Source organism: Mytilus californianus, unplaced genomic scaffold, assembly GCF_021869535.1.
Source record: "Mytilus californianus isolate M0D057914Y unplaced genomic scaffold, xbMytCali1.0.p SCAF_8, whole genome shotgun sequence".
Taxonomy (NCBI): domain Eukaryota; kingdom Metazoa; phylum Mollusca; class Bivalvia; order Mytilida; family Mytilidae; genus Mytilus; species Mytilus californianus.
In genome coordinates, this window is record NW_026262734.1 from 105,374,454 (window position 1) to 105,501,729 (window position 127,276).

The 127,276-nt window shown below is 31.6% G+C and overlaps 4 protein-coding genes and 1 long non-coding RNA gene across 11 annotated transcripts; 2 read left to right on the forward strand and 3 right to left on the reverse strand.

Moving 5' to 3' along the window:
• Window positions 1-14,301: 14,301 nt before the first annotated feature.
• Window positions 14,302-17,493, reverse strand: LOC127712463 (uncharacterized). The gene is made up of 2 exons (XR_007987093.1): window positions 15,508-17,493; window positions 14,302-15,436 (listed from the first exon to the last, which is right to left on the reverse strand). It is a non-coding gene; the product is annotated as an uncharacterized LOC127712463 (long non-coding RNA).
• Window positions 17,494-18,130: 637 nt separating this feature from the next.
• LOC127712459 (NADPH--cytochrome P450 reductase-like) lies at window positions 18,131-55,026 on the reverse strand. Of its 6 annotated transcripts, none has more exons than XR_007987092.1 (15): window positions 54,883-55,026; window positions 38,412-38,665; window positions 37,496-37,550; window positions 36,790-37,068; window positions 36,222-36,346; window positions 35,346-35,435; window positions 33,048-33,146; window positions 32,361-32,477; window positions 30,778-30,896; window positions 29,817-29,998; window positions 29,102-29,251; window positions 26,637-26,901; window positions 25,293-25,521; window positions 20,219-21,941; window positions 18,131-20,122 (listed from the first exon to the last, which is right to left on the reverse strand). XR_007987092.1 is itself a non-coding variant. In XM_052218901.1 (15 exons), exons 3-15 carry the CDS (start codon window positions 38,600-38,602, stop codon window positions 21,797-21,799), a joined length of 2,046 nt encoding a protein of 681 aa, XP_052074861.1. In that variant the 5' UTR covers window positions 38,603-38,665; window positions 42,041-42,107; window positions 54,883-55,026; the 3' UTR covers window positions 18,131-21,796. The 6 variants fall into 6 exon arrangements, 4 of the variants coding, with proteins under 4 accessions (XP_052074861.1, XP_052074860.1, XP_052074858.1 ...); XR_007987091.1 differs by having other exon boundaries at window positions 20,171-21,941; XM_052218901.1 differs by adding an exon at window positions 42,041-42,107 and having other exon boundaries at window positions 18,131-21,941.
• Window positions 55,027-61,231: 6,205 nt separating this feature from the next.
• Window positions 61,232-81,295, forward strand: LOC127712581 (T-complex protein 1 subunit zeta-like). Its single transcript, XM_052219091.1, has 15 exons — window positions 61,232-61,403; window positions 64,247-64,310; window positions 64,577-64,711; window positions 69,668-69,727; window positions 70,623-70,736; window positions 71,233-71,336; window positions 72,788-72,898; window positions 74,132-74,291; window positions 74,765-74,847; window positions 75,160-75,256; window positions 75,803-75,950; window positions 76,831-76,923; window positions 77,677-77,820; window positions 80,143-80,215; window positions 81,141-81,295. Exons 1-15 carry the CDS (start codon window positions 61,267-61,269, stop codon window positions 81,211-81,213), a joined length of 1,596 nt encoding a protein of 531 aa, XP_052075051.1. The 5' UTR covers window positions 61,232-61,266; the 3' UTR covers window positions 81,214-81,295.
• Window positions 81,296-84,767: 3,472 nt separating this feature from the next.
• LOC127712582 (uncharacterized) lies at window positions 84,768-95,608 on the forward strand. The gene is made up of 5 exons (XM_052219092.1): window positions 84,768-85,082; window positions 88,706-88,792; window positions 91,062-91,178; window positions 93,681-93,752; window positions 94,238-95,608. The coding sequence occupies exons 1-5, from the start codon at window positions 85,037-85,039 to the stop codon at window positions 94,369-94,371; spliced, it is 456 nt and encodes a 151-aa protein (XP_052075052.1). The 5' UTR covers window positions 84,768-85,036; the 3' UTR covers window positions 94,372-95,608.
• Window positions 95,609-99,248: 3,640 nt separating this feature from the next.
• LOC127712145 (mitochondrial sodium/calcium exchanger protein-like) lies at window positions 99,249-124,568 on the reverse strand. 2 transcript variants are annotated; one of them, XR_007986967.1, is made up of 17 exons: window positions 124,267-124,568; window positions 122,980-123,132; window positions 121,489-121,541; window positions 120,716-120,773; window positions 117,814-117,925; window positions 116,692-116,859; window positions 115,911-116,012; window positions 115,111-115,173; window positions 112,820-112,974; window positions 111,433-111,565; window positions 109,778-109,899; window positions 108,702-108,779; window positions 107,560-107,635; window positions 106,421-106,501; window positions 105,860-105,924; window positions 100,003-105,147; window positions 99,249-99,880 (listed from the first exon to the last, which is right to left on the reverse strand). XR_007986967.1 is itself a non-coding variant. In XM_052218412.1 (16 exons), the coding sequence occupies exons 1-16, from the start codon at window positions 124,480-124,482 to the stop codon at window positions 104,950-104,952; spliced, it is 1,833 nt and encodes a 610-aa protein (XP_052074372.1). In that variant the 5' UTR covers window positions 124,483-124,568; the 3' UTR covers window positions 99,249-104,949. The 2 variants fall into 2 exon arrangements, 1 of the variants encoding a protein (XP_052074372.1); XM_052218412.1 differs by having other exon boundaries at window positions 99,249-105,147.
• Between the last annotated feature and the right edge of the window lie 2,708 nt (window positions 124,569-127,276).

Below are 127,276 nucleotides of genomic sequence, written 5' to 3' on the forward strand. Positions count from 1 at the left end.
TTTCAACATTTGCATTATCAAAAGTACAAAAAGGCGAGACATATCTCTGTGTTAACAGTTTATTTATCATTAGGGTTTACAGTGACACAACATGGCTAGTCAGTTATCCTGTTCTACCCTAATGGAATTAAATCAAGTCACACTATTGAAATAAAATTAAAAAAAGTCCTCTGACCCTTGTGTGTTGTCTTAATTTATGGTACAACATGTGAAAAATTAACCGTAATCAAACAAATAAAAATCCAGTAAGGAAAAAAGTTTAAATCCTAAGACAGCATGCTTTTTCCATTTCAACAAGTCTAAACAATCTATGGCAATTGAAATAAAGAAATACATCAATTCAGGACCTGTCTTCTTTTATGAGACATAAAAAATTCAAAAACGGTTCCATTGAATAGAATTGAGAATGGAAAAGGGGAATGTGTCAAAGAGACAACAACCCCACCAAAGAGCAGAAAACAGCCGAAGGCCACCAATGGGTCTTCAATACAGCGAGAAAATCCCGCCTGTGTATGGTCTGCCCATGCGGTTTGAAGTGTAACTACCAGAAAATAAATGAATCCCACACTGTAGGTAAATTATAACTGCCAAAAAAACAAAGTTCATTTATCAATAAAATATTGTATGAATATGATGAATATAACGATGTAAATGTTTGGTTTATTTGGGTTCAAAAATGTTCACCAAGAAAATTATCTGTATGCATGCCTAGTCTTGCCATGTATTGGTATTAAATGTTTATACAGTAAGCTGTACTTAATTGGATAATCTTATCATTTGTATTATTTTCTGCTGCACAAAACCATTTCCTTTTCATCAATAGAATTAAAAACCTAGCAAGTAGCCTTTTTGGGTTATTGCAAAACATGACATCTTCATTGCATACTAGGTATGCTAAAATCTGACTATTTTTTTCTTACGAGAAAAGGCAAATAAAAAAAACAGAGTATCAATGTCCCCCGCGTTACACATACTTTATCTTTCCAAGGTACAAGGGCAATAACTAAAAAAAAACACTTTTTATGTTGTTCTGTAAAATAATTCATGAATATCTTAGAGAAATGAAGGCTTCAGAGCAAATGCAATGCGATTTCCGTTATAATTAATTTTTCCAAGGGGCATAACTCTTTAAAAATATTTGATCAGCACTTATTTTCGAAAGTGTCAAAGACATATTAATTTGCTGATATAAACCTATGATATAAGTTTCATTAAATTTTGGAAAGAATTTGTACAAATGAGAGTGCTAACAATGCAATTTTCCATATAATCAATAATTCAAAGGGCATAACTCTATTAAAACTAATTGATCGGCACCGATTTTCAAACTCGTCAAAAACATTGATGATATAAACCTACAATATAAATTTCATAAAAATCTGGAAAGAACTGTATACATTAGAGCGCTCATAAGGTAATTTTTAATATAATCAATATTTCCAAGGGGCATAACTCTTTTAAAAACAATAATTAGCACTGATTTTCAAACTCGTCAAAGACATTGCTGATGTTAATCTATGATATAAGTTTCATAAAATTCTGGCAAGAATTGTACACATGAGAGAGCTAATATTGCAATTTTCAATTCAATCAATATTTCCAAGGGGCATAACTCTTTAAAAATGATTGATCAGCACTGATTTTCAAACTTGTCAAAGACATTACTGATATAAACCTATGATATGATATAAGTTTCATATAAATTTGGCAAGAATTGTACACACGAGAGCGCTAAAGATGCAATTTTCAATATAATTAATGTTCTAAGGGGCATAACTTTTTTTAAATAATTGATCGGCACTGATTTTCGAACTTTTCCAAGACATTGCTAATATAAACCTATGATATAAGTTTCATAAACATCTGGCAAGAATTGTACACATGAGAGCGCTAATGATGCAATTTTCCATATAATTAATGTTTCCAAGGGGCATACATGTAGCTCTTTTAAAAATAATTGATCGGCACTGATTTTTGAACTCGTCCAAGACATTGCTAATATTAACCTATGATATAAGTTTCATAAAAATCTGGCAAGAACTGTACGTGTGAGAGCGCTAACGAGACCGGACGGACAGACTTTTTTCTATGTCCACCACAACGAGTAGGACAATAAGTTTATTTTTGTAATACGTTTTAGTATGCCTTCTTACATAAATCTTCATTTTTTTTTAATTTACAGAGTTCAATGACAATGAGCACAGTGAGATGCTATTTTCCATATAATTAATATTTCGAAGGACATTACTCTTTTAAAATTAGTTGATCAATACTGAATTTTAGTTTTCAATTCAAACTTGTCTGAGACATTGTTGATATTAAACTTTGATATAACTTTAATAAAAAAAGTTGCAAGAATTGTACATGTAAGAGCGTTTTTTAATTTTCTTTAGGGCAGGGGAGGGGGGGGTCTATTCATAAGGGAATAAACTCTAATATCCTTGTACAGTTTTCGTTAACAAAGATGTATATCAATCATTTCATTTAACAAAATATAATTAAAAGGTGAATACCAACTGGTTAAATTTTTATTTCGTAAACCTATAAATACATTTTTTTGTAAATTTTTATTGAATTAAATGCAATAATATTCATCAGACGTTTGTATATTTTCATTGCACATTTAATTGTTAATTGTTTGATTTTCATCTTCATTTTTTACCAGAATGCTTTCTTGTAAACAGATAATCAGTAGCATCCTTGCTGAGAACATCCAAAATATTGAGAGTTGAACTTCTAAGTGTTTGTAAACTAGGTTCTAGCTGGGACTATTATATATTATGTCCCAAATTCTAGTAACTACTAAATATTCAACTGCACAACATAGTAAATAAATATTTACTGCACATTACTGATAAAATCTACTTTCCTCGAGTAAATTTTACTTGCTGCCTTTATATCCCTTTTCAAAATAATTCTTTCATCATCATTTTATTTCTAAATTTAGTACTCTAGCTATAAAAGTATTAAACCGATTTTTCATTTATACTGATTCTATGAATCTACATTATATTATATTCTGATACATTTGTTAATTTCTATTTCTATTTTTGTCCCCACTATTGTTTTAAACCTTAGCAACAATTCAGCACTGCCACACATGTGTTACTTACAATTTGAAATTTCCAAAGGAAGTTATACAAACTGTACTTTCATTAGAGAGTTTCTAACTGCTATATCTTAATACCACAAAGAAACAATTCACAACAAAGTCCCATAAATATAACTGAAATTCATGACACTGAAAAGATGGTCTTCATTCTTGTAAAGTTAATGGTATGGTTCAAATATTTCTTAAATATCTTCATACCAAAACTATATATTTCATTTATTCCAGAATATTAGAACAAGGGACACAATCCAATAATATTATCCTAAACTTCTATTTATTAAAGTATGAAATAAATTATACAACTATTATTTTCAAAATGTATTGTAAACTAAAACAAAAACTGAAACTCCATTCTCCCTAAACATTTAAAGGTCCAAAATCAAATGAATACCTACAAAGGCAACAAAGTTCAACAGAACACTGCCATTTTTAAACACAATTAAACGGAAAAATACTCTGTTGACATTTCAATATTAATTAATTTGTAGATCTTTTCTTGCTGATCTTTTATTCCTGTTACAGTATCTTTCTATCTATTATACTTTTTAAGATATCAGCCTAAAACAGCAGAAATTGGTAGAACTCATCATAAAAGGGCAATAACTCAACAAAAAGTCGTCTGATGATTTCGGTCATGTTTGACTTATTTGGAGATCTTGTTGAACTGATAATTTTTGCTTATTTAAGTTTCTAAATATCTGTAATTGCAAAAAAAAAAAAAATAATAAAATTTGTCATTTAAGGGAAATAACTCCTATGAGAAGTAATCTGACTGTTTGACTTAAAGAGACAGTAGGTAGATCTCAACATTCTGAATATTTTTGTCCCTGTTAGATTTTCTCTACTCATAGCAGTTTTCAAGATAATAGACACAACTTGCATTTTACCCCTATGTTCTATTTTTAGCTATGGCGGCCATGTTTGTTGGCAGGCGGGATCATCAGACACATTTTTTTAACTAGATACCCTAACTATGATTGTGGCAAAGTTTGGTTGAATTTGTCTATGTAGTTTCAGAGGAGAAGATTTTTGTAAAAGATTACAAATATTTACAAAAAATTGACTATAAAGGGCAATAACTCCTTAAGGGGTCAATTGACAATTTTGGTCATGTTGACTTATTTGTCGATCTTACTTTGCTGAAAATTATTGCTGTTTACAGTTTATTTCTATCTATAATAATAATCAAGATAATAACCAAAAACTGCAAAATTTCCTTAAAATTACTAATTCAGGGGCAGCAACCCAACAACGGGTTGTCTGATTCGTCTGAAAATTTCAGGGCAGATAGATCTAAACCTGATAAACATTTTGACCCCCATGCAAGATTTACTCTAAATGCTTTAGTTTCAGAGATATTAGCCAAAAACTGCATTTTACCCCTATGTTCTATTTTTAGCCATGTCGGCCATGTTGGTTGGCAGGCATGGTCATCGGACACATTTTTTTAACCAGATACCCTAATAATGATTGTGGCCAAGTTTGGTTGAATTTGTCTGTGTAGTTTCAGAGGAGAATATTTTTGTAAAAGATTACAAAAATTTACGAAAAATTGTTAAAAATTGACTATAAAGGGCAATTACTCCTTAAGGGGTCGATGGACAATTTTGGTCATGTTGATTTATTTGTAGATCTTACTTTGCTGAACATTATTGCTGTTTACAGTTTATCTCTATCTATAATAATATTCAAGATAATAACCAAAAACTGCAAAATTTCCTTAAAATTACTAATTCAGGGGCAGCAACCCAACAACGGGTTGTCTGATTCGTCTGAAAATTTTAGGGCAGATATATCTAAACCTGATAAACATTTTTACCCCGTCAGATTTACTCTTAATGCTTTAGTTTCAGAGATATAGGCCAAAACAGCGTTTTACCCCTATGTTCTATTTTAGCCATGGCAGCCATGTTGGTTGGTAGGCGTGATCGTCGGACACATTTTTTTAACTAGATACCCTAACTATGATTGTGGACAAGTTTGGTTGAATTTGTCTATGTAGTTTCAGAGGAGAAGATTTTTGTAAAAGATTGTAAATATTTACAAAATAAATTGACTATAAAGGGCAATAACTCCTTACTAATTCAGGGGCAGCAACCCAACAACGGGTTGTCTGATTCGTCTGAAAATTTCAGGGCAGATAGATCTAAACCTGATAAACATTTTGACCCCCATGCAAGATTTACTCTAAATGCTTTAGTTTCAGAGATATTAGCCAAAAACTGCATTTTACCCCTATGTTCTATTTTTAGCCATGTCGGCCATGTTGGTTGGCAGGCATGGTCATCGGACACATTTTTTTAACCAGATACCCTAATAATGATTGTGGCCAAGTTTGGTTGAATTTGTCTGTGTAGTTTCAGAGGAGAATATTTTTGTAAAAGATTACAAAAATTTACGAAAAATTGTTAAAAATTGGCTATAAAGGGCAATTACTCCTTAAGGGGTCGATGGACAATTTTGGTCATGTTGATTTATTTGTAGATCTTACTTTGCTGAACATTATTGCTGTTTACAGTTTATCTCTATCTATAATAATATTCAAGATAATAACCAAAAACTGCAAAATTTCCTTAAAATTACTAATTCAGGGGCAGCAACCCAACAACGGGTTGTCTGATTCGTCTGAAAATTTCAGGGCAGATATATCTAAACCTGATAAACATTTTTACCCCGTCAGATTTACTCTAAATGCTTTAGTTTCAGAGATATAGGCCAAAACAGCGTTTTACCCCTATGATCTATTTTAGCCATGACAGCCATGTTGGTTGGTAGGCGTGGTCGTCGGACACATTTTTTTAACTAGATACCCTAACTATGATTGTGGACAAGTTTGGTTGAATTTGTCTATGTAGTTTCAGAGGAGAAGATTTTTGTAAAAGATTGTAAATATTTACAAAATAAATTGACTATAAAGGGCAATAACTCCTTACTAATTCAGGGGCAGCAACCCAACAACGGGTTGTCTGATTCGTCTAAAAATTTCAGGGCAAATATATCTAAACCTGATGAACATTTTTACCCCGTCAGATTTACTCTAAATGCTTAAGTTACAGAGATATTAGCCAAAAACTGCATTTTACCCCTATGTTCTATTTTTAGCCATGTCGGCCATGTTGGTTGGCAGGCAAGGTCATCGGACACATTTTTTTAATCAGATACCCTAATGATGATTGTGGCCAAGTTTGGTTGAATTTGTCTTTGTAGTTTCAGAGGAGAAGATTTTTGTAAAAGATTACAAAAATTTACGAGAAATTGTTAAAAATTGACTATAAAGGGCAATAACTCCTTAAGGGGTCAATTGTCAATTTTGGTCATGTTGACTTATTTGTCGATCTTACTTTGCTGAAAATGATTACTGTTTACAGTTTATTTCTATCTATAATAATATTCAAGATAATAACCAAAAACTGCAAAATTTCCTTAAAATTACTAATTCAGGGGCAGCAACCCAACAACAGGTTGTCTGATTCGTCTGAAAATTTCAAGGCAGATAGATCTAAACCTGATGAACATTTTAATCCCATGTCAGATTTACTTTAAATGCTTTAGTTTCAGAGATATAAGCCAAAAACTGCATTTTACCCCTATGTTCTACTTTTAGCCATGTCGGCCATGTTGGTTGGCAGGCGAGGTCATCGGACACATTTTTCATATAGGGCCAGGTGTGCTAAAAACTGCAAAATTTCCTTAAATTTACCAATTCAGGGGCAGCAACCCAACAACGGGTTGTCTGATTCGTCTGTAAATTTCAGGGCGGACAGATCTCAACCTGATAAACATTTTTACCCTATGTCAGATTTGCTCTAAATGCTTTAGTTTCAGAGATAGAAGCCAAAAACTGCATTTTACCCCTATATGTTCTTTTTTTAGCCAGGTCGGCCATGTTGGTCGGCAGGCGGGGTCATCGGACACATTTTTTAAACTAGATATCCCAATGATGATTGTGGCCAAGTTTGGTTAAATTTGGCCCGGTAGTTTCAGAGGAGAAGATTTTTGTAAAAGTTAACGACGACGACGACGGACGACGGACGCCAAATGATGAGAAAAGCTCACTTAGCTTTTTAGGCCAGGTGAGCTAAAAATATATCTATATACATAATACAGAACATAGTAATTTGCAAACCCCATTGCACATTGCAAACAAAATATAAGCGTGCTGTATCACTGTTCGGATATTGCTTGTAATATTTTCTAAAGTTTTGAGTTTTAGGTCGCTGAACAAAGGAACCTTTCGTTTGAAAACAATATAAACATAATAATAATAATAAATTCTTTATTTTCAGAAGGTTACACTGTTAACAAAACAGTTAATCCGTCCCGTGGCCTTCTAATCTACATATAAGAATACACAATTTTTAAAAGATAATAATACATAAACAAAAGGGTAATAAATGTCCAGGTTCTAGATTATTTAAACACTTATAAACCTTCACTATTGTAAAATTTAATTCTATTATAAATGGTAAGCCATCCTTACTTTTTAAACGTAACTGATGAAGAGATATCAAAACCTACATTTAAAATGATTCTTGCTGCCCTCTTTTGTAACTTGTATAATTTGTCTATATTAGTTTTTGAAGCATTTCCCCACATGGTTCAGCAGTAGTCCATAATTAAAATTATATATACATTATGATATAGTTTGAGAATAGCTACTGGAAGATATGCTTTTAGTCGGCCCATAAGATGCAGTTTGCTTACAATTACTGCACAAAGTTTGTCAATTTGATTTTCCCACGAATGAGATTTGTCAATATGGATTCCTAGCAGTTTTTGATTATGAACGACGTTTATTACAAAATGTATATGTTAATCATCAAATTTGATACTTAATTCTGTTTCAAAAACATTTTGTCTATTGAACGAATTAGCATGACCTTAGTCTTATATCTATTCAATATGATATCATTATCATTACACCAATTCATGACATTACAAAAATCTACATTCATAACTGCATTTAAATCTGTAACTGATGGAGATGACTTATATAATGTTGTATCATCAGCATAAAGTTCAGAAAAAACATTTTCAAGCACAAGAGATAAATCATTGATAAATATCATATAATTCTCTAAAATGAGATTCAATATCATTGATCATTACCTTTTGAAATCTTCCTGATAAATAAGATTTAAACCAATAAATAGCATGATCATCACAATGATACATTTTTAATTTGCTCAGTAAAATATGATGATTAACAATATCAAAAGCGTTTCTAAGGTCTAGAAAAAAAGCACAAGTTAAATTCCTTCATCCATTTCGCTTAGCCATGCATCAATTAATTTAAGGAGGACAGTGTTACATGAATGTCCAGATATAAAGCCAGATTGCTGCCTAAAAAGAAGCTTTAATTTTACGAAATATGTAAATAGTTGCTAAAATACAATTTTTTTTTTAAATTGGGAAACAGTTGGTAGTAAAGATAAACGTATAAGATTTTACAATTTCATTTTTTTATGGAATTAGCACAAAATTTGAACCAGTATATACAAAAATAAAACAAAACTAACTTATTGAATATATCTTAAATGAATAATATATGATATTTTTTCCCTGAAGAAATTATTACGAATATAATGAATTTAGAGTCTTTCTGTTTTATAAAATAATTAATATTTTGTAATTGCTGTATCAACAACATCTTCTTCGATTTCTTGTTTACTGTTTTCCCTACAGGAACAATGTACATATATAGCTTACATGAATTAATAATGTAATTTCACTTTTTCTCCCCTATAAAGAGCTCGGCAGTAATAAAAGTTATTTGTGTGTTATTTTGTTAGTGAAGGACCAGCGGATTTTTTTCTTGCGATGAGCTAAATTATATTTGCAAAGGAAACAAATAGTTAAAAGTGTTCAAATTGAATGGAGAAAAATGTTACAGCAGCTTTAATAATCAGCTTGACCTTTAGTATTGTGTCTGCATGGCTGCTGATTGACTTCTGTTTGTACAGGAAGCGGAAACGAAATGCACGTGAAGAACGAATTGTATTGGAACAATTAAAACCTCGCAAAGTAGGTTTTTCAAACCAGGAGACAAATCGACAGGTCAAACGGAGGAGAAATGTTGGATCGGGGAAATCCCATAAATATGGGAATGTACTTCCGAGGAAAAAAAATACTAATCTTTGGGCAAAACCGCGTAAAGCTGTGGCTGTGTAAGTGTTTGTATAATTCTTGCTGTCTTCTTCTTTTTCACTTAGAGAAAACATTTATATGAAAATTATTCCTTAGAGAGGAATCCTCTTAGTAAAGTACAGTGTTTTTATTCTAAAGGGATTTTGCCCAAAACGAATTGGATCTTTTTGAATATTGAAGGATCTATTTAGTCATGTTTTGTGTTAATAAAAAAAAATCGGAGCAATCTGGATATTATCGTGATTTGGGATTCCTTTTACCCACTTAGAAAAGGAACATTCTGCTTAATAGTAAATTCTATTAAACATATTATATTATATCATTGAATTGTACTTAATCGTAAAAGAGATTTGTTAGAAGACTTATCTTGTTTTAGTGATGCCTCTGTGTCTTTTTTAGGAGCATTCAATATTTCCCTGTCTTCATATTCATTGATTAATGTTTAAATAATGCATTTTTTATGTGAATATATGTACGGCATAAAAAATAAAGAGACTACAGGGAACATTTTTTTTTTTTGGGGGGGGGATGAATATCCTGTTCTGGTAAAGAGCTGGAATTAAACAACTTTGCTTATAACATGATGAAAGTGAATATTCTGCAACACTAAATGCAGGAAATTATTGCGAGAAAGGTGAAAATTAATTTTGAAGCCGTGAAAAAAAGCAGTCGTAACAACAGGTGAATATGCATTCAATCCGCAAAAGTCAACCTGCCTACCACACCCTTCCCCTCCTCCTTTCTATATATCAAATGATCGTCTCATAACATTTAGTATTGAAAGACATTTGGTCATGTTGACCTGTAAATGTTCTTGTGTTGTTTTGTATAGTTGTCTCCGACATACACGCCATACAGTATGTGTTATTTGCGAACTATACAATAGAACAAACGCATCTTTAAACTGATTTTAACATGTGTAAGGTGTGACATATCGTATTGTATATACATTTTGTATTTTGAAATGATAAAACAAATCGAATGTTAGTTTATTGTAATAATACATAAACGGACTTTACATGAATCGCCAAAAACTTATACCGGCCGCATAGTACAACAAACCACAATGACTCATCAAAAAAACTAGAGCCTCTAAAGATGCTGTGCCTCTCACCTCCATCTTCCAACAATAGCCATTTTTTTTTTGGGGGGGGGGGGGGGGAATCATGAAAGGGCAATAACTCTATAAAGAATTAACAGGTAATTTCAGTCATGTTGACCTAATTTTGTAGATCTTGTCCTGCTGATCATTTTTGTTTAGGGGCCTCGGTGGTCGAGTGGTCTAAGTAGTTACTACTGTCATCACTAGCCAGTCAACACTGAGGTTGTGAGTTCGAAACCCCGCTCGTGCGGGTGCTCTCGACTCCAATCTTAATTGACTAGGATTGTCAGTTTTCCTATCGAAGGTCGGTGGTTTTCTCCGGTCACTCCGGCTTCCTCCACCAATAAAAACTGGCCGCCACGAAATAGCCCAAAAGCGGTGCTTGAAAGTGGCGTTAAAACACCAAAAATCAAATCAAATCAAATCATTTTTGCTTTTGTATTTATTGCACTTTTCAGAGATTAAAGGCAACAACTAAAAAAATGGTAAAAAACATCTTTACAAGAAATAACTCCAATAACGAGTCGACTAAAGATTTCAGCTATGATGGCTTATTTGTAGATCTTGTCTTGCTGATTATTTTTCGTATATAAAGTTTTTATCTGTCTATAATAGTTTTCAAAATGATAGGCAAAAGTGAAAAAAATGGGGAAAATCGTCTTTAAAAGGCAATGACTTTCGTTCTGACTTATTTGTAGATTTTGACCTGTTGATAATTTTTGCTGTTAAAGTTTTTTTCTATTTATTGTAGTTTTTAAGATTTAAGGCATAAACGTAAAAAGTGGTAAATATCGTCATTACGGAGCAATACCTCCAATGAGAAGTCGTCTAATTGTTTAAGCCATGTTGACTTATTTGTAGCTCTTGTCTAGATAATTACTTTTCCTAATTAAAATTTCTCTGTATCTTTTATAGTTTCAAAATAAGACAAAAATGAAAAAAAATGTTAGAATTTGACATTAAAGAACTATAAATCCTATAAGAAGTCGTCTTACAGCTTTGATGTAAATGAACAACAGGAAGATCTCAACACTATCAACATTTCTGCCCCTGTCAAGGTTTTTTCTATTCATAGCGGTTTTTAAGATATCGTTTTACCCCTATTTCTATTTTTAGACATGTCGGCCATCTAAGTTAACATACAGGGTAGTCGGACACAGTTTTTAAACTAATTACCTCAATAATTATTATGGCGAAGTTTGGTTGGCACAGTAGTTTCAGAGGAGGAGATTTTTGTAAAAATTAACGGACGACGACGACCGACCGACGACGGACGCCAAGTGATGAGAAAAGCTCACTTTTGCCTTTCGAGACATACAAAGACAAACTGCAACGAATATCACACGGTCCAGATACTTCTGATTTAGCATACTGTGGTGTGGTCAAATCCGTTTTAATTTATCACAGACCTCCCCTATGACAAAAACCTGTACAATACAGTCGTGGAACTACTAGAAAAGGGAAATAAAAACAGCATATAACTTGTAAAAGGGTCAAATATGCACGCTTCTACAGGACCGTCTGGCCGAAGTAACTACAGCTTATTGTTGGATTCCAGTACAAAAATTCAAGAAAACCAAAGTAATCAGAAACTACAAAGTCACTTCCAAACGTTTTCGTGAAGTTTCATATAATTACTTATTCATAAATCTGCAATATTTGGGAAATACAATTGAGAATGGAAATGAGAAATGTGTCAAAGAGACAACAACCCGCCGAAAGAGCAGAAAAACCATTTAAAGTAATCAAAATCATCAGACAATTAGTGAGTAAATCAACCTAAAAAAATATGACAGTTTTAAGAAAATTCCATCAAGTTTAAATATTATTTTTCAGCTTTTTAGTTTTACTAGTAACAAAACAATAAAAAAAAGTAAGAAAAACTATCTAATATTATCTCTGTAGGAGAAATATCATATTTACAGAATGGAGAAAAAGTACATCTGTTACCGTGAATGTAAAAGAAACTTATGTGTAGATGTAATGTTACATTTATTCTAGCAAACCATACACTGAATTGTGAAATGAACAAGGCAATAGGATGCGGCACTCAACATAATCGACGTCAATGCAGGAAAGTTTCTGAGGGCAAATTTGAAAACGTATTTTTCGGCGTATATGTTAGTTTCTATTTTGTACCAATACACTTATGTTTAAATATGGACAATATTAGCTGTTATTGTATACATTGTACTAGGTAGTTCTGAATCAGTTACCTGTGATAATATCAAGCGCAGTTGGCGGCATGCACATAATTTATCCTGAGGAGACTCACTTGTTATTGAGTGGTAGAGAAAGATAAGATTTCATCTTTTTTGGGGGAATAATTCCAAAATTACAGGATTGTTACCGAAATTGACAATAAACATTGGCTATACAAAACATACAAAAACATATGGGATGAGCCACTGAAATAGGTCACTAAATAGATGACAAGGGCGAGAAAACTAGATTAAATACCGGTATATGATCAGGCTGTTGTTTATGTCATAGGTATCTGAAACTACTGAATCAGATGTTAGTATTTTTCAAAGGCGAGATTTAATCCAGTCATAAACGCATTAGAAATTTGTCAAATGTAGATAAAATCTCCATGAAATAGCGAAAGGTCTGAGAGTTTTTTTCCTCACAAATATATGAAATGGTTTGCATGTCTAAATATTCAAAATATATGAAAAGGTTGAAGTACTGCATGTGTCAGCTTATTACTTCTAACACAAAAGGGTTAAAGTGTCCCACCTACAATTTGAAATATTTCAGGACCTTCATAATTCAAATTGAAGATATCCATAAACAATTGAAGACCTGAAATATTTCAGGACCTCTATAATTCAATTTCAGGATAAACTGAAATATTTAAGGACTTCCACAAATAATTGTTGAATATAAACCAAATAACTTCATGGAATGAATAAAAGAGACACATGATGTGCGTCAGTAAGGAGGCAACAGGGCAACAGGAATTGAACAAAATACATCTATAGCTAAACATCCAGTCGTCAAACAATAGTCAAGGGTCTATACTATATGACAAGTTCTAAAATTTAATACTAAAAGTATGTGAACAAATTCAACAGAAACTATTCAAGGTTTACACTGCCTCAGTGGTCTCGTATTCACCTTTAGTTGGGTCGTCATGAGTTCAAACTATCAGAGTCAAACCAAAGACTATGAAATTGTTTTTGGTGCTTCTTCATAAGGACGCAGCATTTAAAAGAAGTTAGAGCAAAAATTGGTCAACTGGGAGTCGTAAAATGTGTTCCTGTAGAATATCATATCTTCCTGCAGACTGTTACCTTGTATAATAGCATGTTAAAAATTCAGCATGTCTGGCTAGTACAACGCAAGGTAAATATTCATATTGCATTACTTGTTCTCATCCTGGAGATGCATTTAATTTGCTGCTGGATGTTAAACACCCAACAACCACCACCACCATCATCCAAGATCTCTATCAACACCAATGTCTGTTCCACATCAGCTGATACAATTGTACTAATGTCATACATTTATACATATAAACTTTAAGCCAATGTTTATCTGAAGGCACTGAAATCTGTAGATAAAAGGATGCATGTAGGTGAATCATACATCTTTATCAGCTCAAAAGTCAGTACTTTGGTACTAACATGATGCTTACATCATTTATATCATACCTTTCTTTTGTTTCTGTTGATAAATTAAGGAATGATTAATAAAAGGTTCCAGCTCCTTCAGGCAAAGTTGACCTTGGGTGGATTCAGCTAGTCTTTTTATGTCCCATTTTGGTCATAAAGGTCCACAGATGCTCCAAGTATTTACACATACTTGGCTTTCATTTTTTGGGGAATTGAGAGTAACTGGTAAAGGTAAATCAAGAAAAGCACTTCAGACAAACCAAATTTTAAAGTGAAATTTTCATGTTCTACACCAACAGGATATCTTGAAATCAATGATGATACAAATTCTTTTAATTTTATTTAATAATGCCAGTCTGAAAATTTTGAATGCTTATTTTACATGAAATACATCAAGATATGAAGAATTAATTGTTATGTCACATGATTGCCTATTAACCAATCAGACTGCAAGCATTTAATAAATATAACTTATTGATAGATGAACATTTTGTGTTTTTTACATTATAAAAGATCTGCTTGAGGACAATAGATTACTATAAACATGCTAGAAAATGTAATCCTTCATTTTTAAAAATATCAATTGCATTTCTAAGATGCTACAATGTTATATTCTAATCAGGAGAATATGTCTTTATTCCAGCAAATTTTATTTCCTTTTTACAGAACTCTAATGTATATAATGATTATCATACAACTATTATAAATAAATATAATACTCAAGGCAGATCCAGGATTTAAAGAAAGGGGGGGGGGGGGTATTGTTCTCTTCTTCCCCCTTGAATCCCCAACTGAAACTTATGAAGTGAACCATAAGATTTTCTAAAGACACATAGAATAGATTTTTACAAATAAAATTGACATTATCAAGCCATATACACTGTAAAAATCATTTAAAATCATCTCCAAAAATATAACTGGATGATCTTTGACAATGAACAATTTTTTGTACATATTTTTCATATTTGACTTTGTGAAAAGCAGATTATATAAAAACAGCGACATTTTCATAATTTAAAAAAGGCAGCCATTATGGTGAATTGATTTTTATTAAAATTATAATTCTATGTTGCCATATTGGTTTGAACAACTGCCTAGAAAATGGCTATCTAGCCTTGAAAATTAAAAGGTCAGTGAATTAATAGATAATAGATAACTGTTTACATTTCAGAAATAAATTAAAAGCAATTCTTTTTTCCAGCAACTGAAAAGATTGTTTTGTTTTCTTACAGGCATACTGAATTGCTGTCAACTATTTGCCCAACTACAACCCATTTCTCAAAAAAAATTCACTAGTTTTTTTTTTATTTTACAAAGAAAAATCTCTCATGTTTAACACTAAAGAAAAATCTTTCAATTTTTACAATAAAGAAAAATCACTTATGTTTAACACTAAAGAAAAATCTCTCATGTTTAACACTAAAGAAAAATCTCTCATGTTTAACACTAAAGAAAAACCTCTCATGTTTAACAATAACGAGAAATCAAAAATAACGAGAAATCTCTCATGTTTAACAATAAAGAAAAACCTCTCATGTTTAACAATAAAGAAAAACCTCTCATGTTTAACAATAAGAGAAATCTCTCATGTTTAACAATAAAGAAAAATCTCTCATGATTAACAATAAAGAAAAATCTCAAGCAAACAATTTGATATCCTATAATTACCTTATAGAATTTTATTGAGGGTCTACAAAATAGGTTTATCCTCCTTAGGATAAATATGCATGCTTGAATCTTTAATACTAAAAATTGAATGCAATATATTTATTGGTGTAATTTTAAAAGGTATCAGTTAAGATCCTACTTTCTAGATTTCTAGTTTTACATTCTCTTTCTAAAGAAAAAATTAAAACCATAAAATTCATATCAAAATTGTAAACAAGATATTGACTCATGAAGTACAAATTATAGTTGCGCTTAAACCAAACTTGTTTTTACATTTATTTTTTTTAAAGTACAATTAATAAAATAAGAGATGAAAAATTAAGGACAAAAATGTTGAAGAATCAGAGGGAACTGTAATAATAATTCAATGGGTGATACTGCTCTAATGAGTACTAATCCAAACTGACAGAAATAAAAATGTAGTAAAACTAATACCATGGTATATAATACAACAATGGTTGTTTTATATGAAAGGCTCACTACAAAAGCAACAGGATTCAAATTCAAGTAAAACAATACTTACAGCAATCAACAATGACTACATTAATCAACAACAAGCATTCTGAGAGTATTGCATGGCAATACATAGTCCCCTACCGGTTAAAAATTCATTGTACTGGAACAAAATGCTAACTTGAACTATAAGTTCTCATGGTGTAAACTATAAACAAATATCAAATCAATATCTTATAGCATGACGAAAAAAAGTGTGGAAAACTGATTATTTGCGCGAGTTTTTCTAGTCCGAGGACCATAACTCTGCACAAAATTATCAGACCAGAACAAAATTAGAACTTGATCTGTAACTCATCATGATAAAACTATATACCAAATATCAAATCAAAATCTTCAAGCATGACGAAAAAAAGTGCAGAAAACTGATTACTTGCATGAATCTTCAAAGTCCAAGAACCACAACCCGTCACAACATCATTGGACTGGAACAAAATTCGAACTTGATCTGTAACTGGTCATGGTTAAACTATATACCAAATATCAAATCAATATCTTCAAGCACGAAGAAACTAGAGGCTCTAAAGAGCCTGTGTCGCTCACCTTGGTCTATGTGCATATTAAACAATGGACACAGATGGATTCATGACAAAATTGTGTTTTGGTGATGGTGATGTGTTTGTAGATCTTACTTTACTGAACATTCTTGCTCCTTACTATTATCTCTATCTATAATGAACTTGGCCCAGTAGTTACAGTGGAAAATATTTTGTAAAAATTTACAAAAATTTACAAAATTTATGAAAATTGTAAAAAATTGACTATAAAGGGCAATAACTCCTTAGGGGGTCAATTGACAATTTTGGTCATGTTGACTTATTTGTAGATCTAACTTTGCTGTACATTATTGCTGTTTACAGTTTATCTCTATCTATAATAATATTCAAGATAATAACCAAAAGCTGCAAAATTTTCTTAAAATTACCAATTCAGGGGCAGCAACCCAACAACATGTTGCCTGATTGGTCTGAAAATTTCAGGGCAGATAGATCTTGACCTAATGAACAATTTTATACCATCAGATTTGCTCTAAATGCTTTGGTTTCAGAGATATGAGCCAAAAACTGCATTTTACCCTATGTATTATTTTTTTGCCATGTCGGCCATCTTGGTTTGCGGGCAGGATCATCGGACACATTTTTTAAACTAGATACCCTAATGATGATTGTGGACAATTTTGGTTAAATTTGTCTAAGTAGTTTCAGAGGAGAAGATTTTTGTAAAAGATTACAAAAATTTACGAAAAATGGTTAAAAATTGACTATAAAGGGCAATAACTCCTTAAGGGGTCAACTGACCATTTTGGTCAAGTTAACTTATTTGTAGATCATACTTTGCTGATCATTATTGCTGTTTACAGTTTATCTTTATCTATAATAATATTCAAGATAATAACCAAAACTGGCAAAATTTCCTTAAAATTACCAATTCAGGGGCAGCAACCCAACAACGGGTTGTCCGATTCATCTGAAAATTTCAGGGCAGATAGATCTTGACCTGATAAACAATTTTACTCAATGTCAGATTTGCTCTAAATGCTTTGGTTTCAGAGATATAAGCCAAAATCTACATTTTACCCCTATGTTCTATTTTTAGCCATGGCGGCCATCTTGGTTGGTTGTCGGGGTCATCGGACACATTTTTGAAACTAGATACCCCAATGATGATTGTGGCCAAGTTTGGTCAAATTTGGCCCAGTAGTTTCAGAGGAGAAGATTTTTGTAAAAGTTTACGGACGACGGACGACGGACGCAAAGTGATGAGAAAAGCTCACTTGACCTTTCAGGTCAGGTGAGCTAAAAAAGTGCAGAAAACTGATTTGCTGAACTGACAGATGGACAGACAGACGAACAGAGTGCAAACCTATAGTCCCCTTTGACTACGTCTGTATGGGGACTTACTACCACAGATATCACCAAATTTACAATTACCATTGAAATCAATCAAATCTAACTTGACAACACATGGATCTTCAGTTTTCCATAATTTTATTTAATATTTTTAAACTGACTCATTTTTTTTTCTCATTAAATTGACATGAATGCGTTCCTAAACTGACATTTTCTTTTCTTCAAACAGCTTCTTAAAGATAATTCCGATTAGATCTATGCATGAAACATTTTCCCATCTATCTGCTATGGCAATAACAGAAATACATTATTTTCATATATATATATTACATATTTCACAAATTAAATATAGTGTTTCAAGTTCATCAAATCTATAATTGAAATGTCAATTATAAAATTATAAATACAAATATACAAGATAAAGGATAAAAATATACATTATATAAATATACATCAATAATTTGGCCAATAAAAAAAATGAATGTTTAATTCTTCATCCCTCTAGTCAGGAAGATTTTTATTTTATTTTGTCCTCCTTGGTCAGAACTGAAGAGATGTAACAAAACACTGTACATTGTAAAAATCCAAGATGTTACTAAAAATGGCATCAGCGTTCCCAGGATTTTTAATAGCATCATGGTTAGCATGGCAACAATAAGAATTATGTCAAGCCTATCATAGTCAGACATATCCAAAAACATGGTTTTTTTTGCTACCAAAGTTATTTAAGAAATTTTGAAAATAAAAGAAACTGCCACATAAATTCAAGAAAAATCAGATAAACAATTAAAAAAATAAATGGGGAATGTGTCCATGAGAAACAGATGATGCCCCGCTTGCATATAATGTTATAAAGGGACATAACTCAAGAACTGTAAAAGTGACGCTACCCAAATTTATACTTGATCTGAGTTTTGTGGTAATAAGCATTGTGTATACGTTTCATAACATTTAGTTGAGGCAAACTTAAGATAGAGAACGGAAACGAATAAATCCAGCAATTTTTCTATTTTAAAAGGGGCATAACTTTAGAACGGTAAAAGTGACGCCACCAAAATTCAAACTTGATCTGTGTTTTGTGGTAATTAGCATTGTGTATAAGTTTCATAACATTTGGTAAAGGCAAACTAAAGTAAGAGAACGGAAACGAAAAATTCAGCAATTTTCTATTTGTAGAGGGGCATAACTCTAGAACGGTAAAAATGATGCCACCAAAAGTCAATCTTGATCTGTGTTTTGTGTAATAAGCATTGTGTATAAGTTTCATAACATTTGGTTGAGGCAAACTAAAGTTAGAGAACGGAAATGAAAAATTCAGCAATATTTCCATTTGTAAAGGGGCATAACTCTAGAACGGTAAAAGTGACTCTACAAAAATTCAAACTTGATCTGTGTTTTGTGGTAATAAGCATTGTGTATAAGTTTCATAACATTGGTTGAGGCAAACTAAAGTTAGAGAACGGAAACCAATTTTGGGACATACGGATGGACGTACGGATGTACATACAGACGGATGTACGGACGTACGTACAGACGGACAAGGGTAAAACTTAATGCTCCCTCCACTAGGGCGGGCGCATAAAAAAACAGATAATGAGTAAATAAGTATGGAACAACCAAAATTGATGTAAAATGGGAAAAAAAAAACAATATAAAAGAACTTTGATTCTATTGCTTTTATTCTTTAGGGTCACCCTAAAACCTGCAGCCTGGGATGAGAATGTAAATATTGTATGGCTATAAATAAATGTAGGCTATAATGAACAAAGCGTTTGAACAATACATATTTTACAGGAATCTATTTCATACTGAAACTGGAATCTTCTATCAAAATTATAAATAAATTTCTACATGCAATTGTTCAAGCATTGATTATTAATCAAATCCTGATTTTTTTAATTAACATACTTATGAAATACTCCTCAAACTAAAAGAACATATCACATAGTTTAAACAGTAGGGTTACAGATTGATTATCTTTCCAGACAGGTGCATGGACAGCTCGGCAAAAACCTGTCAAATTACTAAAGATGACCAATTCTATGTCCTGGTACTGTTACAGTCAATTTTTTCCACAGACCTTATCATTATTTGGGAATCTGCGACCCTGGACCTAAGAATTTGTAACACTTAAAGTATTTGGGAATCTGCGACCCTGGACCTAAGAATTTGTAACACTTAAAGTATTTGGGAATCTGCGACCCTGGACCTAAGAATTTGTAACACTTAAAGTATTGGCGTCATACAACGATCACTTTTCCTTTGTGGCATCGGATATTTTCTCTTGTGATGTCCAAATTTTATTGGAACTTCTGTGATGTCTAGTAATAAATATAATATATAAAGATATATATATCAGTGTACTCTTTCCTTTTGAAGTTAATTCACTAGTGTTAAAAATTCTATGACAGATCTTTCCTAGCATTTCGTTTCCAAAGGAATACAAATTAATGAGAGAAAGAAATACACAAGGGCATTTCAAGACCCAGAAGTTTGCTAACAGTACAAGAGTTCACTTTACACAGGTTTCACTGTTCCCTGGAGTAATCAATTATTACTATTGATTCCTCCTATTATTGTATGATTATAATTTATTTACAATGTAGATGAGAGAAAAATGTTTTCTTGAGTTAATCATTTCAACCTGAATTCAGGAATTTTTAGGTCCTTTTGTGTATTTAGTTATCATATTGCTTATAGTAGTTTGCTCAAACTAAAAATGGTTTTAAAATATCAAAAATATCCTATATTTTGTGGGGGAGTTTCCTAGGTCTTTTTTTGTTTACCTCCATTGGTAAAAATATCACTTTTATTTCATGTGTCTTATTTCTATAATCAATCAGAGTTTATATCAATGTATTTGTATGATGTTAGTTTCTATACTTGTCAACTTTTCCTGTATATCATAAATAAAAATATATACAAATGATGTTAGCCTCTTATGTATGTTGGCTATTTTTCCTTAAAATCTTAAAACTGCTTGGACTTTTTCCTAAGCATTGCATTATACATTTTGCAAAGTAATTCCTACATTTATCAATATTTGTTGAACAAATATATGTGAACTTGTACAGCTTGTAAACACTTGTTATTTCTAGTGTATTTTTCATGACATTAAAAATTAATTTCATGCCATACATATTAAAAAAACAAAAAAAACAAAAAACAGAGAGTCCCTTTTCACGACACTGGCTATTATAAATATCTTCATGCCTCATACCACATATTTATTTTTTGAAGAAGATGGCATTTATTTAAATGTTTCTATAGTGAATATCAACAGCAATTGTCCTAAGCCCATGCATACATCATGCCTAAAGCTGACAATATCTCATATATAGAGATTAATAAAAAAATTAACTAAGCCTCTTATGTGTTTATAGTAATTACAATGATGAGGAGATTTATATTTTTTTAATTCAGACAAATATGTATTTTATCATTCCTCACTTCATTTGTATCTAATATACATAAATGGGTGTCAATAAAATAAGTATATTATAATTCTTAAAAAGTAAAATCAACGAATTCCTGAAAAATTCAAGGTTCGTTGAATTAAAAATTTCAAGAATGAATAAAGATGATAATCATTTCATTACTTATTTTTGCCACTAAAAAAAGTTAGCGTCTTACATGGAAAACCTTTTTTAATCAACATAATAAAATTTTTATATCCATGAAATAAATGTACAGTTGCAGTGGCAACAACATAGGAATTCTTCTCATTAAAGACATCAAACAGATTCACAGTTAACAATTCATAGCACCTAAATGACCTTGACTGGTATTAACTCCAGACATCACAAGAGTAACGTCCCTTGTTCTGCATTTTCTTGATGTAGTTTTCAGCTTTTTCATTATCCATGTTTCCTTTCTCCATTAGAATTTTCAGGATAACATTATGTACATCTCTGGCCATATTACGAGCATCACTAAAACCAACAAAACAAATAATATAAATCAATTCAATTAAAAAATGTGGAATACTGTGGATTCATTCATTTTCGTAGGTGCCATTTGTGGATTGATAAAAAAAAATTATGTAGATACTTAATTTTGTGGTTTTGTCCAAGTTTGCATACTATCATATTTGCATGTTATGAAAATTTGTTTTTCGTTAAACATTTAAATTTGTGGTTCATCATACCCACCGTACCAAATCCACAAAAATTGGTAGCCAACGAATATTATGAATCCACATTAGATGACTTATCTTTTTAAAATAATACAAACCTTTTCATACACAAAATAAACCAAATCAAACTGGAGATTGTCAAACTCATGGAATGATTCAAATAATAGATATTTATCATATGAAAAGTTATTTAAATTTTTTATGGTTGTCTGTTTACCATGACCATAGTTATGTGACTCCCGGCTAAAACATGCATTGATCATTTCAATACTAATCCTATGAGGGAGTTATATATTCATGGTAGCTTTACTCTTTGATTTTAATATAAATAAATGAATCCAATGTTGCTTACACCAGAGACATATATACAATTATATATATGTCTCTGCTTACACCAATGGCAGGCCACACATGCAGTTCGTTCTTATGTTGTACTGTTACACCACTGTCCCAGGTTAGGGGGAGGGTTGGGATCCCACTAACATGTTTAACCCCGCCACATTCTATATGTATGTGCCTGTCCCAAGTCAGAAGCCTGTAATTCAGTGGTTGTCGTTTGTTTATGTGTTACATATTTGTTATTCGTTCATTTTTTGTACATAACTTAGGCCGTTAGTTTTCTTGTTGGAATTGTTTTACATTGTCATTTCGGGGCCTGTTATAGCTGACTGTGCGGTATGGGCTTTGCTCATTGTTGAAGGCCGTAGGGTGACCTATAGTTGTTAATTTCTGTGTCATTTTGTCACTTGTGGAGAGTTGTCTCATTGGCAATCATACCACATCTTCTTTTTTATATAATACAAAAATAATTTTAAAAGCATTTTAGGATTTTACAAAATAGACCTAATTGTATTGAATTTAAGTCCTTTTTCTAAATAAATCTATAATTTTCATAATCACATGTTACCTTTTGCTAAAAAAGTGACCAAAAAAAAACAAGTTTTAGATATTTTTGTGGCTATCTTCGGTTAAAAAGTTCTTCATTGGTTGCCTTCTGATGTACTCTAATGTTCTTTTGTATTTTTGGAAATTTAATAGCAGATCTTTGATTTTTAATATTTTTGTGGCTATCCTCAGCTAGAAAGTTCTTCATTGGTTGTCTTATGATGTATTCTAATTTTTTTGTTTGTAGTTTATATGGAATTTGATGGCATATCTTTAATATTTACTCTTAGCTTTTTTAGACACAGGTCAATTTAGAGATAAATGTATGCACATGTTCATTGTTGTAGACTTATCTTATGGCTTTTCTATCTTGTTAGGTTGCTATCTTATTGATGTTTAACCCTTTAATATCATCTTTTATTCATAAGGTCCACAAATACGATACAATGTCCATTTTCTGTCAACTGAATGGTAATTTCTTATACAATGAATAAAAATCCATGCTTATATCATTACAAAAAGTGCAACCATTGCATCATGTTTACACAATATGCAGCAGTGTTTCAGATTGACAAATGTAACAGATACTTCACAGCACAAGAAACATGAGAAATCACAATTCACACACATTACATTACACATGAAAAAAAGTTCAAAGAAGGCATTGTTAATGATTGTATGTTCAATAATTTTATTCATTTGTCATTTGACATTTGTGAATATTTTAAAATAAATACATAGATTTATAGCTAACACACTCAATAAACGTCATACTTTTGGTATCTAGCTGAATTTTGTCTCCAAATGACCTAAGATCTGCTCCGAATAACCTTCTGATGCCAAGCAACAATCACTTTTTAATTGTGACGTCAAATTTTTTAAATTGTGATGTCAAATTTTACAGGAACATGTATGATTTTATGAATGACTGACAAAGGAGTAGGCTGAAAAGTGACGTTTTGTGGCATATTTGATAGATTTTTCATATTTAAGCTTGAACTTAGGAGTCTTTAATGACCAAATCAGTTCAAATATTTTACATAAACTAATTGAATCAACTGAAGAAGACACTTAAGTGTTCAAAAATATAAAAAATCTTTCATCAGATATACTTCAAATTTTAGGCCAAAATAATCCCTTACCGGACCTTCTCCTTTGCATACGAGTGTAAATATGTCTTTTGTTACACCTGCTGCAATATCTAAATTTCATCAAAGGTCAATGCAATGAACTCTGAAATGGCATTTAACATGAAATGACCTGTCGGATGCACATGTTTTTGTTTTTGTAAATTGAATTCCTGCACTAAATATTGCCAATCACATATAATTTCCGAGATACAGAAATAATTTTGAAAATTCAAATAATACACCTGTAGCATGCAATGATGTCAAGGTCATATGATATGTACCTAACAGACATTAACTCATACACTTCAAAAATAAGAATTTAACCATTTTTTCAGTGAATTAACAACTTTAAAAATACTCATCAAAAAAACAATATGTATCCATGGAAGATAGAATCAGGCATGCATCGTCTTTTTTTTTTTATTATTCAAGTAATTCAACATTTATGGAACAAAAACAGTTTAAACATTGAGAGATGACATAAGTATACAAGTGTAAAACACATAAGTTGACTTTGTTACAACATTACAGTTAAGTTACCCAATAAATTGGTCTTCAGGTGCCCTAATGGATTTTCACAAATCAATATAAAATGTTTACTGTTCACAATTTATTCATCAATGTGCACACAAAATTTTAAATTATTACATCCACAAAACAGGACAGTAAATGAAGATGTGTTTCAAAATCATCAAAAATTTCTGCAGTTATGCTATGTCACAGGGACTACCTTAACAGAAGCAAACAAACATTTTCACCTAAATCAGTGTGTGTATCTAACGACAGACCAGACAATCAAAAGTACTAATTGTACTTCATTTGTTATTAATATGCAATTTAAACATTTTAAGTCAAAGTTTGTTCATAATACTATCCAAAATGGGAGATTGAAAAATTATCAAAAATCATAAAGGGCAATCAATATCTATTCAAACATTCAATATCGATGAATTTTGATATTTATCCACTCTTGACAGTCTGAAATACTAGATAATTCTTGGATTATAAAGATTAAGTTCTATGGAATAAATTGATTTATGTTCATCTTTAAATACAGCAGACTGTCTTATATTTCAGATTCTGAAAATAAAGTGTTTAAATAAAAAAAAATTCTAACAGCATAACTCACTTACCCACACACGTAGATGTGTCCACCATTTTCTAATAACTTCCACGTCTCTTCTGAGTTCTGTTCCAATAAATGTTGAACATATACCTTGTGATCCTGGTCCCGTGAGAATGCTAGGTGCATCTGTGTCAATGTACCATCTTTCTCATATTCCTCTAGCTCATCATGATAGATAAAGTCCTCGGCTTTGTGGCGACAACCAAAGTACAAAACAGTGTCTCCTACTGGTTTACCTAAAATTAAAAAAATTACATCTATATTTATCATTTATACTTAATCATTTTGACTTTTCAGTTCTTTACAGGGTTCATCTAGAATAGATATCTTCTCATACTATGTACATATTTGTAATTATGTCTGGTGGAATCCATTATGACAGTAAATTTTAGTGTCAATTGACAATCATAGCACATAATGTTTTTTTTTTTGGGGGGGGAATGAGCTGTTGTTTGTAACTTCATATTTGACTGCAGAATGCTAATTTTAAAGTAAAACTTGGTTCTACCCTTATACAAAATAAAAGGCATACATGCTTCAACAACTTTTAAATCATTTTTACAAATCCTTTTAATCGCATTAGTAGAAACTAAAATGTTTTTGAATGAAAATCAAATAAAAAACTTCCCATTCTACAAGAACCAACAGTAAAAATTTAGTAACAGAATAAACTATGTTTAAGTTGCCACTTTCTTTATATGCCTGTCCAAAAATAGGACCCTGTAATTCAGTGGTTGATCTTTAACAACTTCACCCACCGCACAGCCCAAGTGCAAGGGCAAAACCGTGGTGAAAGATTGTAAACAAACATGCACTGGAAGGTAAATAGTAATAACCGATTCTTAAAGAACAAATTAAATACCCCAAATCATTTAACAACTGTTAAGGAAAAGTTTAACTAACAAATGGGAAGGCATGGAAAATGTAAAAAAAATATCATGGCTCTATCAATTGATTTACTTTTCACATGCTCCACATGCTCTGTGCTGATTGCTTATCAATGTCACAATCTGGTAAACTTCAGCAACAATCTCGAAAGTTAATTAGCATGCAATCAACAATTGCTGGATGAAATATTATTTGTCAATAATACTTTATAGTTTTGTAATAAATGTTAAATAAACGTGCATACAGGACTAAGTTCAATTTATATGCAATAATTTACATTACAAGAAACTCGTTTCATATGACTTTAAAACATTTGTTTTTTATATCAATGAATGTAGAAAAGAATACTAAAGAGTTTTACTGTTGCACTAATGCAATAATATTAAATGTATTTTCAATGATACAATTTTACAATGGTTTTACTAATGGCAAATAGATATCATTAACCAGAATATAACATTACCATCTCTCTTTGCCACAAATCTTTCCTGTATAAAGCCTCTAAATGGAGCTAACCCTGTTCCTGGTCCAATCATGATCACAGGAGTGTTTGATTTGAATGGTAATCTAAACTGTGACTTTCTGACATAGATTGGGACTCTTGGTTTGATACCATTATCTGGTTTCTTCATTTTAAGCCAGTTAGTGGCGACACCTCTCTGTGTTCTTCCCGTCTTAGTCTTATATTCTACGACTACAGCAGTGATATGAATACTTGTGTCATGTACCTGCAATTCATAAAGTATTTTTACATAAAGAAAATACTTGACTGAATATTTGCAAAATGTCAAACTCTTACTATACATATTTAAAATCAAGTTTCGCCAATCCATATATACAGATAAGCACAAGTCCTTCAGCATGTAACAGATTATTATATTATTATTGAGGTCACTCCAGTTTTTGGTGGGAATCATCTTGCTCAGTCTTTAGTTTTTTTATGTTGTGTTTTGTATACTGATGTTTGTCTTTTTAGTATTTTTGCCATGGTGTTGTCCGTTTCTTTTCAACTTATGAGTTTGAATGTTCCTTTGGTATCTTTCGCCTCTCTTTTACGGTTGAATTTGTGTACTTCATATTTTCCTTTATGCAGTTCAGAGAGGAAATGCTTTCAATTATTGGATACAGTCCAATTTAAACTTAAGAAAATCCAGTTAATAAAAAACAGATACTTGATTAAAATCTAGTACAAATTTACTTTTAATATCAAAATTTAACAAATTTTCCATTCAAAATGTGCATCCCATCAAAAATTAGAACTTTCAAAAATAGTTTTAAGTTACAAGAAATATAAAAAATCTCATCTAACCCCATACTCACCTAGCCCCAAAGTCAAAATAACTAAAAATTATGTAGTTGTTCCAGAGAAAGGAAATAAATATATATCCTGATATCCCAGATGAGGTGTTTAATCATACCTGCCAACTTTTGAAAATCTCCATGGGGGTTTTAGTGCGTGACAACAATTTCAAAGGTTACAATTTTTTGAGGCGTTTTTGCGTGTGCTGTTTTGTGCTCTAGAAAAAGTGCAATATCTTTTTTTATATGGTATACTGATGATGTCAGCTTATAAGCTTTTTTCTTCTTTTTATTTGCATGATTCTAGTACTTATATCAGTAGAAGAAATGAACATGTAGCTAGAATACATGTACCAGGATATATTTTCTTGTGAATGTGTAAGAATATTAAATGATTGTTGACTTTTCCCAATTTAAAATTATGCACAAAGAAGGACATTTATTTGGTCCTTGTGAAAAATAAAGCATGGTACATATTGTGCTTTCAATTATTTGGTAATTTAATCAGGTTGGAAACAACCCCTCAAATGAGGGGTAAGCCCTCAATGTAATGACTATCCCTTTTATGAGGGGTATATTTCAAGTGACAAAAAATATTTTTTTGTAAAAACCACTTCTAAGTACAAAAGAGCACATATTTATATTATTTGATGAAACTTTCCCTAAGGAACTATACATCTATCTGGAATTATATGGTCAAAACATGTCCAAGAATTTTGTAAAATACATGGACTTATATCTTCTTTATTTTTAAAAATAAGTGGATCCCTCTTTTAGAAAAGTTGTTCATTAATATAATTAATTCTCCCCCTTTTAAGTTAAAAAAAGCTAAGTTTTTCTTTTTTCTTTTATACAACAACAAAAGTGACCCCCTATCTGGGGGACTGACTCTCATTTAAGGGATATCCCTCATTTGGGGGGTTGTTCCACACCTGTTAATTACAAGAATGATAACACTGTAGTGTAACTTACAGTAAGGGTAATGTCAATAAGCTACTATTTATTATGTTTATGGTAGTACTGCATCATTGAATTTTGTCAATCAGCCATGCTTTTACTCTTAAGCTGTGCAAGAACCTTCTTGAAGATGAAGATTCACCTGCCATATTCACGATTTTACAATTCTGACAAACACAGAGGAATCCAAACAAGTTCAAAATTTAGCATGTCCAAATAATCATGAGAGAGAACCATTTTGATTGGCTTATTAACTTGATCATGAGAAACACAGATTTTGATTGGCTGATCACGATTGTCTTCCCTTGGGAACAGTTCAAAATCGAGAACATAATTTTTTCGTGTAGATTTTCACAAAATCGTGTTTTAGAGCTTTTTTCACGATCACGATCGTGCAATCGTGACAAGGGGTCAAAATCGTGTAGTACACGCCTAAATCGTGAAAGTTGGCAGGTATGGTTTAATCCTTAAAATGTCTGCAATCTTTTTCACAAAAAATCTTACGAGTAAAATCACTCATAAGTCATGAACATTTCAGTATAACTTACGATCAATTTTAGTTGTAAGATTTTTTGTGAAAAGAGCCCCTGAAGTGTAAAATTGTAAATCATGAGTTAGGAAAACATAATAGACCAAAATGTACTCATTAATGATGCCTCTTATAATTCCTACCTTAGGTGAGGATGAGATGGAATAATATCTAGCTTGTAACTTTGGCAAAAGTTCACACAAGTGGTCAATTTCAGGTTTCAGTGACGGCAGATCTTCTAATACAGCTAAAATATTACGATGGTCCTTTATTATCCAATCATTATATAGTTGCTGGAAAAAAAAAGAATTGGAATATAGCACTTCTGATGAGAAATTAATTTTTCAGATGCACATATGGTGCATTAAGTTAATGTCAGTATCTTGTAATTTTTTATGTATATCATTTATTAAACAAGCATTCTGAGAGTATTGCATGGCAATACATAGTCCCCTACCGGTTAAAAATTTATTGTACTGGAACAAAATGCTAACTTGATCTATAACTTGTCATGGTGTAAACTAAATAACAAATATCAAGTCAATATCTTTAAGCATGACGAAAACAAGAATGTGTCAATTGTACACAGATGCCCCACTCGCATTATCAATTTCTATGTTCAGTGGACCGTGAAATTGGGATCAAAACTCTAATTTGGCATTAAAATTAAAAAGATCATATCATAGGGAACATGTGTACTAAGTTTCAAGTTGATTGGACTTCAATTTCATCAAAATCTACCTTGACCAAAAACTTTAACCTGAATCTGGACAGATGGACGAATGAACGAACGAACAGATGCACAGACCGAAAAACATAATGCCCCTAGGTGGGGCATAAAATATATGCTACTCATACCTTTCCTTCTGCTGTTGAGGCTGTCATTTTAGCAAGGAATTCTTTATCTTTCTCCTCTCTTGCATATTCTACCATTTCTTTTAGCAACAAAACACGTGGAGGATTTGTAACGTCCAAATAATGAGACAGCGCCGTACGATAGGAACAAGGGCAAGGGAATGGATGTTTCTTATTGGCCTCCTCTGAAAAATAAAAATTTTCATTGGAAAGAGATATTAATTATAAGATAGAGCTGTATGGACTGAACTAATTCTGCAGTATGGCTTCCTCCGAAAAGTAGTGTTCATTGAATATCTACAACAATCATTAGACAGTGCTATATTGACAGACCAAATTTAGGGTAACAGATGTTTCTTACTGGTTCCTCTTAAAGAAAAATGTGTTAATTAAAAAGTGATAAAACAAAAAGATGTGAAGTTATGTATTCCTTTGTGAAATAATTGTCATAGGGTTTACGGTACTTTTATTCAAATCTTCATGGTACATATTCCATTTGAATAAACAGATAATGAAAGTGAGGTATTGGTAAGACCTGTAGTTTCAGGTTACCAGAATCAAGGTCATTTAATGTCCCATTGCAGGACATAATTTCTGTCGCTTTCAAACATACCCTTTTCACCAGTGGCAGAATCAATCTTCTGCCCTCCATCCACGTAGACTTACCTTGCAGATCCTTGGCTTCCTATTGTATCAATTGTAAATTTGTTCTCGTCCTGAATATGAATGAAAATAATTGACACTGGACGTTAAGCAAGCAACAATCAATAAATCAAGAGAGGTACCGAAGGACTATCCAGGATTCAGTGTCTTCTGGTTAACATGTCTTAGCACTACAATGTTTCTACTTCAAAGAGCTCTGGCCATTCCAAAAGACAGGACCAACCATCCATAATACATACTGATTTTTAGATAGCACCCTGATTAACTTTATTGGCACCACAGAATTATGTACAAGACATACCATCAACATTTGTAAGTGTGAATATTGTGTCCAGATCAACTTCTAATCTTTTGCCGATTTCTTCTACGATTTCTGAGTCGTTTACAGGGTAGACAGCAACATGATCTCCTGCCTCATATCTAAATGTAAGAAATATAAACACAATGCAAAGTTTTTATGTCTACCTTATGAACTTATCAGAGCAATTTCAAATTCATGCTAAAAATGTTTCAGATTTTAAAAAAATTTGAACAATTTAAATATGCATGATACTCCGTATTCTTTCAACAATTATTAGCTACACTTCATAATTGGACTACTTTTTAAAAAGCGGATCCATAAAAAAACAAACATGGGACACAGGAAGACACTTTGAAATCTCAGCTATGGATGGGTGTTAGAGACTATTATGTTCAGTGAATATGTAAGAGAAGTTCTAAAATTGCCTCTATAGGTAGTTACCCCATTTCCAAAGTTCCTTCCCTGGATACCATGTATGTTTTAATGGAACAGCGCTAAAAGCGTTTCAGATTTTAAAAAAATTTCAGAAATCTAAAACTGCATGCTCTCCAAATCTATAAATAATTATAATGCTTTACTTCCCAATAGAACTTTTGTAAATGCAGAAATTATTGAGTGCATTTCTTATTGCAATTTTTGAAGAATGGAAAAATATTCGATATTAATTATTGCAATTTCAGGAAAATCTGCTTACAGATATATATATATTAAATCTAAAATGTGAGTTCTTATTATTGTGATACTCACTCAGTCTTATTATTCGCTATAAATAAATTCCTCGCAATAGTTTCTAAATTTACAGTACTAACAACAGGTATATTCATAATAAATAAATTTTATATTCAGAAGCATCATAATTTTAAAGATTGTGTATCAAACCAAGTATACAGTTGCATCAGTATTAAAAAAATAAAAAAAAAATATATATAATTGCATTTTTTTTCTGCTAAAAAAGGTGGAGTATACTGTATGTTTTGAATAAGAATAGTAATTGATTTTAGAATCTATAATATCAAAATGTACCTGATTTTAGATCAGTAATATCAAATTCTATATGTCAACAGAAATCATACCTGATTCTAGATCCAGTAATATCAAATTCTATATGTCAACAGAAATAGTACCTGATTTTAGATCCAGTAATATCAAATTCTATATGTCAACAGAAATAGTACCTGATTTTAGATCCAGTAATATCAAATTCTATATGTCAACAGAAATCATACCTGATTCTGAATCCAGTATTATCAAATTCTATATGTCAACAGAAATAGTACCTAATTTTTGATCCAGTAGTATCAAATTATATATGTCAACAGAAATAGTACCTGATTTTAGATCCAGTAATATAAAATTCTATATGTCAACAAAAATAGTACTTAATTTTGGATCCAGTAATATCAAATTCTATATGTCAACAGAAATAGTACCTAATTTTGGATCCAGTAATATCAAATTCTATATGTCAACAGAAATAGTACCTGATTTAAGATCCAGTAATATCAAATTCTATATGTCAACAGAAATCATACCTGATTTTGGATCCAGTAATATCAAATTCTATAGGTAAACAGAAATAGTACCTGATTTTAGATCCAGTAATATCAAATTCTATATGTAAACAGGATCTATCTCCTCCTTTGTGTAGTTCTCTGTTTACTCTCACTGGAGCTAAGTATGGATTCTTCGCATCATATGGTCTGAAATTAAGAAGTGAAATTTTGTTTTTTAATATTATATAATTTATAGATTTGTTAGAGTTTTTGGCAGCTATAATATTAGTAGAAATTCAGTTTCAAGTGGAGAAAACCTTAATATGGAACAATTCAACAAATATATATATAGAAATTGCAACAACTGACATTATTTGTAGAAAGACTTCGCCAGTTTTGTAACTGGATTATCTCCATTACCCATGTCTATTTTCCTTCAAAGATATATTTTGAGGGGTTACCACAAAAATTGAATAGAGAGTAACCGTTCAGTGTTCACAAAGGCCACTCCAAATTAAATACTTGTTCTTCAGACTTTTATCTACAATAAATCGAGGCGAGCAAGCTTTTTTTTTTTTTTTTTTTTTTTTCAGGAATGAATACTTTAGCAAGTGATACCTGACATTTGGTGAGAGGAAGCATATTTAATGTTATACTACAAAGGTTCAGTCTTCAAGAGCCAGAAATAATTTTCAGCACCAAAAAAAAAAATATTTTCTGCGAATATTGGAGAGAGGCTTAGGTGACAATACGTTACACAAGAAATTCTAAACTTACAATTTCTGATTAATAAATGATCCCAGCCTAGCTATTTCTCCTGTGTATATCTTTTCTTTAGGTATATCTTCATTGATTGTCACACTGTACTGTCTCACACTAAAATATAAATAGATAAATGGGGAATGTGTCCATGGGACACAGATGATGCCCCCGCTTGCATATCATATAAAGTTATAAAGGGACAAAACTGAAGAACATTAATCAAAGTGCTTGTAAGCACCGAAGGGTAAAGATTGTTTTAATTTTTTCAGTGAACATTGCATTGTATAAAGCATTGGTTGTAGTTGATTCAACTACAATTATGGACAAAGGAAGATAACTCCAATTTTTAAAATTTCTTTTAATAATTACATCATTGATATTTTTAGAACAGATATTAGATTCCTATTTTTCCTTTTGTAAAGGAGCATAACTCTAGAACGGTTGAAGTGACACCACCAAAATTCAAACTTCATCTGTATTTTGTGACAATAAGCATTGTGTATTAGTTTAATAACATTTGGTTGAGACAAACTAAAGTAAGAGAACTGAAACAAAAAATTCAGCAATTTTTTCATTTACAAAGGAGCATAACTCATGAATGGTAAAAGTGATGCCACCAAAATTCAAATTTACCATTTGGTTGAGGCAAAATAAAGTAAGAAAACGGAAACCAATTTTGGGACGGACGTACAGACAGACAGACAAGGGTAAAACTTAATGCCCCCTCCGCTAAAGTGGGGGCATAAAAATGTGAATATGCCTACTAAAAATCCATATAGGTGTCAGACCACCAATTTACCCACTCTTATTTAGAACGTATGTAAATGGAGCCCTTCCCTGACAAAAAAAAGTGCTTTTGAAGTCATTGTTGACTTAAACATGTTAAACTAACCAACAAATTTGCAGATGTGAAAATTTGGGTGAAAGAGAAATATGTTTAGACCATTTTGAGCTAAAATTTACTTGTCCATGAGTTTGCATTACAAATTGAGGATTAATGCGTTTCAAAGTATACTAATTTAAGATTTCCAGAAAACCAGGTGATATTTTTAGTGGTACTTGGCTTCCAAACAGTTGTTCTTCGTCACAAGACTTTAAACATGGTTTGAAAATTGGCATGTAGAAAGGTGATACATGTATGATTCAGGATATACCTGATTTCTATGATGTTTAACATAAGGTAAAATAAAAAGAAAGCTGTGAAAATTGCAAAATTGGTTGAATAGATAGGAATTTAGTATTGGTGGTCTGACACCTAAAGGAAAATAAATTTGTTATACAATAATAATGATAATTGCAAACTTAGTTTACTGACCGACTTATATTTTCAATTCATTGATACAAAGTCATACCTATTTCATTAAAATATGTACTTTAAAAAAGGATGATGGATAGCTGTTTAATGCCAGCAGCAAAATAAAAGCATATTCAGGATGAGAACATGTTGATGTTACTTGTATTATGAATATGAACCCTGCTTTGTACTACAGACTAAATGAGCTGGATTTTTAACATGCTAGCTCACAAGGTAAAAATCTGCTGGAAGACATGTCACTCCATTTGAACACGTAACTGAGTCCAAGCCGAACCGGTCTTTGCTATTACTCCATCTGCTGCATGCGTAGCGAAGAAGACAAACAATTTTTTTATTCTTCCATTGGTTTCTTCTTACTTTCTTACAAAGTCTAATTAGGACATTTCAATTGAAAACAATATCTCTGTCAATCTATGTTACATACATATTAATTCACTATCACAACACAGACATATTAACAATTTGGGGTATTTAGCTGAATTTGCTCAAATGACCCTAGATCAAGCTCCAAATGACCTTCTGACGTTATGCAACACTTTTTAATTTTTACGTCAAATGTTTATATTTGGTATGCAATATTTTGCAGGAACTTGTGTGACTTTTAAGTAATGGCAGACAAATTTGCATACAAGTGTAAATAATGTATGTTTATTGCTATCTACAAACACAGGCTAAATATGTAAATAACCCAACAAAAATAAGAGAATATAGCTATAATATTTTGTCATTATACCGTATATTAGTTTATTTTTGTGTTGGTAGCTGGGGCAGTTAAATCTTTGCTGTGTTGATATTTTATGTTTTGAGTCCTTGTACAGTGCATTTAAATAAACAGGTAAATGTCTGTGTAGGCTAAATTGTGCTTTTAAATGTCTTCTGCAAAAATTAGACTACAGGAAAATTTCCTGATATATGGTAATATATAACATATTTGACCTAGAATGTAAAATTTGGGTCTAAATACTAATAACTCTGCCATGTTTGTATCCTATACAAACCTTCCCTGGTCCCCTGTAGCCTCTACACCAAAATGTTCACATACTGCAGGCCAAAACTTCTCTCTCCAATTTACAAAATCTTCCTCTATGCTGCGAAACACGGGAAAAAAGGTAAAATAAATACAGAGTGAGAAAATTAAGCACTACAAATAATGTATTTAAAGTCAGGATATTCTATGAGTCCTAGGCTGAATCCCTTTTTCAGATCTGAAGAACTCAAAGATGCATTCTATCTACTAGGTCAAGTCATCATTTCATTGTTTCAAAATAGTTGACTAAATTTGCATCTTTTCCAAAATACTATGACCAGAAGACTTGCATGATGAAATAGGTCTTGACATTCTCACTGTTTTTCACCCATCATTGCTAGAAATGATGAAGACATTTGAATGGTTGAATTTAAAAAAAAAAAAGCCACAATGAATTTACAATATATTCAAAAATATTTGTCAAGAATTGGTATTTAAAGAAAATTATTTAAACATTATATAAGAGAATAGAAACGTTGCTGGTTGAAAAGTTTCAATGCTTTCCCTGGGAAAGTATCTGAATACTTAAACACATTAAGTAAAGGCTGAAAGCCATGTCTATAAATATGGGGAGCTTCTGTGGCCGAGTGGTCTAAGGAGTTTGTTTACAGTGATCACTAGCCTGTCAACACAGAGGGTACAACTCCAATCGTAAATGACTAGAATTGCTAGTTTTCCTTGTGAAGGTCAGTAGTTCTCTCCTGGCACTCCCACTTTCTCCGTGAATAAAAACTGGTTGCAATAATAAGACCAAAAGTACCGAAAGTGGCATTAAACATCAACAATCAATCAATCTTTAAGAAATTAAGACATGTATGTGACAGATCTTCACCACATTGCTACTTACTTAGCGTCATCATCACCCATTCCAAGCTCAAACACACGTGTACCGCCAAGCTCTTCTAACCTTTTGTCTACATATTTACCCATGGCATTATAATGTTCATATGTTTTATTTCCTAAAGCAAACACCTACAATTGAAAAAAAATATATAAATAGGACAACTTCACATTATTATAATGAACATTAGTTTCATTTTGTCTCTACATATATATTTTTTTTTCTTGTCCTGGTGAGGCTGATTAATATGAATTCAATATAATTTTATTACTTATCATGGTGTCTTGGTTTTTAGCTGTTCATCAAGACAGGAATGACAGAAATTTAAGTTTACAACCAAATGCTACATGTTGATTGCTGCTATAGTAGCTGATAATTATAATCATACCAGAATATTTTGCTTCCTAAAAACAATTTTTTAAATTGGGATAACTAACAATAATCAAATGAAATGCATATACGCTTTCACATTTTACAAATTTATAATAGTTAAATTTGAACTATGTGAGATCTTATAGACACTATTATCAGCATAGCAGGTATGTATTCAACTGAGAAAGAAATATAAACATACAGCAAATTTAACTCCAGAGAGATCTGTATCACCACTCTGTAACCACTCGTAAAAGTCCTGAGCATTATCTGTTGGATCTCCTTCACCGTAAGTCGCCATACAGAATAACGCCAATGCATTGTCTATCTCTGACAGGCGTGATAGTTCATATAATTCACATTCTTCAGGATCGGCTACCATACCCTTCATACCATACATTATAGAATCCTTAGCTAGTCGCCCAGCGAATTCCTCAGCAGTTCCTGTCTGTGACCCATAAAATACTATGACATTTCTTTTCTGAAACATATTAATGAATTATGTTACACTTGATACAATATTAAGCGGACAATAATTATAACAGTAATACTAACCACTATTCTCATCCCTACATTAATACTTTTGGCTTGTCTTATCAATGAGCTTTTTTGGGTTTATCTTATCAATGAGCTTTTTTAGGTTTATCTTATCAATGAGCTTTAAAGTGCACTTTAAATATTGTGCATGCAATCGTTATCACCAAAACTGCTGTTTTGTTTCTCCTTTTTAATAGCACATATTACATTTTTGATTTTAAACAAACCCTTTTTTAAATCAAAATCTACATGTGATGAAACAAATCTAATCTTAAAACTACCATTAACATCATGCTTTGAAGCAACTTTGTTCTATGTATTAAAACAAGTACCAGAAAGCCTCATATTGAAGAAGGTATAATAAAACTTACAGAATTTTTCATTTTGTTGATAAAACTTGGGTCATCAATTTTTCCTGCCATAGGTCTGTTAATAAAATAAAATATACATAATAAAATACTCTGTAACCCAAGAAAAAAAGGAAAAAAAACATGCATGTAAAGTTCATCTGTTGTCCTTGATTGTGATTAATATTTTTGCTTTCCTTTGCAGACTTCCATGACTTCCTTCAGATATAGAGTCTATAATTTTTAGTGACTGAGTTTTTTTTTCAATATGTATATATACATTAATTATTTAGAAAATGTGTGTGCACAGTTTAAACGATTTATAGTTACTTTTCCTTCATATGTAATGTAATGTAATTCATGTGTTATTGTTACAAAGGTAACATGCATATGACTATAATAACTAAGTTACTTAATACTGTGGATTCATTTATCATGTTTATTTTTGCAGGTACCAGTCTTTTGTGGATCGAGGAAAAAATGTATTTTTCTTAGATGCCTTAATTTGTGATTTTACAAAAGGTTGCATACAAGCCTATCGGAAAACTTAAATTCATTGGTTCACCATTACCAAAGAAATCCAGGGAAATTGATTGATTGATTGATTGGTGTTTAACTCCTCTTTCTGCACTATTTCCCGTTTTCGCAGTGGTCAGTATTTATTCATGGAGGAAGCTGGAAGCCCTGGGAGAACCACAGACTATCGGCTTCGATAGGAAAACTGACAATCCTAGTCAATTAAGATTGGAGTTGAACTAACAACCTCAGTGTTGACTGGCTAGTGATATAGTAGTTCAACTACTTAGACCACTCAGCCACTGAGGCCCCCATGGAAATTGAACCTCACCTCCAAAAAAAATATATCCACAGAAATGATAATGGCAGTTCAATCGTAACATTAGTATCTGTCCGTGAAAACCTTTAATAATACATTACTTACTGAACAACAAGTTTCTTAAACACTGGCTGTTCCTGTTTCTTGTTTTTGAAAAATAACCAATACACAGCAAACCCTGCTAGCATTGATAAAATAAGAAGATCCAACGTGGAGAACCATGCCTCTTCCTCTGGCGCTGGGACTTCTGTCACTGGGACATTTGTCACTGGGACATTAGTCACCTCGTCACTCATGGCCGTTACGTTTTATTACAATACAAGGTATAAGTTGTTACTGATGTTATTGTTGGATGAAATCTGAAAGTGCAAAATGAAAATAAATATTTTATAAAACTGCGGTAAAAATTGACATGAATGAAATAACATCACAGGTGGTTGATTGAAATAGTTTTATCTTATGAGTAACAAGAAATGCCAAGTAAATACCAATAAGACAGTAATCCAACAATACAACAACACCAGAGAAAATATAAATAGAAATCAATATCCAGTCTTTATCAAAAATTACTCTACCCTATGCCAAGCCTAAAATTCCAAGTTTTGTGAATGTATTTTAAAGAGACTAGGTACATATGACAGAAAGATATAAACAAAGAAAATCTCTGTGAATAATAAGGTTCATAACTTAAAAAAGACATATTTATATGTGGCTGCACTAAATTAGTTTTTTTTTTAGTTCAAACACCCCCCTTTTCTCTTTTTATCGAAATTGATTGAAAAACTGAAAATACAGAGACAAGCACTCAGGGTCTATGATTACCATCTCCTCGGAGACGGTATTGAGAGTTGAACGATGGACAGTCTGCGGGCTGAAGGCTTTCTTACTACCTGATTGGAAGATATTACTGACGCTGTAATAATTAAAGATCGTTGATTGGTTGGGACTATTAAAATCTAGTAAATGTCTTTTAATCCCATAGAGTGTCGGATCTGAACTCTTTATTTTAGTAAATAGATTTGCCTGGTTACCAATCATGCATATCGGTACACAGTAACACTTATCTATAAATAGACAAATCTCCCGAAGATTTGTAAACATACACATGATTGTTTCAATCCAGTCGCTCACTGTTACGTACATTTTATACGTGAAAACATAAGAAAACTTTTAGGAAAATGCTTTTTTCTTAGGTTATATTTATGTATACTCAGTAAGATAATCTAAAGGCAACACAAACATTTTAAAACGGAGATATCAAATAATTTCTTTTCGATTAATATAATTTACACGAGAATTTTTATCTCAGGGGGCGGGGGCGGGGGGTGGCGGCACTTTGACCTTTCTATGGCAGGGGTGAGCAGCTGAGACATCCAATACCCCACCGTTTTTATATATAAATATATATTGAATGATAAAAGAACATACACGAAGGTACCCTAGCTATCATATATTTTTTACAATAAGTATATATACCTGCACATAGCTATCATTGTTACGCTATTTCATGGGGAGATACTAGTAAATAGATATGACAAATATCTTAAACATTTACGAAAGTGATTTTAGAGACATATATACACAATCTCTGGTGATTTTAATTGCATCTGTAAAAAAAATATCGACATCTGATTAGTTTCAGATTCAATCATCAACCTTGTCTTATATTTCACCTAAATTTCTCGACGTCATGCAATATCATGAAGCTTCAAATAGTGACCTATCCCAGCGACTCATCCCTTCCACTCATTACATGATAAGTGCCCCTTTACACACCCCAAGATCATTGGGCTGAGTAGGATGTTGTCTAGATCTACCTAGCTAGCTCTTCCTAGCAAGATAGCAGACGTTGAAGAACAGAAGACTAAAAATATATCTAAAAGGGAATATAAGAAGAACAAAAAACTACTCTCAGACGATAAAAGCAATTATACATATGCTAACATATTTTAAGCAATGTTTAATTTCTATGAATGATTTTAAAGGAGATGTGAAGTATACATAATTAATTTAGACAGCAACCCAATTAAGCAACAAACAAAACGTGACAATTTACCTATAAAGTTCATTCTACGGTCTTCTTCAATGGACATGTCATTACAACATTTTAAAGTTTTTTATCCTCCCAAATCTAACTATAATATATAGAATAGTTGTGAATATGTGAGCCAAAATTTGTTCCTGTGAAAAAAGTTCCAGTGGAACAAATATCACAGGAAATATATTCTGGGAGAACTTTTTTCACAGATAATTTCTATATGATTTGTTCCATCTCTATAAAATAAGTTCCACAATTTACCTGGTGAAATAAGTTCTGGGTTTGTGAAATTTGTTCTTTACCTAATGAAATAAGTTCCGAGTCTGTGAGATTTATTCCTTACCTGGTGAAATAAGTTCCTTGTCTGTGAAATATGTTCCACTGGTTATACAAGTTATCTTTTATACTGAGCATTGTTATCAGTGAGTTTAAAGTTATCATTCAAATACATAATAAAATACATGTATTATATTGATAATGTAATAAATAAAAGGTGTAAACATCCAATATGGATTCTCTGGAGTACAGCAAAATGTTTAATTACATTATCCATAAAAAAAATACCCAAATGACAATAATTTAATGAGGCAGAAAAGCGAAGAATAAGAAAAATCCATCAGACATTTTTTATAGATGTATTATTTATTTATGAATATTGCAATTCAACATGTTACTTCATATCAGAATTTGTAGAAAAATGAAATAGTGCGTTTTCAATATTTATCACAGTTGTTAATCATAGTTGTGCATCTGTTTTTTAAACATAATTATTATCTACATACAATATATATGCTGACTTAATTTGAATTTCTAAAAGATTTACCTTATTTGAATGTTTTCGTGTCGTTTAAAGACTTCAATGTTGAGTACTAAATTTGTCAGGTACAACTATAGAATGTTTTGCTTGATATAAAGTTAATGCATCATGTTAATCTATAACACCCAGAACTTATTTAACATTTAGTAAAAAATTAGTTCCGGAACAAATTTTACAGTGCTGGAACATATTTCCTTATAATATATATTCCGGGTATAAATTTTCTGTGATATATATTCCAATGGAACATATTTCCTATGAAATAAATAAAATAATCTTTGTAGCAAAAAATAATTCAGGGTCAGGAACAAACTTCTAATGTTTGTTTTGAGGTTTATTGACTATTTATACTAGACATGCTATATATGAGAGAAAGAGAAATAAAAGAAAATTATAAATTTAAAAGACGAAAATACTGTTGGCATTTTAAAAGATTATTCTTAATTGTATGTTTTCTACAAGAATTGTAAAACAAGTATAAACATACATATACTATGATCATAAAACAAAAAGACATTTATATGTCAACATACGAACGGTCTCCCACAAAAGATTATGTCAATCCAGTATGTCAAGCTTTTAAGGGTAAGTATGATAAGGGCCTTATTCATCATCCAATATTAAATGGTATAGTAAATAAATATGAAGATATGTACAAGTAAAACAATAACAAAAGATACAGTATCAAGCTGTATGCTTAATAAAGTTTTTCTTGATTCTCTTATGTTGATGGCCTCATAGTGAACTTAAAACAGCTTTGCAGAACTTATCACCTTCTTTATAACCAACGACGTCCATTATAACTTGAAAAAGAATGGTGGCGAAACTACTATGTTTTGAATTTCAGGCGCTTACAATAGGTCTTATATAACAAATTACCTGTCTCACTACTCTGAGTATTTTTCATCAAAAAATATAATTAAGAAGTCCAATAAAACCAAATAATCTGAAAAAAGAAATATTTAATTGTATTCAAATATAGAAAAAGAGGCGTGGGGCATTCCACATTGCAGTCAAACTACAATGAAAAGACAAAAAACTCATCGACAACAAAAATAACCATACATATATGTGAAGCTTTACATTTTAAGGATCATTTTTGAAAAGATGTGAGATACCGTTGGAAATATATTAATTGTGTTCTTATATGTTTAAATTTTACTATGTTTCACTCTCTACACTTTTCGATGCCTATTATGAACGAAAAACTTTCAGGCCGAAGCGGCCATACTTTTCTAACACAAATAAATAAGCAAACAACCAAAAAAAAGTCAACGAACAACTCCGATATCTGTTTGAAAAAAAATAATTGATAAAAAGACATTATCCCTCCATTTCCAGTGTTAATACTTTCCCCAAAAGAAATTGGTAAATCTATAAAATTGTTTAAGCCTTTTATAATTTTTGTAATCCACTACAATTTACATACAATTCTGAACGAATTAAACTACAAAGAGAAAACATTTTCCACTTTCATCAGCTATGGGACGGCTAGCTTTTTAGAAAAGCTATTACTTGTATTGTTACAGCACATGACCAAATCACAGGTCCAAGGAAAACTAGATTAACTATTAGCACTGCCATAATAACTACGTCTAATGAAGCCATTCTATACTAAGTGTATCCTCATAAAAATTAGATAGCCTTTAACTGTTAAAGTTCATTCAAATGGTATGGAATACTCAAATTACTTTTAAAACTAGCTTAAGATGTAACTTAAATATCACTGACACAGTTAGTAAAGACCTTTCCATTATCTGGGATATTTCATTTACTGTTGCACAATATGTGTGTTTATATGGACTAATTTGAACTTGTTTACAAAACTATATATAAAACTTGCATATCATTTAGTGAGACACGTTTGATAAAATCCTTGTACATGTTGTACATGTATTAGAATATGAAAATTATTATATGCATTTAATTCGTCCCTACATTCCCCTTTCTATTCTTCTGTAAGGACATATCATTATAACACCTGAGCCCCGTCGGTTAGAAATCGACCTTATGCAAATGAATATTAATTCATGTGTTAACTTATTACAGGTTGAAAAAATCTATATGCAAAGGCTGTAACTGTTTGAAAATTGAGTTGATATAAGAACCTTTCAAAACAGACCAAAATTCATCTTTATTTCATATATGAGTGTTCCAAAATCAATCAAAGTCTTATATATGTACATGCATGTATAGTGCAGTTGCATAAGGTCGATTTCTATCCGTCTCAGCTCACCTTAAATGATCAAATAAAACATGCATAATAGTTTTATCTGAGACGTACATATAAATTATGTTATTCTAAAATTTAATAAATCTCAATTCTTTTTCCATAAACTTGCAAAATAAAAGTTTATGTCTGTGAATACTTAATACCTAGCATTTCTACAAATCTACCTTCAATTACAATCATGCAGGGATATAAAAAAAACTCCCTCACCTCCATGGATATCCATGAACCTTTAGTTTTCCTCTGTTTATTTTTTTTTCTCTCCCTCCATAATCAATTCCAATACTTATCTAAATTTCCCTTTGGAAAAATTCCAAGATTTGTTCAAGTTTTTGAATATCTATACAATTAAAATATTTGCTATTTTAGCACTACTTATATAAATATCAAAAAGTTAATTGTGAAAATTTAAGTTTTGTTGAATCCTGTGAAATATAGTCTTCCGGTTTTCTCTAACATTAATTTCGTCAATATGCAAATCAGAAATTTGTAATTAATTAGACATTCATTCATCCAAATAAACATTACTCTGTGTTGCAACTGTGTTATTTGTACAGTAAATAAAATCAGAAATGAAATTGATTTTCTAAGTTAAGACTGTTGTGGACATGAAATTGCATCAAAGATTAACAGCAGTCATTTGTAGCTGACGTAATTCCTGCATTTCACATTTCTAATGTTTGCAGGTAGTTGAAATGATATTTTGATCTGTCATACATCATTTACAAAATAAGGAGATGTGGTGTGATTGCTAATGAGACAAATATCCACCAGAGGCAAAATGACAAGGATGTCAACAACTTAAGGTCATTCACAGCCTTCAACAATGAACAAAACCTGTACATTTGAATTGTGATCTATGAATTTAAGATGTGTGGTATGTTAATAAACAAAAAAACAACACAAACAATAAAACATTAATCTCTTTGTCAGTCAGAAAAATTCATAAATTATTATATTTCAGTACTTTCTGGCACAGACACTTGGGAGCATTAGACGCACTCCCTTTTTCTTAATCTTTTTGTGTCATTTTAGCACCTATATTTCCTGATATCTCCTTATTTTATTATTATTATTATTATGTTGGTTTGGTTAAAATAGAAATACAATGTACATGTTGTTAAAACAAAACAAAGAAAGGTGTAATATATGTGACAGATTTTGTTAAAAAAAAATTTTTAAATAGTGCTAGCCTGGGAAATACTTTGCCACTCAAACATCCAATTTTTAGCTAAAATGTCATATCAATTTAATAAAATGTCATTCACTGTTTTGGACACCCAAACTAACTCACAAACTTTTTTGTGAAAGGTATTGTCATAAAATTGGTACCATAAGAGCCATATGCAAATGTATACAGTGGTGAAGCTGCAGCGTAGCATTGTAATAAAACTGAGAATGGAAATGGGGAATGTGTCAAAGAGACAACAACCTGACAAAAGAGCAGAAAACAGCACAAGGCCACCAATGGGTCTTCAATAGAGCGAGAAAATCCTGCTTACAAATAATTTCAGCATTTTTTTATATTTTTTTTTCCGTTAATCCTTGAGCTTAGGGTATTTGGTTAAATCTACTTTTAAAAGCTAGAAAAAGTACCACAACCAGATTCAACAACATTTTACATGTGTTTTTATTGTGTTGTTGGGTTGCTGTAATATTGACATATACCCCATGACTCCTTTCAATCATCATTTAGAAGTATTGATAAGGATTTTCAGAGGACACAATAGTATTGTTCAAAGACAGCAAACCAACCTCATGTTGTTCACACAAACATTGTTGTCAAGAACCAACTTTTTTCTGTTTATAAAAATGCATTTGGAAAAAAAGGATATGATTTGTATATCAATAAGACTGTAACACCCATGAAATTTTACTTAATGGTTAAAATATAACAGTATTCTTTTAAAATTTGTGTACATTTTTAGATCTTTTGGACAAATTGGATACTTCTACTTTGTGTACTTTAAGGATACATGTATATTATTACAAAACCCCATTGTATAAAGGTCAGTTATCTAGGACAGAGACATACCTTGAAATCTGACACCAGGTTAATATTCAGCTCATCATAAAATATCCAATTATTTCCACTACATGTTTTATAGACAGCTGAGTCAGTAAAGTTGACCATTAGATCAAAGTGTCAATCTTAATCTTGGTCAACTTATTGTACTGAAAATGTTTAGATATTTTTGTACTACCTTGAAACAAAAAACTGCTACAGGCATGACAGCACAATACCAATAAGTGTGGTCATATGATTATCAGAGATACATACATGTAGTACCCGGGTAATTAAAATATATCTGTAGAAACCTTTTATACATTTACTTATGTTTTTTTTTTTAACTTTTATTACCATTTAATGAAAATTTCAAATCAACCATAAAAATACTGATTTCAGTCAGTGAGAACTTAACCTTATCATTTTCAATGAAACGATCTGAAACTGTTTTTTATTTTGTAACTTGAATAAGAGGACCTCAATTCAGTCATACCAATCGCAAAGGATCGCTCAAAACTGAGCCAAACATTTTTTATTTTCATGGATATTTTTTGCTCAATGGCCAGAATAAGGTCAAATGTTTAATAACCATATTTTAGAATAATCAGTTCAATATATCTCTTTCAAGACAGCTGACAAAGGAGGAGAAAAGTGATAAATTCATGAAATCTTATCGCAGCTACTAAGTCAAAAATAGACTAACTGGAACATCAACAGAATAGTTATAATTACATGCGAAAAGAAGAAAGATTTACAATATTTCCTGTTTATTCTCTAAATTGTTTATAGTTAATTATGACAGCCATGTTGGTAGGTAGGTAACGTTTCAAAATTTCCATAACAAAACAACTGAGAATTATATTTATACATGTAACATTTAGTGAAGTTTAGATTTTAACATTCAGAATTTGTTCTTCACACAACTTTTAAACTTCATCAGAAGTTGAAATTGAGACACAAATTGTGCATATCTTAAAGAGAAATAAGTGAATATTGTGTATATTTATAGATTATCGTTGGTTATCTCAACAAGATTGATTTTCTAGCTTGAGCCGGTACGGCGAAAGTGAGAAAAGCAATCGAGTTGAGATGACCAATGATAATCTGTTTATCGCTATTTTACCTATGAAGACGTTGTTAATTTCCTTGACAACAGCACGTGTTCCCTTAGTTTCTAGCGATAATTTTCATATCACTCGACTCCGTTTTCATATCACTCGACTCCGCTGAGAAAGGAAATTATCAGTCAGCAAGATCAAAGGAAAAATTCGTAAAATAGCGATAAATATATATATATATGCAAAATGCATATATATATATATAAAATGCATGTAGGTAAACAAGTTATGTAAGATTTATAAAATTATGCAAAATTCAGTCTGAAGTTTAAAAGTTGTGTGAAAAACAAATTCTGTGCATACTGTAATTCATACTTAAAAATCAACACTTCTGAAACACTTCTTTTCTATTCTAATTACACAGAGTTCATTGACACTTATGTGAACTCACAAGTAAAAGGTAGAATGAGAAAACTATAAACATGTAACATTTAGTGAAGTTTAGATTTAAACATATCATATAAGTAGAAATCATTATTTACATCAATCTCTGAATCTTTATTTAAAACCTTTGATTCATTAATGTTTATGGGATACCCAGTTTTATGGATTTCATGGGTAGTTGAAAACTATGATTTTAAATACTTGACGATATACAAATATTCAGTTACTTTCATAAGTGCAAATGCCAAAATCACTAAACTAAGTAACCCAACCGCACAATACAACCAGAATTGATATCTTCATTGTTCATCAAATACTTGTTGTCAAAAAAAAATGTAGTGAGAACAAACATTTTAATTTTTCAAAGCCAGTTTTTCTCCCCAGAAATTTCCCTTTTACTTGTCATGAGCAACACAACAGCTGCCACCAGTGATGCAGATATGGCTGAACCTTATAAATCCAAAGCACCTATATATGTTTACCCCAAGGATATCGGAGGAGTTCATATTCCTCAATTTTCTGTTATTGTGTGAATTATTTTAATGCTGGTCATACTTGGGTCTTTTTGTCCCTAGAGACATACATGTACATGTCTATATATATATATATATATCATTCTATGAAATTGTCCCTAATTGCAGAAAAAACAAAATCATGTGACAATTAACTGGCCTTACACAGCTGATAATCAAATAACTTAAATGGAAAGGAAACAAATTAGTGATTTAAATCCTATTTTTTAGTAGATTAAGTATAAATAAAACATAAAAAGGAAAATAAATATAAAACTTACTGTTACATCAAAACCTTTAAATCTGATTTTAAATTTTCAGTGAAAGATGATCTACGTGTCTCTGTACTTAAATATTACTATATAGTACCTTCAGAGTTAAAGGGAAATTACACACAGTCATAAGCAAACAGTACATTTAAACTGTTTACAATAAAGTCTTATGCAATTTTTAAAAGTATTACAGCCTATATTGAAGTTGATCAATAAAATGTTTTAATTCAAGAGTGTTTCGTTAAAATAAAAAATATACATGTAATAAACAAATTTACGTTTTGCAGTTTTGTCCTATTTAAGTGTTTATGAGTAATATTGTATAAAAATCAGGGTAACTTGCTTTGTTTGTCACGTTTGTGATTGTAGAAAAATCATGGTAAGTCTGTTCTGCAATATCCAAATAAATCAGGCAATTGGTTTTCTCTTTTCTACTGTTTCACATTTTCTCATACAGCAAACTTTTATAGCTTACAGTATGATATACAGGTTTACTCATTGTTGAAGGCTGTACAGTGACCTATAGCAGGTGCGGATCCAGGATTTTGAAAAAGGCGAGGGGGCACCTAAAAAGCCAACGTTTGGAGTGATACTTGTAAAACGTCTTTCCTTTTATCATATACATGATATATGTATCTCCACAAGAAGGCCCAGGCCCCTGCTCCGACCCCCTTAATCCATCTCTGTATAGTTGTTAAAATCAACATCATTTGGTCTATCATGGCGAATAGTTGTCTCATTTTCAATTAAACCACATCTCCTCTTTTTTATATTACAGTAACTGTTTCTTCCACTTGTAAAACTGACTGCCATAAAATTGTGCAAGATTGAAGAATGTTTTTTTTTCGAATAAAAATCAAACATAACTACTAAGAATAGAGAATAATGGGCGAAAAATAGAGAAAAAAAAACATAAAAATTCAAAGACCAGAACCTAATAATTAAGTGGTAATTAAAAGATGAGCACATCTTATTTTTTTTTTTTTATAAAAGTCACTTATATACCTTCCATTCCTTTCCCCAAAATTATAATAATTTACCTTAAAAATATGGTACTGTAAATATTTAATAAATGTATTTTCTGACCCAAAAAGTCTAATGTTCTACAATGTAAATATACTCACTTACCAAAACACCAAGTAATAATTTACTCCCAAAATTCATGTGAAAGCATCCCCAATATTTACAAGCAACAAATAAACATATACGAAGGTCAATAATAATTCAAACTAACTAACCCTGAGAAAATTAATACAGCTGCTACTACCATGACAACATACTGGTACAATATATATCAAATTTTCATAAAATGAGGGAAGCCATAAGAATCTCTTATTTCATATCAATTCTGACATTGGAGAGTTCATGATTTCAAGTACTAAACACATTACATGTATTAACCTTACAATGTTTTGTTATAATTTGACAGGTGTTTGACTAATACAGGTCAAGTTACAAATGAGGGTAAGAAAATTCATTCTGATACATTGTACATGATATAAAATAAGGGGATGAGGGGTGTACCGTAACCATACATTGACACACCAAAAAAAAATCAAATATTTAACAGGTCTTTTTAGATGCACACATATAAGTTTATAAGTTCAATCTAGTGTCCTAGCTAAATACCTCCCTTCTGTATTTTCGGTACTCCCTAGACCTTTTCCCATTAAAGTCCTGCCCTATGTATTTTTGTTTTCTTAAGAAAAATACAAATGAGTGATTTTAACTTCTAGAGAAAGCTTTTACAACCCTGAAATAATTTAAATTCAGGAAAAATACGTTAACTTAATCCATTATTATCATGATTATGCTTATATCATTTTTTTTATTATAAACATGATCATGATGATCAAGCTGTCAATTTTCAGACATTGAACCGTGTTAAAGCATCTTTCATCTTAAAACTGTGCCCCTCTGCCCTTATATATCTTAGCTAAAACAATGGTCCACTGTACATGTAAATATTAATTGAACAATTGTTTAGGTAATTCTAAGTCTTATAAAATTATAAACTGTTGACACAGAGAGACAAATGAGAGATGTCTTGCCTTTTTTAATTTTGATAGTTCAAATGTATAATGCAAATATTGAAATTAAAATGGCATTATTTAAACATGTACCGGTACTCCGGTAAACTATGCAATACATTCAAAGTCAATGAACCATAACTGCATGTGCAGGGCCAACTTACATCCATGGGAATGATAAACGCCAACGACTTATCGTAAGTGGTTCCCTTTAAACTGACACAAATCATCTCCATCGAAATGAGAAACGCCAATGCCTATAAAACTGAATACCAAATACCAATGACTTATCATAAGTGGTTCCCTTTAAACTTACACAAATAATCTCCATGGAAATGAGAAACGCCAATGCCTATAAAACTGAATACCAAATACCAATGACTTTTCATAAGTGGTTCCCTTAAACTGACATAAAATTAAACACAAACTTTTAACTTGAAAATTATGCAAAAGTCACAAAGTTAATACACCATGATGAGAAGGGGAGGGGGCATATTATCTCCATGGAAATAACATTAGTGGAAGATCTAATACTGATCTATAAATCGTAAACTATGCAAAACATTCAAAGTCACTAGATCATGACTGAGGGAGCAGAGCTAAATAAGGTTCCCCATAAACTGACCTAATCACAAACTAATGCATTACAAATGTATTGACCCAGCCACAGCGGAAGTTACTGGAAACAAAATTTCTGTTTTCTACATCCACGAAGCAAGACAAAAAGTAAATACATTTCAAACATTTTAAGAGTTAGTGAAATAATTTTTTATTGCTCACTACATGGTGTAGGTTTTTCTTATTTGGGAAGAATTTGAATAGCTTTTGATTTACTCAATATTAAAAAAGGGATATTTGGTATGATTGCCAACAAGGCAAAGAAGGTGTTATTTAAATAACCATTAACCCAACAACACAAAATGTGCAGCGTTTTAACACAATGAAAACCGTTCACAGCAATCAGTTTTGTTTTATTGAAATTGAGCATAAATTAATTGGTGATCAGTCTGTCATCAACACCATCTGAGTTAAGTTTTGGTATTGAAATAAATTAAAAAACTGTAATTCTACAAGGGACATCTAGGTCATTGCTCTTAATTATTTAAACTAACCAGTTGTGGTTTTTCAAATATAAAGTTTTAATATAAAATAAATGGATACATTAGAATTACAAATTACAGAGAACAAAGAGACATGGTGAGAGATTATTTACAGTTAAGAGTCTAATTTTGTACTAGTTTAAAAGGGGGGGGGGCAGATTATGCAGTCTGCACCAAAATCTTTTCCTACTAATAGTGTGAAGACCACTTTTTCAACATTTTTCATATGCGTCTAAACAAAGTTTTGCAAATACTTATTAGTCAGAATAAAATTTTACTAGTCTGGGGCATCAGACTTATTTTATGATTAAATTAATAAAAACTAATTTCCAGTTGTTTCTTTGCTTCTGATTGTAGGAAGAATTAATTTTCTTTCCTTTTATAACAAAAAAAACCATGGCAGATGTTTAAAGACTGTTCATACTTGTAGTATGGGCAAACTTGCAGTATGGCTGTCAGATACAACTATAGACCAAATAGCAATGTGGCTGAAAAAATCTTGCATCAAGTAAACATAGAACAATTACCTTTGGGAGTTCATCATGTAGCACCTGTCTCATATTATTTAATTTTGCAATTGTAATTGACATAATTTAACTGTGTTCAAACAAGTGAACAAGACAGTGATAAGGTGTCATGAAACAGAAGTTCCTTCATGGTATAAGTTCTGAATGGATAAAATATTTTGTAATATTTTTTTTCCACTGGAACAATATTACAGATTTTGTTCCTTATGGAATAAAGGGTAAAGAATATTTGTTCCAATAGGAACAGATACATTTTGTATTATGGCATTGCTTCCAAGGGAACTTCTGTTAAGCGGAACAAATATATGTTGACATACCAGGGTTTAAGCTAGGATTTTGAGGGCTTTAGTCACTTTTGCATGATAAGAAAACTGACCTTTCTTGGGAAGCAGCTTAACATGATACTACATGCAGTAGTACTAAAGTAGTAATGTATAGGGTTTAATGCATGAACAAAAACATGTCTATTTTCTTTTTCAGTATTTCATTAGTATACATGATACAAATTAAAATATAACAAACTAAGATTAAAACAAAACATCTGTATTTCTTCAAAAGATACATATTGTATGTTTTTGTTTTGATTTGTATGTCTCAATGTGATTAATATAATGAATTTATTGGTCAATGTTTCTGTCCTTTAAATTTGCTTATGGTCTGCATATGCTACAGAATAGAGACAAGAGGCTCTCAAGAGCCTGAATCGCTCACATGTAATTTTTTGCCTAAATCTTTCATCAATGATTATTTTTGCTTTTCAGTATATATTAATGAATGGCTTAAAACTTCCATTGAAATGTTCTTTGTATCTGTCATATTTTCTTCAAAATCAAAGAAATGCATTTTACCCCTATGTTTCATTTTAGCCATAGTGGCTATGTTTTTTGAAGTACAAGAAAATAAAATACAAAATTTATACTAGATACTCTGAAACTCATTCAGCCCAAGTTTGGCTGAAATTGATTCAGCAGTTTCAAAGGAGAAGATTTTTTAAAGTAAGCAAACTAAATGAACAAATTGTGAAAAATTGATTTTAAAGGGCAATAACTCCTTAAAGGGACAATTGACAATTTTGGTCATACAAACTTATTTGTAGATCTTACTTTGCTGTTTACAGTTTATCTTTATCATTAATAATATTCAAGATAATAACCAAAATCTACAAAATTTCCTTAAAATTACCGATTAAGTGGCAGCAATCCAACAATGGGTTGTTAGATTCATCTGAAAATTTCATGGCTGACAGAGCTTGGCTTGAAAAACATATTTACCTCCATCAGATTAGCTCTAAATGCTTTGGTTTTTGAGATATAAGCCAAAAATTGCATTTTACCCCTAACTTCTATTTTTAGCCATGGCGGCCATGTTTTTTTACGAAACAGAAAATAAAACACAAACTTTATTCTAGATACCCTTAGAATCATTCAGCTTAAGTTTGGTTGGAATTGGTTCAGTAGTTTCAGAGAAGATTTTTTTTAAAGTTAGAAAACATGATAAACAAATTGTGTAAAATTGTCCTTAAAGGGCAATAACTCCTTAAGGGGTCAATTAACAATTTTGATCATATGAACTTATTTGTAGATCTTACCTTGCTGAACATTTTTGCTGTTCACAGTTGATCTTTATCATTAATAATATTCAAGATAATAACCAAAAACTGCAAAATTTCCTTAAAATTACCAATTTAGTGGCAGCAACCCAACAATGGGTTATCAGATTCAATTGAAAATTTCAGGGCTAATAGAACTTCACCTAATGAACACTATAACCCCATGTCAGATTTGCTCTAAATGCTTTGGTTTTTGAGATAGAAGCCAAAAACTGCATTTTACCCCTATGTTCTATTTTTAGCCATGGCGGCCATGTTATTTGACGAAACAGTAAATAAAACAAAAACTTCATTCTAGATACCCTAAGCATCATTCAGCTTAAGTTTGGTTGGAATTGGATAAGCAGTTTCAGAGGAGAAGATGTTTGAAATAGTTTACACCAGACGGACGACGACGGACGCCAAATGATGGCAAAAGCTCACCGTTCCTTTGGAACACTGAGCTAAAAATGTTTAAAATAAAGAATAGTGAAAATTAACAAAAAAAGAAGAAAAGAGAATAATGGTGCTTAGATATACAGAATAGAGAATATTTGTATAAAAAATAAAGAATTCAAAAAATGATGACTCAAACCCCTTCCCCCAACCCCCTAATTTGCACCATTACTCAAAAGACTTGCTAAACCTATAAGTCCTATAGACAGAAGTATGTAGACAGATCATGAGTTAGTATTTCAATACTAGGAAAAATTATAATTGAGTTATCTTTCTTGTATTTGGGTGTCTGAATTTAACATTTTAACGTAATTTAAGAACAATGATGTGTTTCAATAAGTTCATTACGTTTTTTGCCTTTCTGTCAATTACGTTTTCATCATGAAACTACGGTAAACATGTGGTACATGCATACATGTATGAACAATTTAGTACGAAATGACGAAATGCAGACTGACCAATTCTATTTGTATGAATTAATTTTGATGATCATCAATGACCCATCGGATAATAGCTTGGGGTCGTAAACTTATCAACAGGTAAAATTTTGCATACTTTATTTTTTTTACTTTAACAAAATTAAGTGACGAAATTGATCAGAAATACTTTTGTTATTTAGAAAATCGTTTCTTAAATGGCGAAAATGATGGACCTTAGCAAAATCACTGCACAGGAAGTGCACAGGATGTTCATTTGGCAATAATTGTATGTTTATAAATCATAACACCCTTTAACATCACTAAGTTTTATATATAATATAGAAATAAGAAGATGTGGAATAATTGCCAGACAACTCTCCACCAGAGACCAAATGACATAGAAGTTAACAGCTATAGGTCAGTGTAGGTCTTCAACAATGAGCAAAACCTGTATTGCATAGTCAGCTATAAAAGGCCACGAAATAAAAAATGTAAAATTATTCAAACGAGAAAACTAACAGCCTGATTTATGTATAAAATAATGAAAGAAAAACAAATATAATCTACAGCAACAAACCACAACCACTGAATGAAAGGCTCCTGACTTGGGACAGGCACATACAGAATGTGGTGGGGTTAAACAAGTTTGCCCAGTCTTCTATCTCTAACAGCACATTTTATTTTTGTTAGTAATAAGTAAACATGTGTCACGATCTTTTCATCAATAGTCATAGAGTTATACAGATTAGTCAAATATAAATATATCTTTTAATAGGGATGACACAGTTTACATCATCTATTTGAATGATGGAAATTATGGAAAGGTCATAATCTAGGTCGACAATTTGTCACGTAATCACGTTGTGCTGAGTTTTCTACAGTATAAAGAATGACATATGATGCATAATGATTTTTCCAGTATCTATGCAATGAATTCAATATAATTCATTACTGTAAATTGTAATATAATTACGGTAGTGTTACATGTACCTATATCACCTGAACTTCACTGTGTGTCTCATCCAATTTTCTTCAATTTAAACTGTTCATGCTTTGTTTGTGCTAATTATACATTACCTGGCTTGTTCTAAGTCGTATGATGTAGATAATTAGCAAACTTGTTTCATTTGTGATAGTAGAGATTCACAGATTTTACATAACCCTGGCCTTGTGGCTTAAATCGTTCCAATGACCAACGGGCTAACAAAAATTATCACCGGATGTGAGATTTCGGATATTTATAATAAAACTTATCCGAAAGTAGCACGTAATTTTTCCGAGTTGCACTATTTAAGGCTCTGGCGGGATATTTAAGTGTTATTCAGCCTCCTCATGGGGTTTTTGATTATGTGATTGCTTGGCCGTTTTTATAGTGATTATTTTATAACCAGAGCAAATATTTCATGATCATTTAAAATTGAGAATGGAAATGGGGAATATGTCAAAGAGACAACAACCCGACCAAAGAGCAGAAAACAACTGAAGGCCACCAATGGGTCTTCAACACAGCCAGAAAATCCCGCACCCGGAGGCGGGCTTCAGCTGGCCCCTAAATAAAAAGGTGTACTAGTTCAGTGAAAATGGACGTCAAACTAAACTCCAAAACATATAAATGAACTAAAATTAAAAAAACATACAAGACTAACAAAGGCCAGAGGCTCTTGACTTGGGACAGGCGCAAAAATGCGGCGGGGTTAAACATGTTTTGTGAGCTCTCAATCCTCCCCTATACATCTAGCCAATGTAGAATAAACAAACACACAGCAATACGCACAGTAAAACTCAGTTTAAAAGAAGTCCGTGTCCGATGTCAGAATAGGTACAAAAGAAACTAAGCAAAATGAAAATGACACATAAATTAACAAAGGACTACTAGCAGTTACTGACATTCCAGCTCCAGACTTCAATTAAACTGACTGAAAGATTATGTCTTCATCATATGAAAATCAAGCACAATCCCTCCCGTTAGGGGTTTAGTATCATACCATCATAAAATATATGAGAAGAACATAACCCGTATCATGCCAACAACTGGTTTTAGAACAATTTGATTATCTAAGACTGTATTTTTATATTATTTAATTATCTTGTTTAAAAAATGATTAATGATTATGTGATTTTATTGGCAAAAAAAATGTGATTATGTGATTACGCGGACACCCCCCTGAGGGGCCTCGTTATTTAAGCCTCTGATCTTTTATATCATCGTTGTTTTTATCTCTTTTTTTTTACTAATTTTCAATGGAAGCAAGCAATTTTTTCTTGCATTCCATGTTATATTTTTTAATAACATTGAAACAACCAACTTACTGGAACCCTCCCCTCTCTTCATATATATCTATATCCTAAATTGAGGTAAATTATATGGCCTTCCAAATACCGTTTCGATCCCTAACATCACTGAAGAGACATAAATTGTCGAAATCCGGATATGGTGTACACATTTTTGCACCTCATGTTTGCGGTATACCATCTTTTCCGCAAGTTTATTGTTTTCTGTTTGGTATTAAATTAATATGTAAGATCCATTTTTTACATCCGGTGATCAATTTATTTGGCAATCGCCAATGGCAGTAAGCAGGGTTTAAGAACATCAGTTGTTCGACCTGTTAGTCAAATGCGTTTTGTTAAAATATACTTTTTCACTTTTTGGTCTTTTTGAAAATGTTGTTTGTGCTGTATTTAGACCCCTCTTACAAGAAATTTGTTTTACATGCACACGTATAAAAATTGCGGTTTTTATCCAACGCAATCATAGGTTTGAACGTTGTTTTCAATTTAGACTTGTTTAGATATATATATATAAGAAAATTAATATAAGATAATGACGGTTTCAATTCATCACTTTTACTAGCGCTTTCACTGATTGTCGGCTCTCGGGCTGATATCATGACCTAGGACTGATAAGGGGTCTGATATGAAAAATGCCATGTTATAATCTATATATATATACACATACACACACACAAGTACAAAATATGCATGGCCAATGTCTAATCAAAAAAGCAAACAAACTGAAAGTGTATCAAAAGAGAAAAAGATTTTAAAAAAATACACCTGTGTCAAACCAGGGAAATATGCACTCTGAAAATATACTGATGGACTTTACAAACGCAACACAAGATTATTCTTTTTTATTCCCGTTTTGAAATAAGCAATTTTTGTAAAATAAATTTACATACATAAATTTCAATCATTTTTTTATTGTCTAAATAAAGTTTGCAGTTCGAAAGTTGAATTGCTGCCGTCATTTTTAATGTTCAAATCATGAGGTATGCACTGAAACCCTGGTTTCCCCCTTATTAATGGATGTGTCATCGTCGAAGGCAATGAATGACTGTAACCAACACCAAAATGATTGTCAGAAAGGTCAACCAGTTCTGTTGGGCATGTTTTGAGTTCTGTTTTGTACCTTATGAATTTGCCTCTGTCCCATGCATTACATTGTCTTTTGGCAATAAAGCCGTTTAAACTTTAGGACTTTGTTTTTCTGTAATCGATTATTTGGCATTTCAGTATATGGGAAACATTTTTGACATAAATCTGTCTGTCATGCCATTCGGGGACTAGGTTATCAGTTGACGTTGCGGCCGTAAAGATGCCTCGCAATTGATGTTGCATAATCAAATTTTATTGACGTGGCGTTGTCACTACATGTTGATATGGTCATGGATGGTCATACACAAATCCCGTCTGTCTGTTTCGTTGTTGTAAGGACAGTAAGACGAGTTTCTGACGTGAAATTGTCTGATAACAGCACGTTCACGTATTCCTGCCTGCAATATTCTTATGACGTGATTCAAATTTTCAATGCTTAGTCTCGACAATATGGAAATGTTACATTTTTTTAATGATTCAAGTGGGGGTATTGATTGAAAGAATTGTTTCACGAAAAAAAACTTTAAAAAAATCAATCATGGGTTTCAAATTTCGCTTTAAGAAATTCGTGCGACGTTAATAATCCGGAATATTCAATAACCTCAGGTAAGTCAGGTGTTGAATTTTCTAAACTTAAAGAGGTATGGTAAACAGGAATAGTAGTTCTAAGATGATCAATCATGATTTGGTCAAAAAAAAATCACCAAAATGTGTGTTGCATTTCTAAAGTCCATCAGTATACAAAATAAGGAACTGCCGGTTTTGTATGATTGCCAATGAGACAACTATTCAACTGAATCCAAAGTGAAGCAAATTTAAGCAACTATAGTAGTCCGTACGTCATTAAAAAAAATGAGCAAAACCCATACCATATAGTCAGCTAAAAAGAGCCCCACATGACAAAATGTGAAACAGTTCAAACGAGAAGAAGACAACTCCTCGTTTTATTACAAAAAAAAACTAAACTGAACAAAAATTACAGACAGCACAACCAACGACAACCACCGGTGACTTACATACAGGCTGCTAACTTTGGACAGGCACATTTAGATTGGTTAAACATGCTTGTGAGCGCATTTAAAGTGGTTAAACATGTTTGTGAGCGCTCAACCATTGATCCCCTATTCTTTTCTTTTTTAAGTGCCGACCTAGGAGTACTCCCAGTTAATGGAAACTAGCTCAAAGCCAATTACAATTTATAAATAAATCATAAATAAATGTTGCTCGACGCGGTCTTCAAAGATTTATCGTCGTTTTTCGTCTTTTAGCTTCAATTATCATTGATTTTTTGAACGTTTAGATTCAATTGTTTTTCTTTCAGATTCAGTTCTCTCTTTTTTGGCAAAATTCAGACAAGTGACAATCAAAAAATCAAAGAAAACCTTCTATGGTCTATTATAGCCTAGTGGTTAGTCAGTTGCCTTTGTCATTTTCATGTTTTATTTGCAATATTTTTTGGAGGGGTGATAGGAGGATTTTTTGCAGATTGAATATTCATTAATATCTGTTGCTTCGAATGCTTTTTTTTTTTTACTTTTGTACATAATTAGTTCTTGCATTTTGTGTTGCAGAATATTTACTTTCATCCTGTCTTGGACAAAATTATTTATTTTCAGTTATTTTCAGGCCAAATGAAATGTTTGCCGCCTAATGAGATCTCTTTGGTAGTATCTCAGTGATGAAGTCACTCACGTTTAACGTGCTTGGTCATATAGCTGAGACAGACTACTATAACAAATATGATATAATGTTAAAGTAGTCTATTAATGTTAAAGTTATAGGTCACGGAAAAGAGCAAAACAAAAAATTGAATTCACAAAAATTTATGAAAGTAAAAAAAATGCATATTCTCGGGATTCGTAAAGTCCAATGAATAAACTGATTATAGCCATACACTCCCAATGAAGATGAGCTGTGATAAGCCACTCTGAGCCAAAAACAACACACACCCGGCGTGACTCAATGATTGAACAAAAACAGCCGATTATTTATATTAGCAAAACGTCTCTGTTATCAACCATTTGTGAAATATAACCTTTGTCGATAAGTCTTGTAAGCCATACAGAAAGATTTAAGATACATTTCCTAAACTCACTAGATTTATAGATAATATTACTGCAAAAAAAAGCTGGATACGTAATTTAACATCTTTATAACAAACTGCGGCAGTTTCACAATAACCATAGTTTGTGTAAGGATATTTATAAAATTTCGTTCTAGTTTTGAACTTTCATAGAATGGTGAAATTTTCCTTTTCTTGTCAAAAAACAAAATCAAAATATATATTCACAAATTTGTACTGAGTAAGTCAGTCAGTCGGTCGGTCGGTCGGTCGGTCGGTCGGGCGGGCGGAAGGGGGGCAGGCAGGCAGGTAGACAGGCAGGCAGGCAGGCAGGCAGGCAGGCAGGCAGGCAGGCAGGCAGGCAGGCAGGCAGGCAGGCAGGCAGGCAGGCAGGCAGGCAGGCAGGCAGGCAGGCAGGCAGGCAGGCAGGCAGGCAGGCAGGCAGCCTTTCAAGGTGTCCTTGATTCAAAGAGTACATTGAAGATGAAGAATTCATTTAATATCCGCAAGTTTGTGCTTGGTTGATAATTTTAAGTTCAAAGATTTATAAAAGAAATTTTAGATCTAGAGGTACAGTGCAAAACCACATATGTAGCTTAATTGTCTAGCTGAGACAAACAGAACTCATCTGCACTTGAAAATTCAACTTCCAGCTATAAAATTTCCATATCATATTGTAAACTTTCCCGATTCATTGGTCTATGAAAATGTGGAGAAACCCAGTAAATGGGTCGACATTGTAAAAAACTGGATTAATAAATCAAGATTTAACCATCTAAATTTGCCCCTAATAATTAACAAATTATCCAACAAAGGGTAATTGATCAGGCTCAACACCACTTTTAACTAATGACTCAATCCAAAAATGTAAAAAGCTAATTTTTTATATTTAAAAAAAAAATCTGACAGATCAGTCCTCAGTAAATGTAAGCTCAGTGTCCATTCCCTGGCAATTGGAAGGGGATGTTATTGTAACCGATTAAAAGAAAACAACGCTTTTGCCTGTTTTGCTACCGCGAGGGGAAAAGTATTGAAGATGAATACCATTTCTAATCAGACTGTCCATGCTATGCCTTATTAAGAGGCACATAGCTATATTTAAAAAATAAACACATATTTAACCTGCATGAAATTGCATTCAGTAATATCACTGAAGCCTATGTCCACATGTCACAGTAAAGAAACCTTATCCGAAATTATTTTAAAAGTCCAAAACACCAGCGCAGTATCATTGAATCACGGCAATCTACAAATACAAAGATATATTAATAAGTATAACAACTGAATTTATTATACTTCATGTCAAAATGCCATATTTTGATTGGCTAATACGAGGGTGTTATTTTACTCTATTACCCTTCATGGAGACGCTTGATCAAGTGTGCGCTTTATTAAATACGACTCTATCCAATGGCAAATACTCTATTACCCTTCACGGAGACGTTTGATCAAGTGTGCGCTTTATTAAATACGGATGGTTGTTATGTACAAGACGTCATAATTTATTACTTTGAATTTGAAATTTAATCGACAGTAATAACAGAACATTCAGTATAATAAATTAAATAACACATATCTGAGAGGGTGATAGAGCAGATTGTTACCCCTCGAAAAGACATTGTCAACCTTGGCTTCGCCTCAGTTGACAATGTTTTCTCGGGGTAACAATCTGCTCTATCACCCTCTCAGCTATGTGTTATTTATATAATAACTGTAAAACCCGTTTTTGGTGTTTTCCGGCAATAATTTATAGAATATGTGCCTAAAGAGTTATTTGTATGTCTAAAAACGAATAATTTCATATAACGTAAAAAAAAGTGTAAAAATTGATATTCTAATATAAGAAATATTATTATTATACAATCACACAGTTGTGTCATTTTTTTAATTTTTTTTTAGCTTGCTTAACGACATTTCACCTATTTCCCTCTTTGGTACCTCGATTGAAATTACTGAAGGCTCCTTCAAGTCTCGTTGAAAAACTGAAATCTCGTATCTTAGCGATTAACACAAAAAGAAACATGTCTGCAATCAAGTCGCTAAATCCGAAAGCTGAAGTTGCAAGAGCTGCACAAGCCTTAGCTGTAAACATAAGTGCAGCGAAAGGTCTTCAAGATGTTCTTAAATCTAATCTTGGTCCAAAGGGCACACTGAAGATGTAAGAATTTTACTAAATTCATAATTTTTTTAAGAATCATGATCGGACATGTGGTTACCACATGGTTTCAGTATGAAGAATTTTCTAGAATCTATAAACAGAATGTCCCTATAGATATACATTTGTATGTCATTTTGTTTAAGAGAGTTTTTGTTATTTCTGGAATGCAAAATCTGTGAAAAAAATGGCAGTGATGATTATGTACATATCCCTGATTCAGCTATAAAAATTGACATTATAATGACAAGTGGACTTTTTTTGGGGGGAGGAGGAAGGGTATTGTTTCTACTAGTTTTTGTAATGAAAGCTTCAAAATCCTGTCTAGTCCTATAATATAAGACTTTTAGGTTCATATCGTTTGCATTCAACTGTTCAGGCCTCTACAATAACTTTTTTTTCAACTTGTCCAGTAGGACAAGTACAACCCAAAACTTACTTGTCCGAATGAAATTGGAACTTGTCCAAAACAAATCTTAATAATAACCTTTTTTGCCTAATAAGTTGATCCAAGGAACAAAATGAATTAAAACAACAGAACAGAATTTGATTTATATCTTTTGAAATACTTTTCAAAAATATGAGTCGAGAACAACTGAATCTAGTCATGTCACAGGGCTTAGGTTCTAGTTTTCATCAATGCCAAAGTCTCATCAGACTCTGCACATGAGGCACCGTCTGATAGGCCTGTCAATGTACACTCATTGGATTTGTATCCTGGTTGTTTAAGTTGAAAAAAGATATATGTTATGATGGTATGATACTAAACCCCTAACGGGAAGGATTGTGCCTGATATTCATATGATGAAGACATAATCTTTCAATCAGTTTAATTGAAGTCTGGAGCTGGCATGTCAGTTAACTGCTAGTAGTCTGTTGTTATTTATGTATTAATGTCATTTTGTTTATTTTCTTTGGTTACATCTTCTGACATCAGACTCGGACTTCTCTTGAACTGAATTTTAATGTGCGTATTGTTATGCGTTTACTTTTCTACATTGGCTAGAGGTATAGGGGGAGGGTTGAGATCTCATAAACATGTTTAACCCCGCCGCATTTTTGCGCCTGTCCCAAGTCAGGAGCCTCTAGCCTTTGTTAGTCTTGTATTATTTTTAATTTTAGTTTCTTGTGTACAATTTGGAGTTTAGTATGGCGTTCATTATCACTGAACTAGTATATATATTTGTTTAGGGGCCAGCTGAAGGACGCCTCCGGGTGCGGGAATTTCTCGCTGCATTGAAGACCTGTTGGTGGCCTTCTGCTGTTGTCTGTTCTGTGGTCGGGTTGTTGTCTCTTTGACACATTCCCCATTTCCATTCTCAATTTTATTCAAATGCAATCAATAAAAAAAAGAAGATGATGTATGATTGAAAATGAGACAACTCTCTGCAAGAGACCAAATGACACAGAAATTAACAACTATAGGTCACCGTATTGCAAGTATTGTTTCTTTCTACATATGATCAAATATGATTTTGTGAATTTTATGGTAAATAATTTCTTCTTTTTTATTTAAAAAATATTTTTGTTAAAAAAATTACCGGTATGGTATTTATTATAAAGCAACAGAATAAGGTAGGAAAACGAGGTACTGATTTGTCTTGGTCCCGAAATGTCTCCTGCGTTTCCAAACTGTCTATTAATCATGTCTATTAAATATGTCTCCTAGGGTGCCAAACTGTCTATTAAACTTAGGAGCCGAATCGTTTCCGAGCTGGTGAAGAACTGTCTTGTAAAGTTACCTTTTCTACAAAGCGCATCGCTGATTCGGATCAGTAAAACTGGTTTCCGAAAATAGTATGCCTTTTACCTATTAAAAAGTACCTGACAAAGATCCAGTTTAAAATTATCGGTTTGCAAGTAAACATGTCAAATTAATACTTGTTTTTATCTTCTTTTCTTGTTTTTTGTTTATAATTACTTTGTTCATCAAAGTTGGATTAAATTTATTTTCTGCAGAATAATTTTACTTGTCCCGTCGGACAAGCTTAATCTAGCTTTTACTTGTCCGACCTTTTTTTCCTCTGGTACCGGACAATCGGACAAGCGTTATTGTCGAGGCCTGCTGTTCAACTTTTTTATCGGATATTTTTTTTTACTATCAATGACAATGCTGAACCATGAAGTCTTATTGGAAGTTGCCATTTTCTTTAAGCAAGTTCCCAACGAATTTTTGTGGGAGCTCTGAATGGCCATAACACAAAGTTTTCAACAGTTTTAGTTTACTATTATTATTAGATAATGAAATTGAAGGTCAAATTAAACTCATCATAGATACAAAGGATTAAAATTATGTCAGCCAGACACATGTTTTGTCTACAAAAGACTCATCAGTGACCCCAGAATCAAAAGTTTAAAAGTCAAATGAAATACAAAGTTGAAGAGCATTGAGGACCCAAGATTCCTTAGGCTTTGCTAAATACAGCTAAGGTAATCTATTCATGGGCTAGAAAATCCTAATATAGAAAAAAATCAAAGTATTGTAAACAGTTAATTTATAATTATGACCATATCAGTGATAATTCATGTCAACACTGAAGTGCTGACTTCATAATCTTACTTTTAGAAGGTTTGTCAAATGATGTCTTTGTGTAAAACAAAAATTACAGTCGTATCCTTAATATGATTTTTCTATTCCCTGTCTGTTTAAAGGCTTTAATCAAACTAAAACTGATTATTTTTTTTTATTGTAAAGTAGGTCTGGTTGATAGGACTGGCATAAATGTCTTACATGCAGGACCCAAATGTCTGCAGAAACCGAAGTTTATTTGCACAGTGATTTATATTGCAATTTATTTCTTGTGCATAGAAATTTCACTAATTTTGCTGTATTTATAATTTGACAGGTTGGTGTCTGGTTCTGGAGATATTAAACTGACCAAGGATGGAAACGTACTACTACATGAAATGGTAGGATTAAGATTTAATGTCACTGATCATAACTCTTAAAGTCAGCTTCACATCACTCATTAACAATTTCTAGTTGAAAATTTAATCAAGTTCTGACATGTCTGAGTTAAGCTCGATACTTTCTTTTTTGGTTATAAAACCATGCAAACATTTTTTATTTTAATACCTAGATGAAACATATTAGCAAAAATAAGACCGATTTCTGTATTGACAATTTGTCTGTTAATGTCATTGAATAATAAAATGTTCCATTACATCTTTGACAGCAAATCCAGCATCCAACAGCTTCACTAATTGCCAGAGTAGCCACTGCCCAGGATGATATCACAGGAGATGGTACAACATCAAACGTTCTTATCATTGGAGAACTCCTCAAACAGGCTGATCTTTACATCTCAGAAGTGAGTAGTTTGAAATAAGTGGTTTTTTATACGACCGCAAAAAAAATTTTGTGGTCGTATATTGGTATGACGTTGGCGTCGTCGTCGTCGTCGTCGTCCGGCGTCGTCGTCCGAATACACATTAGTTTTCGCACTCTAACTTTAGTTTAAGTGAATGGATCTCAATGAAATTTTACCATAAGGTTCAATACCACAAAAGGAAGGTGGGGATTGATTTTGGGGGTTATGGTACTAACAGTTAAGGAATTAGGGGCCAAAAAGGAGCCAAAAATAAGCATTTTTGTAACTTCCAGACATAACTTGTGTGTAAGTATATGGATCTCTCTGACATTGTACCACAAGGTTCCATATCACAAAGGGAATGCTGGGATTGATTTTGGGGGTAATTGCCTCCAAATTTTAGGAATTAGGGGCCAAAAAGGGGCAAAAAACAAGCATTTTTCTAGTTTCATGACAATAACTTGTGTGTAAGTGTATGGATCTCTCTGACATTGTATCACAAGGTTCCATATCACAAAGGGAATACTGGGATTGATTTTTGGGGGTAATTTCCTCCAAATTTTGGGAATTAGGGGCCAAAAAGGGGCAAAAAACAAGCATTTTTCTAGTTTCAGGACAATAACTTGTTTGTAAGTGTATGGATCTTTATGAAATTGTACTGCAAGGTTCCATATCACAAAGGGAAAGCTGGGTTGGAGTTTGGGGGTAATTGCCCTAAACGTTTAGGAATTAGGGGCCAAAAAGGGACAAAAAAACAAGCATTTTTCTAGTTTCCAGACAATAACTTGTGTTCAAGTGAATGGATCTCTCTAAAATTGTACTGCAAGGTACCATACCACAAAGGGAAAGCTGGGATTGAGTGTGGGGGCGATGAATCATAAGGGGGTTCAAAAAATTTGGGGGGGGGATTTTTTTTTCCTTTTTTTTCTTTAAAATTTTCCATTTTAAATTGGTTATTTCTGATTTATATATAAAAGCAAATAATAATGATATGGTTTGAATAGCATACATGTGAACCTCCCGACAGGAGTACAATAATCCTGTTTTCAGGAGTCTCCTCCCGACCTCCGGTTGAAGAGGAAAATTATAATCCCGTGTATAAAATTTTTCATGAATGAAAAATTTCTGCCCAACATATCATCTCAGGCATCTGGTGTAACTCACATTACCTGAAGTTATATTTTACCTGTAAATCAATTAACATGCATAATTATATGGCTTCACTTGTCAGCTTGGGTGTCAAACATACTGGTAATCAACGATTTTTTACCTCAGGCTAACTGCCGTTGTGTAACAAATACTGTGTATTTATTGGGTTACTTCCCTTGATTTATCCTGTTTTAAGTTACTTTCCTTTTAATAATGAAAATTTTTAAAAGAATATAAATAAAATATAAATTGAACAAATAATCATAAAAGGATGGTAAATAAATGATTTTAAATGTCTTAGGACAAATAAAAAAATAATAATTTGAAAATTATTTGAGGATTCTATACTTCCTTTCAAGGCTTAAATTGAAATTTATATAATAACTATGACCCTTGTTTTACATTTAGAATGATTTTCTGAGTATGCAAACAAAAGCTATTTGCAGATAGTTAAACAAATGTTCTGGTTGCAATAAATGTTTTATAGAATATGAAGTAAAAAATTTAAAGAACATACTGAAAAAAAAAAATGTTAGATTGAACATGTAAAATATAAAGATGGAGATACTTTATAAGTACAAGGGTACTATAAACATAATAAATTGGATGGAAAGTTGAAGAAAACACACTTTAAAAGACCATTTTTACAGCACACGGTTACATTTACGACAAAATTTATGTCGATTAAAAACCTCCTGATCTGAGTCCTAATCTCCTGACCAAAATTTCCCAATCTCCTGATCTGAGTTTCACAGTCCATCACATATATGAATAGGTAAATTAAAAAATTATAAGTTCTTAGACCACTTTCATTCTGTGTCAGAAACCTATGCTGTGTCAAATATTTAATTACAATCCAAATTCAGTGCTGTATCAAGCTTGAATGTTGTGTCCATACTTGCCCCAACTGTTCAGGGTTTGACCTCTGCGGTCGTATCAAGCTGCGCCCCAGCGGAGCATTTTATTTTATATTTCATTTTAATCTCAGTACTTTGTAATTTACTCATAACAGTCTGTTTCAAACTCTCTGAGCTTTTGCCCAACATTTTGGTCAGATAGCCATACCAATTACGTCTGAATAAAATATTTTTGTTGGATGGGGGAAAATGAATTTTAATTTCTTACTTGTTGCAGTCCCCTCTTATTCAGAGAGTTTCTAGCAGAACAATTCACATCTTTGCTTTGAATTGTAAAGCATTAGTTTTGATTGTATATTTGTTTCTATTCCTCCACTTGAATTCACTAAATATTACTTAAACAACTTGACAATCAGAATTTACTTTTTTATTATGCCCCCGCCGTAGCTGTGGGGGCATAAAGTTTTACCCTTGTCTGTCTGTACGTACGTACATCCCATAATTGGTTTCCGTTCTCTAACTTGAGTTTGCCTCAACCAAATGTTATGAAACTTATACACAATGCTTATTACCACAAAACACAGATCAAGTTTGAATTTTGGTGGCGTCACTTCAACCGTTCTAGAGTTATGCCCCTTTATAAATGGAAAAATTGCAAAATTTTTAATTTCTTCTAAATATCAAATATTTTTAAAATTGGAGTTATCTTCCTTTGTCCATGATTATAGTTGAATCAACTACAATCAATGCTTAATACATTGCAATGTTTAATTTTGACTGCCACTGATAAAACACAGATCAAGTTGAATTTGGGTAGTGTCACTTTAACCATTATTGAGTTATGCCCCTTTATAAATCGAAAGATTGCAACATTTTTAGTTTCCATTCTGTAACTTAAGTTTGCCCCAACCAAACATTATGAAACCTATACACAATATTCATTACCACAAAACTAAGATCAAGTACAAATTTTTCCTCAACCAAATGTTATGAAACTTATACACAATGCTAATTACTACATGATACAGATTAAGTACGAAATTTGGTGGCGACACTTTTACCATTCTTGAGTTATGTCCCTTTATAAACATAAAAATTGCTGAATTTTTCGTTTGCGTTCTCTATCTTTAGTTTGTCTCAACCAAATGTTATAAAACTTATACACAACGGTTCAAGAGTTATGCGTGTTTACAAATAGAAAAATTGCTGAATTTTTAGTTTCTGTTCTCTATGTTTATGAGACTTACACACAATGCTTATTACCACAAAATTTTTGGGTAGCGTCACTTTTACCGTTCTTCAGTTATGTCCCTTTATAACTATATGATATGCAAGCGGGGGCATCATCTGTGTCCACATGTGGACAATATCCACATTTATTTTCTAATATTTGCAACCATCATCTATGACCCAAAACCAGATTAGCAGTGAAAAAAAACAGTTGCTGGTAAAATTAGATTTTCCAGACTTGTGCTTACAATGGTACTTGTACAATATGTCCTAATTAGCAAACTCAGAATTTTATCAGTACTGGGGTTTTAGTATGATTAGAACCTGCTATTTCAGGTTAAAAAATGACAATTGCAAATTAGGCAAAATAACTTAATAAAAATAATGAAATTAAATAAAAAAAGTGATTTACAATTGTAAAATCTTTTTAAACAATGTTTATTGAATTGAAGCGACAGAATTCAGATTAATAAAATTGAGAATGGAAATGGGGAATATGTCAAAGAGACAACAACCCGACCAAAGAGCAGACAACAGCCGAAGGCCACCAATGGGCCTTCAACGCAGCGAGAAAATCCAGCACCCGGAGGTGGTCCTCAGCTGGCCCCTAAATAAAATTGTGTACTAGTTCAGTGAAAACATATTTAATTGAACTGTAAACAGTGGCATCACATGTTTTGTTAGAAACTGTCCCTGAACTGGTCCGATACATCATCAGACAGGGTCAAACAAATTATGTGGCTGTCGGATGTCAATTTTGTCTGAAAGCACAGTCAGACAAACAATGTTTGGCATACACTTGTGAAAGTCACTAAGTGGATACTAATGTTTCAATTTATCAGAATTCTAGACAATTAAGTTCCCGTACTTTTCGGTTATTAATTGGAATATATAGGTACCAAAATGTTTTAGACATTTGATTTATGAAAACAAATACAATATGTACTGTGGAATCATTATTATTCGTGGGATACCAATTTTTAGCGGATTTCGATTTCTTAGGTGAAGGTGAACCACAAATTTAAATGTTTAACCATGTGTGAATTTTATAAAAGCTTGTATGCTGGCTTTGGTAAGACTACAAAATCAAATATTCAAGAAAATAAAATTTTTCCTCAATTCAAGACAATTGGTACTCGTGAAATAAATTAATCCATATTACCCAATAGATCTTTAATAAAAAGTAATTTCATCCTAACAAGCTTGTACAATATAAAAATCTGCTTGGAACAAAATTCACCAATAGTCATGCAAAGAACCTAGTATAGATTCAGACAGGAAAAAATTATAAATATTTATTACATTGGTTGCAATGAATTACATTGATTTCCCAGTGAAATAAAAACAATAATTTCACATGTGAAATAAACGTGGTTATTTCACTCCTCTGACGTCATACGACAAAAGGCGTTGTCAAGACGTCGATAACGTCGGATCAAAACAAATTGTGAATGCGTAGAAAAAGATATAGTTCCTTTCGTTTTCTACTTTAATTTCATAAAAAAGCCATTTGCCAATGTAATAAAAAGAATAACTAATCAAAGAATTCAAATATCGAAAAATATTCAACTCGTGACCGAACAACACTGATAATTAACTCATGCGCTACACGCATTCGTGAATTAATGTGTTGTTCGGTCATTCGTTGAATATTTTTCTCTATTTGAATTCTTCGATTAGTTATTCTATAAATATTTTATCTAAAATTGTCTCTTTTCAGGGTCTACATCCAAGGTTAATCACAGAAGGATTTGAGCTGGCAAGAAACAAGGCCCTGGAGGTAACATTATACCCATTTGAATTTACAGGTCAACTTATTCATACAATTGATTGATATAAATATTTTGAATTTTTTGAAAATGATTTTTTGATAAACAGACTTGAAATACATTTAATGTGTGTAAAGTATGTTTGTTTATGTGTGTGTTTGTAAAGGAAATTTTATACCAGAGTGTTTTTTTCAATTGCCTTGTTTTCACACTTTTCTCAAGAACTACAGAATATTTAATCAGCAGCTTGACAGTAATAACTTGTGAAGTAAGAGTACTTTCAAATCTGTCTAGACACCTACTTCCTGTTTTTTGGAATAACGATTGCATCTGTGTTGCTGGCTTGATTGATATCAATAGTCAGCACTTTATTGCTCTTTTGAGATGAAAAAAAACAGTGCTTTGAACACAACATTCTATCCATGAACATTTAAAAAAAAATATCAATGAAGTATTTACTCAGATTTTCAAGTTACAAATTGATGTGTGGTGTATGAATCTAATATCAGTTCTAAAAATATCAAAGAAAGTTATATTTAAAATTGGAGTTATCTTCCTTTCAATGCTTAATACAAAACACACTGTACAACAATGGATTGTAATGTTTAATATTCAGTTCCCACTGCAAAACGAATGCAATTCTTTCTGATTCTTCATTACTCACAAGCACTCTGATTTCATACTTTGAATTAGGGAAAGGGGGGGGGGGGGGTCTTTCTCAGCAAGACAACACATGCACAACTGCTTGTTAATTTAAACTGTCCAAAGCTATATGGTAAGACAAAGGCAATATATTTTAACATACAAGTGTATTCTTTAAACAGTAAACATGACAAAAAAGTATGCATTAAAATGTGTAGCAGCTTAGTGTAGATGAATAAATAAACATGTGAAATATGCTTGTAGGTGTTGGAAGCAGTGAAAATATCCAAGGAAATAGACCGTGACACACTGATTCAGGTGGCCAAGACTTCTCTCAAGACTAAAGTGCACTCTGAACTGGCAGATCTTCTGACAGAGGTAAGAAAAATCAAAATGACTTACATAAAAATAAAGTTACAATCAAAACTATGTAATACAAAATAAATCAATTTATATCAATATCACCTTGGTGGTCTCTTGATAGTGTGTTGGCCGTCAGTGCGGGAGGTCATGGGTTCAAACCATGGCTGAGTCAAACCAAAGACTTTTAAAAAAATAAGTATGTGCTGCTTCTCTTCAAAGCATGCGGCATTAAGGAGTTTAGAGCAAAGACTGGTTGACTTGGAGTCAGATTAATGTGGGAAGGGGAGGTTGACATTTGCCTTTTTAGCTAGCATGTTAAAAACTCTGGCTCAGCGTGTCAGTCTAGGACAAAGCAGTGTTTAAACTTGTATCACATTATCAATGTTCTCATCCTGAATATTTGATTTGCCACTGGATGCTAAACAGCCATTCGTCCATCCATCTTATTTTGGAATTTCTTTTATAATAAATTGCTGACAAGTCAAATGTTTTTTAAACCCTATATTTGCAGGCAGTAGTCGATGCAGTATTATCTGTAAAGAAGGGAAATGAACCAATAGACTTACATATGGTAGAAATCATGGAGATGCAGCATAAGACCGACATGGACACTGTGTAAGTTTTGTCATCAAGCAGTAAATGTTTTGTCTGTCCATCTTGTTTGTCTGTTTGCTGTATCTTCTTTGTATCCCCAACATATCCGAAATCAGGAAATGCATGTCATTGAAACATCCAGAAAATCTTCAGTATTTGCTGTACAAATCCATTTAAAATATTTTTGATGAATAATTATTTTCAACTCGTCACAAGTACTTGAAATGATACTACAAACTTCATAATTCATAAGAAAAGAAATACTTGGCCCAGATAAAGACTTCCTCTAGATTTGAATCAAGTAGAGTCAAACCTGCTATATAGGTCTGCGACACCTCTTTCAAAATCTATCTTGTCAGGTGATCCTTTTTTATACGCCCGTTTACGGGACGTATTATGGTATACCGTTGTCCGTCTGTCCGTTCGTCTGTCCGTCCGTCTGTCCGTCGTCAACATGTCGGACATTAACTCAAAAATGCTTTCACCAATTCGCATAAAACTTTGGTGAATTGTTTATATCTATTGACGTGAGCTCCCTTTCGTTTTTTATAAAATTTAGATTTTATGTTTCCGAGTTATGGGGTTTTATTCATTAAAAAAAGGGGGATTTTCCAGTTTTCGGACAATAAGTCAATGATGCTTTCACCAACTAGCAAGAAATTGTGGTGAATTGTTTATATCTTTTGACATGAGCTCCCTTTCGATTTTTATAAATTTTAGATTTTACGTTTCCAAGTTACAGGGTTTTATTCATAAAAAAAGGGGGGATTCTCCAGTTTTCGGACAAAAACTCAAAAATGCTTACAGCAATTCTTATGAAACTTTGGTGAATTGTTTGCATGTATTGATGTAAGCTCTTTTTAGAATTTTATAAATTTTAAATTTTACATTTCTGAGTTATGGGGTTTTATTCATTAAAAAAAGGGGTGATTTTCCAGTTTTCGGACAATAACTCAAAAATGCTGTCACCAATTCTCAGGAAACTTTGGTGAATTGTTTATATCTATTGATGTAAGCTCCCTTTTTATTTTCATAAATTTCTAATATGACATTGAGAATTAATTGAACTTTATTTGTTTATAGTCTGACAACAGATATACTAAGTATTGCACAACAGCAAGAAATCTTTAATTGAATATAAATTCAATTCAAATAACCAATTTCAAGTTCTTTGACTACATTTATTCAGAAACCTATAATATGTCAAATATTTAATTACAATCCAAATTCAGACCTGAATCAAGCTTGAATATTGTTGGACCTCTGCGGGCGTATCTAGCTGCGCTCAGCGAAGCAGTTTATTTGTCCTGCTGTAGTAATACTTATGCATTTTGAACCTCAATTTCCAAGGTCACTTGTCTTATAGGATCAGTTTTGTCTGGTTCCGAAGGTATACTTTACATTCAGGTTTGACTGTGTCAAAATTAAGAGGTAGTGTCATATATTTATGATAAACAATGATTTACTTTCAGACTTGTAAAAGGTTTAGTATTAGATCATGGAGCACGTCATCCACAAATGCCTAAACGTGTTGAAGATGCCTACATCCTAACTTGTAATGTTTCATTGGAGTATGAAAAAACGTAAGTTGATTTTCAATTTTACATTTGTAATAAGTTTTGGATTAGCCTCGAGCTTCACTGAAGATATATTGATTGTCAAAATAAGGTAAAACTGGTACAGTTTATGTTATTAGTATATTAGTAAAATTCATTTTTGTCTCTCCTTGGCGGAGTCAAAAAGCGAGACATAGGTATGCTGTCGACGTAAGCGTCAACAATGTGTTAGTTTGTGATTAGGTCTAGTTTATGGTGAACCACTAGTGGTAGATCAATGATATTTGGTATGCAGTTGTATTAGCATTGGCACATCTCATTACCATGGAGATTAGTTGGCCCCGCCCCTCAGTCATGCTCTATTGACTTTGAAACTTTTGCTTAGTTTTCATTTATTAGTTTGTGATTAGGTCAGTTTATGGGGAACTACTAGTGGTAGATCAATGATATTTGGTATGCAGTTGTATAAGCATTGGCATATCTCATTTCCATGAAGATTATTTGGCCCCGCCCACTCAGTCATGAACTATTGACTTTGAAACTCTTGCTTAGTTTTCATGTATTAGTTTGTGATTAGGTCAGTTAAAGAGGAACCTCTAATGTTAAGTCTATGATATTTGATATGCAAATGTATTGGAATTTGCAAGTTTCATTTCCATGGAGATTATATAACCCCACCCCCTCATTATGGTTCATGGACTTTTACATAGTTTACAAGTTAATGTTTGTGTTTAGCTTTGTTTAAAGGGAACAACTTATGAAAAGTCAATGGTATTTGGTATGCAGTTGTATTAGCATTGGCACATCTCATTTCCATGGAGATTTTTTAGCCCTGTACCTTCAGTCATGATTCATTGTATTTGAATATTTGCATAACTTACATGTTAAAGTATTGCTATTTTAAATTCAACATTTGCATTATTAAAATAACAAATAGGCGAGACATATCTCTGTGTTAACAGTTTATTTAGTCATTTAAAGATATTTACAATAAACATAAGCTATAATGAGATTTTAAATCTGGACATAAAATGCAGACTATGAACAAGGTAAAACAGAAACATACAGATGTGACATAAAATGGATTAACCACTATATATGGTGGTAGTGGCCCAATAAATTGTCACTATATATAATTGCATATCACCATCTGCCAATAATAAAAATAAACAATGCACCATGACTGAATGCAGTCCTGAGTTGCCCTCTTTAAATAAATAGTTATTATCATTATTATTACTATACCTATTACTTTTATAGTGAGGTGAATTCAGGAATTTTCTACAAGACTGCTGAAGAGCGAGAGAAGTTTGTTCAGGCTGAGAGGAAGTTTATTGATGATAGAGTAGAGAAAATCATTGCTCTGAAGAAAAAAGTCTGTGATGGCAACAAGAAAAGCTTTGTTGTTATAAACCAAAAGGTAATTTGGACTGTACGAAACGAGGATTCACAGGGAAAAAGTAACAATTCATTTATGAGATAATTTCTCCTCCATTATCCTTTGTTTGATTAAATTTTCATAAATCTTCATTTAACTATGCTATTACATGAACAATTTCCTTTAAAACTATTCAATGATGAAGTTGTTTTGTAAAGAGAAATTATTTCAAAAATTTTGTCTTCTATATTTAAATGATTGTAAGGTAATTAATTGTGATACTTTGTCCGTTTGACAGTAGATGATATCACCTAGATATATATCATTGGTAATAATTTAAATACAGAAATGGTATCAGTAAAATAAGTCATCATAATTTAATGTCACAAGACTTGTGCTAGTGTTGAGAAAAGCTTGTGAAACTTCACAGCTTTAAAGCCCTGGGTTTTTGAGTTCTGTCATAAAATTTGAACACTTGAAGCTTAAGTTATGACCATGATGAAAATTTATTGTAGGGAATTGACCCATTGTCTTTAGACTTGTTGGCAAAGGAAGGAATCATTGGATTGAGAAGAGCAAAAAGGAGAAATATGGAAAGGTAAATTACTGTAGAACAACTCATTCTCGTGAGCAATTTGTTTTTATACGCCCGTTTACGGGACGTATTATGGTATACCTCTGTCCGTCCGTCCGTCGTCAACATGTCGGACATTAACTCAAAAACGCTTTAACCAGTTTGCATAAAACTTTGGTGAATTGTTTATATCTATTGACTTGAGCTCCCTTTCGTTTTTTTTTAATTTTAGATTTTACGTTTCTGAGTTATGGGGTTTTATTCATTAAAAAAAGGGGGATTTTCCAGTTTTCGGACAATAACTCAAGAATGCTTTCACCAATTTATATATTACAGGTTGTCGCTAGCTGTTGGAGGAATGGCCATGAACTCTGTTGATGACCTAACACCAGATTGTCTGGGATTTGCTGGTCTAGTATATGAGCAAGTTTTGGTAAGTTAAAAACAGATAAATCTATTTGTCTTAAAACGCAATGGTATAAGATAAGTAATGTACAAAGTGATGCTTATAACAAGTCTTGCAATTATTGTGGATTCATTTATTTTTGTGGATCGAGGAAAACTTACATTTTTGTAGAATTTTTATTTCAAGGTTTTGCCAAAGTCTGCATGCAAGCCTATAATGAATTTGTAATTTGTTGAACATTTAAATTGTTGGTTCACCTGTACCAACAAGATCCACAGATATTGGAATCCCCCGAATAGTTATGAATACACAGTATTTAGCTTTTGAAAACATTCTTGCTGTAAGTTGTAAGCATTAGAATATAGATAGAAGAGTCTGTGACATGTACATTCTGCAAATTAATATTACTGAAAAAAATGTATACTTGGGTGTTTAATTTTGTGGATAATCAAAAACATGAATTTTTATACTCAACAAAAATGTTTAACAGAATTTATAGATAGTGCTGAGGAATCAGAAAAAATAAGTTTTTACCTTTATATAAATTCATGTTGTAAATGACTAATTTTACAGGGAGAAAGCAAGTATACATTTATAGAAGAATGTAAACATCCTCAGTCTGTGAGTCTGCTGATCAAAGGTCCAAACAAACATACTCTTACTCAGATCAAAGATGCTATCAGGGATGGACTCAGAGCTGTCAAAAATGGTATTGAAGATGGTTAGTATATTATTTACTGTATTCTTTAAAGAGTTATTCTGTAAGTATATATTTTGGTGTCTTCCCAGTCTGTCCACAAATAGTGTGAATTACTTTTGAAGGTTTTGAAGCTGGAAAATAATAAGTAAAATTAGTCATCTGTATTGAAATGCTGCATAAAACACACTATGTATACTGTAAATATCAAATTTAATTTGTACAGGTAACTGAAAAGGAGCAACAACAAAAATTCCAAGTTTCAACCTGTATCAAAGGGGAAAAAAATAGTATATTTAATAAATTACTCATATTGTAATATTTGAAAGAATGGAATGGAATATTGTGTCAGTCCGACAGTAAACCATGTAATGGGCATTGATATTTTATTTTCTCCTTTGTAGACCTTTTTATAGCTACAAATGTTCTTAGTTCCACCAAACAGATAAAAACATATAATTATAATTCTAAGTGGGATATTCAGAAAAAAAAATGACAAAGTCAAGGCATGTATTATGCAGTGTTTTTTGATTAAATAATTCATGTGTTCTGTTTTAGTTATATAAGAAAATACAATAAAAATTGAGATAAAAGAGGATTCCAAATATATGGTTGAATATGTTGGTTTGTTGGGGTTTAACATTACTTTCAGCGACCATGATTATGTAATGGCAACCAGTTTTCATTGGTGGAGGAAGTCCAGAAAGAAGCCCGGAAATAATCGCCAATCTTTGATAGGAAAACTGGCAACCTTTGTCAATAAATTAAGATTATAAGTGAAAACACCCTGTGAAGAGCAGGCTTTGAACTCTCAACCTCAGTGGTTGAATATGCATTTGATTATTTCCTTGGTGAATTGAATCCAATTAAAAGTGATTGACTTATTTCATTTGTTCTTTTACAGCCTGTGTTCTACCTGGAGCTGGAGCATTTGAGATAGCTGCATACCAAGAACTGATGCAGTACAAAAATGAGGTCAAAGGTCGTGCAAGACTTGGTATGTTATTTATAAAATATATGCACTCTAATATAAGTTTGAAAAAAACCCACTAAATTTGTTACCCGTCATTCTGTTTATATAGTGACAGCATACTGTGGATTCATTTATTTACGTGTGAATCAATTTTCGTGGTTTGAGGAAAACTTGCATTTTCGAGGATATTTGATTTCGTGGTTTTGCCAAAATCTGTATACAACCTAATAAAGAATATGCATTTCGTTGAACATTAAATTTGTGGTTTTTAAATGCAACGAAATCCACCAAAATTTGTATCCAACGAATAATAATGAATTCACAGTATGTTTTGTACCTCGGTTGAGTTGGCTGTGTATATAGGACTGTAAAAGAAAAGTGTATAGAGTTACTTTTACACAAACCTTAAAAGGTAGTTCATATTATTTCACTCTGAAATTCATTGATAACAACAGTCACATACCTGACTTGTTACAACCTCTTTAATTCATGTGAAAGTAGTGGTGTTACTGTGGATTCATTATTATTTGTGGCAATCCACTAAAAATTGGTACCCACAAAAATAAACGAATTCACAGTAAATAAGGTTGATAATTGTAGAAAACTTCCTGTTCATACGAGGATCTTTTTCTGATTCAATCGATACATCTTTGGTGCATCAGAAATGAGAAACTTAAACATTCTGTTAGTACCAAATTCTGATTGTGCTGATATCACAATGGAGGATTAAAAATTGCTGTGTTGAATGCAAATCTATTGACAACATTTATTTTGTAGGAGTACAAGCATTTGCTGATGCCCTACTTATCATCATCAAGGTTCTAGCCCAGAACTCTGGTTTAGACCCTCAGGAATCTATAGTTAAATTACAGGAGGAATATACAGGTCCTCAACAGGCTGTAGGACTAGATATAAAAACAGGTAAAATTGATAGTCAAACTACCGGTGGGATGAATAGGTCTTTTAGCAGGCCTTTTAACAAGTTTTTAAGCAACAGCTTGCACTAATAAGGTGACATCAGTTGTATCAACAAAAAAATCTGTTAACAAAATTTATAATCTAGAAACAACAAAATTTGTTTAAAAATCGGGGGAAACAACTTGATACTTTAAAGGGGCACTAGCTGTCAAATTCATGTTCACCAATTTGACTCCAATTCTCATATTTCTTATATAACAATGTAAAACAATTATAAAAAATCTAAAATAAACAATTTACAGGGCATAGGGTCGATAATATGTAGCTTCGTTTTGTGTGTATTTTAGCCTAGACGCCATCTAATTAACTGTCGAGTTGACCTCCCGAAAACCACCAGTGCCCATATAAGGGATATAAACATAAATAAAGATATTAATAGATAGCGCAACTCGTGCAATTGGATTCTTCTAGGTCTATTTAATTTCATTTATAGATTAAGAATATATGTTAATCATCATTTTTACCTGTATAAGAATGATTTTTTTGAGGATCGAATCAGTCAATTAAATGAATTACCTTTGTTTACTTTCAATGTTGACATTCATTTCCTTTAAATAATCAAACATGCACACAATTCATGCGTTATCCAACTCTATCTAAGGGGTTAAATTGAAGTTCACATGAAAACGGATTCAATGAGGTCGAATTAGCAAGTGAATAATTCATCATCAATATTTATTTGCTTATTTTGACAAAATTAGACCATACTGGCTGCTAAAAGCGAATTATTATTTCACTATTCCACTTTCATTAATGATTGAACAAAAAAAATCATATTTTATATATTTTTTTATATCTCGTAGCTAGTGCCCCTTTAAAAAGCAAAAAAAAATGTTTATGACTTGGGGAATATTAATGGCACAACACTTATTTTTATACGCCCGTTTACGGGACGTATTATGGTATACCTCTGTCCGTCTGTCCGTCCGTCGTCAACATGTCGGACATTAACTCAAAAATGCTTTAACCAATTTGCATAAAACTTTGGTGAATTGTTTATATCTATTGACGTGAGCTCCCTTTCGTTTTTTATAAAATTTAGATTTTACGTTTCCGAGTTATGGGGTTTTATTCATTAAAAAAAGGGGGATTTTCCAGTTTTTGGACAATAATTCAAGAATGCTTTCACCAACTTGCAAGAAATTGTGGTGAATTGTTTATATCTATTGACATGAGCTCCCTTTAGAATTTTATAAATTTTACATTTTACATTTCTGAGTTATGGGGTTTTATTCATTAAAAAAAGGGGTGATTTTCCAGTTTTCGGACAATAACTCAAAAATACTGTCACCAATTCTCATGAAACTTTGGTGAATTGTTTATATCTATTGATGTAAGCTCCCTTTTTATTTTCATAAATTTCTAATATGACATTGAGAATTAATTGAACTTTATTTGTTTATAGTCTGACAACAGATTTACTAAGTATTGCACAACAGCAAGAAATCTTTAATTGAATATAAATTCAATTCATATAACCAATTTCAAGATCTTTGACTACATTTATTCAGAAACCTATAATATGTCAAATATTTAATTACAATCCAAATTCGGACCTGAATCAAGCTTGAATATTGTGTCCATTTTTGTCCCAACTGTTCAGGGTTGGACCTCTGCGGGCGTATCTAGCTGCGCTCAGCGAAGCAGTTTATTACACCATCTTTTGATAGATACATGTAAAAGTTTATTTAAAAAACTACTTTTTTAGGTAGCTTAGAACACATAGTAGATCAAACTTCAGAAGTTAAACCAGGGTTTGCCAAAAAAAAAATAGATTTATTGTCCTGTAACTTTTAAATGTTGTATATCAGTAGGACAATCCGAAATATACCCTCACTATATGAGTTAGGCTATATTGCATTCACATTGTTGGTCAGTTTAACAGACCATTTGTCCAATCAATATTTTCATCACAATTTTCGCAGCTTCTACTGAACAGAATGACTTCATATTTTATCAGTTGCTTGATTGTGATGCACTTTTGGGTCCGTCAGAATTTTACTTCCTGTTTTCTGATACTTTGAATAATGAGTAGGTATGCTTAGGATGACAATTGATGCAAAGTTTTGTTTAGTTTGCTATGAAACAATAAAAATAGAATATTATTACAGAACAAAGTTAAAATCTTGAGACAGAAGATGTGTTAAAATGATATTATGGCACAAACTGAAAAAGGTTATCCTAAAAGTAAGTAGCTCATCCATAGTATTTTATTTTGTTGAAATAAAACTTCTTTGATAACTTTGTATTATTACATATTTTCAGGTGAAGCCCTTATACCATCAGATGCTGGAATACTAGACAATTATAGAGTGAAGAGACAATTACTGCATTCATGGTAAGTTTAGTCTAATTCTGTTGTATAATCACATATATTTATTTTTTTTTAAATTTATAACATTCCTTGATTCATATAAATGTGGAACTTACCTGACATTGAATCATTTAAACATAGCTCATCTTTTCTAACAGAATTATTTAAACATTGTTTGAAATCTTCTAACATTGAAACATTTGTGCAATTTTTATGCCCCGCTGTCATCTGAGGGGTTATTAAGTGTTACCCTTGTCCGTCTGTACGTACGTACCAAAATTGGTTTCCGTTTTCTACTTAGTTTGCATCAACCAAATGTTATGATACTTATACACAATGCTTATTACCACAAAACACAGATCAAGATCGAATTTGGGTGGCATCACTTTTTCTGTTCTTTAGTTATGCCCCTTTATAATGTTATATGCAAGCGAGGGCATCATCTGTGTCCCATGGACACATTCTCCATTTATTCTGACTTTAGATTATTTGAACATCCTACAGAAGGAGAGAAAATTTTAACCATAGATTACCTTTGGTTTATAGTGCTATGCATTTCAGACAATATTTAAGCTTAGATTTATTACAGATGTAAAGTTTCCAATTTACTGGAACATTCAGTATAACAATTATGTTTTTATGCCATGAATGCATTTTGTTTTCCTGTCTCACTCTGCATGTGTCTTTCCCATAATAGGTTTAAAATTTCAAGGGAGTTTACCTTAAAATGTGGTCTTATTGACTTGAAACTTAGTACGTATGCTCATTTTGATGTGATATTTAAAAAATATATGACAAATGAGGTGTTGGCTAACATTTCGGGGTTCACTGAACGTGGAAATGAAATATGGCCATGGTGTCCTATGGTCAGATATTGTTGTTTAGTACTGTGACAGCTACAAATTTAATTTTAATATCAAAATTTAATCCTTTTAATTGTCTTTTTCAGTACTGTGATAGCCACCAACCTGTTACTAGTGGATGAAATAATGAGAGCTGGAATGACTTCATTGAAAGGATAGCACTGATGATGGACAACAAATCTCATATTTAACTTATACATGTTTTCAAATGCTTTTGTACTAATAAAATCTGCAGTCATTAGATTGTTATACTTCAACCATACAGTAGTGATACAAAAAAGATTACAATTACAATAAATTTGAAGTGTTAATTTAGAGTTTTGTAATGTGTGATGTTGTGTGTTTTGCTTAGGGCTGTTTCAAAATTGATTGTGTGTTGGGGATGGGAAGCACTCAAATAATTTAGATGGTTGCATTTTCTTTGGAATTTTGTAAGAGAATAAGTGAAACGAAAATTTTATATTATGGGTGTTTGAGGTCTTAACAAAATGCTCCCCATGCATTTAATTCTGGAACAGCCTTTATTAAGATGTCTTTCAAAACTGAAACATAAAAGATTGTTATTATATTGCAATATTGTAAACAGGGAAATTTTCATGCAGGAGTTATTTAAGCTTATTAAATGCAAATATATCCCCCATGCAAATTGTTTAAGAAAGCAAAAACATTTGTATGAAAATGAATTTGTCGTTAACGTAAATGCATGAATTATAACCCCAAAGAATGTATGCATTGAAATCGCCAAATCAATCCCTGTTTACAGTAATATGATGTTCCCCTGGAATCCGTTTCTTGAAACTTCATCCTCCTTGTGGGTCTTGCCTCCATCACTAGAGAATAAATGTCTTATCCAGTGCCAGATCAAACCAGAAAACTTAAAAATTGCGATTTGGTGCTTTTAGACTTTGAACAGAACATTTACGATAAATGACTGGTAGGAGTCACAATAAAGTGCTATAATAGGATGACAGGACTTCCTGCATATTTCCCTTGTGAGATTGCATGTTGAAAATCAAACTTGCAATGCTGATATATGAATAAGTAGGATATGTTCAGATGAAATTAAAATGTTGATTGTCTTGCTAATGTATGCAATATTTGTGGTATGACATTAAAAATTGATCATTCAATCAGAAACTATGAAAAACAAATTTTAAAAACGTTGATAATACTTGGGTGCTCACTTTCTACCATTAGACTTTTACAAAGGGCTCAATGTTGACTACTTTTTTGGGGGGAAATTGTTTCCTTCAATCTTTGACAGAATCAATATAATTCACATTCAGATGACCGCTTGCTGCTTAAATCCAAACACAACTCAACATTATATGTAGACACAACAATGTATGGAAAAAATGAATTAAATATAAAACTAGAACTTGTTGCAATGCATTTTACCCAATGAAATTTCATAATCAAGTAAAGACTGATTCCATGTAAATTGTAAACTCTGGTATTGGTGTTGTCATATGAAGTTCAGACTACCATCAATGTTAGCTGCAGAATTGATCAGGAACTAGTTTTACATGGTATTTATTTGGATATATATATAAAGACTTATGTCTGAAATCAGGTCTAATAATGTTAGATCTGCACTAGTCAATTTCAGCCTTCCCCTAAATCCATGTTGCTGTGACATGACAACTCTGTATGCACTGTATCCAGCAACCTTAAAACATGTACAGTAACTCTTGAATTATTTTTCACCTGAATCCAATTACACATACTATCAACTGTTTTTTCTGAGACACATGATTCATATCTTCGGATGGTTTTCGTTGTGGAGTAAGGTAGTACACAGCAAGGCAAAACCTTCTAGTTCATAAATATTTAATTATGTGCTGATTTAAAATACATTTTGGTCCCCTTTCATCGAACACAGAGTAATATTTGCTACTCGACGTTAAGCAACTAACAATCGGTCAATCTAATACAGAGTATCAAAGCTTAAAACAAGTCTTGTAACTGTATTCTACTTCTCTAAAATATAAGCAGCCTTTTTTGCAGTAAAATATTGTGATACTTAATGCACTGAATAAGACTGTATACAAACTGACGAGCTGAAAGGCTGATATTAAGTCTATTAGTTGATGAAGCGTAAATTGATTGGTTGATAACTGATTGATTAATTGAAAGCTTGATTGGTTGACCTTGAACATAGCATAACCAAGAAAAGTCAAAAGCTTATATTGTTTAGAAAGAAAAAAAAAGGGGAGGGAGAGAAATATTTGCCAACAGGTATAAAATAGTCCAGTAGAGGATATATTTGACAGAAATTGTTAAATTAAGCTTTTTTGCAACTTTTACGATCTTGCTGTTTATGGAGGAAGACTTCAGCGCATTTGGTCAATATCCCCGAGGAAATATTTATAAACAGTAGTCTATCTATTGGACAATTACATGGAGGGTGGAGTTGGATATTGTTAGAAATATAAATGGAACTTTTTAACTGATGGCTATTATTTTACAAGTCAATTAGTGCTTTAAGTGGGATTTAATGCAATATATTCAGTTAATTGTTTTATTTATTAATCACATGGATTAAAACAATTTGGCTTATATTGTTACGAAAAATGGAAAACAATTGCATACAGGAAACAAATTTCAGGTTTGTTTAAGTTCAAAGTTAATTATGAGTCTGAACAGGTTCATGTCTGGCAACTTTTTGATTTATTTTCCAGCAATACCAGTGACATACACATAAAATGCATAATATAAAACGGGGTATAATCCTTTTCGCTATTTTCCTTTCAAAAATTATGATTCACCGAAATATATAAAAATTCTGAACTCTGGTCTGAAAGGGGGCCTGAAATTCATTTGTGACTATTCTTTCCGGCCAACAATATAATCTTGGATAACTTGCAATAGAGTACCTACCTCCGTATTTAACAATGATATTAAAATGATGTGGATGTATGAAGCAGGGTTGGCAAAATCTGGAATAATTCCATTATCCCTTAATGGAGAGGCTACTTTTAATCGTAATATGTTTTGTGTATTTTAGGAAAACATGATAACAGTTTAGATAACTGAAAAAAATCTTTGTGAAGTAAAACATATGAGGAATAGTTGTAAACAAATTACTAGTCCTATGTTCCTCATTTTTTGTATTATAAGAATATAGTGTGAAAAAGCTTTATCTAAGGAAAACTATATATAGACTTATACGGAAATTCAGAGTTGTAAATTGACAAATAAATGGATTGAACTTCTATTTGTTGCCAAAAATGGAAAAATTTAGAAAATTATTTGTGGACAAATAACCAGTTATATTATAATAAACGTTAAACAAAATGACACTTTTCACTCATGTTTTATTATTAATAAATTTGTAAATTTTTGTAGTTAATAAAGCAAATCTGACATCACTAATGAATTATCAATTAATATTTAACGGTAAGGTGCACTACGTTTAAGTCACCGAAATACATTTAAGAAATAGAAATCCACCCCTTTTTTCTTTAGAAAGAAATGGACATGGTCTTTAATAGCAAATGTTCAATATTAGTATATACTAATGGCATTACGTGTTATAGCATAAATATCAAATAATTATAAATGAAGGGTTTTAAATATTTAAGATGTAAATATTTGGACCACGGGAGCCTAACTTCTTTGTATTGACAGGTAAATACAAAGTTTATTGAAAGGAGACAAGCCATAACATGAAAACCGTGTTTATTGAATGAACACCTAAACCTATTTATTTATTCGTTATTTCAATCTGTTTAAAGGACGTATTGTTGACAACGAGACTGCATATGTATTGTTACCTGTTGATTGCATGGCATTGTTTAAAATCCGTTAGATTTCACACCTGAATTCAGTGGCATTTAAATATAGAATTTTATCTTGTGTGTGGATTTATGAATAATTTTGTATGATATTCAATGAAATGTACCTTAAAATGGTACGCAAATATAATTTAAATTGAAATTAGAACAGTGACATATTTGGATACTTTATAAACGGATGCAAGATGACGGATACAGCAGATCAATCGTTTATCATTGTTAAATACGGCGGTAGGTACTATTTAATACAATATCTTAATTAATTTCTCATTTAATCTCAAAAAGTTTTTTTTTAAATTAGCAAACAGTAATTTGTTAAAAAAGATACATTTGTTTTGTCTTAGTGATGTACAGAATAAATAAACCAAAAATGAATGGTAGAGAACATTAAAAAAGTATGTCGATGTTTGTCTTGGATACAGTATTGAGTCTAATAATGACTAAGATTTGTATTTTCAAAAAGAGTGGGCCGGAGGGGCTCGATGAACTGAAAAATAAGAGGGATGCATACACAAAAATTCAGAAAAATTACTAAAAAACATCCTATCGACCATTAAATGCCCCGTTATTTTTACTATACGCACTGAGGAAAAACCACTGACCCTTTTCATAGAAACTCGCACGAGAAAAAAGCGAGTCCTTTATAATATGTGTAACTCACACCTTGAATCTGACTTCCGACTGTATCTTGTTGAATGTAAACATGTGATTTAACCAGGATTTCACTTGAAGAAGTTAGGCCCATAAACGTTTTACGTATTCACATAGAAGTGAAGAAAATGAATAAACAATATTTTTATAGAGAAAAAACAGGCACTTGACTCTGAAAATTACCTATATACCTTAATGTAACAAAACGTGTTGTATTATGGTATATAGGTATATTTTTCAGAGGCAAGTGTCTGTGTGCGGTAAAAACAGCATTTTTGAATGCAACCCAACAACACAAAAGACAACTAGAGGTCAACAAACGGTCTTCAACAGCCAACATACGGTCTTCAACAGCCAACATGCGGTCTTCAACAGCCAACATACAGTCTTCATCATTAGATAAAGGACCCCAAGTTTGGGCAAGTTGTCATAATAAATTAAACAGGAGGTGCCGTTGATCTACCATCCTCATACATTGTTTACACTAAGAATTATACAACTTAGAGACAATCCTTGACTGCATGGTGATGTGTGTATATAGGACAACGTTTACATTTTAACATACTACTTGTTGACCTCTAGATGTTTTGTTGATTATTTCGGATCGTGTGATTGCTGTCTCATTGACATATGCACCACATCTCTTTTTATTCATGTGTTATTGAAAATAATTAATTTTACTTGAAGAAAAAACCACCTTTGCCTTTGCTGTACTTGTCAGTTTTGGTCACCCCCAGTTTTTGGTGAGGTTCGTGATGCTCAGTCTTTAGTTTTCTAAGTTGTGTTTTGTGTATTATACTGTTTGTCTTTTGGTAGTTTTTTTTAGTTTTTTAGCCTTGGCGTTGTAAGTTTGTTTTCGACTGATGAGTTTGGATATCCCTTTGATATCTTTCGCCTCTGTTTTTTCACATCCTATATAGAAAAAAGAGATGTGGTATGACCGCCAATGAGACAACTCTATCCACCAAATCATGAGACGACACGGATGTAAACAACCTATAAAGTTGTTCCTATGTTTATACTTCAGTTGTCTAGTCCCATTTAACTATTTTTATGCATATTAATTTTTATGTACTATTTAAAATGTCATTTATTGATATGAATTTACATGTATAATTTTTTCCCAGGATTTATTTAAACATTAATGAAACATGCTTAGTTTGGTAACATAGCTACCGATTAGATTGAATTTGTTTATGCGTAAATAATTGATAGTCCAACTTTTGAAGTATTGAGTTAATAGCCAAAACACACTTAATAAAACATGTTGTATCTATAAATACTTGTACAGGAAAACAAAGACAAGTTCGTTCAACAGACATGATGTACAATGCACATATTCGATCAGAGACACATATGCCAATATGTTATATTCACTAGATGCACTTGAATTCTTGATTAAATTAAAAGAAATAGTACTAATAAGAGAGAGAGAAACACAAAGAAATCGAAGTACTGTTGTCTATATATCTATATATTTTGAGTAATATAAAAACGCTACATGCATTAATATTCTTTGAGTAGGAGGAACGGTGTTGGAAGATTTTCGACATCAAATGTTGCTAAGCATTGTGACATGTACCAATCTATACCACTGCCGTTGTCTTGCTCTGATTTTTTATTGATTCTTTGCAAACTTGATATGGAAATGAAATCTGCAGTTTTATTATCGACTCTTCGAGTTCTTTGTATATTCCGAATGATCCTCGTCGTTCTTTTTCTATCACTGTAATTATCAGGCCTAACGCATTGATTAATATCAATTATTCATTTACATCGCGTTCACACAGACGTTTCAAATCTATTACCATTAAATATTCATTTTTTAACGTAGGCATATGGTGAAACACTTCTATGTTCGAATCTGTTAAGAAATGAGCACGGTCTTTTTGTCACATTTCACTGATTAGGATATGACCTTTATGCTTTATCTAGTAAGCCCCGTTCATGGTTGTTACATTTATTTTTAAATCTTAACATGGACAGACAGTAGAATCAGACAAGTAATTAAGCCCCTCTTGTTCTATATTGATTTTCCTGGGTACTACTTCAATTAATACTTATAATTAGCAAATATTGTTCATAATCGGCCAGTATTATCATACTGATACGATTCATTTAAAATTGTATTTTTACTAATTTGATTATTTACTTTGACCAGACTTAGTCTATCTGCCATGCGGAGAATTAAATCGATCTCATTTAAATTCAATTAAAGCATTATACTTAATGAACCAACACTGGATTATACACAGGGTTCAATTTCAGTCCAAAATACATGCATAAAAAGGCATAGTTATTTTTCATAATCTTTGGCTGATTAGAGAATACTCACGGAAAATAGAAACGAACTAGATTTTTTTTAGAAGAACGACCGATATTTTGTTTCTCACGCCGGCATATATATTTTTCAGTAAACTTTCCCAGGTTTGCTTAATGCAGTTTCAAAGTTTAAATCTTTAACCGTTTTCCTATAGGTCATGCTGTTGAAAAAACAACATTTAATTTATACTGAATTAGGTACACATCGCTGAATTTGTTCCATATTGAAATCAACTTTAGTTGAAAGTGCAATTCACCGTTTCTCAAAGTAAATTTAAGTTTTTCTCGATTATTTATTTTCCAAACTAAACACACTATATCATGGGAAAAAGAGAGAATACCAACAACAACCCAGAAAACAAATAATCGAGCAAAACGAAAAAATAAACATAAATCTGAAAAGGGGTCATTATTGTAATGTGCTCATGAAAAGTTTGCAATTTTTGCCGCGCTGTCTTGCTGTGTAAGGAAAATTATAATTAATGATAAGTCGGATGTTTATGTGTTATATTACACACAAAGGAATTACATGCATAGATCACAAAATATATCAAACGGTACAACAGACCATATTAACCACCAATACCTGACCCCTCCTGTGTGCACGTGTGTAATCCCGCCTCTTGTCTGCTGCCCACCAAGACAACTTGACTATATTCTTCTAAAAAGTTCCGATTAAAGTGGGAAAGAAAGATCACAACTTATAAAATTTGGTAAATGTGGGAATATCATGATATTCCAAACAATGATGCATGTGGGAAGATCCCAAACAGCTGTTGTCATTAAGGGAATCTATGGAATTATGCATGGTAAATGAATGTAGTATAGTCTTACGATATATAGCTAATTACAAAACTTATAATGCTCACTGTTTTCTTCAGATGGTGAGGAAGCTTTATTCAACCCTTGGTGTACCAGTCATACATTGATGGAATGGATCAGACGAAAGTGTAGATGTGACGATGATAGTAAGTATTATTTGATCTCGGGTGTAACTGCCATTATTCTTATGAAGCAAAAATCTTGCAATATGATTGGTTAATTACCCATGTACCGGGTGTAAATAACAACCAACACCAGCTTTGATAAAGAATATTTAAAATAAAGTTAATGCTTTTCAAAAGGAGATTGTGCCACTGTAGATCGGATGCAAGTGTTAATACGATGATCGACGTGATAATGGGTTAGATGAACGAACCTGAAACAATAGTGCGAGGGTGGGTTAGATCAGAGACATATAATACACTTTTGTATTACATGTCTCTGGTGATATGAAAGTACTTATACATGTACAATAGTCCGAGAGTGGGTTAGATGAAAGAATTGATACAATAGTGCGAGAGTGGGTTAGATGAAAGAACTATTACAATAACGCGAGAGTGGGTTAGATTAAAGACCTGCAATAGTGCGAGAGTGGGTTAGATGATGAAAGAACTATTACAATAGTGGGTAAGATGAAAGAACTATTACAATAGTAGGTTAGATGAAAGAACTGTTACAAAGTGCGAGAGTGGGCTAGATGAAAGAACTGATACAATATTAGTGCGAGGTTTGGTTAGACGAAAGAACTGATACACTGATGATAGTGCGAGGGTGGGTTAGGTGAAAGAACTGATACAATAGTGCTAGAGTTGGTTAAATGAAAGAACTGAAACAACTGTGCGATGGTGGGTTAGATGAAAGCACTGATACAATAGTGCGAGGGTGGCACACAAAAAGTGTTTATACTTAATCGTAAGATTAAATCAGATGAAAGTTATGATGCAACGATGAAAAACTGGATCAGAATGAACAAGGAGAACAATAAGCTTTATTTCAAGGTCGGTTCATAAATAATGATGGACGAGTTGGTATGACAACGTATAACGGTACCATAAGTCAATATATCTGTACGTTATCAGGGACAGTCTATACTATACTTTAGTATAGACTGTCCCTGGTGTTATGCATGATGACTGTGATTAAATGCAATATAATAAAGCTGGTGTTTATTTATAAAAAAAACACGCATTAAAGAAGATTTTGAGTAGATGTAATAACTTTATATTTTAAACATGTAGGCGTGATAATTTTGTTGATAGTTTATAATTAGTATAACTTGAATGTTATACCGCTGATTTTACCCTTTCTATGACGTCGTACTGCAGATCTATGATAGAATTGACTCTCATATCTACCTTTTTAAATGTTAAGAAGTAAGACATGAAGAAGTCGATAAGAATTTAACAAAATTGAAAATATCATTTTATCTATGAAATTTATCAAGTTTATAGTACTTGGAAGCACTTTATACGTAAATACTAAAGCTTGACAAGTCATTCACTATCTAAATTGGTTATAATTTAATGTCACTTTGACAGGCAGGTTGATACTTTTCCTATTATAGATTTTTATTTCATTATGTGTATTCAATAATTATTTGATACGATTTGAATTGGGATTATATTTAGTGTGGTAATTAGACTGTTAATTGCTTCCAGATCACGCATTTCAACTGGTATACGCACGAGATGTTTAGGAAAAGTGTTTGGTGTCACTGAAAGCCATATGGATTGATTGATTGATTGATTGTTGATTAAAGCCACATTCAACACTATTGTGCTATTTCGTGGTGGTCAGTTTTTATTGGTGGGGGATCCTCAAAGATAACAGTACATTTCAGAAGATTTTATCGATTTCAAATTTTAAATCTGATCTTAAATATGCTAAAAATCTAAACTTTTTAAATTAAAGATTTCCTTTTTTGTCATGTGGTGTCAGAAAAATATATCAATAGATCCAGAAGTCATCTAATACATAAAGAAAACACCTACTTCGTGGAACCTAGTTTAAGTTTAATGGGATATCAACTTGAAGCGATAGAAATTTTGAATAATTTGCTAAAACAATGTAGCTTTGCAAAATGTACGTCATGGAGCTTGTTGTCTAGCTACAGCTATACATATGCCCCTTTAGATAGAAAAAATAGCTTTTTTGCACACAATCGTAAAAAAAAAATCGCTAGGCGATATTTTTACCTCAGTTTGTGGCATTTACTACCCTCTCTCTTTTCCTCGAATCTTGATACTGTTATTTGATATAAATGTATTTTTTTTGGTTTATTTTGTTTTGGCTCTGATTCTGGCTGAGGCTTATGGTGATATTTATATTATATTGTAAAGTCTTATTGTTGACTCAATTCACAACAGTCCCATAATTGTTGAATATTTACAAATTGTTCCTCATCTCTCTTTTCAGTAGTTATAGACCTAGTTGACTTGGAAGGTCAAGTAAAGAATTTGTCTGGACGCAGCAAAGAATACGCAAATGAACTAGTTAATGGACGGGAAACATATATACTTATTCGGGTTGAAAGTAAGTAAGGCCGTATCTGTATTAGATGTAATCGTCTCATGTCTGAGGGGCGTCAGATTACATCTGATTTACATAGTAATGCATAATTATTTAATCTTTTCTCTCGTTCTTAAAAGAGCAATTAATTTTATTAAAACAGGAATAGTGTCACTATCTCAAATTTTCCAGATGCAGCAACACTTTCAGAAGATGTTCCATAGTTATGGATTTGGAATGAAATCATAATTGCGTCTATTTTTTCTGTCTTCAAATTGATATCTTTTCACTATTTTTGTATGGCAATATGAATCCCTGTACTATTTTTTCTTTTTCTGATTTAATTGCCAAAACCTGAACTTTTTGCTGATAAACGATAACACTTCTATGTAATGATGAGGGTATCATTCAGGGTCAGTATTTCGGTACTGACTTATAACAAACCGTCTTTCTAACAATGTCCGTTTTTTGACATTTAAAATTTTCAAGAAACTGAGGTTTTAAGTCCTTTTTGCCCTTCAACTGTTTCGTTTCTTTAAAATATTTGGCAATTAAAGTTCCTGCATGATGTAGGTTAATCCAGAAAAGCGCTTCGGACGCATGGAATTCATTAGGATTGTTTTCATTTGTTAACGGACATACGATAGGTTTTAAAACTCGACGAAAGAAAGTTTTGTCGGGATACTGGTCTAAGGATCGATGGACAGAATGAAATTCAGCGCCAAAAACTTTCATTCGTACAACACAAATAATTTTGACAGACAAATTTATATATTTGTATGATATAATGAATAAACAATATGCGCTTTTTGCAAGTGTAATTTACAATCCAGTTGTCAAAAATCACATTAAAAACAATCTAAGGTTATCATCACGACAAACATGCAGTCATTTATATTACGGAAGTGTTAAATATTTCTAGTAACAACAATTTTTTTTACAGTAACATAATTTATTTTGAAACTAAAGTGGACGGTGTAATGAAAAACCAAATATTTAGTCTACCTTTTAACAAATAACGTCTTATATGTTTGACTTTCGAGAAATTAAAGATCTCAAAAGGCATTTTGAGATAAAACAAACAATCTTTTTCCTAGATACTGAAAAGGGCTGTTGTTCCAAGTAAAAATTTAATCAATCTGAATGAATTGTTATTTTATCCATTTCACGATACATTACAAGATTGATTTATTATACGTACAAAGACTTAAAATAGTTTTATTGGGGATACTTTTGTATGTGAGAAGTACAAAATTTTGACCTTGATTGTTAAGGACCGTTTGTCGTAGAATTCTTTAGATTGGACCAATGAAATATACGGGTCTTGATGGGGTTTACAGAATCGAAAATAATTGGTTAAACGTAAACATATATGTCTCTGTATTATATGTCTCTGACGTAAAAAATAGAGAAATATGGACAGAAAAATAGATGAAGAATAGAGAAATTGGTGCTACAAACTAAAGAAATGAATAATGTTAAAAAATAGTTAAAAAAATGCTGATTACAGAAATAAACGATTAAGATAATACCGAAATCATGTGCTTTCTGCACCTAGCATTTAAAATTGATTGAACAAATTTTAATGAAGAATTTTACAGAATAAGCATTTTAAGTAATAGAGGAAATGGTCCACAAAATTAAAGAATATAGGAACGAAGATCCCAGACCCACTACTGAACTTATACATGAAGCAAAACAACCATTAAAGTATTAAAAAGGGGGGGGGTATGAAACAAAACTTCCCAAGAAATACTGGGAAATAGCCAGCCATCATTAGAACAGCTATGTCACAATAACAACAGCTGACAGGTCTTCAATGATGAGCTAAAGAGGAGAGTAATGTTCACCTATAAATGGGAATTCAAAATATTTTATAAAAATAAGAAGATGTGGTATGATTGCCAATGAGACAACTCTCCATCAGAGACCAAATGATATAGAAGTTAACAACTATAGGTCAGCGGACAACCTTCAACAATGAGCATAACCCATACAGGGCATAGTCAGCTATTTTGCATGATAAGTAATGTCATTGAATTGTTTCATAATAAAAAAAAATATCTTTCTAACTGTATAAAGATCTATAGGTTTGATCATTTACACCTAATAAATTTTCATTTAAACTATGAAATTGATTTTAACATGAGAAATTATTGCAGATGACACGTACTACCAGTTACAACAAATTGAAAATCTTTATATCTTTTTTAATGTTCTAAGATTAGCAGATTTAAGTGTATTTACAGATTTGTGTATATAGTATAGATGAGGGTCTGGATGGGGTCCTTCATTTCTGTTTTCTTTTATTTATAGGCCATTTTTCTCTATTTTTTTTTTATTTTTTGCCCATTATTCTCTATTCTTAATATTTTAGCACCACATTATACTTTATTCTTTATTTTTTTGTACAATTTTTGTCTATTCTTTTTTTTTTAAGCCAATTATTTTCTATTCTGTAAACCCCATCCAGACCCTCATATAGTATAATAGAATAGCATTGAATTGATTTCTTATATTTTTCAGGATGTCATGATGGAAAGTTTTTGTATACTTCACTACTCAATAACCTAGAGGAATACAATTCTGATTTGATGGGTAAATATAATAGTAATCTATTAACTATTATGCACATCATCTTTAAAAAAGAAGAGATTAATAAATTGAAAATTTTATTTGTGTTGAGCCACATATCCTATCTACTGGTCTTTTGCTACATTATTATTTGTTGTTACCAATTTTCAAGAATTATATTGGTAAAGAAAACCACAAATACAAATTCAAATTTCATATGGACTTACATGCAAAATTTGAAAAAAAAAAAAAATGAAATCAAGTATCCATGCACATAACTTCATTTTTCCTTAATCCATTTATATTGGTACCAATGAAAATAAACTAATCTATTCTATTTAAAACAAACATTTTTTTGAATTAATAAATTTTTGTGAAATATCCATTTAATCAATAAAAAATATCCTCTGACTTAATACTTACACAATCTTTTTTTTTTAAATCTTTGAATATAACAGTGTATAAAACATTAGGAACTAAAATAACACAAGATATTTTATTATTTCCAGTTAAACTGAACAGCATGTCTCGACCACAGACAAGAACAAAGAAAAATGCCAAGAAAACTCCAAGCAAATCAAGTAAAAATAGGAATGAATCACCAACGAAACGGCCAGGCAGTGGAGAGAAAAAGAAAAGATGAAATCATATTAGCTTATGTAAATCTAAATGTAAAAAACCTTCCTTACTTTGAAGTTTAATTCATATGTTATATTTGTTTTGGTTTATTTTCAGGATGTTTATCCCAAACTTTTACTTTGCACTAAATTGAAGCATAGGGAGATTGTATATTTGCAGTACATTTTTTCTGTGAAAAAGTTAGATTTCTGTTACCATTACATGTAATTTGCTTCCATGTCCAGTAATTTAAGAGAATACATTTATGAAGATATATCTGTTACACACAACCAGAATTCAGGGACTCATACTTGCAGCTACATAACCACACACATTTTCAGGTTTTTTACTTTTTTGCACATTAATTTGGGAAAAAAATACTTATTATTTGTGTTTTAAAAATAGTTTTAATAATAGTTTTTTAAGTGCATCTCCATAACAGGTACTGAAGAAAGTTTGAATATGAAAATTGTTCTTTTATGAATACCTTTAAAATTGCATATTATTTTTATGTGTATGATTTCTTATTTAAAAACTGTAATCATGCAGAACGATAATTGCTTAAGTATTTTAATAGTTTGTCATGTGCATCTGTATAAAGGATACTGAGAATATTGAATATCAAAATTGTTCTTTTCATAAATACCTTATCAATTGTATATTATTTTTCAGTTATTTATAATTAAGAAATTGTATTCATACAGAAAGATTAGGTTTCTTCAGATATCTGATATTTGTAGTAAAAATATATTACAATTATTTCTTGGTACATGTAAATTTTTCTATTTTTCAACTTTAAATCACAACTGTACTTTATATAGAAAAGTGGTATAAATTTGGCCAAAAAGTTAGTAGAAGTTCATTGGGAGATGGAAAATGTTTGAGGGGACACACAGACAAACTAACCCAGTGACATGCCCAATATATGTACCATGAACCTGTCTTAACAATAGTTAAGGGGTATACACATTTGTTTTGCATACTGGAAATGATAAAGTCATGAAGGATAAACTTTATCTTTAAATGATAGAAAAGTTTTTGTCCTTAACCCATTTGTAAAATTTACTTTTCTAGTGCATAAAAACCTTTTATAAAACAATCACCTAGTATTTGCTAAAAAGGGAGATAACCTTATATAATTAGGGTAGATTTTGTACCATGACATTATAAAATATGCATATTTTTATTGTTATACCATGTTTTTTTAACTGTTAGATATATTTTGTCCAAATATTTTATAATAAAGCTGTTAAATCTAACAAGTCTTCCATTGCTTAGTGTTTATTGACATATTTGCAAGTTTAGCCTAAAACAAAATGGTGGAATATATTTAATTTTTTAACCAATAATCAAACTTTCTCATCACTGGCAAGTATCAAAACTAAAGGCAAGTTAAGATGGTCTTGTTTATATTTGTTGACAAAGTGTACAGCAAATGGGCTGAAGTGAAATAATGTTATCCAAAACAAAATAACATTTCTCAGATGGAAAAAAACATCAACTTAGGGAGCTACCATTTGATTTTTATGGGGGGGGGCTAGGATGAAAAATGTTGTTCTGCATTTATTTTTTAGTTTTAATCTCTGTCCTGCCTTTTTTTATTAGTTCATCCTGATTTTTTTTACATAAATTGTCATCCTGCATTTTTTTTTTGCCAAGTTGCTCATCCTGCCTTTTTTTTACTCAAAACTCCTGTCCTGCCTTTTTTCAAATTTCATCCTAGCCCCCCCCCCCCCCCCCCCATAAAAATCAAATGGTAGCTCCCTTATTCATTGTTGCTGCAAGAAAACAAAAGTACTTAAGGTTTGATGCATCTGAAGTCCTTTTTTAGATTTACCTTCATCAGGAACATAACTCAAATAACTTTTGGTTTATATAACCATTCAGATGAAGAACAACAATAAAAGAGTTGTTTCCTTTGACTCATGGTCATTTCTTAGTAAATCTTTGCATTGTTGTTTCCTTTGACTCATGGTCATTTCTCAGTAAATCTTTGGATTGTTGCTTCCTTTGACTCATGGTAATTTCACAGTAAATCTTTGGATTGTTGTTTTCTTTGACTCATAGGCTTTTCTCAGTAAATCTTTGGATTGTTGTTTCCTTTGAATCATGGTCATTTCTCAGTAAATCTTTCGATTGTTATTTCCTTCGTCTCATGGTAATTTCTCAGTAAATCTTTGGATTGTTGTTTCCTTCGACTCATGGTCATTTCTCAGTAAATCTTTGGATTGTTGTTTCCTTCGACTCATGGTCATTTCTCAGTAAATCTTTGGATTGTTGTTTCCTTTGACTCATGGTCATTTCTCAGTAAATCTTGATATTGTTGTTCCTTTGACTCATGGTCATATCTCAGTAAATATTTGGATTGTTGTTTCCTTTGACTCATAGTCATTTCTCAGTAAATCTTTGGATTGTTGTTTCCTTTGACTCATGGTCATTTCTCAGTAAATCTTGATATTGTTGTTCCTTTGACTCATGGTCATTTCTCAGTAAATATTTGGATTGTTGTTTCCTTTGACTCATAGTCATTTCTCAGTAAATCTTTGGATTGTTGTTTCCTTTGACTCATGGTCATTTCTCAGTAAATCTTGATATTGTTGTTCCTTTGACTCATGGTCATTTCTCAGTAAATATTTGGATTGTTGTTTCCTTTGACTCATAGTCATTTCTCAGTAAATCTTTGGATTGTTGTTTCTTGCACATCCAACCTGTATCCCTTTTCTCTGGAATTACATACAAAAACAGTAAAAATAAACAAGTATAACAACGGGTGAAATATTACCATTACTGGTTTTGACAATGTTTGTCTAAATGGCCCAAGGACGATAAACTTTGACAGTGAGAGTCAAATCAATTTGGATCAAAACATTTTGGACCTTTGTACTAAAGTTCTTTATCAAACCAGATCTATACAAGAAATGATTTGTTTGTTAAATACCTTTGGCAAATATCACATAAATATTAAAGATGAGTTTTAGAGTGATGAGACAATAAAATACTCATCTGTGATTAAGACTGAGGATTTCACATCATAATGAACTTGTTGAATTGTTTTACATCGTTCATTTCAGAGGCCTTTAATACTAGTAGCTTACTATGCAGTTTTGGTCTTGCTCATTGTTGAAGGCTGTATTGTGACCTATAGTTGTTAGCTTCTACATCATTTAGTCTCTGGTAGAGAGTTGATTCACTGTCAATCATACCACTTCTTATTTTAATATGTGTACATGTACTAAGTTTTTTGTTGATATGACCACAAGTTCATTGGAAACTACCTTAAACCAAAACTTTAACTTGATATGGAACTGATAATTGTACGCACAGACCAGGAAACATAGGACCATAAAAATATGAGTCAGAACACATAAAATGACAATAATTTCCATGTCTATGACTTGCTACAGCACAAGTGGTAATTATACAAGCCTGCAAAGAGTAAAATCTCCTAAAGATTTGGTAGAGTGATTGTTTGCTACATGTATAAAACAAATATACTGTGGTTTCTAGACTATTTTATCTTACCTTTTGCAGATGCAATTCAAAATTTCTATAACCAAGAGTCATAAATGTCTGCTAGCTTGACAGTATTTAATCATGCATAGAAACAATGTTTAGAAAATATATAGACTTTTTTACGAAAGAATAAGTTACAGTTAAATCATGGTAAAAAAGGAGGGAAAATGAAAGTTTTGATAAGTAGAAGTAGAGTTGATCTTTCACTCAGGAGGCTGAGGTCTAGGAAGGAATAAAACTTTTAATAAGAAATTGTTGCCAGGCTCTCAGCTATGAGGGGGAAGCTGACACTAACATATTCATGGCACAACAAATTTTCCATATTGAATCAAATTAAAACAAACAAAAGTAAAGCAAAAGGAGGATTCCAAGATAGTTGTTGTTTCAATGTGGAGATTGAAAAAGTAATATCACGTGACACTTTTCTAGGCACATGTCTAGATTTTTACACAGGCGAATTCAGCAAATGTTATGATTTAATAAACAGGAATGTGTCCATGGGACGCAAAGATGCCCCCGCTTGCATATCATATAAAGTTATAAAGGACATAACTGAAGAACAAGAAAAGTGATCCTACCCAAATTTGTACTTGATCTGAGTTTTGTGGTAATAAGTATTGTTTATAAGTTTCATAAAGTTTGGTTGATGCTAACTGAAGTTAGAGAACGGAAACGAAAAATTCAGCAATTTTTTCCATTTGTAAAGGAGCATAACTCCAGAACGGTTAAAGTGTCACCACCAAAATTCAAACTTGATCTGTATTTTGTGCTAATAAGCATTGTGAACATTTGGTTGTGGCAAGCTATAGTTAGAGAACAGAAACGAAAAATTCAGCAACTTTTCCATTTGTAAAGGGGCATAACTCAAGAACAGTTAAAGTGACGCCACCAAAATTCAAACTTGATCTGTGTTTTGTTGTAATAAGCATTTTGTATAAGTTTCATAACATTTGGTGGAGGCAAACTAAAGTTAGAGAATGGGAACCATCTTTGGGACGGACGTACGGATGGACAAGGGTTAAACTTAATGCCCCCTCTGCTACGGCGGGGGCATAATTAAAAAAGTTGATGACGCTGTTCTAATTTTACTTCCACACCCTGATGAAAACCTTTTGTAAGGGACATTGTGCATATGTAAATGTTTTAATGCAGACAATGTTGTACTGATCCCATTACTGCATACATTTCTGATGTTATTTCATGAAATGTTTGTGTATAAATGAAATGGGGCACTGTAAAATATCTCGGAATTAAAGAAATTCAAGCTGTTCTTGTGCTTTGGCCAACCTCAACTTTTTGCAAGGAATTTGAATTCATGCAAAAAGTTGTTATTGTATTGCCTGTGTAACGTTGCTAGAAATAAGGTTTACTCAACAAATACAAAAAATATCCATTTTTCAATTTTATTGTCTCAGTACAGACTTATATTAGTATTGATGTAAAAATGAGTGAATTACCCCAGTATGATAGTTTTTACTATGTTTTAAATGTGGAATATTCTTGTTATTGCACAATAAATAGGGAGCAAGTAAGCATTAACTTGATTAAATATAAAACAATAACAATAAATAATCAACAAGACAAATAAAATAAAATACATTTCACCATATAACAAAATAAAATAAATAATAACACTACATAATATAAGTACCCACACACTGTAAAGTCAGAAATTATTGCAATTTTTGAAGAATAGACAAAAATGCAAAATAAATTATTGCAATTTCAGGAAAAGCTGCATACATAAATATCTACCAGATATCAAAATGAATTCTTATTATTGGGATGTTCACCAAGCCGCATTTTTCGCATTAATAAATAAACTGTTATCACAGAGATATGTCTCGCTTTTTGGTTATTTCGATAATGCAAAAGTTGAAATTAAAATAGCAACACTTTTACATGTAAGTTTTGCAAATATTCAAAGTCAATGAATCATGACTGAAGGTACATGGCCAAACAATCTCCATGGAAATGAGATGTGCCAATGCTAATACAACTGCATACCAAATACCATTGACCTAAACACAGACTAATACATGTAAACTAAGCAAAATTTCAAATTCAATAAACCATAACTGAGGGGGCGGGTCAAATAATCTATTGTAATGAGATGTACCAATGCATACCAAATATCATTGACCTACCACTAGTGGTTCCCCATAAACCGACCTAATCACAAACTAATACATGAAAACTAAGCAAAAGTTTCAAAGTCAATAGACCATGACTGAGGGGGCTGGGCCAAATAATCGCCATGGAAATGAGATATGCCAATGCTTATACAACTGCATACCAATTATCATTAACTTACCACTAGTGGTTCCCCATAAACTGACCTAATCACAAACTAATACATGAAAACTAAGCAAAAATTTCAGTCAATAGACCATGACTGAGGGGTGGGGCCAAATAATCTCCATGGAAATGAGATATGCCAATGCTTATACAACTGCATACCAATTATCATTAACTTACCACTAGTGGTTTCCCATTAACTGACCTAATCACAAACTAATGCATGAAAACTAAGCAAAAATTTCAAAGTCAATAGACCATAACAGAGGGGGTGTGGCCAAATAATCTCCATGGTAATGAGATGTGCCAATACTAATACAACTGAATACCAAATATCTTTAACTTACCACTAGTGGTTCACCATAAACTAGACCTTATCACAAACTAATACATTGTTGATGTCGTCGCCGCCACCACCGACGCTGGAAACAGCATACCCATGTCTCGCTTTTTGACTCCGCGAGACAAAAAACTCACAATAATTTATGAATTTACAGTACTGTTTATTCAGAAACATTTGGGATGTTCTTTTTATTGCAATGGTATGGTTAAGCAAAGTAAAACCTCAAATTTAAAATTCCATAATTATATGTAGGTAGTATTTCCTGATGTTGTAATTATTAGTCTCACATTTTTTATCATGGTTCAACAATAGCGATAATGAATGCACTAAACATGTTCTAATATAGACACCTGTATAAATGTATAATTATAATACATGTATGTATCATTAGAATCCATAAATTTGATTGGCTGACAACAATCGTGAGGCACTTTAATATAATATTTTATTTCCGTATAAAATACAACAACTATGATTGCACATGCTATCCGTGACAATGTTAAAAGAATGCATAGAAAAATTCAACAACAAAAAAGCACAACTTATAATTTCATGATTGTAGCATAGTTGCCTTTAACATGTTTAAGCCCTGAAGACCAAAGGGAAATATCAAATTGTTGCCTTACATGTGTTAACCAGTGTTCTTGCAATTGGCAAGTTCAGTTTGAATATCAGGAAAGATAAAAAAGTTATCCAAAAGGGCTATCTATGGCTATCAATATAATTCATACAAAACAGCTTACTTCAGGTGACTTAACCATATATTTACCTGAGCAATTTAACCTTCAGTTTTAATGCCTGACGTTTTTTAATAATGTTTCTGCAAGAACTGCTTGGTAGGAAATTCAACTTGAAGAACTAACAAAAGGATACCCCCTGAACCCCAACACTATTTGTCTATTGAAGTAAGTGAATTCCATTATTTACCAGGTTTTGCCATAAAGCTAAGCTATTATATGCTAGCAAAATGGAAACAAGTCCTCTTGATTCAAATACTATAAATTTATAAAAAACACTTTTTTCTTGAAAATAATTTCATAAAAATTTTCAATCATACATATTGCTGTAGTTTCCTTGAACGAATTAACACTTTTTAATAGGCAGTATATATATACATATAATTTCATAAAAAAAAATCCACACTTGTTAAACCTATAAAAATAATAACGGTAATAAACATTATACCTATACTTTAAAATGTTAGTATTTGTACTCATGTATACTTACATCTATATATAGATTCTACCACAGTACCTCATTGATAATGATATTATATCACTGCAGATAGTTACATTTTCATAATTTAAAAATAAGAGGCTTAATTACTGAACATTTTAAAGCTAAATGATCGAAACTGTTTAAATACATGTATCAAAACTGAAGAGGCAAGAGGGTAGATTCCTTTTTCTAATGAGGGTGGTAAAGGGTTATTTTCGTGCAACATGTTTTGCCATTTTTATTTCACGTGCAGCCATGAAAAAGGTTCATTATTCACCATGTTTCGTGAAATCGGTAAAAAGATCAATGTGCAAGAAATTTTTAATTGTTTGTTCATCGTGAAATTGCAAGTTTATTTCGCATTCTTCCGTGCAGATTCCCCCCCTTTACGCCCCTCTTCTAATGATTGAATAATAAAAACAAAACTCAAGTATAATATTCCAAATAGATTTGACAGGGAAATCATATCAATACATAATAAGTTGTTAATTCAATATCTATCAGATTTACCCTAAAGTACTAGTTAACATACACATAGGAGTTACAAAAAAATTAAATAGCTAAAAATGTTAGCTGCATTTAGAAATAAATGAATAATAGAGTAAACCAATATTGTAAATTTGTTCACAGGCAGTTCATATGGTCATGGAAACAAATAACCTAAAATATTATTACATGTATACATAAAAGTTATTTATAAATAAGATAAACACTATATGGTAATACGATAATCAATTACCTATCATTAACAGAAAATAAATAGTATAATTTGTACATACACCTAAATTTCATTACAACCTTTGAATACTGTAAACCAACTAATTTTCGCGATCGATTTATTTTCGCGAATTTCGCGAGTAGAAAAATAACGCGAATATAAAAAATCGTCCTGAGTATATAAAACTTGGATTTTTTTGTTATTTAACTACATCAATCAAATTTGAAAATCGCGAAATTAAATCGCCGCAAAATGGGCTGGTAATGGCTAAACGCGAAATAAAGTATCAGCGAAAATAAGTTGGTTTACAGTAGATCCAGTATCTAAGGAATGCAAAATAAATACTGTGGATTCATTATTATTCATCGGATACCAATTTTCATGTATTTCATAGGTATAACTGAACACCAAATTTAAAAGGTTCAATAATGTACAATCTTACTAGAGACTAAAATTCTGACTCAGGAAAAAATAAAATCAAATATCCAGGAAAATACAATCTTACTAGGGACTAAAATTCTGACTCAGGAAAAAAAATCAAATATCCATGAAAATACAATCTTACTAGAGACTAAAATTCTGACTCAGGAAAAAAAATCAAATATCCAGGAAAATACAATCTTACTAGAGACTAAAATTCTGACTCAGGAAAAAAAAATCAAATATCCAGGAAAATACAATCTTACTAGAGACTAAAATTCTGACTCAGGAAAAAAAAATCAAATATCCATGAAAATACAATTTTTCCTCAATCCACGAAAATTAATGAATCAAAAGTACTGAAAGCCAAGTAGAATCAGGTTTTGAAATAAAGTCACAACATTTACAAGAGTATTTCACAATTGTGGATTTCATAAAAATCTAAATAACAGAAAAAACATATGATTTAAAAAATAATCAAACGATATTAAAAATAAGTAAGTATCAGTATATAAATATTAAATTGTATAAAAATATGTGATATATAAGTTCACTTCATACATTATCATACATGAGTTATCTTTCTTACAGTTGATTTACAATATTTTTTACATAAACAACCTTGATTTTTTATTGCAGTTCATTCATCATGTTCATAAGAGTTTGTTGTTTTCAATTCCTCACAAAAGTAAAAAAAAATTAAACATTTTAGGAATGAAACTATTTTGAATTTGGGAAACTTCTATATTATTGTTACTATATTTTATGCATGGAAATAGCAGATTTTTTCTATAAAGGGTAAAATATCATCAATTTTTCTTGCAAATAAATGAGAAGGGAATGGCTTTGTCACAGTATGCACTAATCATATCTTTAAATTTAGCTACTAGGCAAAGTGTAATCAGTGGCGGATCCAGAAATTTTCATAAGGGGGACCTACTGACTGCCTAAGAGGGGGCCCGTTTCAGTCATGCTTCATTGATTCCCTATATAATCAACCAAATTTTTCCCACAAAAGGGGGGGCCCGGGCCACCTGAAAAACCCTCTGAATCCGCCTCTGGTAATAGTATAACATTAACAAATGTATACACTTTGTCGTCATTGTCTTTTCTATATTCAGTTCAGTTTTGTAACATTAATGCTGTATATATTATACAATGCATGTTCACTTTATTTTTGTATTTAAGGAAAGACTGTAATAATTTTTCTGTCTATGAAGAAATAACGTCAAAAATTTGGTGCATACTGATTAACCAGCATAGTATTTTTGGCAGAATGAATATTTTAGTCATTCCTTATAATCTAATTCTAAATTCCATTTTTATGGAGTAAATCATGAAAAAACGTTGATGACGTAGCTGATAGACAAAACAAATTTCAGCCAATCAGAAGACGTGTTACATCCAAAATTAAATTATTGATATATAAATTGTACTGTGGAGAAGACTTCATAAGTGAGTGAAATTTAATTTGAAATTATTACCTTAATGTCTTTAACCAATGACATATAGTTAACCAATCAAAATGATTTTGACATCACATGTTGATATTGAAAATTTCTGTGTTTGCTAAAACTGTTTCAACAAATTTTCCTCCGAGTCCATTTGTGGTTCATGAATTATTGCAAATGTACAGAAATATTGCATTATATTGAGAACAACATTAACATTATTTTATAAATATTGCATATTAACATTTTTTTATAAATATTGCACATTAACATTTCATAACATAACACCATCACAATTCCTTTGCTATATAATAACATTAAAATATGCGGAATTCAATGTGTTCATTTTGGCACCATATTCATTAAGGCAATCTTTTTGGAACTATAAAGTATTTATGTAAAGGTCAGAGGTGACTCTCTTGCAATGAAATATCACAGTATGCATAACTTTCATATATACAATATGGTTGTCATAGAAACTACAAAGGAGTATGGAACAATGTTACCCAAGTAACTAATACCACAGTAAGCATATAAGCAGTTTTGTTGTCATGGAAATGAAAAGTCTATAAATAGATGTCACCACTGAATTTCTTATCACAGTAAGCAAATAAACTAAATAGTTGTCATGGAAACTATAAATTACGGATTGATGTCACCGGTGATAGTTCCTGTTTCAGCCAGAATTGCCACAATGAGGAAGACAATGTAAACAACTATTAACAGTATTCCATATGGCTTAGACATACGAAACTTTGATAATGGCACCACCACAAGGGAGGTAAGTAGACTTATCATTAAAAATGATACTAAAACTACCTCCTCCACAGTTATCTTTATCTGAAATAGAACATAAAAAAATCATACTCTGAATTTTTTTTCCAAGATTAAAATTTTTTTTTTTATATTTGTTTTAAGTCCTTATCTTCATTATCTTGAGATGTAGCAATCTTGATATTTACCTCATTCTCTTCAAATGACATTAAAAAAATTAAATTCAATCACATAAAGATTAAAAGTTTTTAATCTGAATCTTAACTTACTTTGGTCCTTTGTATGTATCACTATTGAAACAAGACTACACAAGATGTTGGTGCCTGTATACCCCCCACTTCTAATTCAATTGAAGTTGACAGTACTTTTGTGAGAGTCGAGTAAGTATTTAGAGCTGTTTTCCTAATGCTTGTAGTTTAAAGGTTTGATTGGCTTGCTTGCTTTGCTTGTATAAATGTTTGCTCAAGCATTATAAATAAGATTGATATCTGCAATCAATAGATAGGCGGGGCTTCAGCTTGTTTACATTATACTTAAATGTTATTGGATGTTAAGTATAATGCAAAGTATAATGTATACAAGTTGAAGCCCCGCCTATCTATAGATTACAGATGTCAATCTTAATTACAATGCTTGAGCAAACATTCATACAAACAAAGCAAGCAAGCCAACCAAACCTTTAAACTACAAGCATTAGGAAAATAGCTCTAGAATTATTGGATCATCAGAAAAAAAGTGGTATGCATTAACTTGTTGTTTTTATATCATATATACTTACCTTATATGTACCACCATTTTTAATTGTACCTATGGTAAATGGTATCCCTATACCTAATAATAAATCTTGTCATAGGTCAAGGAATTTGACAAAATCATGTTTTACCAGGCCTGTAAGCACATAATGTTCAGAAAGAGAATGTAATTGCATGCTTGATAAGTATCACACAATATGTGTTAAGGTCAAACACCTTTTTTCCCTTAACTTTAAGAAAAATACTTTTAAGCTTTTTATGTTTTCTTTGATCTCTCTCAAATCATAAAATAACATCAGACTTCCAAAGTCACTAGAATGTTTCTACAAGTTTTTACAACACAGTCACTCAGTCTTTAGTTTTCTATGTTGTATTTTGTAAACTGTTGTTTGACTTTTAGTTGTTTTTTGTTTTTTGCCATGGCGTTTTAAGTTGGTTTTTCCGCTTATGAATTTGAATATCCCTTTGGTATCTTTCACATCCCTTATATGAAGCTTGTTTGTTTTTTATTTAAATTGTGTTATGTATCCATTAGAAATTCATACAAAAGTTGCATTATATTAATTGGCATAATAATAGAAGGATACTAAACAGTGGTCCACCAAAACAAGCTGACATTCCCATTCTAGGGAAACCTTGCTTGGCCATCACTGTATCGGCTATTAAATCTGTAAAATAAAACATCATTAAAAGTCATTTTACCATGGTTATTAATGTCTCTATATTATTCAGAATTCTTCTCTATATAATCTTTTAAACAAGGCTTATTTAGAAAATTCAAGAAACCATTATTCAGTACTTATTTTCTCAAAAAATAAAGATGCAATGACAAATTGTCAATTGTTTAAATGGAGGAGGGTTGAGATTTAAAAAAAAAAAAAACTTGTTTAATTCCACCACATGCTCATGTGATGGTCCCAAGTCAGAAACCTCCGCTGTTGTTGTATTTAGTTACAATATATAACTGAAGGGTTTTGTCATTAGGGAATTTGGTTTTAGGAATTCATAGCCCCAATTCTTTCTATGTTAATTCTGTAATTTCAAGCATTAATGGCTACTTTGGCTTAAGTTCAAATAAAGGTGCAGTCGTTTCATGTCAAAATTAATCTTATTCTTACTTGTACTGAACAATTCAACATACCTATAAATTGCATATTAGAGCGCACTAGTTTTCGGAAGTTTGGTAATACAAAAACAGGTACTTCTGATCTGAACAACAGGGCAAATGTGCCCTCCTTTTATAATTTCATAAATTTTTTTCATTATTCAGAAGAAACTTTCAACATGGAATCTACAGTGGTCCAAAGTCCTTAAGCTTTAATTTGATACCAAAATTACCCAAATATTTTACTTATTGACAAAGTTACTGCTATACATAGGAACTATTTTGTTTAAAATATGTACTACTTTTTTGTATCTTCTTTCTAACCGGCCCACAATTAGTGGTTCTATACTTTTAATGACAGATCCTTGACAGTCTCTGTTAATTTCACAACTTTTCAAGACTTAATTTGATTTGGAGTCTGAAATATTGAATAGACACGGGTCTATTGTTGAAGACTGAATGTTCCCCTCCAGAAGACCTTTGGATTTTAGTGTCAATAGGTAGACTTCTCATTAGGGTTTACCCCACCTCTCCTTGTATTATTATCTCAAAAACTGTAGGCCATTGATATGTAACAATAAAGAGACTATGAAAACAAAAATACTGTGGAATAATAATTACCTCCTATACTATTTCCCCAGGCTAATAAGGTTAATCCTAATATGGCATCACTAATGTTGAACACAATACCAAATGTCTGAAATGAAATGAAATAATACATTCGTGTAGTACATGTATAACAATACTTTAGGAGAACTATCTAACTATGACATCAATAACAGGAGATTTACCAGTAAATGTGAAACTCTTGACCACTTTTAAAAAAAATATTACATGTTGAGTTGTTGACCTCAGATTCTAACAATGTGCTTTGTCTAATTAATAGTAAATTAACTTTCTTTTTGATTCCAAAAACACTTAAAATAGTCTTTGTCTTTTTATTTTTAAAAGCATACTATTTCTGGGTATGTCTAATACGTAACATATAAGAAGCAAAGTATATTCCTTGACGTTTGAAGTCAGGTGGTAAATATCTTATCTGGAACTATTTTTTTGTCCCTCAATTTCAGAGGCAAATTTCCAGACACAAAAGTAAAAAAAACATGCTTCAAAATTGTCAAAATGTTTTTTTTTCTTGGAACTAAATCAATTATTTTTGGTCATTCCTGTACCACTTTTTGTGTTTTATTGATCAATGCATTAAAAGTACAAAAATTATATATAACAAAATGAAAGGGACTTGGAAACATCTAACTGCCATTGATTGTTTGATTTTAATAGATTAATGCAACTTTTGGCACTCTCTGCTTTATAGTGGCAGTCAGGTCTCATTGATGGAGGTAAATGGAGTGCCAGGAGAAAACTCATAACCTCAGTGTTGACAGGCTAGTGATACTGTAGACCACTAAAAAGAATGAAGGGTGGCATAACAAAAGCTTAATATAATAATTTTTTTACAATCTACAAAACGGGTCTTTAACATGTGGGAACCGAGGATTCTCCATACACTGCTGGCATTACTCAGTGGCTCATTATTTCAACTACATAATTTTAACCAACTAAGTTTCCACAATGTGGCTTCTCTTTTTTCACATATACAAAATGGGTCTTAATATATTGATTTGTGTTTCAGTCTCTATCTACACCACCCATAACTGACAGTGGCACATAATTTAAACCAATCAATTGCTCTATTAGCATATAAGACCCTCTACTTTGAGCAAAAAACATCTGAGGGTTAACTTTATTTTTCAATATCTCACCTGTAATATATTTACTATTTCATTTGCTATGATATAGATCCATACCACAGCTAAAACAAAACCCAGGTAGGCTAATGCCTGTAAATAAATAACATAATATAACACCAAAAATACATGACATACCAGCTTTACAAATCACAGGTAAGCTATTATGAAGATCAAATTAATTACTATTACAACAAATATACATTTTAAATTCGTTTATGTTCATGGCTTCAAACTTTTGTTAGATAATTCATTTTATGGTTTAAAAAACTTTTTTTCTCAATCATTTCAGTATTTTATTTTTCAATGTTTTCCAGTGATATTAATGACTCTTTCACAAACAATCTTACAATTATAACGAACAACAACAACAGTACTTTATTTTTAGAGGGTTAATACACAGTTAGCTATATAACTAATCTTCCCTGAGGCCCTCATCATATAAAAGCATAAACAAAAAATTATTGAAAAACAAAAATTGAAAACATATACATGGCATACATTGGTATAACTGATTGTAAGTTACAGTATACTAAGATGTACAGGACTTAGACATATTGTTTCTCGTAAGATTTTTGGTGAAAAGAGTCCCTGAGTTCTGAGTAAAATGTCAAAGATCAATATCATTTTTGCTTTTTTGTTGTAATGGTAAATGTATGTATTTTATTGTTCACTTTCAAAATAACAACACATTCAAAATCTATAAAAGAGTGAAATCTAAAATAAATTATATAAATACAATGCACTGGTCTGTACCCTCATAGTAACTTGAAAAACCATAACAATTTATTGAAATTCCAACCTTATTAATGAGGGTAAGAATGGGGTACCCCCATGACGAATGACGGTAAAATATTTGTTAAAATAATGTTAACAATAAACATTTTACATGTTTACGGTAGCTACAAAATGAGATTTGATGAATGATGATAAAAAGTTAAGGCTCATTTGACGTTAACAGTAGCGAAAAATGAACGTTTGACGCTTGACGATAAAGGCCATTCCTACCCTCATTAATCTACTGAATGGTAGATGTAACAGCTATTGTTGGATTCTTTGAACTCTTGATAAAAAATAATTATCCTACTTACTGGTTGATACACAGGCTGAACATCATTCTTTGATGTACAGAACACAACAATGGATAATATTAAACCAATTACCATCAACAATACCCATACAGGGAATGAACCTCCAATAGTCTCTAAACCAACTGAAAAATACATCATTAATTCACATCAACAATACCCATACAGGAAAAGAGCGTCCAATAGTCTCTAAACCAACTGAATTATTCATTATGCATCATGTTTGAAAAAATATACAATACCCATAAAAGTGTAGAGCTTCTAACAGTCTCTAAACCAACTGAAAAATACATCATTAACATCAACAATACCCATACATGGAATAAGGGTAAAAAAGTCAACAAAACCTATAAAAGGAAAAACTTCCAATAGTCTCTAAACTAAAAGAAATATAAACATCATTAATTTACATCTAAAACAGACATTTATAAATTCTGATAAATGCTTAGAATTTTGTGTTGACGGCAAATATCTTGTATGATTTCTTGTATTTATTTACATTTTATCTAGATTCAGTATTGAATTGGAGTTGAAATATGGTATGACCATTTGCTTATTATTGAAAAACGTTAACCAATATTTGCTGTAAAATCATACAGTCAAACCTGAGTAAACCGGACCCTGAATAAACCGGTTTCCTGTTCATTCCGGCCGAAAATTAAAGTCAGTTTTTTTTTCCTTCAAAGTCTTTGTTAAAATACCCTTTGTAATCCGGACCCTGCATATTCCGAATTCCGGTCTTATGATGCAGTCCCAATACTCTTAATTACATCAATTATTTCCTGTCAAAACCGGTTTGTCTAATTAATTTCAAATGATCGATATGCAATTAAAACATATTTGTTTATACAATATGGTTTTTCAGGATAATCAATTAGCCAGGTGTTAAACTGTGAACTTACGATCGTACAGTAGTGAGCTGTATTATTTATTAAAACTCTATAAACGTCTTAATTAAACTAAAAGACACGCCGAATATATCTCGAATTGAACTTAGGTTGTAACTTGAATATATTTTTTCAGATCGAGGAGTAAGAAATTTACATTGTATTTTCGAAATCCTGGGTTCCCTGTTATGAACCTCTAAACAAATGACCCTGATAATGAAGAACACCCGGATGACAACAATCAATGTGCAGTGTACACTGTACGATAATGTTTCGATCGTGGTGAGATTCCGTTTGATAATATTCAGGCTTTCAAATCGGCCATACCAACGTTGGAAATTAATGATCATGGAAGTAAACCAAAACTCTCGTGTTACAAACCAAACAACGCCAGTATTATGATGAAAATGAAAAGCAAAGTGAAAGTGAAATTGACAAGTTGGAGACTGATGCTACCGAGGTCTATTTGACTTACGAGGATATGTAAAACCAAGGATTTGTATAGTGACACTTACAAATCCTTGGTAAAACGTGGTTAAAATATATATTTTTTTAATTCTAGGAACAACCAGTTTCTAAAATTTTTACAGCCAATCAATATGAAGATTTAAAACAACGATCATACTAAGTTATTACGTTATTGCTCACTGTCCAAATCGGCCCTTTTTCATAGTCCCGTAGCCGGCCGGTTTATACAGGTTTTACTGTATTATAAATGTGACTAATTTTATATGTTAAATTATGTTTCATTGTAAGAAATTTCTAACCAACCTTTTGTTGCAAAAGAGCCAAATGTAAATCCAGTAAAAATCTGTAATGAATTTAGATATCTGTTCCATTTATGGTTTTCCTCTCTGTAATCTACTACTGGAATGGTTATAATCAAGAGAAAAACTAATGGACTCTGGAATAAAAAAGACAGTGAAAACAACAACAGATTGGACACTTACACTGTGGATTCCTTATTACTCAGAGGAAACTCTGGATACACTATTTAACCAAAAAAAAAAATATACAAGGATGTATATGGTCAGGTACACATCCTAACAAATAATAATGGTGGTCAATGCATATGTTGTGAAAATTGTGTATTTCATGGCAGTTTCTTATTTGATTTTTCTTATATGTGTGTGTTAGTTTGATTATTTTGTAAATTGTTTGTTTGTTATATTTCATTGCATTTCATGAAGGCCTCAGGGAAGATTAGTGTTATAACTAACTGTGTAACCCTCTTTAAATAAAGAATTATTATTATTATTATTATTATTATTATTATGGCCAATGTCATTTAAAGCAAAAACTTTTAAAATTGAGCCAAAAAGTTAGTTGAAATAATTTTTCTACAAAATACATGTAACTGCAAATTGGATATTCACAGAGTTATCTCCCCTATTTCTTGATTTGAAATGTCACCAGTGCAGACTTGTATTAAAAAGTTTTCTTTAAATTCACATTATATTTAAGTATTTTGTAGGTGCAAATTCAGGAATATTTTTATCTATTAAAGTACAAGATATACTGGAAAACAACAATTTCTTTACATATACAAAATTTCTTAACTTGAAAAGAGTTTGATTTTCCTTGTACTTGCACTCGTCTTGTCAAGAGTATTGTTTGGTTTTTAGATACCCCAAACAAATATTCTATGTCTCCTCTGCCTTGAAGCACCTAACTCAGATATTTCGATATACACGAACATAGGATATATAATCATGATAACCAATAAACTTTTAAATATATAAAATAATGAGAAGTGGTATGATTGCCAATGAGACAACTACCAAAATGAGTCCAAACGACATGGATTAATTTCATTCCAAGATCTAAATGTTTTATATTACTATCTAAATTTGGAAGATTATAAATAGCAACTTAAGCATTGACTCATCTTTGAATGTCAACTTTAATACAAAATATGCCTTGTTAAATAGTTCCTTAATGTCTTCAACTTTAACACCCCAAAGCGGAAGTAAATTACTGTTATTATTAAGGAAACCTTTCTTTAACATTCCCATGGGTTAATGAATTCATAACCACTTTTTAATTATCGTTACATATGGATAAGCCTTCTTTTTTTTATGTAGGAAATAGAAAAAAAACATGTAGCTTTAGAAAGTGTTTGTAAAAAACTACAAATCCCTGTCACTAATCAAAATACCTTGAATACTTCATATCCTTTAGCATACCACTTCATTTCTGACCACTCATCAACATCTATAGGGTTAATAGCTGATAAAAATTCTTCAAATGGAGTTCCTGGTTCCCTTTTCTGGTCTTCTCTTGGTGGTAGCAATGGTTTTCCTTCACCTAAATCTAAATTCCATTTATAAAAAATATTACTATGAATAATTAATTTTTCTCGTTGATATATCAATTTGAATGTTTGATTTGTATTTGAAACCTTCTTGAATCTTGCACTGTCAGCTTTACAAGTGGAAGAAACCATAGTGCATGGGTGAATTTATTTATTGAATGAAATAAATTTGCATGAAATTATGTTCATTTTTTCCTATTTTCGATCTTTCTGTGAATTCATTGACTTTTGCTTGTTTATAGTCTTTTGGCAAATATGTCATGCATACTCAGGATGATGATGGATGGCTGTTTAACATCCAATGGCAAATTAAATGCATAATTTAGGGTAGCTACGGAAATGTAACTCTTAGGTCCTTATGATATTCTTTGACAATTTGCGGAGCAGCTAAATCTAGGGTGAGAACATGTTTATGTGATATGAATAAATCCTGCTTTGTAGAAGACCAATACACAGGGCTCTTTTAACGAAAAAATCTTACAATAAAAAATGACCACAAGTTATATTGAAATATACTGACTTAGGAATATTTTTTTCTCATAAGATTTAAGTGAAATGAGTCCCTAATCCATATTTTTTTTAACATGTCAGTTCACAGTGTAACAGTCCACAAGAAAACATGTCACCCTACACTGACACATGTTTTAAAATTCATATTAATATGAAAGACAAGAACAAATCAAACAATCATTTATGTACAAGGAGGAAAAATATAGCAAGGAGGCAATCAAAAACCATAAGTTCAATAAAAACAGACAACAATAGGGCCAAAAAGAGAACTGATGTAAAGACAAATAATTATAACAGAAGAAAACTAAAGAGTGAGGGACACAAACGCCACTTGAAACCAGGGGAGAACAAAGGTGTTCTAGAAAGGTCAGTAGTTCCTGCTCCATTATAGGCACCCCTCGTGTTACTCATTACAAGCAAAACATGTGGTGATAAGTCACACACAGTAATGTCAAAACTGACGAAAGGAGGACAATATTATAACACATATTTCAAGGATATATTTAGTCATTTGTGACACAGGTATTTTATAATGACAAGCCAAATCATGATGACTACCGTAAAATTTTCTTAAAGGGATGAATTCAACCTGACCATTGGAATCCTTAGTTCAAAAACTTCCTTGTGAGCAGACAACTCTTTATCAACAAATAAATGATAGGAAAGAAAGTCCTGAAATATCCTATCACACTGGGGATGTATATTCCATATTCAAGCACTACCACAAACTGTTACACAGAAATGGAAAGTTCACATTAGGAAAATTGAAATCATCTCCTTTGTTGTAAAGTTAAGGTCTCAACCAACTATCATTGTCTACTGTAAATTCAGAAATTATTGCATGCAATTATTATTGCAATTTTGCTAGGATAGACCAAAATGCGAGAATAATTATTGCAATCACAGGAAAAGCTGCATACAAATATATGTGTCAGATTTCAAAATGGGAGTTCTTTTTATAGCGATACTCACCCTGTCACATTATTCGCAATAATAAAAACCTCTCAATAATTTCTGAATTTACACTATTTCTAGATATAGGACTTAACTGTTTCTATGATATCCTTCATCTTAGGTCAAATGGGATACTATGAATTCATCATTATTCGTGGGATACCAATTTTACTGGGTAAAAGTAAACCAAGAATTTAAATGTTCTACAAAGTCAAATATTCTCTAGTCTTGTATGCAGACTGGAAAATCCACAAAATCAAATATACCTAACGAAAATACAATTTTTCTTCCATCCATGAAAATAAATAAATCCACAGTAGGTGTAATCAATGTAGTTACCAAACTTTGATTTGTTCAGTGAGAGGACATCATCTATATACAGTTGTAGTGGAAAGTAAAGTTAAAGTCACATGTCAGCATTATTTCATTGATTTTAGAAGCTCTTGTATGAAGTCTGTCTCATAAAAATAATAGAACAAGTTGACAAAAAGAGGGCATCAGTTGGTTCCCATTGGAACACTGAGTGAAGATTATGTTGGTTCTGATGAGTGGGTCGAACAGAACAAAGGTGTGAAATTTGGACTGCAACTACAATAGGTGATTATGTAAGGCAATATGAACCTCAGAGAGAAATTGAAATAATCAGCTTAGTGTAAAAGTAGTGAATTTACCTTCACGACTGATCTCTACGGAATTAGGATAACTTTCATCGAGATTTTCTGTATCTTCAGGAGCTGTAAAATAAAAACATGATTAAACAGGTTTTCAGTTTGTTATGTAACTAGAGACAAAGTCCTTGTCATGCCAAAGTTCACCCAAAGAATCATAAGTATGTAGAAATGACATAAGAGATGCAAAAACTACACACTCTTCATTGTAAGATTCTGTGAAATTTCTACAAAATTTTGTCAAGCAGTTCAAGAGCATTTGTGTATAAAATGTGGGATAGAAAGACAAATAGAAAATCCAAACAGAGGAAAGACTGGACTTTGCAATCACTACATACCTCAAACTTCAGAAAGCAGGTGGTTGACAAATAGGATAATAAAATAAAATGTGGATAATAGACATACAGTATCATTAAACTATCTACACAGATAAAGGTCTCTCCTGTGAACCAGGTAAATTATGCATAAGTTTAAGTCTGGACCATGACTGAGTGGGCAGGGCCATATAATCTCTATGGAAAATCACAAACTTTTAACAACTGTTGAAGATGCTGACACCAAGGTTTGAAACAGCGCATCTTAGTCATGTTAGTCTAGCCCCATTAACTCTGTCAAGGCAAGACAAAAAGACACTCATGAAAATAAATTGTAAAGAGACATTCAACAGAACAAAAAAAACATATTTGAAATGTATCATATAAGTAATGTCTTTCAAGATTAAATAGGACTCAATGTATAATACAATATGGCTTTACTGATAAATCATAGTTTTACCAATGTCTATAGCTTATACATGTACTTACAAACTGTAATTTCTGCCAAAACTGTTGTTTTCTTCTTCTTTTGATAAAAATATCTACCTATCACTACAATGAGGACATACAGTACATACAGCAAAATATAACCTGAAAAATAAATAGGGACCAATCTTTATTTATTCTATTTGTGTGTTGTAAAAAGTTTATTTATAAGAAGATATTAGTTGAACTGTTTCATATTTAACAAATAAAGGTTGGTAACCACTAATTCCAATCAGGGCTGTTCCATAAAAACATGATATGGTACCTAGAAATGGCAACTTTTATTTTCCATTATGAATGGGTGTGGCAACGTGTTTAAAATGTATGCTGGTCTATGAAATTGCTTCTTTCGTTGGTTATCCTTATATCAGTTGATTGATTGGTGTTTAACGCCACTTTCAACACTATGAATCTATTTCATGGTGGTCTGTTTTTATTGGTGGAGGAAGCCAGAGTGCCCTGAGAGAACCATGACTTTCGGTAGGAAAACTGACAATCCTAGTCAATTAAAATAGGAGTCAAGTGCATCTGCCACGTGCGCAAATCAAACTCACAACCTTAGTGTTCACAGGCTAGCAATACAGTAGTTCAACTACTTAGACCACTCGGCCACCAAGGTCCCTTTTTATCAAAGTTTCTTCCATAGTTACAATGAACTTTTTAATGGAACAGATCTAAGCTTCACTTATGGAGTTATTGATTGTAATTGATTTTTTACTTACTTTGACTCCCCCAGGATTTGTATAGTCTTACTATATGATATAGGGACCCTTTAGGTCATTACCTATGGCTTCAATTTTTCCGATTTCTTTTTGCCATAAGACTGTGAATGTGAGAAATGTTGCTCCTAAATAAAATATGACATCCCTTAGAAATGGTCTCTGCATGGCATCAAATGGGCAGATGATTGCAATGGTTCCAGCAACAACAGTGGTCACAAATACACCAGCACCTGAATAATAAAAACATATTTGTTTCAACGTGTGTCATGAAAGATAAAGGATCAGGATGTCTCAATTATTTCTGCCCTCCTTAAAAAAATCTTTTGATTTAAATGCATGTAAAATAATTTAAAGTGGTACATAACACTACAGGGAGATAACTCTGTAAAAATCAACTAAATGTTTTAATCACGTTCTATTGTTAAGGAAATATCAAGCTTCTCAATGATCCAAATTAGTGTTTGTCAAACTGCTATATATCCAATGAAATTTTTTCCGATAAAGTGTGTGGTTCAAGTTTTTTGATTTTTTTTTATTTTTGTCAAAGGGCCAAAGTAAATATTTTGTCAAAATTTTATTGAAATTAAACAAGACAAATTAATATTAGTCAAGGTGTTTGGTACCACCTTAACTTAGTCCTTAATACTGTTTTTTTTTTTTACAGAACTTGGTGGTAATGGCAGATGTTTGGAAAGTCTCTGCTTAATTTATTCACAACTTTAAAGACTTGGGGTGATTTAGAGCTCGACATTTATTGTACAGACACCTTTGGTTTTTTTATGATTTCTATATGTCTTTTGGTTATTTGAGTTGTTGGGTTGCTGTCTCATTGACATATACTCTGCATTTCCATTTATTCATAATTATAAGGTCAACTATTTGGATCTGAGGTTACAATAATAATTGTAAATTCATATAAATTCATAAATATTTTCAATCATTATATCATTCCAAAAATTGCAATTAGATAGGTTTTGCAAAAATAAAAACTTGCATTTTAAATTTTGATAGCACTATTTGTATGCAGAATTTCCTAAATTCACAAAAATTTATCTCGAAAATTATCTGAATTTACAAAAATTCAAAATAACAATTTAATTTCAAGACAAACCATTTTACAATTTGTTTTTTATAAATAAATATAAATGCAGACATTATAAGATTCCATTTTTCAATATTCTTACCAAGTAAAGCACCAAAAGCCAGACCTGCATCCCCATTCTTGGCATTACCAACAGCAGCTATGGCAGAAAATATATCGGGAGCACCATTACCAAAGGCTAAAAATGTTACACCCTATGCATGCTTAAGGAAATATTAATAGATGTTATGATTGATTTTTAAATAATTTTCATTTCAAAATTTCACTGATTTGTACATAGAAATCAAACCATTCCATGTAGAGTCTTAATTTTTAAAGATAATATTGAACAAGCATTCTGAGAGCATTTAATGGCAATACATAACCCCTACCGGTTAAAAATTCATTGTACTGGAACAAAATGCTAACTTGATCTATAACTTGTCATGGTGTAAACTATATAACAAACCAAGCTATCAATATTGTTTATTAGCTGTTGGAAAAAACAAATAGATAAATTTTCAGACAGTAAACTGAAAACCTACCTTTTATATAAAACAAATTTTGGTTTTGAAAAATATCTAACATTGATCAAGAATTTTGAACTTAGAAGAAGTTTTACTAAATTACGTGTATCTTCTCATAGATTACAAATAGAATTAGGTAGATGTCAGGGTATTCCCCGAATTAACAGAATATGTAATAAATGTTCTTCCAATACTGTCGAAGATGAGGCTCATTTTCTATTTGATTGTAACAAATTTGAGGATGATAGAAATTGTATGTTAGCTAGTATTGCAAAATATAATTCTTATTTTAATCATATGAGCAGTCAAAGCAAAATTATCTGGTTATTTAGTGTAGAAAATGTTGAGTTACTTAAAATAATATGTAATTTTATATACAAACATCTTCCTTAGTGAAGATTAGTTAAAGGAAATCTATGTGTGTATATACATTTGATTGGACATAGAAAATTATATTCATCTGAATATCACAAACATACTAGCCGATTAAAAAAAAAAAAATAATTGTTAAGATATATTATTTATTCAAATGTTCTCTTATATCCTTGAGGCATCGTCCCCTGGTATCAACTGCATTCAAGTTACCTATGATGCTTCCTTGTTTGCTTTTGATACAGGTAGGAAAGAGACATTTACACACATTTTACATGCCTATGGCCCATAAGGTATCGCCCCCTGGTGTCAGCTGCCTTTAGGAAACCATAATGCTTTCCTATTTGCTGCTGACACAGGATGAGTCATGGACATGTTTAATTTCTACTTTCTTTTTGGCTATTTATTATATATTTAATTGATCCAACTTTTTGTGTACTATACATATGTGGATATCTATTTTTCTTTTTTTCTTTTTGGGCTGCTTGTTTGTTATCTATATCAACCACACTTACAATAAAATGCATTAGTATTAAAAAAAAAAACATACTATAGATTCTTTATCTACGTATTCTTTAAGAACTTAAATAGTTCTTGTTTAACTTTTTTTTTTTATCTCATTGTTTGTATTGTATTATGAAAAATTATTGATGTTGTAATGTTTATGCCCTTTGGGGCCCATAATTGAAAAAAATATCTTATCTTATAACAAATATCAAGTCAATATCTTCAAGTATGATGAAAAAAAGTGTGGAAAACTGATTTGCCTGACTGACGGATGGACAGACAGACAGACGGAACAGAGTGCAAACCTAAAGTCCCTTCGACTTCGTCGGTAGGGGACTAAAAATGGCTTAAATTTTGTTTCACTTTTTGGAAAGTTTTACAATTCATTAATGCAATATGTTGGTAAAATTTATTTTTATTGGAAGGTGTCGTACATTTTTAGGAAGTAAGTAATATTCACGATTTACCTGTTGAATTGCTCTGTGCAATATCAGTTGACAAGAATAGTAAACTACTTAAAAACAGGCAAGAGTCAACTCTAAATTTTAGTTTTTTTGCTGTGTTTTCAAATTGTAGTCTCATAAACATATAACTCACATGACCTTTGATTTACATTTATTTTTAGATTAATCATAAAGCACTATAACATAGCTTTGTGATCTAGTTTTTATTTAGATTTTTGACAAAAATATATGCAATATATATTGAAGTCAATTATTCTTTCTGTATTTAGCTCTGGATTATATAGACTTTCTACAGTTAGCAAAGCAGACTAGCTTGAATTAATTTTTTTGGACAGTTAGTGACGCCGCTTAGATTCTGTTAAGCTTTAATGCTATTAGCTACAGAGTTAAGGGCATACGGTACAGTTACAGGGGAGGTAATGACGTTGCTAATGTAAAATGTTATTTTTCGCAACGTCAAACTGTGACATATTGGGAAAAGATGCATTTTTCGTCTGATTTTTATCATTCAGACTGATTTAACTTGAAAACGAGTTCATGGATCCCTCTTTTTTAAAATGACATTAGGTTTGATTATGTATGAACATTATTCGTACCAATTTTTATGAAAAAGTCACTGATGAAATTTTTAAAAATTAGATAAATATACAGCAAAAAATGCTGGGTTTTTTTTCTAAAATCATGAAACTTTGATAAAAATTAATTATTTCCAAAGAATTTTTAAACAAATTTAGAGCATACTTATTCAAAGAAGATTTTCCAAATGTTTATACAAAAATCCGCTTGTGTTTATCTTTTGAAACAAAAAAGTTAGGTATGTCTATCCAAATAATAAAAATTTCCAAAAAACGAAACTTTGAGTAAATGTCTGAAATTTCGACCCCATTTCTCTCTTAAAGTAGCACATGAAGGTACATTTTTTATTACATATTTAAATTGACTAGGTGAAAAATAGATTGTATGAAAATTTCTGCAAAAAAAATCACTGTGGGATCAAAACTGTATCGTATGCCCTTAAGCTTGGGCCCAACTTTTTACAATTAAGTATGTATTATAATGCAATATGATTGTACATGTAACATCAATTTTGACAAAAGTAAAAAATATTGTCTAACAGATTCACAGGAAAGGATACTGCTATATTGTGACTTAGATGAAGAGTCTTTGATATAACTGTTAATGATGGACAGAAGCTGAAAATATATAAATATATATAGTTATAAACTATTGATAAATCAACTCTATTGTTTTTCTGAAATAACTTCATCTTGCTTTTGTTTTCTAAATATAATTATAGTTAACAGACTTATTGATAAATAAATTGTACAGTAAACTCCAGCAAACCAGATACTCAAAATGTCAACAAAAAATGTCCCATTACCATGTATATCATGTTGTTTCTCTGCATGGTTCACAATGTTTTAAACGAAATCTACTCTGAAGTACAGCAGCTAATATTAGATTGTAAGGTAGACTGGCTTCTATTTCAGAATGTTCAGCAGATTAAGGTTTATTGGTGTTTTTTCGGTACTGTAACCTTGCATTTAGAAACTGTGAAAATTCTTTATTTCTGTACTATTTTGTAATGTTTTATTTGCATCCATGTTTTTATTGTATGCAACATACATATATATAGAGCCAGATGTTCATATGCCAGGTTCCAATCAGAGCTTTGTCAGTGTTTGTCTTTTACTACATTTTAATGTTTATTTCTTTAATAATATTGTGCTGATGTCAGGTAATTGGTTGTCTTTATTAAACTGTATATATACATCTAGATGTCTCTTTGATTATTGTGCCCTTCAGGCCTTTCATTGAAATTGGGGATATTTAACATTTCTTATTCATCTCTTCATATCTCAACTGATATTAACACAAAAGCATAAAATTTCTTTGGGGAATACTTACTAATCATCAGCTGTGACAGCAAGTCCAATGAATAAGAAAACCCACCATACAAACTAGAAAATAAAACTTCATTAAAAAAAAAACCTAGGGGTGATACTAAACGTTTTATAATGTTCAATCGTGGAATTTTATTATGAAAGAAAAGGTATGACAAGCCAACATTTCCTTTTTTCAAAATGTTGATTAAATTGAACCATATTGAGGAAAAGGGTCCAATAATGCCCATTTAAAAACCTTGACAAGCCTCTGATTTTAAAGTTTGAAATTTTAACTTTCTTGTGGGGATAGATATCATAATCAAAATAGTACTAAGGTAGAATCTATAATTCTCTTTTTACATGAAGTTATCTAAATTGAATTTTTAAACAAATGGTCATAGAATTCTTTTACCATGTTAACTTGGATGAACTAATAGTCTGGTTGATAACAGAGAAACAAATTTTATAATAAATCCAGGTTAGGGGAGGGTTGAGTGCTCAAAACATGTGTAGCCCTGCCAAATTCTATATGTGCCTGTCCCAAGTCAGGAGCCTGTAATTCAATGGTTGTTGTTGGTTGCTGCCTGTCATATTTGTTTTTCATTTGTTGTTTTGTCATAAATCAGGTCGTTGGTTTTTTTTTGGTTGAATTGTTTCACATTTTGTCATGTCTGTACCTTTTATAGCTGACTATACATTATTGTATGGGTTTTGCTCATTGTTGAAGGTTGTAAGGTGACATATAATTGCTTAATTCTGCCTAATGTGTACTCTATTGCATAGTTGTTTCATTGACAGGCATTTTCCTACTCTGCTAAGATTATAGGATCCAATAATATCACTTTGATCTTCCTTGCATAATCGATTTTAAATTTTTGTACATTCAGCTTTGATAAGCAATTACAGCCCCTTGCTATTTACTTTATCATGTTTATGATAACATTAACTCATTTTGTCATTTTGTGAAGAACCTTGTCTTTGTGTGTACCAGAGACAAAAAGCATACCTTTAATAAATAAGAAACTGAAAGAAAGGTTTAGTTACATGTTCCTGTCCCAAGTATGGATACTCATTAGTAGTTTTCCTGTGTCATATCTTAATATTTTCATTATTTGGATGATTAAGTAATGAAGGCGACTCTTTAATCATTTCTGTCTGTGTAACATTTTAAATTATTCACAAATTTTAAACACTTGGGACGATTTAAAATCTGAAAGTTGAAATCTGTCTATGATTGAAGTCAGTATGTTGCCCTCCAGGAGTCTTTTTGTTAATTTTGTTGCTGGGTTGCTGTCTCAATGGCATATACTCCACATCTCACTTTATTCATATTTGTACCCTTTTTCCATTCATTCCATTGGTTTATATAGTCTAATGTTTGATTTTGTCAGGTTTTTTGTACTTCACCCTTTTTGAATTGACCCTTGGAGTTCAGTATTTTTGTAAATATATTTTTATCAAATTTATAATGTTCTATATATTTAAAATTGTAAGTTTTGGGGGTTTCACTTACCAAAATGATTAATGCCAGTGGCCTTAGAGAAGAATTAAAGTTGCAATATGTAAATTTCAGATAATCAATAAAACCCTCATCCAATGCACAATCATCTGTGTTCCTGATAAAATCACATTGCTCACTATGGTTTGTCTTTCTAACTTCTCTACACTGAAATGTATTAAATAAATGAAATTATAAACACCAAACAACTAAATATTGAAAAGGAACTATGGAGGACTGAAAACCAACATTAAAACTAATACTAATAACTGAACATCATACCTGCCAACTTTTCAAAATCTCCATGGGGGATTTTAAGGGCAAGACGATCTAATGCTCTCTTATATTGTCATAAGTGTTTTTAATCTACTTCTATATTGTTTGTGCTTAAATACCCTTTTAACTCATTTGAATGCCTGTTTTGTGGAGTAGAGTTTATATTATAAAGAATTTCAAAATTCAGGTCAACACCTCTCATGGGGGATGTCCCCCATCAATCGGGATAGTTGGCAGGTCTGGAACATCTGGGAAGGAATCGTTATCCGTTAAAAAAGTAATTTGGGTCTGTAACTCTGCTATTGTTTTATAGCTTGCAACTTGCCAGAAGTACTAGTTTTTACTCTGCCATACATTATTGCACATTTCCAAAGTCAAACATTTCTGACAGATTGCTACAAAAATTATTTGATCAGTGATAACTGAGAATATGCAGTACACATGGTACACAGATGTAAATCTTTCTTTCTTTATAAAAATAAGGAGATGAGGTATGATTGCCAATGAGACAACTATCCACCAAAGTTCAAATAAAGTGAATGTAAGCAATAATAGGCAACCATACGACCTTCAACAATGAGAAAAACCCATACTGTATAGACAGCTATAAAAGGCCTTCCTTTCGTGTATACATTACCCCAAACATGCCAAATGGCCCTTTTAATTCATTTTCATTGTCCTTGCTTTAAATATGTCCACTTTTCCACATTTGAACTGAAGTATGTCATCTATCAAAATATCCTAAATACTCTGACACTTCCTTAATTGCACTTTTCATAACTTCCTATTACAATCTTTGAACAGGAAAAGTTTATATTGCTAAACATGTAATGATTGCATTGAATTAATTATGAAAAAGTATATCAGTAAGCAGCAGATCATCAGAGCAGAAGGCCATACATTTGATAAATAAAAAAGGGTATCTCTAACATAATTTGGGCATCAACAAGAACTAAAGAACGTATACTAAAATATATTTACAATTTTGCATAAAAAGACAATTATAAAAATTCACACATCTAGTACCTCAGTATCATTATTTCCCATTAAACTTCTCATTGAAAATTTACTTTGCAGCAGCTGGTGGTTTGGGTCCAACTTTACAACAGTATGACTGTCTGAAGATCTCAATTCTGATACAATGTAAAACACTAAAAACATCACTGCTGCTATACATATCTTCGTACATCCTATTTTACTGGATGTCCTGGACCCCTCAGTTTTACTTTTTACCACTGTCATTTTCGATTTTGACCTAATTAGATCAAATTTGGTTAACTTTTATCACATGTTGACTTTTGATAACAGGATCACTTGTTTACATAGAGTTATCGTTCGTTCATTATCCCCTGCAGTGAAGTGTTGAATTAAGTTTCTAACTTACGGGTTAAAGTGAATATCTAATACATTATTGCGAACCCAATGAAAGTTTTCCACAGTGCCATCTCTATCTTGACCAGGTATTTAAACTTTTGCAAGTTCACCTGTCCTATTGAATGAATACAATAGCTATTTTTCTCTGTGTAGTTTATTCACTGGGACCTTTAAATTTCTTCTAAGAGAAATCTATCACTCATTGATTAATTTACCTGAGTAAAAATATTTTCTCATATATAGACAAAAATACTTTTTTATACTCATTAACTACGTGTGATGATGTATTTATTCAATATTAATAATATATTTTCATTCAGTTTAATATAAACATTGATTCAATCATAAAAAGTTGATTTCAAACAAAAGTTTTATCAATGTTCCTATTGAAATTTGATTTTTTTTTTGTCTAGTTATAGAATACATTTAAGAAGATCTTAATTTGAAACATCATTATTTTCAAGTTCTTATTCATGTCAAACAATTTTTTTTTTAAAAGGAACAATGTTGAAAGTTTTGTCAGAAATCAATTTTTTATGATTGAATCAATGTTTATATTAAACTGAATGAAAATATATTATTAATATTGAATAACTACATCATCACACGCAGTTAATGAGTATAAAAACAGTATTTTTGTCTATATATAAGAAATTTTTTTTACTCAGGTAATTTAATCAATGAATGATAGATTTCTCTTAGAAGAAATTTAAAGGTCCCAGAGAATAAACTACACAGAGAACAATAGCTATTGTATCTATTCAATAGGACAGGTGAACTTGCAAAAGTTTAAATACCTGGTCAAGTTAGAGATGGCACTGTGGAAAACTTTCATTGGGTTCGCAATAATTTAATATATAAATAGGCCCTTGAAAGCAAGAATTTTGATAATATCATAAAAATCCTTGGTCTTGGAAATTTTATTTAAACGTGAAAAAATGCCACAAAAACAATTAATTGATTAATTAATGTTTTTATTCAATTATTTATTCAAGTAATTACAATCCATTTCTTTCTTTAATTAATTTAATTATTCAATCAAGTAATTGCAATCCATTTCTTTCTTTAATTCAGCAATGATTAACCAATAAATCTGTAGTGAGAACAAAGTTTTTTTTATTTGAATAGAAAGTTAGTCTTTTTTTTAAGACAACAATTTCCACTGTTCCTATTTTCAGTCATAAAGCAAAAATAACTTATTTTGATAATTAAAAAAACATGTATTCTTATATTAAAGATAATTCTGAAATTCTAACTGAATACCAATTTGATCAACATACGGATCTGTTTTTTAAACAGCATCCTAAATAAACAAACAGATAAACAGTATATTGTATGAAACTAAAATTGACTCATTTTGAAAGTCCGTGGAGTTTGCTTATGTGCTTTGTCTATATGTCATTTTGTTTTTCTTTGTTGACATTATAGTGATTAAGATTATAACACAATGTTGACTGCGGTACCCCTATTTTTGGCATTTTTACCTATTATGTCTGTTTTTTTTCGTTCACACATTGTTGTGAATATAATGGAATTTTATGCGACTGTCATACAAGTCAGTGAGAGGTTTAGCCAGTATAAAACCAGGTTTAATCCACCATTTTCTAAATAAAGAAATGCCTGTACCAAGTCAGGAATATGACAGTTGCTTTCCATTCGTTTGATGTGTTTGAGCTTTTAATTTTGCCATTTGAAAAGGGACTTTCCGTTTTGAATTTTCCTTGGAGTTCAGTATTTTTGTTATTTTACTTTTTGAAAGGATAATAGAGACGAAAATCAGTTTATTGTGAATAGAAAAGAACACTAGATGGCACAATATTTAAATGAATAGTAAGAAACTTCTACGTCACTTGGTCTCTGGAGGAGAGTTGTCTTATTGGTAATCATACCACATCTTATTTTTATATCATAATAAGCTTTAAATAATTATAAGAAAAATGGTGTCACCATACATTTTCCTAGCTTTAATACAAAATCGAAAAATGTACTGTACATTTTTCATAAGATTAAATTTTCTAAGTTATCCCCCTTAAAGGCATACGATACAGTTTTGATCCTACGTTGAATTTTTAAGAACATTTGCATACAAGCTATTTTTCACCTCGATAATTTAAATATGTACAATAAATCTAAACCTTCATGACAAGTGCTACTATAAGAGATAAATTTGGTCGAAATTTTAAATATTTACAGGACATTTCCATCCTTTGAAAAGACACACCTAACTGTTTTGTTTCAAAAGATAAACGCAATTAGAATTTTGTAAAAGCATTTGAAATATCTTCTTTCATACGCATGTTCTAAATTTGTGTAACAATTCTTTGGTAACAATTAATTTTTATCAAATTTTTACGATTTTGGAAAAACAAACGGAATTTTTTGTTGTATATTTATCTAACTTATAAAAAATCGTCGATAATTTGTTCTTAAAAAATACTGTCTGATTAATTGATTAATTGATTAATTGGTTAATTGGTTAATTGGTTAATTGATTAATTGATTAATTGATTAATTGATTGACTGATTGACTGATATACTAAACATAGGTTTCGCGACGTGATTTTTTTAAGTATGTTTATATGCATATATTTAGACAAAAAGACATCGTCTCACAACTGTTTATATTATATAGTAAACGTGTCGTTGACTGACTCGAGCAGCC

Excerpts from the sequence above, each read along its gene's own strand:
- LOC127712459 (XM_052218898.1), bottom strand. The coding sequence starts at position 38,602 with ATGAGTGACGAGGTGACTAATGTCCCAGTGACAAATGTCCCAGTGACA. Across the intron at positions 37,069-37,495 it reads TCAACAAAATGAAAAATTCT|AAAAGAAATGTCATAGTATT; the intron begins GTAAGTTTTATT and ends AATATGTTTCAG. Across the intron at positions 32,478-33,047 it reads TCATTTATTAATCAGAAATT|ACCATATGATGCGAAGAATC; the intron begins GTAAGTTTAGAA and ends TCTTAATTTCAG.
- LOC127712581 (XM_052219091.1), top strand. The coding sequence starts at position 61,267 with ATGTCTGCAATCAAGTCGCTAAATCCGAAAGCTGAAGTTGCAAGAGCT. Across the intron at positions 64,311-64,576 it reads ACGTACTACTACATGAAATG|CAAATCCAGCATCCAACAGC; the intron begins GTAGGATTAAGA and ends CATCTTTGACAG. Across the intron at positions 64,712-69,667 it reads CTGATCTTTACATCTCAGAA|GGTCTACATCCAAGGTTAAT; the intron begins GTGAGTAGTTTG and ends GTCTCTTTTCAG.
- LOC127712582 (XM_052219092.1), top strand. The coding sequence starts at position 85,037 with ATGACGGATACAGCAGATCAATCGTTTATCATTGTTAAATACGGCG. Across the intron at positions 88,793-91,061 it reads GTGTAGATGTGACGATGATA|TAGTTATAGACCTAGTTGAC; the intron begins GTAAGTATTATT and ends CTCTCTTTTCAG. Across the intron at positions 93,753-94,237 it reads ATACAATTCTGATTTGATGG|TTAAACTGAACAGCATGTCT; the intron begins GTAAATATAATA and ends TATTATTTCCAG.
- LOC127712145 (XM_052218412.1), bottom strand. The coding sequence starts at position 124,482 with ATGACAGTGGTAAAAAGTAAAACTGAGGGGTCCAGGACATCCAGTAAA. Across the intron at positions 111,566-112,819 it reads AAGGATATGAAGTATTCAAG|AGTCCATTAGTTTTTCTCTT; the intron begins GTATTTTGATTA and ends TTTTTATTCCAG. Across the intron at positions 105,148-105,859 it reads AAAATGGTGGTACATATAAG|ATAAAGATAACTGTGGAGGA; the intron begins GTAAGTATATAT and ends GTTCTATTTCAG.